Genomic DNA, 120302 nt, shown 5'->3' with positions numbered 1-120302 from the left:
ACTTTTCAACTAAACCCCCAGGCAGCAGAAATACTCGAGTAATGAAGAGATAGATGGAACAGATGGAAACGGGTCTCAATTACTGTACAGGCAAAACACTTTCGTGCAGGGGCTAATGTCTCAGGTCTGGCTTAAACGGTTCTGGAAAAAACTGAACGATTAGTAGACAAAACAAAAGCGAAAATGTGTACACTTTACATGCAGCATCCTCTCTAGAGTCCAGCAAAGTTGCTTCTGGCTGTTGATGCGTGTCAGCCAGCTAATGCCAAGCTGAGGAGTGCCTGAAACCAGATGTCTTGAGAGCAAAAAGGCAGAGAGCCGGAGAGGCGGACGGAGGTAAAAAAAATTCCGCAATGCTGCCACTGGCACAGCGCAGCACAGCAGCACGCAGGCTAAGTACTTCAGCAATACCATAGCCTACTGACAAAGAGGTGGGGTCTGATCTGAAAACTGAATAAAAACCAACAGCCTGGCATCCCTACAGCCATATCATAACAGAAACGGCAGCTCCGCTCTACATAAAACATATTCTACAATGCAGTACTTATTATAGCGCGCTGTACTGGATTCAACACACCATTACAGAGTACATTAACGGGCAACCAAGCAGTAATATACACGGCAACTGTTTGTTTTCCCCCTGTTTAAGTACAGGACACGATGTATATACAAAATAGGTGTCTAGTACTTACGGTTGTCATTTCATCTACGCTTGAGATCCGCATGCTGCCCAAAATTATACAATGGCACACCGTGTACGCATTCTGTACGCATCTGCTGCAACGAGATTCGCAATACACGTACAGCACAGAGATCACCTGGATTTTTTTTTTTAAAAGCGACACAACAAGTTGGTTTACCGGTTTAAGTACGAGATCCACGGCAATAAAGGTGCGCCCAGGACCCCAGAGAATTAAAAGCAAACGAACTTCAACCCGAACTTGAAATTAGATATCGTTTATCGGATGTTGGTTCAAAGGAAACAAATGCCGAACTGCTCGTGTGTTTTTAAGCATATTCCATATGCATTGCAGCAAATATTATATAATTACAAGGCAAATCCTACCCAAAACAATTATATGACCGCGATATAATGATCTAATTATAGGCTAAGGCTAGTCGTATATAAGTCATTTAAAATGTAAAACTTGTTACCTGTTAATTCTGAATGCGGCGTCCCCCGATTCCTGCTTATTATATTTCAATGTAAGTTATCCCTTTAAGAACTGGCCCCACTGCTGCGGCTCTAACCGGCACTGCCTCCTTCTCTCCACTCACGTCACTTGGGGGGCTGTCGTTCACGGCACAGTGCGTCTGTGAAAGCTGACCCCCCGCCCCCTTACGGACGGGACTGGAGAAGACAGGTAGAGTGGAGGTGTTTGTGACGCAGCAAAGGCGGACGTCGTTCCCTCCGGCAGGTTAATTGTTAACCGTTTACTCCCCGCAGGTGTGTTTTTGCGCGCATTCCTGTAAGCCTGGGTGAGCGACAGCCTAAATAACTCGACTGCCTCGTCTGCGCGTTGAATAGACGGATGTGGCTTATTATATTGTTTATTTGTTCCCCCTTCCTTTACAGTTTTGCGGTTTCTGATGTCACAAACGCAGTAAAAAAAAACAAAAAAAACACACCACATTATTATTATTATTATTATTATTATTATTATTATTATTATTATTATTATTATTACAAAGTCTTAGCTAGTCACAAGTTCACCAGAATTTGTTGGAATTTTTTGCAGTTTAGCAGTGTGGGTCCATTAAGCAGCTTACTCGCTCTTACCGTTCTTGTACTGCGCTGTGCTGAAACTCGTTTGTTGATGATAGCCAGGTTTTTCAATTACAACAGGAACAGATTAAAACAAGTAAACGGATGTTTGTTGCCTACTTTTCCCTCTCAGTGGTGTAGGTGCCGTAGTCCAATTGCAATTTATAACTGTATGCTATAATTGTACTGTGTTAAATTTGACGACTCTGAATTGTAAACAAACAAACAATCTGTTACATTTGAACTGTGATTGCCATTCACTGTTTTGATAAAGAGCTTTTGGTAGCAATAGCAAAGAGCTATATACGCATTTTTATATTGCATACATATATATATATATATATATATATATATATATATATATATATATATATATATATATATATATATATATATATATATATAATTTCATGTTGGTACAACAGTGCTTGCAGAATCCATGATCAGGTTTTGATTTTTAGAGTGAGGTCCAGTCCTTGAAAAGAAAAAATCCATGGCAGGTTTTGAGCAAAGCCTATTAAGAGACCGACTGGCCTGAACTGACCAGGCTGTTGTGTGATAAGGATGAGACATTATGAGAACTCAGCCTGACTGCACTGGAAGATAAACTGCAAGCTGCAGTGCTGTGAACTGAAGAAACGACAGCAGTGCAGGGTTATAGTGCAGTTTAAAGACCAAGTGTCCCATGCCTTCTTATTATACAGCTCCTAAAGATGACCCACTAATAAATCTGAGCATGTCTGATGTGCAACACAAGACTTAAGAGGAAGATGTCTTGTCTGCTTCCACTGTATTTGTCAGCACTGCAAGGTATCGATCCATGTCTCCGATATAAATTCTATGAGTAACGCTGCTAAATATACCCATCACTGAGCATTACAGTAATAAGCACAAAGGACTCCCAACTGCCTGACATCATCAAAACCACTCACAAGGGCTCTGAAACAGGAACCCTTAAGGGTGATGGGCATGTGGTATCTCCCTGGAAAAAAGAAGACACCATGTTATAGTTTATCTGTTAAGAAATGCAATTGCAGTGCTGTGTTTGCTTTCTGAACCCTTGTGGAATTAGCATTTATTATCTTGACTTTGCACCATGCAGACACAGACAATGACTCATGCCGGATGTATTATTGTTTTAGCAGCGGATCTAAGCACAGCTACATTTTAACTGCATTTGTCTTCTGAGTGTTTTAAGGGTAATTGTAAATAATTTAAAAGTTTATTTGTATGAATCAAATAGAGTTTGATACTCATGAAACATTTCTTGGCTCTTGTTGTTCACTTTACTAACATTGAGGGCTGTTTTGTGAATACCGCACTTCAAAACAGACCAAACAAAACATTCTTCAAACGAGATTAACAATATACAATTTATAACAAATATTTGAATGTATCGTGCAATATATTTCCATGCAATATGTTGTTTGTAATGACCCCCTAGATTACACGGTTCTGTACCCAGTGAACAGTGTGCTATAGTCTGTTCAGTGGCAGACAGCATGGTCAGGTATAGTGTGTTAGTGCTGGGAGTCATGAGCCCCTGTTTGCAATGCCAGCTGTAAGAGCCAGCAGAGTTTGCAGAGTCAGGCCAATCCTGGGATTGACTGCAGAAGAATCTCTGGATTTGGGGATTAACACATTTATGTTGCCTTTTTAATACAATTTACATGTGCTTTTGAGGTCTAGTGCTCTCAAATTGAGCTGTGTCTTCCGTTTGTCCTTGATTCGTCTAACATTCCAACACAAACAGACGTTGCACATTAAAGTACAGGAAGCTTCAAATTGCATTTTCATAACCGTCCTTCTGCCTTTGTATGATCTTTGCAATCATCTGGCAGATAGAGCTGGAGAGCTACCCCTGAGCTCAGGTCAAAGTGCTTTAACACAGGCTAGATCACAAAACTGAAAACCAGTGTTTGAGTAATTACAGCAAGAGCCACTCAGAATGATTGCTGCAATGTGAAATGTAATTTGAAGCTATTCAAATAACTGTGATCCATCTAAACAGATTATGATGACGTCTGTTCCTATTTTGCCTTTTCTAATATATCTCGGGCTCCCCTTCCACAGGGCGCAGTAGTGATGTAATCACTAAACCTGATCCTGGTATTTGTATGATTAAATCCTGGAGTCCTGGGATCACAGGTGACCTCTGGGATTGTAAACCCATATGAGCCAGAGAACAGGGCACTTATTCTGCTTTTAGTAATGCAGCTACAAAACTGGGCACATGCAAAAGTATACCGGTAGCATTTTTACAAAATATTACAAGAATCCCATTGCAAGTAGATATGCGCCCCTCAGATAGAAACACATATCGATCTGGGAGTGTGGCTCCTGGTCAGGCAGTATGCAGATGAGCACATTTAGCAACAGCTCAGCTACAGACGGCACAGAAGTGGCTGCTGGACCTAGAGCTAATGGAACAGCTGTGGAGCATGCAGGGCTGGAGGACAGATACTCAGAAACAGCACAAGCATTCTACTGCTGGCAATCAATGGATGGTACACAGGGGGCTTCAGTGCATGAATCCTATGGCACACAACCATTGCAATTGTGTATTGTTGCTCAGACAGTGGAAAGAGAGATCATGAAAAGTCTTGTAAACCAAGATCAAAATGATGAACCAAGTATGAAAATGAACATGAAATGAATAAATGAGCAGTGCCATCACCTGCAGCGAGGCAGACTGTGGAGCCAATCTACCAGAGGCAGCTTGTGGTCTAGTAGTTAGAGCTTAGAATCTGAAATTGGAAGATGTCACATTGCATTCTGGGAGCCTTCAGGGCAAGCAATGTCCTATTTACATACCGCCAAGATGAATATCAGCATCCAAACAGCATTTCACAATGTGGCAACACAGTTTTAAATATAATATAATATCATGTAATATATAAGTGATAAAGTATATGGTGTTGTAGTTCATAGCTAAACAAATCATCGTGGGTGAAGACAGATATCTGTTAAGTTAAGGGAAGGCAGGTTTATTAGTAAATGAAACCTCTGGAGGGCGTCAGAATATGCATGAATGTCTGTTCCTTGGTTATTTCACTCCAGCATTGCAAAGCCTGTTAATCATTAGAGGAGCATATGGCTGGTTAGTGATAAGAACGGAGACGTACAGAATCGCACTCACAAGGTGACACGATCTAGAAAGTACTGCACTTCTTTCAAAACTGCACATGTGAGTCCTACTGTACATATCACAATTCATTCTAAACACATTACATACATTATTAGTGGGGTTTGGTCTGTTAAATGCCTTATGTTTATAAGCGATCAGTGGCTACCTGTTGCACACTTGATTAGAGGTAACCCACAAACACTTAGACACATGCATCATATTACACTTATGTAGGTGTAATAGCAGCAGATATTCACCAAATTGAGCATAGACAAGAGAGGGACTGTCTTAGAACCTGATGAATGGCTTATTAGCTTGATCTCTTCAATTCAACTGCTCTGGCTGACTGGACCCTGAAGTAAATGTAACCATTGCGCTGGTGTTAGTGTGAAGGTGGGATTCCCTGGAACTGCTAAAGCTGTTTATCTGAGTGCAGGGCGAGTGCTGGGGCTGGACAGATACACCCAGTCTAGATTAACTTCCCCGAGAGGCACAGCAGCAGATAAGAAGAGTGAGCACTCATGAACTAAAAACAACAACTTCCTTTTTAAAAACAGAAGGCTTTTTGTTTCACAAAAGGCTGGCGAGGAATCAAATGTGACATTGTTATAATTTGAATAGATTCAAAACAGAACTGCAACCTTCCTCCTTTTTAAAAGGGCAGCACAGTTAGGGAGTTGCAAACTGGGTAGTTCACAGTCAGCTGTGGTCAAGTAGAAATACTGCAAGAAAAAAATGAACACATGGAAAATATGTGCTGCATTTTTAATGAGATCTAGGCGTTTGTAACTGAACACTAGTATACAATTATTTATTTATGTTGAAATCACCCAAATTGTTTCTTTAATATACTTTTGCCAGTTTACTCTCTTTAAACTTTGTACTGTTCTTTTGCCTGATATATTCTGTATTTCACTGAAAGTCAAAAGAAAAAGGATCCGATGAAATAAAACATGTTAAAACAAGAAGGAAACAAACCAGTGTATATAAAAATATAGAATTTTATTGAAAACCAACTAAAGTGCAACAAATATTTACTCACATGTATTGCAACGTACGTAAAAAGCAAGCAGTTGCTGTAAAAGCAGGAGGGTTACAGTATAACATACCTACATCCCAAGTGTAAAGATGATATAAATTACGATACAAAACTGTACACAGCCTATTTACACAATGCATTTACAAATGTGTCAAGTCGCATTTTAGTGCCGTACAGACTACTTTTTAAATACAACGTACAACAATGTGCTACACCGAATCATTCTGTTTCACACTCTTTACATGTGTTGTTTTAGATCCTATATGTTGAAGGTCTCCTAAGCCTGTGCTGAACAGTTTCCCAGCATGAGGAGAAAGAGAAACATTAATCTTATATAATTGCTATACAGCTATTAGGTGTATTGCTTACAAACTGCTATATTTTTTAATTGATCAGATATTGCAATGTATTTCGTTTCCCTAGGCAACCGAAAGCAATCTACACCAAGACAATCGTAACAAAAACTATTGGTTATCTTTTTAGGATTCCTGCAAAAAAGGGAGCGTTGGTGGCTGTAGCCTCTTAAAGGCACATCAAATATAACCACAAAAAAATTGGCTGAAAAGTTTTGTTTAAAAGAAAAAAAAAACACACACATCAATTTTACAGCTAAAGCAAGGCTAGCTTTTTTCATTTAAAACAGGCACTGGAGCGGTCTACTGTTGAGAAATACTGCCATTCTCTCTAGTGGTGGAACTCCAAGAGGATACAGCACTTTCTCATACCTTGCCGATGCACCTGCATGTGGCCACTAGAGGTCGCTGTGGGCTATGCGGTTTAGTAGTTAACCAGGCTTTTACTGCAACGCCTCAATGGTGTTGTTTGTTTTGTTTAATTGTGGGTGCTTGCAAATTAGCAGCTTGCATAGCAATGATACTTGACTGCAATCAAACCCTTGTTGTGGGTCTCGTTATCTCTACTAGAAAATCTGGATCAGTTTCTAGGGGTCTAACAGTTATAATAAGTGCCTCATTATTCAGAAATCTTGTTTACGCGACCCCCCACCTACTTCATCTACACTGGCATCTCTCTAAGCAGTGTTTTACATATTCAGGGTCGTTTTGCTACATCAGTGGTAACACAGTGTGAAAAGGAAAAAAGCCCAGTCGATATTAACCAGGTATCCAAATAAAGGTGTTTTCACAGAGGGCTCTTGGGGGTCGACACCCACCCAAGTTCATCCATTTCTTTCAGAGCTGCCAACAAGGGGCATTAGAAATGGGAGTGTTAACTTTAAACATGCTCAACCAATCAGGGTAAACCAGGGCTGGGACTGTCCCACGGGGAAATGGTTCTAGTTAAGGAGCAGAAACAGCTGGCACGTCGGGGAAGGTTTTCAGCGTTCTCTCAGTTCTCGTAGTCTCCGGTCATCCTGCGGTGGTGGGTGGACAGGAAGATGTCGTTGTCACGGGGGCAGTCATGGTGGCAGGAGCAGGTCCTGATGAACATCATCTTCTTGAGGAAGGTGTCCCCCTCGGGGCACTTGAACTCCACCTCTGTGGTGCCCGTGGTGTGGGGCGTGCAGCAGCGCCCGTCCGTGCACACCCCGCAGAACTTGGGCTTGTAGGCCCGCGTACTGGTGCAGCCAGACAGCTCGAACCGCATGGCCTTCTGGGACTTGGGAGTGCGCACACATTTCTTTCCCTTCTGTCAGGTGGGACAAAGTGGGGAGTATTAGTCTGGGTTATCAAGCTTGTACATTTCTACAAGAGAAATATCAGATCCTGTATTATTATTATTTATTTCTTAGCAGACGCCCTTACCCAGGGCGATTTACAGTTGTATACAAAAAATACAGGTATATGTAATCATCCGTAAGTATAGAATCATAGAATATTAAAAGAAACATCACAGAAAGTCTCTAGACCAAACAGTAGTCAAATAGTTTCTTTCAGCATTACTACTAGGTATATTTAATGGATGTTTTGTTATTGCATGCATTGTAAGGCCCTATTCGGAAAGATTTGACTTAGTAAATGATTTAAATTATTTTTTAAAGTTGTTTTTTATGAAAAAAATAAAGCACAGTATTCTTTTTTTAAAATAGTAGCGCTTTCATAAATCATGTTTATCTCTTAAGCGTGTGTCGTTTTTCTTAAAAGCACATTCATCTCGACATGCTTTTAAAAAGTGGCTTTGACTGCAGTGGCTTTGCAGTGAGGTAGCCTGAGGAAAAACATCCCGCAACTTGATAAACACTCTGATCAGAAGGTAAATCAACGATCACGCTTTGAACAGCAAAGGGGTGCTGACCTTGATGCTCTTCTCCTGGGGAGCGTCGCAGGGGCGGATCATGCACATGCGGCTCTGCTTTTCCAGCTGGCACTGCTCGTTGTCGTTGGTTACGCGCTCGGAGATGCCCATGCCGCAGCTCTTGGAGCACTCGCTCCACTCCGTCGTCTGGACGATGCAGTTATCGCGTGGGCTCTCCAGCTCCTGCCCATAGGCTGGCACCTCGCGATACACTGAGCCAGAGAGAGAGGGAACCAGCGTTAGGGAACACCCACAACTGCAAATACTCAATCACACATTAAACTACAAAATCAGGGAGATTCGGCATGACTGCATGATGAAGGCATTAGCTGAAACGTTCAGCTTGCCACCAGGGTCTACTCCTTTTTTTTAAAAAGGAGAATTGTCCATGTTAAACTCCACTTCTTAGGCTAATGTACTGAACTCCTATTGCTTAGATTCACTTTGTATGCTTTTCTTTTTGATTGTTCCTCTATGGAACTCTTTCTTTACATCCAAGTACATCTGGTACACCAGGGTGTAATCATTAACTTGTCCCCCTGCAACACAGGCTGTAAGAAGTACATCAGCAAGAAATACCACATAGAACCTTGGGGACATGTTAATGGTTGCACTCTGGCATACCAGATGTATAAGGAAAAATATTAAAATATAAAAATTAGTTAAGATCTGAGATTTCATCTCAACAAGACCTCGATTTATATGATTTACTAGTTCATTTTTGTAAAATGAACAGCTGTCGTTTTACTAATTACTGACTGGAATTAACCCTTTGAAAAAAAACCCTCTTCATTAATGTATTTACGAGATTCATTTACTTGACCTTAAATTCATTTTTTCACACTCCATAAATCATCTCTGTGGTGAGAAATCCTGAAGCCTCATTTAAAATCCTAACTTATGCGCTTATAATTTATTTAAACCATCAGACGCAGCCAGAAATATTCAACCGTCCTTTAATGAGCAAATTCAAAAATATCTGTTCACTGCCACTAACTCAGGCCGCTAAGGCTTAAACTTTTAAACGATAAACAAAAATAAAAATTTTAAACCGCATTTTATTAAACGTTTAACCGGTAAAGTACTGTTTTATGAGTCTCTGGCTTTTTACTATTAAGTTTAATAATTTGTAGCATCTTAATACAATGTAGACTCTTGTAATTGAATAATGTGTGTGACGTTCAATGTAATATTTGAAAGAAGAAAGAAATCCTGAAGTAAAATAGAATGATAACAATAAATAATATCTTAATTTTCACAGCAAACATGGAAGAATGGTAAACACAGAATATTTCAATCTGTTAGAAATCTATTAAAAGTAGATTTGGAAATCTATGAAAACGTAGCTGTAAGTCTTCTATCGCTCCACACGTACCTGCCATGGCTGCCTGGAAGGGATCATCCCCCTGGTCCTGGCCGCACACCCAGTCCTCACAGCACTTGCCTGGGATCTTGACCCGGCGTGGGGAGGGGCAGTCGGGCGAGGGCAGCCGGACGTTGTTGCTGCAGGTGGGCACGCAGCCGATCTCCCCGTTCATGCAGATGCACTGGTGCTTGCAGCTGGGCTGGAAAGTCTCGCCGCTGCGGTAGATCACCCCTCCCAGGTCACACGTGGCTCCTTCACGGGCTGGACAGAGAGCACAATGGTCAGCCTCCGTCTCACTCACAGAGAGCAGTGTAGAGAGAGGAGCGGAAAGGAGTGTGCCTCCCTGCCTGCCTCCTTCTCTATCCTGCACACTTGAGACGTGGTTCCTGTACATCCTTATTCCCATGGTGAAAGCATAGCAAAGTGCAGTCAAGCATTTACAAGCATCTGGTAAAGCATATATTATATTAGAGACCCTAGGATTACTACCATCTGACTGAAGGGAGCTTTTGGTGTGTCTGTCTGTCTGTCTGTCTGTCTGTGCGTGCCTGTGTGAAAGGGACAGTATTTAGCAGCTCACCCATGCAGATGCCAGTCTCAGTGTCGCTCAGGATGCTGTAGTCACAGTACAGCTCCTTGTGGTGGTCACAGGGCTCCAGCCCAGAGCAGGGATCACCCGCTTGCCTGGCACACACCTTACAGCAGCCACACCCATCCAGGACCAGGCTGGTGCCCAGCGGGCAGGGAGGAACTTCTGAGGGGCAGTCGCAGGGCAGCGAGCAGTCCTCGCCTTCCACCTGGCAAGGAAGAACAGCATGACAGGGGTTACTCAAAAGCAGGGAGACCGGAGCTACTTGGAAATCATTTAGAAAATCATTTTATTAATCGTGAGCATCAATATAAATGAAATCCTGTAGTTTTATAACAGAAGGGTCTTTATTGTAGAATAATATAAGGTCATGACTTATAGCTGCTTGTATTAGTGTTTTATGTTGGTGTGCAATTGCTTTTTCTCTTGTATCTTTATATTGTTCCCCAATATGCTGCACGTGGAACCCTGCTTTAACAACGTGAGTTTAAGTCAATTTGGAATGACAGACATTGCAAGAAAAATGGTTCTCTGTTGTAATATCGTTTAACACCACTAGAGGTGGGTATTGTATTACATTTACTACTGTATGGCTGTTAAGAAAAGCTATAGAATTTGTATTACACGTGAAGTGTAGTAACTAGAAGTGACGCTTTGTTTTAAAACGACCAGAATCTCAATAATACACCAGTGATGAATTGTGAAGATATATGTTTTTATTGCTATATCTTCAATATAGATGTAACCAAGTTGTTCAGCTAAACCCTGTAGCAGCGGTTTTAGGTTGAAATCACTTAGAAAGACATCAAATATATCACTGTAATCAGAATAGCTACTTCAAGGTTCAGCCAGATGTTTTATCTGTGTTATTGCTGTGAATAACCAAGAAAGAAGATGCTGTTGCTTCTAACTGTTGTCAATCTTTAGGGAAAAGTTGGCATGGCAATGTTAGGAGAACAAAGTTAAACAAAACAAAGCAGGGAGCACCTTGGTCTCACGACACTGAGGGCTGGACCATTAATTCATTCTTATTTACAAGTTATTTAGCAAACTATATATGTTTAGTGTGCCGCAGTGACTTTTTATCAGCCCAAGAACATTGTCATTAACTATATAAAGGCATACTAAAACCGTGAAAGCTTTGTAAATAGGGTTTTCTATTCGTTCCATTGCAATTCTAAACAACATAAGCCAATCCTGTTTTCTCCGTGTTACATTACAAGAGCTGGATAGCAAAATCTTGTCAAAACGTGTGTCAGTCCCGTCTAGAGAGTCCGTAAACAAAATCCTCGCGTTTCAGATGACGTAATCATGTAAACAGCACCAATGCCAAGTGTCTACATAGTACAGCATTACACTACTGCAGAAAACCTTTCAAGAGAATTAGTATGTATGTTTATGTTTAAAATAACATCTAGGTTGTAATTTTTCTATATAAAAAAAGAAAAAGCGTACTAATTGCATTTACTAATGTTATTCTCAAACTTTAATTAAACGATCACAATCACATGATTTAAGCACACAATACTTACCAAGCAGACGGCCAGTAGAATAAGGCATCCTTCAATGATCATTTTTCCAAACATCTTGAGTTTGACCGTTACTCCAGTTGAATTCTAAGTGTTGAGTTGGGCTGGGCTTGGTTAGGCTTGGTTAGGTCGCTCTTTGTAGTTTCAGCTTCGCTCCCTCCTCCTTGTTTTGCTCTCAGATTTGTTTGAAAGCGGAGAAAGTTTCCCTGTTTAAATACTTTCCAAAGGGGTGTTGCCCAGGAAATGAGTGACACGCCTGGCAGTCCAAAGGCTGAAAAGTATTCAAATACCATACGACTTTTTCAATTCCTGTGGGGCTGGTGGTTTATAAAGTCTGGGACTGATTCACATTCCCCTTTTCAGAAACACAACTCCGACCGCCAGTTGTTTTTACATTTTTTTCCCAACTTTTTTTCTGAAAGTGTCCAGACTAGAAAGCAAGTGAAAGAATTTCAATTATTTTATTCATCTCCACTGCCACCGGCGGCAGAGTGTATCCAAGTTTGTGAGCGTTTTAACGCACGGGTTTGCAACAAACACCGAAAAACATTCTCTCTCTCTCTCTCTCTCTCTCTCTCTCTCTCTCTCTCTCTCTCTCTCTCTCTCTCTCTCTCTCTCTTGCCATTTCTAGTTTAATTATCGCAAAGAAAATTATAGGAAGGGAGGGGTCAGAACCGTGACTATTTGGAAAGCGTATTAACAGAATCGGGAAAAGATTACTGTTTTTTTTCTCTCTAACATGCTGGTATAGACAGTGAAAACAGTACTGTGAGCTTGTATTGTCCTCGTGTATTATTAATCTGGGGGTGCTGACGCATGTTTTGTAGTTACAGTACTGTGCCGTGTAATCATTGCTTGGTAGTTCTGCCCTCGATTCATTTGTGATCCGAGCCAAGTCCTGTTGCTCAGGCTGGTCTAAAACTCTGATTACGCACAAACAGTATTCTCAAATTAATCTCTGTATTTACAAGGTGCAAAACAGCCCCTAGCAGTCTTAATCGTTAGATAATGATTGTATTATATTTAATGCTTGCTATTACATGCTGTACAGTGTTACTGACGTGGGTTTTTCATGACTTTGGATAGAACACAAGGTTTTTGCATCACCCTATAGAATTAACACATTTTGCTTTCGAATGAAAACTACTGAATAAATAACATATTGAATTATGTACCGCTTTGTAGTTTCCCCTATATTTAACTAAAAACTGACAACAATTGAAAACTGTGACATTTCGAAACCTAACATGAAATACTATACTACAATTATGGCTTCTGGTAGACTTTTGTGATATCATTTAGTTTCTTTGATTCCACGATGTTAAATAAAAGATCTAAATTATGTTCATAGATAGACGGCTTCATGTCGCTCTTCAGTGTTTCACACATGGAAAGCAGCAGGTCTGTTGTTTTGATATGGAGTAAATGTTGGCCGTTTTTCTCGCCTGCAGTACCACAAGCTGCCACCAGGAGGGTGTCATCCAAAAAAATGTTTAAAAAAATCCCAGCCTGCCTTGAGGTGTTGTTCTGAAAGCTTGCACGAGAAATGGAATCAGGGTTTAGAACCAGCCAAGTCGATTTGGAAGCAAGCCGCAGTGCCCACTGTCCTAAAGGGACTGGCATGCATTCATCTGGTTTAGGATATTATACTGTACGACAATATCCTCTGGCAAAGGAGTATGCTTATGAAACTCTGCAGTGGCAGACTTTACAGTTTGACTCTCCTTGAGCAGTGCCATCAGTAAATTGTAACAGCAGTTTAAACCCATATTGAAAATAAGGTAGTAATCTATAGCAGTTAACCTGTAACAAACATGTAAGTGCAACTGTTGTTCCACACTGCTGCATAGGGGAGTAGTGGTTAGGGCTCTGGACTCTTGACCGGAGGGTTGTGGGTTCAATTCTCAGTGGGGGACACTGCTGTTGTACCCTTGATCAAGGTACTTTACCTAGATTGCTCTAGTAAAAACCCAACTGTATAAATGGGTAATTGTATGTAAAAATAATGTGATATCTGTATAATGTGAAATCTTGTAACAATTGTAAGGCGCCCTGGATAAGGGCATCTGCTAAGAAATAAATAATAATAAAAATCATACAGGATGGTGTTCTCATAGTTACATCTTCATATACTGATGTTGATATTTTGGTACTTTGTGTTTGTAATTATGAATGCAGTGTTGTATCTTGGATAGGACCCCCCAATAGCTAACCCAGCTAGGAATCTAAATACCATGAGGTCATATCAAATGCAAAAAATAGTTCTTTGGATTTTGGATTTCAGTTTTGTTTAGACATGGAGTCTATTCAATTGGTCTAAACAGTTAAGAATATCCCCACTGTTTAGATATTAAAAATAGGACCATACCTGGAATTTTACTTAAGAGACTCACACACACTGTTAGAGATGCTTTCTGCTTTCACATTAAGTCCCCTTCCTTAAATGACCTAAGTATTTAGATTGCTTAGATCAGATGAATGGACCTCATGATCCCACACACAACGTGTAAAGAAAAATGGGTTTGAAAACTTTAGGGACCTTTGAGGCAACTTGTTCCACTTCGACGACGAGGGAAGGGAAAGTTGTTCCTTTCCTGGGATGTGGTAGAGAAATAAGAAAACAAGCACACTCTTCCTTCACAGCAGCGAGGGTGTGTGTCTGATGAGAAACGGGAGGAAGGGATGTGGGTAAGTCTCATGACCTTACACTGAGAGGTCAAGGATGGGCAAAGGATGGGCAGCTTGACCTGTCTGAGACACCCATCCTCACTCTCCCAGCTCTCCCAAACTTCACTCAAGGAAGGGCGCTTTAACTGGGCGAGAGAAGGTCTACCTCGGGCAGATACCTTTTTATAAATAATTTAATTACAGGGGTGATTGCGTGCTGTTGTGTATGTCTTCCGGGGCCCTCTTGGAAATCAGATGTAAATCTCAATAGATTCCAGTGATGGTTAAACAGGAAAGAACCAAACTGAACTGAAGAACTGAAAAAATACTCAGAATAAGGACGATTAGATACTTTTTAAAGACCTAGATAAGCAAATAATATAATTTAACTAAACAATCCATGTACATGAACTACAATGTACTTTGGTTCCATAATTTGTATTTAAATGTGCTCTTTTAAATGCAGGGTTTGTATTTTTAAAGCTGATAACCGTCTCATCGGCTGGGTCAGCACCTTGCACAAGCAGGTTTGTACAGACAGCGAGGCAGCTTTCTATCCCCTCTAAGTCAATGTTTTCATTTGGGAGGGGGTGGTGGATGACTTCTTAATCTCATTAGTGGATCTACATTTCTTCTCCTTCCAGACCTTTGTAAAAGCCGTCGACTAAGAATATTGATGTAAACCACGAACGGCAGGATTTGCACAGTAATAAAAGTCAGGCTTAAACAGACCTCACAGGACTGATTTATATCAATAAGTTCGGTGGAGTCTCAACACACCACAAAGCCCTCCCACAATGCAATGCAATGGACAGATAGGGAGAAGTCCAGGACTGAACAGCAGGGGAGGATCGGGTCATGATTGAGATGTGCTTTCTTCAGAGCAAGCGTCATTGTCCCTCACCTTTCATGAGCAAACTCAATGCGGATACATTTCAAAATGCAGGTAAATGAACTACATGCAGGTTCACTGTAGTCACCACTTACTAATATTTACTGTACTACAATAACAACAAGCATTTAATAAACTTATTTCCCCTATCAGACCATTGTTTTAACAAGTATATGCATTGAATACCATTGAAAAAGTGTGGAGCTTAAATGCTGTTAAAGTTCCTGTATTGCAAAGCGTATTCCTCCAGATGGGATGGGCAGGTTTAGTTGAACTGTTGGAGTTCGTGTCTCTCCTGTCCCTAGTACTTTCTCACGAGGGGTGTGTCTGTCTGTCTGTCCTGAATTTGGGTTATCTTCGAAAGGAAGGGCAGAAGTCAAACCTGGTATGCTTCCTCCCAGTGGCTTCTTTGCCCTGTTGCAGTGTTAAGAAAACAGTCAACGCCCGTATCAGCTGAGCTCTATAATTCGCTCTAAAAAATATCATCCAGCACTGACAGGGATAAACAGCAGGCTTCATGTTACAGACAAGCCCTTTGAACCAGCACTCTGCATTTATGTCAATATTTTCATAATTGAATCTGCGCTGTACAGGGAAATGATCCTTGCCCTAAATTGAAAACTACAGTAAAAAAATATTTTAAAAGCTGGATTGAATTACAGCAACCTTTCTAGTTTTCTTTTTTTTAGCTTTCCAGACTTTGTTTTATTGCTTAATCGCACCTATGTCCCTGTATTTATTTTGTTGAATGTATTTCTTCAGAGCAGCTCTTTTTTGACCGCATAACCCTGTTTCCAATAATTACCCATTCCCACGAACATGCTAGTTCCTAGCATGCATAATCTTACTTTGCTAAGGAGCGTTCTTTGTGTCAAAGTATTTTACCCCTGTTTTTCTCCCCAATATTGAATGTCCAATCAAGTCCCCTCACTACAGCAACTCTGCAACAGCTCATGAGAACTGGAGATCAATAGGCATCCTCCAATCCCCAAGCCGACTGCATCTACCAGGTCCTGGAGGAGCCCTGAATGAGTCCACTCCAGCCTGCTAGGCAATTCCAGCCTCCCGTTAGGATCCCCGGCCAAGATCTGCAACGTGGCACAGCCGGGATGTGAACCTGCACTCCCCTGACTCTCCCTGCACACTATGCAGTCACACCCCTACCAGGCAAACCCCTCAGGGTATATGAATGTACTGAAGCACAAGCGATGCATGCAAAGCAAGTACACGAAGGAACAAGATGCTGTCACTGCCCTTAGAATCAATACTCTTGGGATCCCATTAAAATCCCAGTGCATCACCCTGCAGAACCTCTAGCAGTACCATCAGCAAACTACAGCCTTACTAGCACAGGTAATGGACTTAGAACACATATTGTACAGTGGTACACTCTGATTCCATGTTATTGTTCATGTTAATGTCCATGCCATTGTGATACCACTGGTATGCACAAATATGGAAATCTTTCCATTGTGCTGTCATTCTACCAGTTGCTCATACTGTTGTAGATGTTCAGGGACTAGCTGTACTGTGGGTTTTTTACCCGGGATTGATAACACTATTCCACTATCCAACTACGAGACACTGAAGAACGTGCTGCTCATACGTTTAATCATTCTTAGCATGCAGCCAGGACACGGAATGCACTTTTAAATCTAGATCTTGATTGTTTGAAGTATTTGCTATGCATGACAAAAATAAAATTGCCCAATGGTCTTGAAAGCCTAGATGTAGTTCCCTACTTTGAAAGTAGGGGGCGGGCAATTCAAAACAAGGCAACAGAAGGCTAGTCTTATCATGCTCAGGTTTAATAACCCAGTCTTTAGATATTAGGATCCCATATTGGGGAGGTAAAAAAAATCTGCAGGGACTGTGACTGCTCTACAGTGGCCCTTACTGGCCAGGTTCTGGGTGAGCTTGAGCAAACACCTCGAGACACCTGGTAGCTCTCTCGAATCTACTGCCAAGCTCCTGCGAGGCAGTTGGCTTGATGGTGGGATTGGATATATATATACTGTATATACTGGTTGACTGGTTCATCCTGATTTGCTGCAGGATATGTAACTTTCAAGAAAAATAAATGTTCTGTTTTTTGTATCTTGTTTTCAGTTCAAGGTGCTCCTGGCATGGAGCCAGCACTGGCAGTCCAGTTTGTCTGAAGGTATGCTGCTCTCCTCCATGGTCCTCAGCATGGCTGTTTATGAAGCTCACACCTTGCCCCGTGCTTGGCTGTCAGTGGTGCGTGGGGTTGGTTTGTTCAGAAGAAACCGCAAAGTCCCTTTTCCATCCAGCATTCCGACATTGTGAGGTTCTCCATGTCACCATGGGAATCCGTGACTCATGCCTGTGGTTGAGCGCAGCTACCTAACGTATAGTAAGTGCTCTGTGATCCTTTAAGAACACCCTGTGCCACTGGCAGGCAGCACACCAAGTCAGGCCTCGGGGGGAGGGGGGGGGGGGGGGGGTCCTGTATTGCGTTTGCCCTTAAAGAAAAGAACTGCTGTTCCAATTCTGCTGCAAAACTGTAGAACTCATTTACAGAACTTTGCTGGGATTTCAAACTAAGTAAGGACATTATGTTTAGTGCACATTTACTCCAGTATTACTAAACTGAAAACAAAGCACAATATGTATTTAGATCACCGGTCGTCAAGGCTTTTTGGTCATATTTGTGTATTTTTCAGAAGGTTCAGGGCATGATCATTTCTCACTTTTGACATTTAACTACTTATTCCGAAATGTGAAATAAAAAGACTTTTAAATACAGATGTAATAAAGAAGCACAGAAGACTGAGAGCACAGAGTAACAGATAACTTGAATTCACTTTACATCAGCAATGCATCATTATTCCAGATTATGCCAGCTGCCATCACTGCACAACTCTGTTCTCTCGCTGACACAGATTTGATCACAGGCACAGCTTAAATGACCAGTGATTTGTGCAATATATATTCGAACACTTTTTCAAGTGAGGAATTGCCCTCAAAATCCAAGTTTTGAAAATCTGCACACACTCGAATGCAGACTTACATTACAAACCATTGAAGCTGTCCTTGTGCTACTGTGACCCCTGTGTACAGAACCACTCCATGCTGCTGCAGTGCCATCTAATGCCAAAGAGAATGACATAATCACCTCCCGTTAAAAAAAAAAAAAACCCTCCTAATACACCACAGCTGGTTCTCCCTGCCTTAACCCTGGCTATAAAAAGCCACAAAGACAGTGTTATTCTCCAGAACAGGGGAAAGAATGTCACCATTTATTCAACCCAGCATCCGTTGGGTATTACGCTGCTATTAAAGAGTCACTCAGCAGGGTGTTGACATTCCTCAATCCTCGGGAGGGGAGGCAGGTATGCGAGGAATGAGAACACAGCCCCCCTCCCACCAGCACACCTGTCAACAAGGTTCCACAGTCCAACACTGCCACTCCAACAAAACACTGCATTCCTGACAGCCGCAGAGCAAACCAAAGCAATTAGAGCATGCCTGAAAGGTGTTTGCTGGGCTGACTCTGGGGACCAGGTAAGGTAAAGGCATGAGAGCTTCCGCATACACCTTGCCTATCGTTATCCCCACTTTGTATTGACTTCCACTGATGGATTTGTGATTCTCAACTCTAATGGATCATGGATCTCCTGTTTGCCACAAGTCTTTACAACAATTGTGTTTTAAAAGCGGATTGGAAGCACATTTTCCTCTCGTCTGGGGTGCTGACGTGCGTGCCTTGGTGCTGCAATACAGCAGTAAAAATGTGAGCCGATAAAGACTTCTTAAAGGCAAATCCGAGAACGAGTATCAGCACAGCCCTACTTCTAATACAGTGTAAAGGTCTATTCACTTCAGTTACAAACACATAGTGAGACTTCACATTATAGTATGTCAAAGCTCTCTAACAAAACAAACACAGACAAATCTATTTTTCCACCATCAAAGAGAATAAGTCTTCAAATATGTCTGCAATGTAGCAGTGCTAACAATGTTAGCTATAAACCTATCAACGGTTTGAAACTGACAGCCCGTGACAAAGCTCCAACTGAGCAAAAAAAAAAAGCTGGAACAAAAAAGCGCATGTTGTGGTTTATTGCATGATTCGGATAATAGCTGAAAATCATGCACATGAATGAAGATGAGTCTCTTAAAGAACGCGTGGGTGGTGTGATTTCGTTTGGCGCACACTCAATGCCCTCTTAATCCCAGTTGCTTTTAACGAGGTGAACAGTGGGCTAAAATTAGAACCTGGTGTTTCTGTCTCTCTTTGTCCTCTTTAGCACAGCCAGCACAGTCTTGAGGTCTGAGGCACGTTCTTTACATAGATTTTCAACTTTTCTTATCATTTCAACTGGTTGTTTTTCTCCATCAAATTATAAAAGCAGGCATCTGGGCTTGTTATCCTGGTTAATTAATTATTATTTGTTTATTTAGCAGACGCCTTTATCCAAGGTGACTTAGAGAGACTAGGGTGTGTGAACTATGCATCAGCTGCAGAGTCACTTACAACTACGTCTCACCCGAAAGATGGAGCACAAGGAGGTTACGTGACTTGCTCAGGGTCACACAATGAGTCAGTGGCTGAGGTGGGATTTGAACCAGGGACCTCCTGGTTACAAGCCCTTTTCTTTAACCACTGGACCACACAGGCAGTGGTTAAAGAAATTAACCACTTAATTAATGACAAGATACAGGTGTGTCTTATTTACTGCAACATATTTAAGGAAGACAGGCAGTGCCCCTTATTAAAATGCACACAGTTATTTTGCCGTTTTCCCATAGTTCCTATGCATACCGTGGTTTGTCTTGTTTTTTATTAAGCTTTACCATACCTCTCTGGGCTTTACAATGCTTCGCTATGCTTTACCATGCCTTCATTGTACTTTGCTATGCTTTTACTATGGGAAACATTAATGGGCTACATGAGGTGAATATCACATTTGTTGAACAGTCCCCTCAACAGTAATTCAATAGTTCACAACTTCAGTTAATTTAAGGTTAGGCCATGCTGGTGATTCATTGTTCATGTTTTAAACTTTACGGTTTAAGCATCATACTGTGAAAACTTGCTATTAAAACCAGCTATGTTGCACTTCCATCATTTTCTGTTACCTTTTTTTAGGATGTTGTAGTCATTTTGTGGTCCTTTTTTGCAGTTGCCCAAAATACCCTGAATGTAGAAGGGTCCCGCTTTGATTTGTGACGAATAGTCAACTGTATATTATGTCTCTGAAAACAAGGGATGCTCGGGAAATAGGGGTCAGACCTCCTGGAGGAATGGGGCGTGCAAGGCGTCTTGTGGAGTCCTTGCCATGACGTCATCAGAGGAAAAACAGACCAACCCATTATTAGACAATTCTTGATAAAAAGGGCCAGTGGGTGTATGAGGCACATCTGCCCTTCCTCTATCTGGAGGCTCCGAACTGCAGAACAGATGCTGAACCCCCAGGTGGCCCCCATGTTTGCAGAAGGAAGCCTAAAGAAAGGGGCTCTGTGCTCAATGGAAACCCTTCCTCCAGTTTCCATCATGCGTACAAGCGCTTTCTATATAGGGATCCTTCCCAGGACCCTTATACCAGGCTCTGACCTCTTGTGCTAAAAATACAGCCGTGTCTATATGTGCGACATTGACAGATCCCTGATATACAGCCCTGGTAACTTTGAACAGCACTGGCAGCGTTACCCTGGTTTCCCTTGAATAAATTATTATTATTATTATTATTATTATTATTATTATTATTATTATTATTTATTTCTTAGCAGACGCCCTTATCCAGGGCGACTTACAATTGTTACAAGATATCACATTATACAGATATCACATTATTTTTACATACAATTACCCATTTATACAGTTGGGTTTTTACTGGAGCAATCTAGGTAAAGTACCTTGCTCAAGGGTACAGCAGCAGTGTCCCCCACTGGGGATTGAAGCCACAACCCTCCGGTCAAGAGTCCAGAGCCCTAACCACTACTCCAAATTAGCCACCCTTTCCAACTTCAGCAGGTATGTTACTGTCGCTAAATACCATGGGGAAATCACAGCAATCAGTGAAAGGTTGGTCAAGCAGAATCTGTTTTTTTAAAGCTCTAGAATCAGGCCACAGCTTGAAACGTGCAAAATAGATTGTTTTTACATTGAATGCACCATATCGAAATGTATTGGATGTAAAATATAGTTCTCAAACTTTTTTTTAAAAGATCAGAAGTATGAAGACGTCAATAGAGCTCTTGGAACCATGTCTAATCTTTCAGTACATGTGGTACACCAGTGGGTAACCATTAACTGGGTGTAAGAAGGACAGATTTGCTCTGCCATTACTAGAATCTAAGATGACATGTGGTATTTCTTACATCAGAGCAGAGTACTGTAGGGGAACAGCTTGGTTTGCTTGGACATGATTATAAGAGCTCTAGTGAGGGGTGCTTTAAACTTTGCTAAAAGTCAAAAAATAGAAAATAATGCAAAGTGAATCGGAAGAGCAATATACATGGTGGACATGGTTGTGGGTCCTGAGTAGGTACAGAATATAGAAAGCACCTATATGGATGATAGAAACTGGCTTTTCATTGAGCACAGGTCTTAAAGGAATGAGTTACTTCATAATAACTTCATCTATTTAGCCTAGAACAAAGAAGAGTTAGGGAGGGAGTATTGGAGACTATTGAAGTCTTTACAATCTTAAAAGGAGTTGACATAGTTAACTCTAACCAATCCTTCAAGCGCCATACAGAAGCCAAGACCAGAGGACACCACTGGAAATTAAGTGGAGGTAGACTTAAGACAGAGGGAAGGAGACACTTCTTCACACAGAGTGGTGAGGGTATGGAATGGGTTACCCAGTCGTGTTGTTGAGGTAGAATCACTACTCATTGAATGAATACCGCTAAAAATGTGCAGCAATTCTGCAGCTCACCATATATCGTGTTTTTATTTAACTGTGCCTTTTTTCCCATTCATTATGCTTCACTTGTCTACAAATTGCAGTAAATGTAGATGTAAACGAAACCACTACAACATGACCTCCACAACCCTTGGAGAAAAACTCAGCTCATCACTCAGGAATTTAGAACACTCCCTATGTAATTAAGGAGAAGGAATTCGAGCTGGATTCTAGAAACGTATTCATAACACATTTAAACTTCATAATATCCAGAATTGCAATCAGCAAAATACTGCATTTCGTACCGTAACATCATTTTATTTAGATGCTGGGTCTGCATGTTATTGCGGTTTGAGGAGAGCTAGTGAAAATGCTGGGGGTGTGAAAATTGCTGCAGAAATGCAGTAGTTAATGTCTTTGGTACTTACACAGTAATTTTGCATTTTGTGGTCCCATAGTGGCAGAGCATCGGTATAGTGGGGTTGAAAATGTATGAATGACTCATACCTTTACTTTGTTTTTAATCTACAGCCTGTCCTGAGAACATCAATGTTCACTTTGTAAAATATATAATCTAGGGCCCTGAGGCTGTGTACGAAAGCCCTGGTGTCTGGGTCGATTTGCTCTGCTGTGACAGCTGAGGTTTGGCTGGGGTGTGTACAGTACAGTACAGTTTATAAGATGTTTGATGTGTGCTAATCCCTGCTGCGGAAAGTCATATTGGGACAGACAGCTTAACTGCTACGATGGTTCTGAATCAGAATGCCTGTGGTGTTCTTTTGTGCCGTCTTCCCCTGCTTTCACACTGAGGCGTCATGACAACAGCACTGGCAACATGGGGCAAGCCCTGCCCTGGATTATGGGATGCCATACCCAAGATCCAGCCGTACACTGTGGCAGAAAGCAAAACCAAGTGCATTAAAGAAATACTGTGACTCCCTAAGACTTCCATGTCGATCATGCAGTGCTTGTGTGGCGTGGTGTGCTGGCAGGAAGAGCCGTGAAGGGCTTATGTCTTCAACGTCAACTTCAACTGAGTCAAAGTGAACATAAAAAAGATCAAATAAACAGCTTGCACATAATAATAATACAATTCAAAAACTTGGAACACACTGCATTTCAAAATAAACGCTTCATAAAATGAGTGAGTGAATGTTCAGTTGCTTTTTGGGCCTGGATGACCAAATATAAGTACCTAAAACGGGAAAGCTTGCTAATAGACAGACCTGTTCTACATATCAAGGAATCTGCTCCACAGACAGTAAACTTCACACAGAGCAACAGCGAAGGACGGCTTGCGATGGACAGCTCATGATCATGGAGCCCAGCAGACACATGGACTTCCTCCGAACCCAGCATGTTGGGCCCCAGCAATGCCTCGTGGGATATCGGCAGGCCTTGTTTTATGACCGCCTCCAGTTGCTAGCTTGGCAACACCTTGCCCCTACAAGTTAATCCTGCCTTGAGTTCAGTGGTCCCGGATGGGATGGAAAGAAAAAGCCCTGTCCAGTAATTGAAGTTGAGGAACAGGTTCATGTTCCAGCCAGGAGCCAGCGGGGGCGGTTCCTGCGAGGATGAAATGACCCGTTCAAAGTGTTCAGATAACAGACGCGGCAGGAGGAGCTGCAGCCGAGAGGAAAAGATCTGTCTTTGATCACAACTGGCAGTAATTGCCATTGTTCAATGATATTACCAAGTCAATTTGTATCATTTCATCTTTATTACCAGGACTCTAGTTATAATTTTAATCTTTATTAACAGTTTTTTGTTGTTGTTGTTATTATTTAAAATGAAGTAATGTATTTATTATTGTGTAACAAAGGGAATTCATATGCTTTACCATGACTCGCTTATTCTTTACAATGTTTACCTGTGCTTTACCATGATTTCACTATGCTTTATTACACCGCTATGCTTTATAAGGGAGACTTGTATAAGGGAGCTAACTCTTAAAGGCATGTCTATATAGTTAATCCTGTGGTTCAGCTGAATCTAACGTAGGCTATAGTCCTGCCTTGAGAACTACAAGAATAACCCACGTTCATCTCACTAGCAACCACAGCTCAGGACAGCTGGAATCCTCTTCACTTAACTTGACAACTTTGATATTATTACATTTTTAATAAGATATCACATCTTTATATGGCTGGTCCCTTCATTTCTGGCCGTTTTGGGATAGCTGTGGCATGACCCTAGACTTCTCATAAAGTTCGGTCCTGTATAGGTAGTTACTGGCCAAGTTATGGAGGAAAACTACAGTGGCTCCCAAAAATAAATTAGTTTAAGTTATAAACTAATGTAAAAAAAACATTTACAAATGCTTTGTCCATTATATGTGGTTTTATACACAAATCCTCTAATAATATATATTATAATAACATAATTAATAGCATTTATTTTTATAGATTGTACATTTATAACATATAGTGACATTTAAGCAAATGTACTTCTGCAGTAATCTATAGGCTGCATATCTCTTCACACAATCTCCCACCTGTGTGAGCTGGAACAGTATGGAACGTTTTTTTTTTTTTATAAAGCACCGTTTTTCTTTCCAAAGTAAACTATGGGACCACTTAGAAGAGAATGTAGACAGGAAAGCTTTGAACTAAGCACGCTGCGTCTGAGAGAAAAAAAAAAAGAAAGAACGAGAAACGTTAATTGGAAGAAGTGCAGTTTTTCAGTTTTTGTTTCCCATGAAGGGAGAGTGTTAGAGCAGAGGAAGCCAGATAGGGTGTCGGAGTGTTTGAACCCCCAGCCACCCAATCCCAGAGCGGCTCAAACTCTCCTGCACACTAATAACCAGGAGGAGCTGGGGTTTCAGTCTCTGCTCCTCCACAAATGTGAAACAAAACAAACTTTTAAAAACAGAAACACTCGCTCGGAAATAGAAAGCTCAAGTATTTATTTGATTTGTTAAGACAGCAGCAACAAGATACAGCAGATAACAGCAGGGGTTGTGCTGAGATCCTGTACCGGTTGCTAGGTTGCTAGGTTGCTGTTGTCGTCACAACACAAACAGGGTTTAGATAAAATAACTGGCAGGGGTCTCAGTCAGCAGGAAGTGCAGTCTGGGCTCAGGGTCACTAGGCAGGCTATTATCACTCTCCCATGGAAACCATGTCTGGATTAGGATCTCTTACGTGAGCCCCAGTTTGGTTGCCATACTGTTTATTTTCAAAGCTCTAAAACCGTCACAGAACATTGTGTTTTATTTTATACAGATTTTAATTTTTTGTAAAACGGTTTATATTGGAGCCGACTGATCTTTTTGAAAGAAAACAAACATTTAGTTACTGGTAAGTTACTAATAATTAGTCTCCACGCAACTCTCATTGCTGCTGGCACTGCTTGGGCGTTTTGATTCCTTCATGTCATCTCCTATTGGCCGATTGCAGTCCACCTGACTCTCCAGCCCAGCTCTGCACTGCAGCATTCCAAATCAGTGTGGCTTCTTATTCTTCAGTCTTATTGGTCGGCCATACTGTCACGGTCTGTGACAAAGCATATTGGTTTATCATCCCAAATAGCCTGCATTTGTAGTATTTTTTTGGCTTTTTGACCAAGTATTCCTTATGGTTTAATCTAGTGCTACATACAAGAACTCAAAATGTGTGTTAGTGCTTTGTCACTGTAGGTGTGATGTGTGATGCCCAGGACTTAATGCTGCTGTAAGATCAAAGTATTACTATGTTAAAACTTCCACTTTACCATTGAATAAACCTTTTTAATGCAGTTATATTAACAGTTAAGTAAATGTCCTGTTTTATTGGTAATAGAAAGTGTACTTGTGTATTCTAGAATTGTAATATTATAGATTTTCGATTAACATTATAAGCTCAGAACATTACATTATAAACTCAGAACATTCCATTAGAAGGCTCTTAAACCATTAAACCATGTTGTAGTATTTTTTGTATCTGCATTAAAAAAAGCCAGAGGAATTTGTATTGGGTGCGATCCCACTTTATATAAAGGCATCTCGGACAGCACAGCACTGAAGAGCCGATGAAGCCACAGGAATGTATGGTAAGGCAGCTTCTGTTTAGACAGAGAGGGGAATGAGAGCTAGAGTGAGAGTGAGAGTGAGAGTGAGAGAGAGAGAGAGAGAGAGAGAGAGAGAGAGAGAGAGAGAGAGAGAGAGAGAGAGAGAGAGAGAGAGTACACACACACACTGGCTAATTTTTTCCAAAAGTGCCTGAAAAATAAAGAGTTCTTTAATAGCAGGATTAAACCCACATGTTTTGATGTTTTGACTGAGTTCTGTTTGGGATATAGCCTGCAGGACCACACTGTAGAGTGGGAAGATAAACACGGTCTGAAAATAAACACTTTTAAGAATCCAGTGACTACTACGACTTTAAATAAGTGGAGATGAGTAAAGTGTTTGGAGGGAAATGCCTGGGAATCCAAACTATCCCGTCTCGTTCCCTTCTTCCAATAAACTGGCCCTTCACAGTCAGTCTGGCTTGAAATAACACGCCAGCCAGCACAGGTGTTAGAATGTCAAGCTCCTCTGTTTTCAGCAGCTCTGCTTTCATATGGTTGTTTTTTCTTTGCAGACGTCTGAAGGAGAGCAGAGAGGGCCTTCCCTCACCAGGTAAGACTACAGGCAACCAAGTCAGGGAGACAAGGGATGTGACCCGACAGGGAGATGCAGCTTTTATATATTATGAAAGAAAGAGGTCACTTCTCTGTGTTACTGTGAGGGTTACAAGTGATCAGGCAAAAAGGCAGGAAACCAGGCCTGAACAGACAGGCTAGTTCCAGCCTTGTATACACACCTACATCATTTTAAACTAAATTGAGTAATTATTTAATTGGACCTCCAATCCTGGCTCACAGTTTTCTCTATTCTAGCTACAGTCTCACATGCAAATGTAAGTATTTTAAACAAGGCTCAAAATGAACCCTTTCCTGGGTCCAGTTAATATACACAAATTTAACTGAAACATTTTTAAACATTTATACCAAAAATAAACAGATATGAAGATAAAGATAATACTGTTGTTGAAGCAGTTGATGGAATTAAACACGTTTATACTGTAGAATTTGCTATAATTTATTTGGCAGACACCTTTATCCAAGGCGACAGGGCAGTGCAGGGTTACAATGCAAGATTAATATATGGAAGTAAAAAAGAGTACAGGTGTGGTGTTATTTTGTGGTACATGTTAAAACGTGGTACACAGTGAACTGCGCTTGCCAAATGATTATAGCTCAGAAAACAAGGAAACGCCCATCTGAAAGGAGTACGATGTACTGAGACTGGCCCTTAACGTTCTTTTTAATATATCTTTTTTTTTTTTACAGTTCAGCAAATGTATGTGACTTTAACCGATTAGGTTTTCTAAAATTGCAAACACATTCGGTTTTGTGGATGAACTACAGTTTGTCTTGTGTGTAGTGATTTGTGCAGGCGTCAATCACATTCTGACGATGTGCCACTTTTTGCCCGTAAGTTATTAACAACAAAATAAATCACAAAAATAAACACTGTTTACAAGTGAGGGGGTTTCACCCTGTCACAGTTATCAAGGATACCGTTTGCATGAGGGACAGCTAGGTGAGGGACAGAACCTTTAATTCTAGTACAGAGATTTTTAAAAAAAGCCAGCACAGGAGCGATGGGTTTTTCAGCCACGGGAGACGCCCGGAGGAGTGCCGAGGATCTGGAAGAGGGTTTGTTTTGAAAAGAGGGAGCCAGGAAGCCACCACTGGAGGTCCAGTCACAGCCACACCATTACTGGAAAAACACTGATACTGAAGTAGCATCCAACAACACTTCTGTATAGTTTCCTATAGTATGCTGCAGCGAATGCTATAGTGTTTAAAAGGAAACTATAATCTTTATGGACAGTACTACTTATTCAGTGATTGGACTATCTATAAAGGTTAGGGTTCAAATACCCTACATACTAATCCATGTCTAAATGGCTTTCTGTAATTGTAGTCAGTGATTTATCACACCTATTGTTTTCATCTATGGTTTACAGCTTCAGTTTGTTCTTTTGTGGTGGAAATTCTGACGGTAAGATATTAAATAAGGCAGGGAGTATGCCAGCCCCAGCCAGGCATCTCATTTCAAATATTCCACAGGTGCAGCCCGGGCTTTCATGTGGAGTATCACCTTTCTCCTCTAAACACCAGGAATCCCTGGCACTTCCTTTCAACATTTTCCCACACCCAGTCCTGGACGGGCTTTGATGGCCTTCCAGGTTCAATATTTGGCTTGTCTGGAAAGCGTTAGCCGATGAGGATGACGAGGTGACAAGCAGGGGACAGGGGACACACCCAGTTGTTTCAAAACCTTCCCGTAGTTTGGTCTGGTGGTTAGAGAAAAAGGGTCAAGAGCTTGTCTACCAGTTCTCTGAGCTCCTTTAACGGCTTCCATGAGGTTTAGGGTGACATGACAAATATTAGAAACATCTGCTGTAAAACTGTCATTGTGGTGTAGAGTCACCATGTAAGGCAGCCAGGATGGCACTGATTATATGCCCCAGTGTTTTAATTGTTCTGGGTATGTGTATATTCTTCAGGATGCTGGGGCATCCTGAAGAATAGACACATCAGCAATTTTTCCATTTTTGGACATGGAAGCATCTGCCAACCAAGCACCTACTGTCAACTCTCTACCGTCATGAAGTATTGTGTGCAACAGCCCATTTACGTCAAAGTGCAGGCTATGGATGGTAGCTGTTTTTTTTTTTATCCGACACCTAGAGTGCACCAGAATGGTTATTTCTGTGAAGCTTGTTTTTTTTTTAACAGAGCAGACCTTTGAGCGAGGATCTTCCTGTCGAAATAAACAACCTTAAACTTTCAACAGAAAAACCTTTCGACGAGTCTAAGATCAAACCCCCTGTCTAATCAAAGCCGACAGACAGACCACCCCTCACTCAGCCTTGTGTGCAGGTAGATCAAAACCTCTGCCTGCGTCTGGGAGTCCTGTGCCCACCAGAGTCATGACTGGGATGATGTGTATGGTGTGGGAGAGAGAGAGAGAGCTGTAGCCGTTTTGAAGTGGGCTAGCCAGGACTCACCAAGGCAATCACTCTCCTGCCTGTCAAATACTTTGTATTCCTCTGCTTCAAGTCAAATTAAAGCTTCATTTTCTTCAAGCTGTATTTTAGATTACTGGATATACCAGGCAGCTCCATTTTTTTCTACTCCATTTTGGAGCTGCAGTCTCATGTATAAGACTGGAAACACTGTCCCCTATAGTGGTTAATCTGGTAAAGGCACTACCGCTCTGGGGTGCAGGGTGTCATGCAATCAGGAGCTCGCTGCTTCGAATCCTGGGGGTGCCAGTCTGGGCTGGGGGCCACTGGGAGCTTTTGCACTCCTGTGGGTTGGGGAGAATCATTGCCAGGGCTTAGTTCATCTCATTGTGCTTCAGCAACCCTACTGGTAAGCTGGTCCACGAGCCCAGTAGGAAACTTCCCAGGCTGGGCTCTTGCCTTCTGGGTTCAGAAGCTTGGTAACATCCATTTCTTGGTGAAAAGAGGGGATTGTGTTGATAGTGGGAACAGGGACAGATCAGTATGCAGTGACATTCGAATAGACCATTTCAAACTGGGTAGCAAACAAGAGTAAATAAAAACAATTGGAAACAGCTGCCGTCTTTCTTAGCTTTTTATTTATTTTAGGATCTCTAAACTTGGAATGAAATATCACAGTTACTTTATTTCCTGTTTAGACCATTGCAGTGAAAAGGTAAACGCTGTAAGAAGGATTTGTATTTTTATGTGAAAATAAGTTTTAAGTTTGATTGAAAACCATACTTTTTGTGGTGTAATATATTTGGCCCATGTCTTGTTATCTAATTTCTAAAGGGTCCTACCAGGTAACACTGCCTTGCTCTTTCCAAATGTGGATCTCTTGCTGGTTGACTAGCTTTACAAGCCACCCAAGACAGCTCATGAGTCCAGATGCTGATGTGACACAGACACACAGGGCAGAGCAATCCCCTGTGAAGCCCCTGCACAACACATGTGCCTCCCCTCCCCGGAGACACCAGGTACACATACAGGCTTCTTTGTGAGGCAGGAACTCCAGCACTTTGGAATTTACGGTAACACAGGCAGCTCAGAACACTGATCTGACCCTCCCAAACCATTCATTCATTTTGTTCCCAAAGCCTTGATCACTGCCTGACACTGTCTTGGCAAATAGGAAACACATGCTTGGAAATAGGTGAAGCTTAACCCAATACCCTACACCTACAGGCTAGTTTAAATAGTTTTAGGACATAAAACAGTGTCAGGAACAGTGCTATATAAATTAATGTGAGTAACAGTGTACTAGATGTTCTAGCAATGAACAATCAAATACTGTCAAAGGCAGCCAAGAAACACATACAGGTAATACAGAAGGAAGGCTAAAGCTTGAGTCTATAATGAAATAATATACGTATATTAAATCTAATGGTAACTGTCTGAATATTATTATATATGAGACATTGATGAATAGACAACAGTGTCCTTGTGAGGGAATGGGCATTCCTCCCCCCAGTATTATTCCTTGCTGCTTTCCTCCGAATGGAAGGAATGACATTATTCCACAATGGATCAACACTCCTGTTCCACCGGGATTCATGCCAGCTGGTTTCCATTGAAGTGAATCCATACTGATCTAAATCGGAAAAATTCAGTGGAAAAGTCGAAGACTGACCCCCAGCTTGTGAACATGGGGCAATCAGGGGGCTGGTCAAGGGGCTTGTCCAAAACACCATGCCAGCTTCTGTCAGAGTGGGCTCTTACACTCCTGGTCTTTGTTCCAACCCTGTTCTAAATTCTTTAATTGAACTAATGAAACCTCCATCCAGACCCTGAAGTAGGTTATTATCTCATTTTACCTGTAAAACGTGGAGTGGAATGGTCCGTCAGGACCGGGATTGGACACCCCTGGGGTAGAGGGAATCACAATCTCACTTTTAAAAGTTATATCAGGGTACACACACGAGGAATGATGGGAGCTGTAATGAAAATGCATTGTAAATAACATGGAAAAATGGGCTAATGTTTTTATGTTGAAAAGCAAACACTGTACATGGAGAACGTGTGTGGTCACTTCATACATGCGGTGTCTATATTGTGAAAACAATGAAGTGTTCTTCTGTTCTGCTCTTTCGTCCTAAAACGAGTGTGATTGCCACCTGTATGGATAGTACTCGTATTGCTGCTGTTTGAAAAGAGCAAGGCAGTGTTACCCTAGAAATTGACTGACTGCTGTAATAGCATTTGGCTACAAATGATGTAATGTACGGTCATTTCTGTCAATGTGACCAGAAGTGCGCCGTGGATAGAGTACCTGCCAACTTCTTAAAGGTAATTACTCTGAAAATACGAGTATTGGCTCCCCCCTAATTCTAATCCAGACCGCCTGAGAGGAACACTATGAGAAGGAGAATAAATACAGGAAACATGTCTAGGAATGCTAGGTTTAGAAAAACAGAATTATCGGGAAAGTCCCTTTACTTAAAAATACACGCATTTGTCTTTTGTTTAAATGTGCTAAACTTCATGTAATCACCCCAGGTCAAGGTGAGGAGAAGTGGTCCTATATACTTTAATATACAGGATCCACCCACTCAAAAGACATTCCCATTGTCCCCTCATTTCCCAGAAAAAAACTCCCATTTTCCTTGAATAGCGTATTTCCATTTCTCAAGCTGGCATAGATATTGGCCTCCTGTATTCAATTACCTTCATTTTTAAACTTGTACCCATTTTCTTGTTTTGTTTTGTTTTTTGTCTAGTTTGCTTGTTTTCTTCTTCAGTGATGAACTTTTGAGGTCAGATTTTTTTAATTTAGCAAGAGGAACAGATGTGTCAGCAACTCTTTCATCAGAAAGCTGTTGTAACACAGTCTGGTACAACAATGTTCTGCCCTTGATCATTTAGATATTTAGTTCCCAGTTGAAGCAGATGCCTGGGCTAGGGAACTGTACTCCATGTGTAATGCTTTCCATTGAGAATTCTGTCAGCCAATCAAAAGCAAGAACTCCCTGCGTTCTGCTTATCTCCAGGAGGTCACATGGCTAGCCAGTGGTGAAGCTGCCTTCAGTCAGGAGTCACGCAACCTCCCAGACTGGTCCCAGCCTAACGACTTAGGAACACGCGAAGCCCAGCCATGAGTGACACAAAGGGTGCTGGAGTTTATGTTTTTTGTGGTTGAAAATAATAAAAAAAAAAAAAAAATGACCCAAATGATTCCCGACACCTCTGTGCGAGCTTGTTAGGAGCGGAGAATTTTCCAAACAGCTGTGTCCAATAAAAGTTATAAATAAAAGCAGTAGCTTGTAAGGGCGCCTTATCACGCGGGCTCCAGTAGCTTTTCTTAGTTTTATTTTTGCCCTGTTGCTGGTAGTGAAGCCTTAATATATCCCATTAGCTCAAAGTTTTTCTATTCATGAAGCGGTCACTGGCTTGGCTTATTTTGAAGATGCTTATACAACGGAGCACCTTTTGAATGACTCTTGGTTTCCACAGACCTGTTCTAATTTAGGAGTGGTGAGGCGTGGTGACCAACTTAAAAACCCCTGTGAAGGGATTATAGTGGAGGTGGTCATCCACACATACATCGCTTCACACGTTTCTCCATATATCGAGAGAACCGCTCATCCAGTTGTCATGAAACTTGGTATTAATACTGTTCAGTTTTTATTGATAATATCAGATTCTGGAGGTGTCTGCATGTCCATTATTTAGAATTTAAAGCTGTGTATGTTACTGCATTGTTAAGAACATCTAACCGATCACACAAGTCTGTATCTTTGATTACAGCTCCACCGAACTCTCAGCTAGCCAGAGAGGCAGTCTAGCTCTGCAGTCCGAACTGGGTCTCCCAGTACCCAGAACCTCTTTACATTGCCCCCACCCACCGTTCCCCCAAAACCCAGGTTCAGAGTCTCCAGCATCTGCTTTCCATTACAGTTCAAATTACCCTCAGATGAACCGCATGGAAAATCTGACGCAGACCAAAGGAATGTAAATAGAGAACAATGGGAACTCCATTTCTCTTCCTAAAAGGCCTGGCTTAACAGAATTCAATTCTGTAGTTCTTACTTAGGTTTCCCAGTTTATTTGGCTTTGGGTTAGGTCTCAGGTAGTTCCCCAGGGAACTGTTTCCTTAAAAAATATGCTTGCGTTACAGCTACCCTCACACTATCCAAACCAGAAGCCATCATCACCCCGCTTGAGCGCTTGATCAAGAAAGCTGGCTTTAATACCAGATGTCAGGGTTAAAAAACTAAAGCCTACAGTAAAATATAAACCCCACATCGCATTTTTAACCCCATAGTAAATTGTGTGTCCTCTATGAATAACACTGATAATATTTTGTGAAACAGTGTCATGAGGTCATGTTGCCTTGTTTTAAGTTTTTTTAAAGGTAACTGAGTTGATAAAAAAAAGTGAAAAAAAACACTATGGCCACTCTAGCCAGTTGCCCACCCTTTCTAGTTTGTTAAAATGAACAACTCAGCAGATTACTGTACGTCAAAACTGCATCTTTTACTGTAACCATAATCCTAACCATAATTACAGTGAAACAGAAGAAATTGTAGGTGCAATAATAACTCTGCAACCCAAGTCAGTCTTGTTTCGGTTTCTGACAGGCAGTACCATGTGGTCTGTAGGCGGTATGGTCACGGAAAGTCACGCTAATAGCCTCAATTTGGGGGCCAGTGGAAAAGGGCTTGTTTTGGATCCTTGCTGACGTCAGGGGCGGAGGTGATGTCTGAAAGAGCGTTATAAATATGCTGAAATGTTGTGAATGAGCCAGGATTACTCTTCAGTGATGGGGGTTTCCTCTTAGGTCCTGGCTGCAAATCAGGTGTAAAATTAACACACTGTTGCTTAGTTTTAATAGGCCGTTTTTCCATTGGGTGCTAAAAATGACTAACTGTGCCCATCCTGTTTCCTGCCTCTCTTCAGAATGAGCAGCATGATCACTGGACTCTTTTATTGTGCTGAAGCTCTTCTGCTATTGAGCTCAAGGCCAGCTAAGTCTTGAGTCACCAACAGGAATATGCAATTCCAGAAACAGATTATAGTAAATATATGACTTTAGGAGAAATAACAGTTGACTGTCTGTACCTGTATGTCACACTAACAGTTTTATTAGTATCTTGAGAAGTTATTCCACATACTGTAAAATCAGTCATTTCAAAGTGTTACAGAAACCCTGGCAGTGTTTACAAGAAACACATTGCTTTACTTTTCCAGACTGTTTGGATTTTTCAGTTTTTTATATCATTGGTAACTCAACTAGGGTATGACTTTTTTCAACATTTACTTGGGAGCGTTCGCCAGGAGCAAACAAAATCTCTTCTGAGGATCGCAGTGCGTCCAGTTCGTGCTCCCTCCTACAACAATGCTAGCGCTCTGACTGAAGGGAGGAGGGAACAGAAAAGCAGCATTGCTGCATACTCTTCCATGATACTAAACCTAATTTGCTTACCTAATCTAGGTTTTAAATACCACTTATCCAATTCTCATTAAACTATTCATTCCCATGAACATTTTGTTGTTGTTTGTTTTACAGCTGTTGGAACCAAGCTTCTAGATACCTGTTAAAAACTGTGGTCAATTTGCATAGTAGTTGTGCAATTTCCCATTCTCTTCCTGTGCTAATAAGAACATGCTTTATCAACTCGGTGCTTTAGCAGGATTTCACTATGCCTTGATTGTACAGGGCAAATCAGGTGACTGCTATGTTGAGGACAAAACCATTTGCAACTTATAGGGGCGGTTTGGTTTGGGGAGAGGATGGTGTGTAATGGAACTGGACACATTTGAAAACATGCGCCCCATCCTGACCCCCAGCAGGGCTTGTGCAACAGAATAATCGGGTCGTGTAGTTGGATCACAGGTGGCACAGCGGGCTCCTTCCTCCTTGCATAACCATCAAGCTAATTACTGCCCAGGGCACAGCCTAGCACTCACTCACTCACTCACTCACAGCCACTCCAACTGCTGTCAGGCTGGATTCATTTGATTACTGCTTCTTGAATTCTTACCCAAATACCTTTTTTTTTTTTTTTAAAGAGACCATTAAGAAAACGGGATTAAAGGGTGGCTAAACTGAAGTAACAAAGTATTAAAGCCAGAGTCCCTTTTCAAGTTGGCTCCAAGTATCGTTCTAAACAAATGTATAAAGTCCAGCCGACACAGGGTTATGTACGTTCTAGTCAGCTTGACTGAATGTCTAGTGAAATCCAAACCATGAAGGCTTTTTTTTTTTTATAGACTTGTCATTGACTGTACCAGTACAAAATACAGAATACAGTAAGAACAGAATACAGTGGAGCAGAAGAACTATTCAGAATGATTGCAAACACCATACAACAGTAAGGGAAAATATACAAAACAATTCAAATCACAGTTAGCTGCTCACTCTTCAGCAGGCTTCACATTACGTTTCGGGTCTATTTGACCCTACAGAGGTTCACACTTTGCATAGATTTTTTTTCATCATGGCATTTTATGACTTTTCCTAACTCTGGGTTTTGAACATGAACACAGATTTTTAGATTCTCCTTGGACTGGTTAAGCACATACAGTATGATGGTTGCAGCGATCAGAAATGCGCAACTTGGCACAAGTGGGATTCAGTGTGGCAAGCACACTAGCACCACCTAGTTCTCTCAGCGTAGTACCTTGCCCATTAAAAACGGGTATGGGATAGCAATGGCATGACTCATCCCCATTAATGCGATTTAAATCTTCCGTCTTCCGACAATAAATGAGCTAAGAATCAATCTGCTGCAGGCTTTTAGATTGAGTATAATAGTGGTAGGTTTAACCAAATGGATATGTGCATGAATATGCAGTGCACCTTGTGATTGCAATGCCTGCAATGCTGAATACACCTCAATGTATTCAGCTCAAAGCTATTGCAACTGAATAAATGCTTGCAAGACTGACGTTTGAGGGTTTGTAAAGTGATACAGTACAGGTGTAAGCTCTCACCACTAAAATGTACCTCTGGACTTGATTCAGACTTGGAAAATAGACCTTTCCTGCAGCTGTGGAAGAAAATCTCCTCAGTTGTTATATATATATATATATATATATATATATATATATATATATATATACACACAGCAACAGTGACAACTAGTGGACAGCTCAGCATTGGTTTCTTTTTAGTGTGCTTGTGCTCATTTGGTTTACTGGAAATCAAGAGTGTAAGCAAGTTCCTTCTTTCTCTTCTTTTCACAGCAGTAGAGCCCCAGTCACTTACTGTACGTGTGGACAATGCACCAGGGCTCTGTGTAATTGCTCTGTCTGTGTTAACAGCTGGGCTTTGGTTTTATAGTTTCAAATGATTAAACAGATACGACCAACACCAGGGTGTGCAGCACATTATCTCTGATAAAGAAAAAGATAGCACAGAAGTCAAGCTGCAGCGTTCTTATCGTATAACAGAAGCACACACCCCCCTAGGAATTTAAACTGCAGCCTACAATCACGTTCAGTTTTATTCTCGAATATGGATTGCGGGTGACTGAATTCTTCTGTAAATGCCCCCTTCTACGGACTAATTTAATTAGCAAACTGACCCTCTTGGCTGTCCAGTTTGTTAAGCTGCCAGCATACCTTTCTGAAGCCAACTTGTCATTCTGTCAATGGTGTTGATACCACTGATCATTACAAAGTTTTCAGGAGACATTCAACAGAGCTGGTATTTTCAGCATGAACTGTAATGTATAATATAATGTAAAAACCTTCTTGAAAATCAAAAAATATTTGTTAACCATATATCAGCCTACACCTTGAAGTATTAAAAGTTAAGATCATTTCAGTACAGAAGGAAAGAGGATGGTAAGGTTGACTTGTGGTGACAATGAGAGACTGTAAACATGCTGAGAGTGCATACTGTGACATGTACCAACCCGTTTATAAGAATGAATGACTGTTCATGATAGGAGGGCTTGCATACACATACAGGGTGGAGAGAAAGATACAAGGAGAGAAGCAGCCTGTTAGACATTTATATCACTTTACTCTTCTAATATCCTACCGGAATAAAAAAAAGATCAGAATGACAAGAATACATTAGGAGCTTGTTCACCTTCAAAAACAGTCCTCTTTGCTTCCGTGAATGGAGTACTTAAGCTTCATAAATCAGTTAGTTCCTGGTACTTTTTTGTTGTTGCTGGTTGATGCAAAACATAACAATAAGCAAACAAACAAAGCAAAGCAATCTAACAGTTTAAGTCGGATAAGACAAGCCAGTTAAAAACAGATTTACAACCCATACACTTTTGTTAACTGCAAAGCACAAGCAAAGTGAAAGTATATCAAGCTAGACTTTTTTTTTCTTCTTATGTCTCATTGGCAATACATCATCCTCACAAGTCTAAATCGTTTTTTGTACTGTAGTTAAAGTTTTCAGACTTCATTTTATCCTAACACAACACTATGATTTAACTTCCTGTTCTAACCCCTGCCTCACAGGAAGTAAACCTAAATACAAAACATGTCTCCTCAAACTTACAGTGTGGTAGCAGGACAAGTGACAAACTCTGGAAAATTAAAGTCCAGTCCAATGACAGAGGAGTTGTGATTTTTACAGCCTTGGTTATTACCTCTAAACATTAACCAATTTGTCTTTTGCACTCCAACACATGCCATTCTCCCAGGAGTTTGAACCTAAACCTGGCAATTGTGAAGATCTACTAAAATTTGAATTTATGCAGTCGTGGATAAAATTATAGCTTATAAACAATAACTTTTCTTCAAAACACACAGCAAGTACATGGTAGTGTTATTGCAGTAAATAGTACAGTAATCGTAAACAGTAAAGTTATACAATTACACAAATATATTTGTTCATTAACTTATAAATACTATTTCCATATATGTCTCGACAGAAATGTCTAACTATGTTGCTAAGGAAACTCCAATGGAAGCGTGCACCATCTCTCTCTGAGAATGCCAAGTCCATTTGCAGCATGGAACTTCCTCTCCCCTGGTAAAACCAGGATCAAGGACAATGAAAATATGGGATGCTCATCTCGTGGTTTGCCAGATGATTAAGCCCAAAGCTACGCCGACCAAGGACAGGACAATAGCCAGAATGCAGATCTTTTTACGAGACTTTTGCTGAAAGATAGAAAGGGGATACGCTTCAGAAACAACAGCAGAATTTTCTGGCTGACATGTGGAATGTTGCCAACCTCCTAGCCTCAGTATCGGGCCATTCCATCTCAAGACGGGTTTCTCAACCCCTAAAGTCAATGACATGTCAATTATTTTATTTTTCACCCTCAACATGGAGACAAACGTGGTTCTTTAGCATGCACACACCTTTCCTAGACCTCTCCATTTAATGTGGTTTATATAAACTCCTCAACCACAAGCAGAGGATACACCTCCCCAGGATTAGGTCCACTTGAGCTGCTACTTCTGTTTCACGGAAGGATTCAGCTGTGCTCAGCTTCAACGATAGCTTACTGTGTTTTACTGCAAAAGTCTTTTTGAAATCTACCTAGCTTAACGACTTTACTTGCTGTCCTCCAGGATGAGAGAACTCAGTTTAGTCCTGCTTCTGCACCTTTTCAGTCTTGTGATGTTTGCAATGAAGGCACTGTACAGACATGTGAACTGCATTGCTGTGTAAATGCCAGTCTGACTGAGGGCACAGCACAGAGACTCCTACCTGATAGTACGATGCCCGCTGTAACTGTTCCGCTCCCCTCTCCACGTGCACCTCTGCGCTCTCCACATTCGCTTCAATACTGTCTGTGGAGCAACACACAGTGCACACACACAGCGTTAACATAACCAGATCCTCAGAGACTTCCTTTATACAGCGAGGCCTCTTGTTCACTGGGTCATGTGAAACAATAGTGCTGCTACCAGTCGTTATTTAAAATTATACAACCGACATGTTTCTTAGAAACACTATCTAATAATAAATTCAATAGCAATGACCCTCAAAGAACTTGAGAGAGTGAAAAAACGTACCGATCATATCTCCTTGGTCATGAATCATCACGGCTAAATCTTTAAAAATCTGGTTCACATCCAATATATCAGACTGCAAACAAACAAGGAGAAAAGGGAATCAAGTTTGAGGTCAGCATGGGGTGTTATGTACACAACAGCATATCCGAGTGAACCCTGTCAAGTTTTTTTTTTTTTTTTCGTTCTGATATTTTGATCCACGTTCAGCAGCTGCTCTTCTGGTCTAGATTCCTACCATTGACCACTAAAGATCAGCCAAGGCTAGACCAGCCAGTGTCTTTATACAAGAGCCAGCGCCATGTAGTGCACAGTTGTTTCTTGCCAGCAATATTGAAAAGAAGCTTGATCACTCGATTGTGTTGGCCCTTTGGCTGATCTAAGCTTATGTATGTCTACTTCAGGCAGCTATACATAAGAGCAAAAAATGCAATGAGAACCACTCAGAACGATAGCTAACATCTTAGAAAGGTAAGGGGGCAGTAACAAACATCTTAATTTGAAGCTCAAATACTGTATTCGAATAGTAACAGTGGGGGTTCCCTTTGGTGCGTGGTTAGGTATGTGGGAAAGACTCAGCTCAGAAAGGCAACCTGTAGAGCCCTGTACCTCCAGCTGTCGGATAGCAGTCTCCCTCTCTTTGATGAGTTCCAAGTCCTCCTCAGTGATGGCAACCTCCTCTTCCTGCGCCTGAGTCTGTGCCCAGTCATCGTTACTGCAGGGAGAGAGGGCTACTGTCAATATACAAACCACAACACCACACTGATCATAACAGACCTTTATTTAGCTCACTGTCTTGCTAATGCTTTCACAAGCTCATAAATGTAGATGAACACTACAGTGATGAAGCCAGCCAGGGTAAGCAACTCATTAGGAATATTGCTTTCAACTAAACCCAGTTCCAACTTACCTTTCAAATGACACAAGCGGCTCATCTTTGTGTAATTCACCTGTCTGTAGGAGAAAAGGAAAGAAAGGAAGAAAATGCAGTCATTTAACCTAAATTATTTATTTCAGTACATTTTGTTCACCACTGTACTTGTGATCATGTTTTTATTATTCTCCTCACTGCCTTTATCTATATGCTTGTCTGTTATCTTTATTTTTGCGTGACATACATGGCTTTATGAGCTACATTTGGTATCATGTTAAATGCAAAACGGTTTATTAAAAATAGAACCCTAACCTTATATTGAAGCTATGTTTGAGCATTTAAACCTATTTACGTCACTGAGTTGTGTAACACAAACTATATGAAAACAAAGTGGAGACAGTGGTCTCTTTCCTCACCGAGAGGCGGGACCCTGCCCTGGCTCTGGCCACCGTCTCCTTCCCCTTCTCCGCCGCTCTTCGCTGGACTGCCTGGAAGTTATTGAGCGCCGCGGAGAACTCATTCATGAGACGCTCTTTCTGCATTTTCTGCAGCCTCTACAGGGGAGTTAGAAACACACAGGGGAGCACATTGGCACCATGTCATGCAAACACAACCGATTCTTCAAACCTTTCAAAGACATTTTCACCCTTACAAAAGTTTGCCACTGTACTTCTGTACTTTTGCCCATGGCTACACTATGCATTTACCATAGCTTACCCTGGTTGGCCATGTTTATTAATATGCAAGCTTCAGGACTCCATGTGGGGCATGAGTTACAGAGCTCATGCACATCACAGCTACACTGGAACCCTGTTACCATCACATGTGATTTTCAATATGCATCTCCAACCAGTCAGTGGAGGGACCAGCTTGACCCGGTGAGGCTCCACACTAACCTGCTCTGAAGGGGAAAGGGGCAGTGGCAGGGAGCCCAGCTCCTTCAGGTGTCTGTTGGTCTCCTTGGCCAGCTGGTTTGTGTAGTGCTGCAGCTGATGTCTGAGAACGCAAAGGCCAGAGTTCTTCCTCAGAAAACATTTTGAGGAAGTCAAATGTTTGCACCCACTTCCTCTATTTTAGATTTTCCCCTATTTTTTTTCTAAATTTAAAACAAAGCCTACATCATGCAGAAGTAGGTGACCATGGATTAGATGACAATACAATGCAATGTTCTGAATATTTACACCAGCGTTCTTGATCTCCACAGCTTTTATTTTGCAAGCCTCACTTAAACATCAATGATCAGTTAATCACCCTGGTGCCCTTCTTGGAACATTACGTATAGATTACATTACTAGCACATGCACATTTTCACTTGTATTTAAAGGCTTATGTAAAGAGTACATCTTCCTGATTTTTAATAACAACATTTCCTCAATGCACCAATTATAATCCACAGCATCTGATTAGGTACCATGGCCTATGTATTATGTCCAGAAGTCTGAATAACTACTTGGAACAAAATGTACATGCATGAAATGAAGGCGTGGTTGTGATACTCTGAAGAACTTCTGGGTATCTATTCCCTACAGGCTCATACTCACAGCCTGTCCTGCAGATCACTGTTATCCTGCTTCGTTCCCAGCTGGCTCACCATGCTCTTGATCTGAGCAGCTGTTGATTAAAGAAAAAAAATATATTAAATTTACATCAAACTTCAGACACCAGTAATAACCTCATTGCGGTGACATTCCTGGGGACGGCAGCTCTGGTTACAATCCAAAGCAATCATCATTCAGTCACACAATGCATGCACAACCAAATGAACGACATGCACATTTAAATGCATGCCAAAGACCAGTGAAAACACTTGCAGACAGCTCACAGCCCTGCTGTACCATGCTGTCTGTGTATGTCTACATCTAACCAGCATGGTATATGCCTGGTATCTGAATGGTTATGTAACCCAAGTCGTGGATTATAGTTCTGAATTAGAACTGCTGGAGATGTAATGTGTCATGGGTCTCTGAGCGATGGAGAGCTATCTGACCTCTGATAAGCTACACAATATTGGGCCTGGTCAGAAAATCAATGAGGGAGCAGTGGGTCCACTGCAATGTTTCCCCTACCCCAGAGCATTCAGACCAAGTTCTGAAAACCACAATCAATATTTAACAATACGAATCAATGTTAAGTGAAGCTGTTGTGTTATTTTCAGTTACAACCATAGAGACCGTTAACAGATGCAACCACATTCTGTATTGAAGTGTTTGTTCAAAACAATCTCAAATACCAGGAAGCAGTTCTTCTGGTCACAACTAGAAACCAGAACCTGTTGTCACCTGCTCAGATCTCTCTTTTATTCTTATTTATTTACTTATTTACTTATTTTGATTGCACACTCAGATAGGTTTCCAAGGTGACCCTGCAGGCTGGTGAGAATCCACACAGCAATTGAAACATTACAACCTGTGTTTCAGTAAACAGGAGCCTTCATCTGTAGGAAGACAATATATAAAGAATTACCCCAAGTTTCTATTTCAATTGGAAAGACCGGCCAGTCTCACTAATGCATCTTCCGAGAGTTTTCATTACCCTAGAAGATTTTCAAACAAAGGGAATTTGGGGGGTTTATAAGGTACAGAGCTCTTTTTAAGCATTAAGCACTTTCCACTTAAGTGATGCTACAAGCTTTGTGTGTGTTTTATTGTAAGGAATGTCCATGGTTAAAGTAACTGAAATTGCACTCACTGTTGTGCGTGACTTTCTGGATGTTGGAGCTGCATATCTGGATGAGAGCATTGAAGTCCCGGGGCTGGGAGCGATAGCTGTCTGCGTTCCCGTACGACATGGTGGCACTGCAAGGCCTGGGACCCTCCAACAGAGAAGGAGGAGGAGGAGGAGGAAAACGAAGAAAGCACTTCACTGATCACCAGCTTCTCTGCAACACCTGCAACAGAAGAACCAATCAGAAACCCTCTCCTGGTTCCAAAGCCTGATTCCACTGTGTTTTATTGTATTTAGTAAGGGTCAGGAGTAGGTCAGTACCATACATCTCCCGCTACGGCTGTCAATTCAAAACAACAGGACGAAATGAATGTGTAGAAAAAGTCGATGACCATGAGATACATCACAATTTAATAAAAGGTTTTTGCAGCTGTATGCAGAAATGTAAGTGTGACATACAGGCAGACAGACACTTTTATATATCCCCACCCCAGAATCCTATACTCGCAATAACTTATGCTAAATAACACTGATACCAAGTTTCATCAGAATTGGAAAAGCAATCTCCAAGTTTTATGTAAAAGTGTGACTTATCCCCACCCACCCCCCCATTATATTTCTGAAAGGAATTAAACAATGTAACATTATAACTATCAAGAAACAGCACAACCGAACAGGACTGTATTGCTAGTTTATATGTATTTATTTACATTTTTCAGTCCAGAATAGATCCTTCAGATGGAATATCTTGTTTAGAGGGTGTCCCAGAGGACCACAACATTGTATCTGGTATTACACTAAGTTAAAGAAAAGTCATGCTTTTTTATTGTCTTGTACTTCCTGGGTCATTTCACCGAAGGTGTGAAATTGTCCCCACTCTGTGGGTTCTTTCCTATCAATAATCAATCAGCTGCTTTCCCAGGTGAAATGACCCAGATATAACCTATGAATGAGGCACAAAACCTGAGATGTTCTGAAATGGAAATACACAAGTGCTATAACATGTGTTTCTTTCAAAACTGCACATTTGTATGTAGGTAACGGAAATAAAAAAAAATGGAAACGATTTATGTAATTATTTTGTCAACTACAATTACTTTAACGATTGATCAAAGATTAGTGAAAGCAATGCGTTAATATTTAACTACTGTTAACCATGATTAATTCTGGTGGTAAGACTGTCTGATAATTACCCAAAATTACAATATTAGATGGCATTCTCAAGTCATTTTTTATCTTTTATTTCATACTGGTACTCGTTTTTATCACAAAGCGGTTGTTTCAATAAAGAAGCGAGACAGTTACACAGTCTCGCTGCTCGTATGAATATATCGGTTTGGGGAATCACAATTTAGCAGGAAGCTAGCCCGACCCTCACAGCGCGCTTGCGCACTTACAGCTGCCCCATACATTCAATGCAGACGCAGTATTTGGCAGCAGAAACGCTCCACCCTGTCCCTTAAAATAAATACAGTGTGTACTGCAGCAACACAAGCAGAGATTAAAAACGTGAATACAACCGAGCGATATTTCTTGACCACACTAATGTTGCCTAATTACAACATGACCACAGCATCTACGTAAATTATAATTCATTTATAAACAAAATACATTATTTTAGGAAGCCTTACCCCTAATACAAAAGTGTTCATTTGTAATGTATTTGTTTAAATTCAATGTAAACCTCCTTTTTAGGTTATGCTTTGATGTGGATTTCTTGAGACAATTCACATGACGTTAATGTACCGCTGATATCTACACTACAGCCAGGAGTTCCCTAATTTATAACTGGAACGAGCAGATCAAGATAAACATGGTGTCAGACGGTTGTGTCACTGCTAAATCCTAAAATGTTATAATTATACGTGGCTAATATAGCAATGGCTTTAAAGTAAATGTCTTACCTGTTTGTGAGGCTCCTTTTCTGTGTGTCAGGATTTTGTTTCCCACTTTCCAAATCGACAGATAAAACGTCACAGAACCCCGTGATGCAGCCCTGATGTCATTTCCATGAGCCAGCCAGGCTGCACTACCATAAAAAAACCTGAGTAGGAATGATGTCACGCTGAGCTTTGCAAGCAAACATATTCGTAAACGGTATATTCAGAAAAGGAGTGCTTTAAAATCAATTCTCAACCTAGTTTTTGTTTTTTTTAATCATGTATAATAGTCATTCCAAGTAAGTTTCCACCTTTTATTTGATCACAGTATCTCAATGCAGACACAGCAGAAGCAAGCTTATACATTGCTGTTACTGAAGCAGTTAGAGACAGAATGAAACACAATTCCTCTTTGTGATCAAATTTCTCATTCTTCCTAGCTTGATGAACCCTCTGTATCTTGTCATGCTCATCCGGTTGAGAATAGCCGATTCTGATGCACGCATTGTGGTCACTCACTTAAAGTGTTCATTGACTGCTAGATTTACTGAATTACTTTCCTTGTGGTGCACAAGAAATGTGTCAAAAGTTAACAATAACCTTCCATTAGAAAAGACAACTTTCTCAACACAATTAAACTGGGACCAGTATTATATAAGTTATTTACAAGATTTGTATATCAAAACTCTTGCCAAACCATACTAGACGGCATCACTAATGCAATAGGTCTTCCTATGCCCTTGTAATAATGTGAATAAAGCTAACAGGTAACAACATGTACTATAGATCAAAGGTTAGCAGACTTTTACCCTTTGGTTCATTCATTCTTCCCAGTATTGAAACTGGTCTGTTGTGAAGTGTGGCAAAATATATTACCCAGGCTGATATGTAGACATAATGCTAAAGCCTGATAAAGAGACCAAACCAAATTGTATGAAAGATAGGCTTAATGGGAGTCTGTAGTTAAGATCACACCTTTTCTTTATATTGTTTTTTTATGGTAAAAAAAAAAGGGTTGTCCTTGAAATGCGTTTAATGAACCCAGTCCATTCACACAGCTAAATGATTGCTTTGGGTAGCAGAAAGCGCAGGGTGGCAATGGTTATGTAGACATCAACAGCATGCCTGGGAACGGTGCATGGAATCATTCTTTCAAAACAGAGTCGCTATATTGATTAGGAGCCAGGACTGCGTGTGTAGAGCTAACAGGCTGATCAAATCTATTCTGTACACAGCACCCCCGTTATCTGTTCATGGGATTACACCTTGTATTCATTTATTTAAAGTACTGCTATAAAATATCAAGATCATTACATTTTTCTCTGTTCTCTCTCCTAGTCTACTCCTGGACCATCAAGCACAACTCTCTTCTTTATTTTACTACTGCTGTTTTTTCCCCACATTTGTTCTGTTTGTTTTTTTTTTGGGGGGGGGGGGTTCTCTCTGTTTTAAAAAAAAATAAACGTTATACACATACCATTGCTGTTTTGGGGTTCTATGAATTTATATTTTACAGACAACGAAAATAACTGGGTAATAATATATACAGCATATATATAATAAAAACACAAAAGTTCCAAAATATTCTGTTGATTTACCCAGGATAACCCCCAAAAAACTGACACATTAATAGAAGTCCTTTTTGACAATCCCCCCCCCTGACCCCCCACCAGCATTACACAGAAGGGACTGAAAAGTTTAATCCCTTGGCTGACAGTTCTTGACTTTAAACGATAGTCAACATTGTTCTTCAACCCATTTAAAAGCGCAGCATGTTCAGAGCAGCGAAGTGTGTCCTCTCTGCTGTTGATTGTAGGTTGTCTGCTTAATGCACATCACTCCTCCAATTACACAAACCCTAGAGCGCAGCTGGGATTTCTGAAGACACCGTGTCCAAAGGCTGCCAGTGACAGTCCATTAGTGCGTCATACAGCTCCTCGCTTTGCTCCATAAACTGCCGGTTGGCTTCTTCAACATCAATCTGGGGGGTTGGATCTGCAATGCAGGAGGACAGGATCAGCTGGGGAAGTTAGCAGCCCTCTCAAGAGTAAAATGAGATTGTTTGTAAATCTATTAGCGAACAAACTGCTTTGTGTACAACTAACCTTCAAGGGCATCATCATCTACTTCTTCATAGGACTGCAAAAGAAACAGCATGAAAAGTTAACAAATGTATAAGCCTCTAAATAAAACACATTACACATTATTCCAACTGCAGTACTTACATCTAAACCTACAGGCGTGCAACCAAGGTTCAGGATATGCAAAGATTTCAACAGGGGTTGTGTTCCTGTCCCCTGCAACTAGCTGCACTACAGTACCCGTCTTGTGACTAACATCACATGCAGACGCTGCAAGAACCACCGACTGCATGCAATGGTAAATAACCACAGTAATTCATGCATAAGAAACCCAGTGCATAATCCACATCTGAAAACAGAACCAATAATAAATTAATTTGATCACAATGATGACTGTTCTTTCTCCTGTCATGATGTCAGGAGGGTGACATCAGATTTTATATCAGTCCACTGTACAGAACACAGGATTGCAATGTTTGTTTTAGAGCTCAGTGCTGAATGCTGTGGGAGCTGCTACTGAGAAACTGCACAGGTAATGTGCCTGCCCCAGCTGTTTTCTGACATCATCAATTTGGGTCCCAGGAATGATCTGGTCTCCTAGAACACACCTACTTATTTAAACAGTACAGAGCAGATTTATAAATCACCTGCATTTAAAAAAAAAAATTAGCACATTGCTAAAACATACACTAATATTTACAAATAAAGCCCTTTACGCATATGGAAGACTGCAAAACCAGCCATTCAACACTGGCACAAAAGTCTATGGAAGCTGTAATCAGCCTACCTGCATGGCGCTCTGTGTGTACCCATACTGGGGATAGCTGTAGCTGTAGCTCCCTGTGTTCTGATCATAGCCCCAGTTAGCGTAGTAATTCTGGTACTCCTGGTACTCCTGGTACTCCTGGTAATACTGGTTGTATGGTAGTTGGTTGTAGTTGTAGGTTTGGGGATAGCTTGCTACAGGTGGCGCTGGCTTACTCCTGAAAAAAAACATTTAAAAAATAAATTGCACAGAAACATTTAGAAATCAGTCACATGTTCTTTCATAACATCAGCATGTTATCTCGTCATTGAAAAATGGCAAAATGTGTCTGATGCAGTATATGGCAACAGAATACATTGGGGGACAGCCACAAAGCAATTTACTCCAAAGTGTCATTAACATCCATTGAAATTACAAAACCTGAAAAGCAACAACTTGGAAATGAAATTTAAAGATTCTTAGGCGTTCAATAAGTTGTTTATTTATAGTAAATTGGTTGGTAATGTTTTCCCTTTTCTAGGTAGTGTGTCTGTGTCGTAACATGGGAACGCAATCTTTCAGTTTAGAATGAGAAAAGCTGTTGTTCTTTTCCCATATCTAACATGTAAGAGATCATAAGGCTGAGGAAATCCACTTGTCCGACAGTGTTTTTACCATGATGAAAAACCATGTGCAAATATGCATACAGCTTTATATTTACACAGCCTGGCATCACTCTGTGGAAGCCGTTCATTGACCACATGCTGATAGCTGGCAAAAGCAGCTTCAAATATCTGAATCTGCAGTGTGGTACTATACCTACCTATCCCCAATTACCATCCCCATTTACTGTCAGCTGCCCATCATTTGGGGCCTCTGCCTACCAACACACAGAGGGAGAGTGACTTTCTAACCATTCGTTTCTCAAGAGGAATTAAACTCACGCTTTAGTTACAGCCAGACTTAACCGTAACGGCTTTCCTCCGAGCCCCAGTGATCCCTGGCACTCCTTAAGAACCCGTTTCTGTTCATTTTCATCCATAAACTTCACAAAACCGCAGCCTCTGAAAAAGGAGAACCCCAAAAATGTGCACATTAACATGCAGATGCAATTCAAAACAGTCTGTCTCGCACCTCAGAGACTACACAGACTTTTCCTTCATCAATCGTTTACTCTTTCGAATAAAAGTGTTAACAGACTAAAGAAAGGCTTGTTATGATTGGAGTTAGATTAGAGTTAGTATATGGGTCATATCTAAGCCTGTATGGTGTAAACATAAAACACACCTCTGCTTTTATCCTCAGTCAGTTCACTTCTGCTCCTTGTGATATCTCCTTATACACAGACATTCGCCGTTCTATAACCCCTTACACTTATTACTTTCAACAGCGTTATTCCAATCCTTGTGATCAAGTTCAAAGTTACAAAATCACAGCTGAATTCACTTGCTGTGTATTGGACCATCTGTCCGTTAACTCGTAAATGAACACTTTTTGTAACATGTTTCCATAAAAAAAAAAAAACTATTTACATATCAGCACTTTTCATGCATCTCAGGAACTGGGATTCTGAGAGCTCAGGTTTCACTTTACCTGGAGTTGCCCTGCTGGTCCAAAACCACTTTCGCTCCCCGGCAGGACACGTATCGCTTCAGGAAAAATTCATAGAGCATCCCATCATCTACTTCAGGAGTCAGATCACCAACAAACAGGGAATACTCAGGGCTGGAAGGGTGGAGGGGCACAGGGCATTAAGAACTCTAGTTTCTTGCATGGGTGGAATTCCCACTGGCCTGTTGCACATTCTTTATTGTTTTATTGATCGATCAATTGATTGATTCTTAGTTCAGTCCTGTTATGAGTTAAAATTACTACTGCATTTAGATTATTCTAGCCATCTTAACTTTATTATGCACCGTAATTAGTTGCATACAACAATAACAAAATAATTAAAAAACACTCAATTCTAATATGCGCATCTTTACCTGCTATCACCCTGTTTTCCATAAGTGGCCCGGTTTAACTTAAATCTTTTAGGCTGAGGAAAAAAAAAGAAAATATAAATGTTGTGCAAGATAACCCAATAAAGATAAGAAATCTTCCAATGTGCATGTGTGTGGGGGGTGGGGAGGGGTGTAGAGCTTTCAGGTGTGGCACAAGAAGACAATTATACATTTACAGGTGGGCCAGCACTCCACTACTATTACTACAGTGAATACAATACATATTCAGCAGTGATAGTATCCATGTGTATTTATCATTCAAGGACCATTTGGTTTAACCCATTCCCGTATAATAACACCATATATAATGTAAAGGAAGTACCAGACCATTGATTTACACAATGAACAGCTTGACTCCTATCCTATTATTTTGTCTTAGACTGCAGTCAGGTACTTTAACTTACAGGCGTTGCCCCTGGCAGGGGTTTCCCATTGATTTTAAGAAGGCATCGTTCTGCCGTCGCTTCATCTGCAAGCTCTACAAAGCAGTAACCCGCTGCTGACCTGAAAACAACATGACAGAATCATTACCAGCTCAGCGTTTCTAGGACCAGTTTCACAAAGCACTGCTATCTGATTTTTTAAACCTGTTTCAAAAAACATTATTATAATAGCACACAAAAAAGCACTCCTGAGATCTGTTCTCCCTGTGCTATTTAATAGCAGCCTCTTTAGTTTTGGCCACTACAAGATAACTAATTGTAACCAGTGCTGCAGCAGAAACTTTATAAACAATGACAATTCTAACACTGGGCTGTTGGAGATTTAACTGGGTAATAGAAACAGATCCAGGAAGGGTGTGGGCACTTCTAGAACAGGTACCCAGACTCTGATTTGACTGGTACAGTGTACTGCAGTTAGCAGATGCCTACCCAGTCATTTTGTTTCGAATGATTCGGACTCCCTTGACAAGCTCCCCCATGGTGGCGAAGGCACGGGAGACAAACTTCTCATCCATGTACGGCTCAAGCTGCAGAGGAAAAGGAACGAGACCAGTAAACATACGACAGTAAACACTTTAATAAGAGCGGGATTAGCCACACTGTACAGGTGCTGTAACAAGCTCGGGTTTGTCTTATTAAATTCATATCAAAGCCAGGAGTTGAAACCGATTCAGAACCTTATCACGGCTAAATACAGTCAACCCAAAATAATGGGAGATTAGTTTCCAGAGTAAATTTAAGTTACTGTAGAGATTTCCACACGTTATGTATCACAAGCACAGATATACAAAACCACACATTGTATCCAACATACTGCGACGACTACGTCTGCTCTATCTGCATGCGAACCACACGTTTCCCCTTTCATGAAAAACAAATCCAGACTCACATTTCCCATCCACAGGCTACTCATTCTCGAAAGAGTAAATGTCTTCTATGTTTAAATAAACAAATTATTCAAATGCAACAATTGTAAATAGAATTGACATTGCTGCATCTGTCAAACTTTGGTAAAAAAAAAAAAAAAACACACACACTTCCCACGCTGCGCGGGTCTTCCTGTTGGTATCAAACAGTCATATTTTTTTATCAAGAGTGACACCTGCTGCCTCGGAGGGGAACTGAGAATTTCTGACGTGCAGGAGTCTAGGTTATGAAAATAGTTTAAATAAATAAATGTATTAAACATAACTAATAGTTCTTCGCTCAGCCACAGCGCACTGCGTTGCTGCTCGCTCGATAAATAATGTGGCGAGTTTGTTTAATAATTAAAAGCTAACTGACCAGGTCGACCTTTTCAGAATCAGCTCCGCTGTAACCAACAGCAACAGACTGTACACAACAAACATGCGCTTCGGATGAGCATCAAAAAAAACAAACTGACGCGATAAATTAAGGTACTGACCACCACTAACAAACAAATCATTGTTATAATCCAGCTGTGTGGATTTTGACTGTCTAGGGCGGAGGTGAACGCTGGAAATGTTATATTGCACCCAGCGTTGTTGACTTGTACAGCATCAATTTTGCTTTACCATGTTTCACTTTGATTTTTTTTAATCTTGACACTGCATTGCTATGCAATGTCTTTGTTGTGTCTTTAAAGGCTTTTGTATTTTGTTCGTCCGTATTTTAAATTTCGGGAATTTCTGTTGCTATATCAAGTAAATGGACCCTATGTAATTGTAGACATCTTAAAAAGTTTGTGTTGCCCATCCCCTGCCAAAATCTATTATACGGTTGTGTTATACAGTGTAATTAAATTGAGGCGACCGTTGGAAAGATTTCGCCCAAGTTTAGTTATTATTACCCCAGGACAGTAGATTTTCCTTCTACGATTGGCGAGCAGACCCGTTGACGCTCCTGTTTGTTTACAACGCTTGAAGATTCAGCAGTAGGCACAAAACAAATTTAAACAAAGCAAGACAGGTTATGTTCTGGCTACATTACAGGAAACACAAAACAGTCTGATATTTTCAGCTTTTTAGAAATAAATCATACTAAACTTTTTCGTGGCTTTTTTATTTGACAGTATAAAATGAGCTCTCCGCTTTCCTCCCTGGGAAAGTTCAGAAGGACTCCACTGCCAGAATCACAGAATCACAGGTACAGATGTTTACAAGGATGCTCAGGTTATAGTGGACTCTATGGCAGAGGTTATCAAACGTTTCTGTTTGATTTAGAATAGAGATCCCAGACTGAAAACAGAGGAAAAGCCAAATTGATAACAAACAAGAAAAACTGTACTGCAGTAAAAGTAAAAAGGGAATTTTTTGTAATAATGTTTCTTTAAAAGGTGTGATCACCCAAACATTTAAAAGAAAACCTTTTTTCAAAGCTTTAAAAGGAAAGGAAACTCTGAATTTTCAATTTCTGTATTTCATTTTTTCTTCCTTCTTTTCAGGGGGAAGCAAGTCCCCTTTAAACCGAACCCCTACTCAGGTAAGGAGTTTTAAATCTTACCAATATCAGGGATAGAAATAAGGCTGCCATTGCACAACAGTTTGATCCAGTCCTCGTTTTACTATAAGACACACCTGAGCTTGTTACCTGTACACTGTGGCTCATCAAGCTCATATAAAAACCTGGAATGGGTGAAACTGCTATGCAATAGGAGTCTTATTTCCATCCCTACAATATAATCGCATGCATACTCCTACAGAATTGGCCCTTCATTTTTAATGAAGTTCATTGAACATAAACTCCTGAGTTATTTTTGTTTTGAATAAATGCTTTGCTATTCATGAAACTGTGGTAGTCTGTTGCTGGCTGACGGTCTGTTCTGTTCCTGAAATCGCACTTGTGTTCGTCGTCATTTTGTTAAGATGATGAAGTTGCTCTGTTGAATGACATCCTAAGTCCAGGGCTGGCCGCACCTTCTTCTGTGGCTTCTGATGGCTCTTCCACTTCCAGGTCAAAGGCCACACTCCATAAAAGCAGCACCAAGGGTAAGTGCATTGTTTAATAACATTAGTTCCACGGACATTGCATTGTGTACAGCTATAATGGATTTGAAGTGTATTTCTAATGGCAATCGCACTGTGACATCCCCAGGCTCTTCACCCAATGATTTTGAGCTGATGTCTACCATGATGCAGAAACTGACTCAGCTGGAGCAGAGAGCTGTAACCCAAGCCCAGGACATCAAACAAAAGGTATTGTGTTTATTAAATGATTGAATCGCACCAGCCCAGGACTCTTGAGATGAACCGTGCCTGCAAGGATGTCCCAGGAGAACACAGGCATGCTCATTCATGCATGCTGTACACCAAGCATAAACAAACTGCAGAGTTGCAGAGCTGAAAACTGTAACTGCTTTAATGAATCCTTCAACATGCATTTGCTTCTGCAGTATGTCTCACATTCAACAGGCAAGAGAACAGGGACAGGAATAGATGTAAACCTCAAGAGATTGCGGCATTGATCCTTTTTTTTTCATACAACAGGATAAAAAGATTGCCGTCCTTGAAGAAAAGTTAAAGATCCTCCAGAAGTCAAAAGGTAAGGAGACTTTGATAGTGTTTTGGATGAACAAAATACAAAACATTAAGGATAAAGCAGAAAAACACTATATCCTCTTGCAATGCCTTTATGTTCTGTAATGTACATTACAATATCTGGCCGTGTACTTGAGGATATACTGAGTCCGTTGTGTAAACATTTTACAAGTCAATCAAGGTTTTTTAAGAATTGTATCTTCAACAAAAAAATAAATAAAAAAATTTGTATCTCTGTCTTTTTCCATATTGGTGTAGTTTGCATTTAAAAGTGTCAATCCTTTTTCTTTATTTGTTTTTAGTTTTTCTCTTAAAGTTATAAAGCACCTACAGCAAAACTAGTTGGCAAATTTTCTGTTTTTGAACAACTACAGGAAAAAAAAAAACTTTGAAATGTATTGAAACTTTGAAACTACACCAATACAGAAAAAGACCTAATTTAAGAGCTACTAATAATGTCTTTTTCAAGGTGATTAGCAAAGTAACACATTCATCTGTCCCGATTGAGGGAAATGTCTATGGGACGTACTGACTTTAGTTCTCACTAGAGGGGACCTCCACAGAGCCGAGCAAGACTGAGGAGCTTGAGAGGACATGTCTTCAGCTACAGAACCAGGTGTGGGAGATGGAGGTGAGGCTGGATCTGGGCTAACTCTGTGAAACTAGAAAGTCGAGTGCTGATTCCTTCTTCATTTTTTGATTCCTTACCCCTTTTTATGATGGTTTCTTAAGAGCGACTCTTGAACAGATCAAAGCATCTTAACCCAGAAACTCAGAAAATAAAGTTTTTTAAAAAACGCACACTTACAGAGTAATTGCAGTAAGACCATGTCATAAGGATTGAAAACTTCCTAAAAAGGCTGCAGTAAAAAAAAAAAAAAAAGTAGCTTGAAGCTACTGCTGCGCACCCGACTGGTTTCTGTTTTTAACAGCAATTTTTGAACGACTACGGGATGGTTTGGATCGGAGACAAAAGGGAGCGCCGTGATGTTTACCCACAGGAAGAGGACGAGCGCAGAGAGAAAGCACATAGCAGCAGCCAGCACCTGTGGCAGCCAGGTAAGCTGCTTCTCTCTAAAAGTTAAACTGCTGTTGCTGTTTTATCTATTAAAGCTCATGCCCCTAAACATATCATTAATCTCAGTGTCTGTTTAGCATTCTTAGAAAGCAGATCCTTGCTAACCCTCAATCAAACTATGTAAAAAAGATGTTTTTGAATCATATACTGTAGATACTAGACTGGTGATAATGTCATGGGTGCAAAATAGGTCATGTTCTTCAAAAAAGTACAATAGTGGGTCACTGTAACTAATGTTAACGTTTGGGAATGCTTGTAGTAATAGGCCAGCATAGTCAAAAACAGATACAGTATGGTAGTAAATGCATAGAAAAATGTTCAGATTTACAGCACTATGCTAAACATTTATAGTGGTGCTGGGAACAAAATGTTTTAGGTCTCCTAATGGTGTATTCTGTAATTATGTACACAGGAGAACAATAGCATGTGTGAATATGTATGACACTCTGTTATATATATTTACTTATGTAAATCAAAATGACTGTGTATATATCTTAGAATATTTTTCTAGTTTATGTCCATATAAAACATTTGAATGGATTTATTAAATAATTATTTTTTGTACCTAATAATGAATTGGTCATTTAGACTAGGGGATGAACTGTGCATCACGACTGATGCTGCTGAGTCACTTTGGTTTTACGGAACCTCCTGGTATCAAGCCCTTTTCTTTAACCACTGGACCACCAAACCTCCTATATGAACTGAATACTGGCAATGTGAATGAAAGAATCTGAAAGCTAGCGTGCCACCTCCTTGCAGGGCGCTCAGTAGTGAAGGATTTCCGCATGGATTTCAACCTGGTCCAGAAGAACATCAGAGACCTGAACGTGCTGGCTGGGGAAGGGGAGGCGCACGTCAAGCACACTGTGGGAGGAGCCAGGCTGGAGCGCCACGCCCCCATCCCGCTCACCCTCTTCCAGAACGGGATCCTGATGTTTAACGGTCCGTTTCGCTCTTACGAGGAACCCACCACACAGGTAACAGGAAGAGTGAAGATTCAGCCCTTCAGTAAATTGAGGTTAAAGAGGGACACTCCTGCTGCAGGTCTGTCCAAAATGTTTAACTGAAGCTATCAGTCTTAATCCAGTTTCCTAAAGTAGGTCATTACATACGCCCATTCAAATATCTCAAAGTTTCTTCACACTTACATTAGTAATGTTAACTGGTGTAGGCCTGTATTTGAAAACCATGTAGTAACTATGAAAGAGGTTCTGCTTTCTCATTTCAGCAATGTATGCAGGATATAATGGATGGGTACTTCCCCACTGAACTGCAAAACAGATTCCCTGATGGGGTTCCCTTCCAGGTATGTCCTGTCAGGTATGAGTTTTGTGGATAGAAACAGCAGCCCCTCGCACCAGGGTCCCCCCCTTACAAATAGAAGACCCTGGCACGCCACCCTTATAAACTGACTGCTGTTAAAGGCTTGAAGGTCCCATGCTGTGAAACTTTTAAACAGGTCTCCTCGTATTTTTGGTGTTCTTATTAAAGATATGGAGCTTTTAATAATACAGTACACATATATTAAGTCATTGAAAACAATACCAGTCTTAGAGTTGTGCTACAGATGCTTTGGCCTCATGAACTGCCTCCTCTCTCTTTTTGTAACTGTGGGGCTCTGCTGTGCTCCTGGGTTTCACAGCTGTCTGATAAACGCGATGTGGTTTTCCGAGAGAGGCAGCGGTGGGGTGAGTTCCCTGGTGCAGGGCAGGCTGTGGGCAGCAGAACCGGGCCAGCTTCTGACCCAGCTTCACAACCTGTGCAGGAGACCAGCCACCTACCAGGTGAGGCACACCACAGACCGCACCTTCATTCACATTCATACCAGGGGCGTGCAAAAACTCTTGCTCCGAACTGCCTTTCAGAAGTATTTATTGACAGGTATTCAATAAATCATTCATTGACGTGTTGATTTCAAAAAGCTGTCCTCCCTCACGTTTACAATTGAGTAGCAATCAATGGCAGTTAACTTTCGCATTAAGTGTTTTAAAAGCCGATTGGAAGAATATTTCCCTCGCTGACTTTTGTACTGCTATACTGGCCTACCAAAGCTATAAACTGACAATGAAAATGTCAGATGAGAGGAAAATATTATTTTTCAATAAATAGCGAGTCACGAAATGGTGTCATTGCTTTTTATCTTCCAGGTCACAGGCTGTCTGTGGGTCAGTTTTTAAATAAACTTCCCAAGACTGTGATAAAGGAAGGAAAGGTGATCGACATCCGAGGGACCATCGAGCAAAACCTCCAGGTAAGCAAGAGAGCAGAATGTGAAACACGACAGCACTCTGTCTGAGTCACAGATGCTCAAAGAAATAACCCAAGGCTGGTTTCCCAGACCCTCAGGCAATGCTGTCCAATTCTAGTGCTAGTGTATGAATGAACCTGTACTTCTTCAGCTATGTGGGCTGCTAGTGAATCAGTCTGCTGTTTTATGAGGGCAGTCTGGTAAACGGTGCGCAGTATATTCATTGCATAATCTCACTGTCCACTTCAGGCAAATGCAGTAGTTATTTTATCGACTAGATACTGCAAATGTTACAGCGCTATCGGCACAGCAGCCTGTGTGTGTCCACTTTGCTAGCCTGCTCTGTGTATTTATGTATTCTCCCACCAGTCTGTTTTCTCATTCAGTTCCATGGTCTGTCAGTCGGTTCACTGTAGAGCTCCTGCATTAGCTGTTATGTGTCTGTTCCAATGCTGTGTTCTTTTCCCTTTGGTTGGACAGGGTTCATCTTCCTCTCAGAGTCCCAGTGTGATCCTGATAGAAACCCCCTCTCTTGTGGCATTGAAAGAGAGGTACCGTACGTCACTTCTGACACACAGTTCTTCTGTATTACCAACATGTTGTAAACCCATATGTTACTGTCCCTGTGTTTGTTCTGTATAGTGCAATATTGTTCAGGTTCTGACTGGACTGTATGGATTCTCCTGAGCTACAGGCTAGAAGCGGATGAGAAGAGCAGACCTGCCACTGCCAAGGACGTCTCCACGCTGCGGGTGAAATCAGAAGATGGGGAGCAGACTTTCATTCTGAAGATGCACTTCTCAGAAACGATAGGGCAGCTCCGTGCCTACCTGAACCAGCACAGGTGAGTATTTACAGGTAAAGCAGTGCAATTCAACAGAAACAGCCCAAAGGGTGATCGGCTATGCATCTTGTCCCAAACCTGCCTGTTGCTTTAAGGACATACAGTATAGCTACAAATACAAATAAAGCAAATCCTCTTTTTTTATGATGATGTTTGCAATCATACCGTATTTCATTCGTAGCACCTAGATAAGAATCTTGATTATTTTTGGTCAATCCTGACGCCCCAGTTTGTTAGTTAGCTTTACCCTTTGTTTGTGGTGTATTCTGCAGGTGGTAAGGACCGTCATATCTGCCTTTCCTGTTTGCATAGACTAAAATAACACAACCTCCTTAAACTGTGACCACAGGAGGGAGCCAGAGATGTATTTGCTTGAAGCAGCATGTGCCAGCCCTAGTGATCATTTCATTTATTTAGCAGACGGAATGACCCAATTACAGTTACTTCATTATGAAGTGTTGCTGATTTAACTGTTGTGTTCCATTGCAGGGGGGAAGAGCAGCACCTCTATGACATCGTCAGCTCTTTCCCTCAGCAGAGGTACAGTGACGACTCAAAGACTCTGAGGGAGTGTGGTCTGGTACCCAACGCTACCCTCCTCCTGAGAAACAGGAATCCGTCGTAGGAGAGGTCACGTGACAGTCTGTGGAGCTGTAACTCTGAAACTCGGCTGGGTGTGATAGGCAACAAGACAGCACCTCAATTAGAGGAAAAAAATGCCATCTTAATTTTACTTAAATGAGAAGAAGACAGCTTGGGAGAGCTTGCATGATATCACTTGTTTTTTTTTAGTTCTATATAAACACACACAATATATTGTAAAGGGCAAAGTGAATGCAAAACAGCATTTATTTGAAAAAAGATTCCCAATGTTACTTTTTGAAAGTTAACTACAATATGTCTTTAATGAACTCCTATTTTTATGAAAACCAGAATCATTTTTAGCTGCAAACTAATATAATTCAGTGTATCTTAAGCACCTCCAGGTTATTTCACTCATTCACTTATTAATTCCAATAAAAAAAACATCTTTCTTACTGCTTTTGTCTTGGTGCTAATTTGAAAGGTTCCATGCAGGTACTGCCAAATGTTAAAGGGCAGTCTTACATTCGTATGAATATTCTTCATACTGTACATGCAAGGCAGTTGGCCTTTAAAGTAAGTGTACTGTGAACATGTAAGGTCTTGATGTGTGGGTGTGAGTCTGTAATAGCTTTCATGACACATTCCACTTGATCCTCTGGACTGAAAAAGGCACAGATCCTGGATAAGCTGCTTCAGTTGAATGAGATTTTCCCAGAGACCTAATGTACTTCAACCCTTCTGGAAATCCACAAAGTGTAAAACTGGTGGAGATTAAAATGAAACACAAGCAATAAGGGTTTAGAGAATCATAACATGTACTTTCTTTTGTGTGTGTGTGTGTGTAGAAGCTTTTATATACTATTTAAAAGCAATGTTTAGCTAGAAAGACACATTGTTTTAAAAAAAAACAACATATATATATATATGGAAATGGACAGGATGTGTTGAAACACTAAGAGGTGGCCACAGTCAGGATTAACCACAGGATCAGTACTTCTCTCTACAAGACCTCATACACCATCTCCATTCCGCTGTGGAATTTTACAACTCAGTCTTCCAAAGCAAGTCATAACAATTATAATTACCAAGTGCTACTCCACCCAGATTGCACCACCACTCCAGGATTTGCATTCTGAGGGGTCTGTCAAGGAGAAGCCCTGTTAAATCTGCAGGATCTCAATTTGAAATAACAATACTTCTGAAACGTTTAGCACCAGGCTTTTCTTGTGCAACAGCGTTTGCATGTTGATGCGTGTAAAGTACACACGTCTTGCATAAGAACTCAAAGGATTTACACCATACACAACGCAGTTACCCAATTTATACTTTATTTCATTTGCAGCACATGGTTATTATCTTCTTGGAAGACAATAATATTTCGATTTTTTTTTTTTCTTGGCCCAAAAAAAAAATGCATTGGTCCAAAAGGCAAAGCAAGAGCTAAAAGGAAGAATGTGATCCATAATGGAATGCTTGAGTCAAATAATCTGTTACACAAAACCATGGAAAACGAAATAGCAGGGAATGCAATAGAACGATGCCCAGAAACAACGTTTACCCGTCAAGGCTGGATTACTAGAATAGAGGCGAGGGGGGAGGAGGTGCAGCAACAGCAGCGAGACCACTAGACTCAGATTCTGCACTGACGCCGATATACTGCATTGCCAAGTCAATCTATCCGTGTTTGATGTCAAGTGAACGCGGCGCTTGTGGAGAGTTGGAAGTCTGTATTACTGTGTTGAACTGTGAGGGTTGGCACTCAGGAGGATGAACAGTAGGGGAGGGGGGTTAAGTTACCTTTATTGGTATAGACCACTAAAAAATCCAAGATCAAATAAACTGTACTCAGCCCTCAAATCACACTGTAGCTCCTAACAAGTTCAATTTAAGGTGGTTATCTTTAAGATGCACAAGGTACAAGAATTGTATTTACTTGATCTCTCCTTTAACAGGTAAACCCAGTGATGCTATTACACAAACAACTGCTTAAGAGGTCTTTTGATCTGATTAGTGAACAGACCGCATCGATGAAGTGTAAACCTTTGCATGCACAGTATTACTGCAGATTACTGTGAAAGTGTTTTATGAATAACCTCCATTTAAAGTAAGACTTAGGTTTGGAATGTGAATAACACTATTGATATTTCTTGGCACTCATTAAATACCACTGAATTATCTCCAAAAGGTATTTTTTTTTATAAACTGTGTTCCAAGTAATACTGCATTTCCTGAAAATACAGTGAAGAGATTTCTCTCCAAGCAACGAGACTGAAGCAGTGCACCACTGTTAATACTAGTCCATACTGGGTTATGCAGAGGCTGCACACTGTAATGAACCATTGAAGACAATACCTGTAGTTGAATTGCCTACACTGCTGTAGAAAATGCCATGTCTACAGCAGCTGGACCTGGTCTTGTTTTTCACTTTTCACTAACCATATATGCCAGACTGCATTCAATTTAACTGTCTTTATGGGACGGGAGCACAATACTTAATATTGTGACGTACTTTTCTTTACAATAAGTAAATATTTCACTAAAATATGACCCGCAAAAAAAAAAAAAAAAAAGCTGTAAATCTTACCCTAGAAGTGATCCAGTGCTACTGGACTAAGCAAATGGTTTCCTGCTGGTGCCCCTTCACCCCCACCCAAAAAAGGGGTTCTTGTGCTCTACTTCATTGATGCCTATTCTTTAAGACAATTATTAGCAGTATTTAAGTTTTGTAACAGGAGGAATAGAAAGGGTTCCCGGCCATTACTTTGATATCAGCGTGTGTGTGTGTGTGTGTGTGTGTGTGTGTGTGTGTGTGTGTGTGTGTGTGTGTGTGTGTGTATTAAGGTTAATTAGCGAGGACGTGCTTGTTTTTGGCATTCGGTACAGCATTGAAATAGTGATGCTGGGGCTGAGCCCAGGGCCTGCGCAGGGCTGCAGAGGGGAGGAGCTCCCAGGCAGAAGGGAGGAGCTCCCAGGCAGAGGGGAGGAGCTCCCAGGCAGAGGGGAGGAGCTCCCAGGCGCTGCTCGGCTCAAGCGAGTTTCAGGAACTTTTCCACGGCGTCATCTTCTACCGCCTCTGCAAACATCTTGTAGTCCTGGAAGAGAACACAGGTCATGAAGCAACAGGACCTTAACTCACACATACACGATATACAGGTTATACTAAACATCTTGTTTTTATTTTGTAGCATGATGTATGACTTACAGAGTTCATACTCTCCCTATCACATTAAATGATCATTTGATCTTATTATGCATCATACAAAGAAACCCCTAAGGACTAACAGCCCATACTGGTTTATACTGGGAGAGACAGGAGCGTCTCTGTGTTGAACTCACTCCACAGTACTGGTCCCCGTTGAACATCAGGGGGGGCACGGCAGTGGGGTTCCCTGCCTTGGCCCTCATTTCCTCCCGCAGAGAGCTGTCCTGGGAGATATCGATGAGCTCGAACTGAATGCTCTTACTCTCCAGGATCCGCATCACCTCCGCCTGCTGGGACTTCACCTGGAACAGGGAAGGAGGGAGCCCGAGTCAGGGTTACTGTGCTGGAGAAGCAGCACACCAAGGAGCTCAGGACTCATTCAACTGTGGAGTTATTACTGGTCTAAATGTTTGTCACTGAATTTGCTTGTTTATTTACCACTATCGAGTGTTTTCTTTGGTTCTGGGTGACAGATGTGTAAGATATGATTGGTACGATGTGACAGATGTGTAAGATATGATTGGCAAGACATTAAGGCCAATATTAGAGTCAGTAGCTTCAAAATATATCCCCTCACCCCCAACCCCCTTTTAACTTTTCATGATGTTTCCAATCATTTTGAGTGGTTCTTGTAGCAATTGCTCAAATATTGGGTTTTTGGTTCGTTTTGATTTAGTAGTTTTACCCGGGTTCAAAAGCTGCTCTTTGGATTAGTTACCTGCCATAAACATCTATAGAGCAGGATAGGTCAGCAACAGTGTCTTTATATTAGTTTGTGTCAGCAACATCTAGTGCAAAACTTTGTATTGCCAGCAATACAAAAAAAACTTGATCAAAATAAACTGATCACTAGATGGCGCTGGCTATTACTTCTATCGTTTAAAAAAGTTACAGAAATGTAATTTGAAGCTGCTCTATAAAATTAAAGGTGCTTCAATATCCAAGACCGCATGCATTGCAGAAGTTTTCCAGAGAACAGTGTTCACCACACATTGGGGCCATTCTGGAGAACAGACTTGCTGGAGAACAGATTTCTACCTTCAGCTTCCCTGAAGGAATCAGAGGCTGGAATCACACAGGTGCGGTCACAAGTTACACATCCAATTCAGATCTGCACAGAGAGCTGTCACTGGTGCACACAGATCTGCACAGAGAGCTGTCACTGGTGCACACAGATCTGCACAGACAGCTGTCACTGGTGCACACAGATCTGCACAGACAGCTGTCACTGGTGCACACAGATCTGCACACAGATCTGCACAGAGAGCTGTCACTGGTGCACACAGATCTGCACAGAGAGTTGTCACTGGTGCACACAGATCTGCACAGAGAGCTGTCACTGGTGCACACAGATCTGCACAGAGAGCTGTCACTGGTGCACACAGATCTGCACAGAGAGCTGTCACTGGTGCACATTGATCTGCACAGAGAGCTGTCACTGGTGCACACAGATCTGCACAGAGAGCTGTCACTGGTGCACATTGATCTGCACAGAGAGCAGGGACCAAACGCTTGTTCTTCAAACGGTTTCTTCTTAAAATACATTTGAGAGTGACTCATCACCAGGAGGAAACTGACAATTTGGAGGATTCAACCCATCAGTACATTTTAAACCCTGACTCGTGCACCTCATCCTTTTTTTTAAACTTGTGTAAAAACATTCAGTCACAAATGAACTTTTAAAATGCAGTCTGTATAGGGCCTAGTAAAAGGGGAACCTGCTGGATTATCAGCACAATCAATCCCATGTGTGTTCCGGGACCACACCTCAGCACTGCAAACATTGAAAACAAACAATGGATATTTGGACACACACACCCAGGGCTTGTTCACTAAACATTTACAGTACTCGGCACTTTGTTGTACAATTAAAACACATATAAAAGCAAGCAGTATGTGTGTACAGCCGTTTACATTCACATTATTTTGTAGGTATGCTATTGTTCATTGGCGTGTTGGGCTGGGAAACAGTTTCAGTACCTCTGGGAATACACACTAGAAAAACAGTCAAAAAAGTAGGCTATATATGGTTTCATATGCCATAAAATATCCCTCCATTTATTACAACTGTCACATTTTATAGGCTATATTGATAAATAACAAATTCCCCGCCAATGACCGAAAATCAATTTCCAACTGCACTCTTTTAAAAGAATATTTTATATTATATATATATATATATATATATATATATATATATATATATATATATATATATATATAGTTGAAGTGATAGACATATCCACAAGAAACCGAACGACCAGGCAATGGCACTTTAAAGGCGATATATTTTAACACATTTTACTAGACAATTAAGTTTTCTACGAAACAAAACAAAATGTATATTTATTTATTCTGGTCAAAGCAGCGTGCTAGCACAAAATGTTACCATAATATTAACTATTAGAAACAAACATCTGGACCAAAGTTGGCCGTAAACGTTATTTTACATGGGAGTGCCGGGTTATTTGTCGACTCGTAAGTAGGGTGGATAAACCACCCTAAAACATAATAAATACATTTTTTTAAAACTAATGGGTTGCACATTATTATTATTATTATTATTATTATTATTATTATTATTATTATTAATAATAATAATAATAATAATAATAATAATAATAATAATGAAAAAGGGGTGGGGTTAATAATTATTTTACCAAGCAAATGACTTGCAAGTTATTTAAATTTAATTCTAAATAGGTTGTTGTGTTTCAGGAAAGACGCGTTCGTATTTAATGCTTATTTCACCACATGCTGCACAGCGGCATCACCAGTTCACCAGCTACACACAAATTGGAACAATCGACTTCCGCCTTTTCAGAAGCTGCATTCGTGCAATCATTGCCAGTCCTGTGTAAAACTCATTATTGCATTACAAATGCTAAACTATCACACCGACACGTTAACACACCTGCATACCCACGGCTACACTTAATACAAAAACAACACCCCTGTAGTAATCTGTGCTTGGAGAGCGTCTTGTCATATAATGGAGCTGGGTGTGTCTTCTTAGTAATATAACAATAGTTTCCTTTGTGGAATGGAAAGAATGTGTTTGTTTTACAAGTGGTGTGCATTTAAAAAGGCTTCTATTTCAAGCCCTGGAATAACTAACGACTTACCTCTCTGGATGCGGTAACGGTGGTGTAATAGATTTTAACGGTCATTGCTGCAGACGACAAGTTCCCTTTGTGTTTACTGCTGTAATGAAGCAGCGTCCCCTCCTGCCAATACTCACTACTCTTTCTCCTCCTCCGCAAATACAGACCACCATGTGATTTAAAGAGGCCAATAATGCCGCTTTGTAGCGGGCCGGTCTTAAAGTCACAGGCCGACTACATATACAGTATTCTTTAAGGACTCTGAATATTAAAGAATAACAACAATAAATACATATGTGGAGAATGTTTGGCAGGAGTAGAGTTTTTAAGGTAAACCCGTTCTAAACGAACTTGGATGTACTGTAGCTCTAAATGGTTAAAAAGCCAATCTCGCTCATCTCGTCTCTTGGGGGTAAAACTGGACGATTTGCAAGCTGGTTTACATTCAATACTGTACAGATGAAGTGGGATTATGGCTATCCTGATGCGATGAGAATAGCTGTACATCAATCCGCGTCAAGAAAAGCACGAAGCTATTAACACAGCGCTTCAGCATGCTGTTCCAAGCCAATTATACAGCTGGAGACCTCGGAGAATGTGGTGACCCCGACACAGCGCCGATGCAGCCACATTCTCAAAGGGGGTACACCTCTTGAAAGACGGGTGTTTTATGTTACCCTCCGAGAAACAATCAAAACAGCTGACCTGTCTGAAGTACAGACTTCACCCCTTTTTCATGAAAGGTGCTGCACTGACAGCACAGAAGTCTATAAAGTTCTGTCTATACAGGTTCAGTCTCTAATGCCACTTAGCCTCTCTAAACTGACTGCAAAGTGCACCAATTTATGACTGATGAGTTTGCAGTGTATTAAGACAGTGGAGAAGCAGATAAATGAAATAGTACAGCTATTATCATGTCATTTTACAGAAAGGGAATTACAATTGTTCATACAGTGTGATATAATCTGAAGGTTTTTAGTGTAAAAGGGACAGGTTTGCGATATTTAGAAAACAGAAATGTAACTGCATCTGTAATGCAACAAATTAAACGTCAGGACCATGCCACAGTTACAGAGAACCATCTCTAAAAACAAATGACATGGCAGTTATTACTGAAAACACAGCTTTTATTTAAAAAAAAAAAACAAACCACAGTACAAATACAGCTTCAGAACAAAAATAGATTTTCTGAATATAAATACAGCATTTTTAATTTTTTAAAACATTATAAAAAACTAGTTACCTCTGAAATACAAGGCAGGCTTGGTTGGCTTCATACAGTTGCAATTTTGTATGAGCTTTTGGGAAAAAAAAAAAAAAAAGTGTACAATCAAATTCTGTGCAAGGTAGAGTTAAACACTTTTTTCTTTTAAATCACGAATGTTAGCAGAGTCACAAAAAGAATAGCCTTTCCAGCAATGGTTGAGTCCCATTAAAAAAATGCATTTGATCACCCACCCACCCCATGAGGCATATATACAGACAAGATCAAACTTTGCTGTTGTATTGAATTGTAATGAAAGTTAGTAAAACATTTTGGAACTGTGCATCGTCAGGTGTAGGGGAGCAAACTGCTACTGGAATATATTTGTTGGTGCCACACAAGCCCTCTTACAATTTGAGCTTGTATCTAGCAGCAAAGGATACCTCTGCTAAAAGACAACCGAGTCTCTATTTCAAATTCAAAACTGGAACCAGTAGTTGAGAGAGCAAGATGTAGATCTCATTGAAGGGATCATTCCACAAGTATTAACAGGTTTCTATCGTAGTATTATCCATATTGTAAAACATTCAGGTACATGTTAACACTGGTCTGTCAAAAGACCACTAGAGGAGAATTAAAAGTATTTATACACTATAGCAGTTTTTCAACACACAAAAATGATTCACTGCATGGAAATTCGTAGAGTCACTTTTTTCAGTTTTTGATTACCAAGGTATAGAACACAGTTGGCTGTTCATATTTAATTATATGAAATACATACAAAGTGGCAGCTCCTGGCACACTTTGAAGCATTTTCTCTTACATAACTGGAGCGTGAAAGGAAATATGAAAATATTTTATGGTACACTTGTTTCGACAAAAGGAGTACTCATCTGCACCAAGTTGCATTACTCCTGTAGGTTTTTGTGACTGGAGGCAAGGGGTATTCCTAGTGTGCATTCGTTTAAACCAGAAGCTGAGATTTCAATGTAGTGTTTTAACCCAAGCCTTAACCATTCCAAAACAATGCCAGTCGGACAAGTTAGTCTTTTTAGGTTATATGGATTTTGAAGGTAGGCTTTGTCCAAAAAAGTATTTTTGGTTTAATATTTAAAAACAAGTACAACTGTGAAGCCCAATGTCAAATAGTGTTTCAGGGTCGATTATCCTGCACAGAAGAGGATTCTTTGGACTAGCCTCAACTTGAACATTTTTTAGTTTTTTTGGATTAGCACTAATCTTGGACTACCTTACCAAACTTGGTATAAGAGTTAGAACAAACATAACATTAAGACCAATCATGTTATTGAAGTTCTGTTGCAACCATGCCTAATGTAGAGTTATGATCTACAGAAAGGTTAATACTGCATGTCTCACTTGCTACAAACCAGGATTCAAATGTGTCCTTTGTAAATGGCTTCTAAATTTAGTTTGCTAGTACACTAAACCACTTTATACTGGAGCTAGGGTTTAGTTTAAAGCCTGCACATATTTGTACAAAGAATATTGACATCCTTGATCTTTTTCCAACATCAAATCGATCTACAAAAGGAGGCTCTACAATAGGAAGACATTAGCAATATTAATGCCTTATGACTAGAGCCAAAGCATGCACTGATTGGACCAACCCAGCCCCTGCAGACCCACCCCCACTCCAGTGATTAATACTACATCAGATTACCAACAATCACAGAATTTCTTACACTCAAACAATTTTAACATATTCAGTTGATTGTCAACCACAACAAAACGATCCCAAAGGAAAAATCTCAATAGTATACTGTTAAACCCTGCAGGGCATGCCTTGCACAGGTACAGACCTCAGTTTAATGGCAGTCTAATTTAGACCAGCATGGTTAATATCTTGGTGAAAAAAAACATAACATGGCAAGACTCAAAACACTGGGTCCTAGTGCAACAGCAAGACTCACTAAAGTTCCATAAGGCTTGAGGCTGACCGACCCTATGATATATTCATCAGCATTACCATATATTACATGGGAAGAAAAAAAAAAAACACTGTACATGTGCAGGAATGCAACTACCACAAAACATTATGGCCATGCATGTATTTTTCAAACTATTATGAGATGACCAAGTCACTGCCATGAGTATACTGAAATCTGAACCCCTGCATGGAGCAGCCCCACTAGTTACTGTGTAATGCAATTATCCCCCATGTCCTGTGCGTAGCGGTCCGACATCGTGGTCCTCAGCTCCTCCACATCACGTCGGAGTTGTTGGACTTCTGTTAGCTTCTTGGCGAGGACCTCTGGGTTCATCCAGTCCTCTCTGTCATCACAGGAGTACTGCATAGCTGCAAAATAAAAAGACCCATTCATAGATCAAGTTTTACATGTGCTTACAGCATTACCTACATACTTCGCACTAAGGGCTTAGCACTAATAGATACATATTTTACCTCAAGCCACAATTAAGTGTTTGGATTAAGTCTCAAGCGACTGTGGTAGTCTCAACACATACAGTAGCTCTTGCTAGACAGTAGTCCACATCACAAGACAACCACACCATTTTTTGCAACCGGCAGCCTCTGCTATGGAGAGGCCCAGGCTGAATGGCAGAGAAGGGAAGTTGTATTGGTCACTGTCACACACCTGGCCAATGCCATTGTCCCGCGACACTGTCTACTTATTAAACAAATGCTTACATCTTATTCCGAGCAGCAGAGAGAGGTTGGGGTCCCTGCCCTGGGATCGCTGGTTGAGGATATTGCAGAGGGACTGTAGGTCGTACAGACAGGCAGCCATCTCCCCATGCAGTCTCAGTGTGAGCTGGGCGCTCTCTGCCTGCGGTGCTTCACACTGACCAGGCTGGCCAAGCTGCTCCTGGAGGGTCAGGTTCCTCTCGATCAGCTCCTGGTTCTGGGCTGAAAGCTGAAGTGTTTGCTTGTATTAATACGCAGCGTGCACTTTAACAGGTTAGTGAGAAGTTGAATATTAGTAGTTATTAAAATCCACAAAGCAGTAAACACTTATTGGACGGTGTTCTTGCAGTAACAAACCTCTAAGTCGTACCAAGACAGGAGCAGTGAAATCTTAAACCTATTTAACTCTACAGTGCAGCTAACCTCCTTCATTGCCTTGCGGAGCTGCTGCAGTCCATTCTCCTTCTCTGTCAGGTCCTCTCTCAAAGCCTGGCTAGTGCCTTCCTCCTGGATCACCTGCTCTTCCAGCCTCTTAAATTACAGGACAAAAATGCAAGGGCTTTTGGTTATCATTATTGCTATGTTAATGGGCAGCAGTGTGGAGTAGTGGTTAGGGCTCTGGACTCTTGACCGGAGGGTCGTGGGTTCAATCCCCGGTGGAGGACACTGCTGCTGTACCCTTGAGTAAGGTACTTTACCTAGATTGCTCCAGTAAAAACCCAACTGTATAAATGGGTAATTGTATGTAAAAATAATGTGATATCTTGTAACAATTGTAAGTCGCCCTGGATAAGGGCGTCTGCTAAGAAATAAATAATAATAATAATAATAATAATATGTTAAACACCACAAACAGAAGTCCTACAAAGACTCTGCTGCAAGCACACTTTATTGGTCAAACAATTATGTAGAAATGTCATTGAAATACGGTTACACTGTATATAAGCCAACATCTATATCTGGACAAGCATATTTATTATTATTATTATTTATTTCTTAGCAGACGCCCTTATCCAGGGCGACTTACAATTGTTACAAGATATCACATTATTTTACATACAATTACCCATTTATACAGTTGGGTTTTTACTGGAGCAATCTAGGTAAAGTACCTTGCTCAAGGGTACAACAGCAGTGTCCCCCACTGGGGATTGAACCCACAACCCTCCGGTCAAGAGTCCAGAGCCCTAACCACTACTCCACACTGCTGCTCATATTTGACAAACGGTCTACACATTCAACATTAAAATGTTAAAACTATTCATCACCTCTTATTAAAATGCAACAGTACGGAATTGCTTGGTAGAAAATTACCCTTATTTGTGATGCAATTTGCTCCATCTTTTTCTGCTGCTTCTCGATTACCTAAAAGCCAAAACAGGACCGAAAATATAAAATAAAAAACATTTTGAATTGTGGGGAAAATGTTGCATCAGGCTTATAAGTGCAAGACTACACTTTAGTGAAATCCTTTCCACTAAATCCCTGCATCCTACTTCATGAGGTCACTTGAAGGAATAGGCATGCGAGCCATTGCAACTCATCTCCTAAGTGACCAAACACACTATTACCATAATGTGCAGTATAAAAATGTGCACCCTATGAAACAGTCACTTATATTAGGTATACATTACTGGCATTATTGTTCGCTATATGCGCCTTGTTCTAAACTACAAACAGACACTGTTCACATTGTTTTTGGAGGTCAGCCGTTCTTTAGTACTCAACAATGGAATGACACAAAGCACGGCTGAGGGAGGACAGTGATTAATGACAGCTGTTCTGAAACCACTGCTACCTGATGAAATGCTTCATACAGATGCTCAAGCCCTGCCCTCAAAGTGATCTCTTTCACTGCACTACAATGATTTCAGACAAAGGGAAATAAAAACAAATAATGAAAACTGTTGTAGTACAATAGTGATTCCTCAGTACTAATGCAACAGCAATTCCATTATCCCTTATTTAGAGAACATCTACAGCAAACATTTTTAAAATCATACCCTCTTGGCTCGTTCCACCTCCTCTTTGAGAGAGTTGTTTTCTGCTTTCAGCTTCTCCATGTCCAGCATTGGCAACCTGTCCCCATCCTCCAGGCTCTGTTCTACCTTCTCCTGCAAGCTAAAACAGAAACAAAGCAAATCCAGCACGATAGAAAGCCATCATTCTGTTAGACCACATTTATAACACCAATATCGAAGGCCGCTCAGTCATAGTTTGTAACACTTATTGCAGCTGGGGTCATAGTTCACAGCCAGAGGATCAAATAAATGTCTAGTGACAAAACGTCTAGGCATGAAAGAATATACTGTACATAAAAGTTTGCTTCAAATGTTTAACTGGTACAGTATGTGCTTCTAATGAAGACAATAATGCAGAATGCTGCTGTATAACACAATTAGGTTTAAAACAATGTTGTGCCTGGGGCTCCCGAGTGGCGCATCCAGTAAAAGCACTCGCTAGTCTGGACGTCGCCGGTTCGAGTCCAGGCTATTCCACAGCCGACCGTGGACGGGAGCTCCCAGGGGGCGGCGCTCAATTGGCCGAGCGTCGCCGGGGGGGGAGGGAGGGTTAGGTCGGCCAGGGTGTCCTCGGCTCACCGCGCACCAGTGACCCCTGTAGTCTGGCTGGGCGCCTGCGGGCTTGCCTGTAAGCTGCCCAGAGCTGCGTTGCCCTCCGACGCTGTAGCTCTGAGGCGGCTGCACGGTGAGTTCGCAGTGTGTAAAGAAGCAGGCGGCTGACGGCACACGCTTCGGAGGACAGCGTGTGTTCATCTTCGCCCCTCCCGAGTCAGCGCAGGGGTGGTAGCGGTGAGCTGAGCCTAAAAAATAATTGGGCATTTCAAATTGGGGAGAAAATAATAAAAACTAATTGGCAACGATTAAATTATTAAAAAAAAAAAAAAAAAAAAAAAAAAAACAACCCAATGTTGTGCAACAGCAATAGAAAGTTGCAGCTGTCTGGGGGGTCTGTACTGATCAATCACATTGTTGTTCGGTGCAGCCTAGCCCCTCAAGTCTACCTGTGCACTTGTGAGATCAGCTCAAGCTCCTTCTCTTTCTGGCTCTCCAGCTGGGCCATCCTCTCCCTGCATTGAGCCCGTGCCTCCCCCAGCTTCCTCTCTAAATCCGACACTGTGTCCTGCAGCTGGCCGGACTGCCTCTCCAGTTCCTTCAACTAAAAGACAAAGGTTTTGAGATCCGCCATCATTATTAAAAAACACCCACCAGCCACACCATGCAATGCTGGGTGGTTCCATTTTCTGTTAATCTGAATATAATAATTCTAACAATTAAGCAAACTGTACCTAAACTGTGCCACAATAATGCTCATCATCTTATAGTAGCATGGCAGTACACCTGCCACAACTCGAATGACAAAAGTCCCCATGATTTTAAAATGAAGACCACATCAATTGGGTTGTGATAAGCACAGATTATATATTAGATTTAAACTCCTCTACCTGGTTACTCTGTTTCTGATAATCCTCCAGTGTTGGCAGGTCTGCCAGGTACCTCTCCAACGTCTCTATTCTCTGCTGCTTCTCTCGGTTTTGTTCAGACTCTTTCTGGCATTTCTTTTTTAGACTGTTAATGTGTTTGTCTCTCCCACGGACCTGCAGCAAAAATACACAACCTATTACCTTTATTCTTACGTTTTGTCTCCTAAATACAAAAATAATAAATCCAGGGTTACCTGTAAATGACTATTACTGCTTTTGTGAATAATGGGTGCATTTTCCTTCAACTGCCACTACAAAAAAGAGTTGCTACAAAATGCAACTATAGAGGCTCTGGTCTTTTTGCTTGCACACAGATTGATGGTTTCGTCAAGATGAGTGATTACACAGAATCTAAAGCAGGAATGATTACTGCTGTTCAACGGGATGATGTGTTACAGATTGACAGGCACTTTTCAAAGTTTCCAAAGTCCCCTACCCGTTCCTCTTGTTTCTTCATTTCTTCAGAATGCTTCTGTGCGGTTTCTTTCAAAGTCTCACTGAGCTTCCGAACTTCAGCCTCCACTGCAGCGAGTTTCCTCTCTGCTTCAGCCTTCTCTTTGTTGAAGCTGCTCGTCTGGTCAGCAAACTGGGCCCTGAGGAACGTGTTCTCCCTTTGGGCCTCCTGCGGGCGGAATTGAAGATTACAAGATCTGCAGTGGGATTTCAATTTGAAAGAGCTCATCGGTGTGAGAAACAGTCAATGGCAATTCATTTCAGTTCACTGCTTCTAGCTTTGTTATGATGATTTCAGAGGTACACAATATTCTGTCTTATATCACACACTCTTCAAATCAGGACTGCTCTCTTTCGTGCATGCGTTATCCTTGCAGCTTTCAAATAAAAACGGTAGATATTTGATCTGTAGTAATGGCTAGGAAACACAGATTTTGCTGGGGGTTTACAGTGCAAGTGTTCATGAAGTTGGCAGGTTCATTCTGAGAGGATAATTCTCATGCACTTTAATCTGTGGCAGGGCTGTGAGCAGAGAGTCAAAACTGTCATACAACCAAAATAGTGTTCTCTAACTAGTTACAAAGTAATGGCAGTGTTTACGCTTACCTGCAGTCTCAATAGGTAGACATCGTTGTAGGAAGGGTTTCGTCCAATTAGAGCACTGTGCACCTGCAACTCACTCTCTCTCACCTTCTGTTCCAGCTGAGAGATCTGTTGCTTTTGTCTAGAATAGAAAAAAACAATGTCCCATTTAAAATCTTGAATAGTGTAGGACAAAACACCGTCAACAGCTTTCATCTGTAGCTATACAAATGCACATTCCTACATTATGATCTTAAAGAAAGCTCTCCTCAGATGTCTTGTTAGATTTGTTTTAATATCCACAAAGGTCCATCACAGTCTCTCTACATGTTTTGGATGCAGAATTCCTTTAAATAGAAAGGAGAGGTAACTGAGAAAACATAGGGAGAAGGTGGAGGTATAAATGACCAATTATTAGATATCAGGGACTGTCATTAGCAATTGCATCTTGAGTAAAAACCATGCTGTGCATCATTTTTATTTTCATAAAACGACACCAGTAATTTCACAGTAAATACAGTGCCAAAGCACATGCACTTGCCTCTCAATAACCAGTTCCTTTTCCTTGAGTAGGCTCTCATTGGCTCTAATCAGAGCATCCCACTTACTGGTGTCCTGCTGTAGTGCAGAGGGGTAGAGGGATGGATACTGTCGAGAGCCTGCACTTAACTGAAATGAATACAGAACAAAAAATTCAATTCCACAAAGTCCTACAGTTAGTCCATACTAAAACATACAGGGTTCTTTCAATTGATCAGATGTATTCTATAAAACACCACACACTTATATCTTAAAACCTATGTTTTAAGATCAAATCCCTTGTGTTTCACACCTTTTGGTGCCCGTTTTCAAATAGATTCACATATACACAATCCAGACCGGACTCCTTACCTGCATCTGCTCCACCTGTAACCGAATACTCTCAAGCTGCTGCTGCTGCTGCCAGGCAGCGAGGTCACATGACCTGTCTGGCACTCTGGCATTATATCCTTTGGTGTTCATCTGCTCCCTCATCCACATCTGAGACTGAAGAGCCTGTTGACCTGCAAAGGCACTGCCAGCATTGAGCGCAGAGTTTGAATAGTTTGGCAAGAAACCGTTTCGTGGCCCGTATACATTCCCACCCGAGGAGGTAGTCTTGCTCTCAGGGAGAGTCTTGTACGGCCGGTCCAAGGAGTCGTAGCTGTCTTTGCCTGTCTCTCCAGGATTACTAGTCTCCGTCCTGAACCGCGGGTCACTGTAAAAAGTGTCCAACAGTGCAGACTGGTTCATGGTTGGTTCTATAGCAGGCCTGTTGAATTTTCCACATTCATCCAGACAAGACTGGTCAGCATTGGGGAACAAAGAATGGTACTCTAGTCCGTTCACAAGAGTCCGGTAACGATTCACAGAATCGACAGGAGCTGATTTCACGTCTCCATTAGACATGCCTCCCATATCCAGGTTGGGAGGGTCCAGTTTGGACAGCGGAGAGGATTTTGTTCTCGAGTCTCTAGAATCCTGAGCAACGCTGTTCATCTGTGCCAAAATACCTGCAGTGGAAGGCACGACATGGGCTGTTGGGATTGTGATCTGGGTCCTGATGGGCTGAAAGGATGAGCTATCACTGGAACTGCAGAAATCTACAACACAACACAATTATTTTAAGCAACATTTGCAATGCAACAGAATGGTGTCAACAGTGAAAATGTAAGTTTGGTTGAGGTAGCAAGATCAAATATGCATATATACAATACTACAACAAAATATGCACACATGGTCAGTTCTGAAAGTAAAAAATAAATAAAATGCAGTTTTACTTTCAAATGAAAATTTGAAACAAACACATTCTAAATAAATGAACAAGTGTCATTCGTGAGCTGTACAAAAGGGGGAGGCGATTCATGACACTTGAGTACTCCCTTATGTTTTTCTAGCACCCACTGACTGAAGATAATCATTACTTTGTCATTGGAGTGGGAGTTCAAGGAACGTTCAATGACTAACATGGCAAATGTCAGCTTTTAACTGACTGCTCTACATGTAGCATGATTGATAGGAAATCTGCACATTTAAAAACAGATACAGTACCAAGAATTATACCCCATAGCACCATTTTTAAATAGAATATTATACCGACTACAGTACAGACAGTTTTGGTACTTGAGACCATTACATTCAATTATAGAGCACACGCTTCAAAACCTCTTTATTAGTTTAACTCAAGCAATTATTAAGTGCAACTGTGTTTAACTGCCACAGTTACTTTGACTACAAACAGTATTAGCATTCAAGCAGTTACACTTTGAATATGAAAGCAAATCTACAGTTTATTTAGCTGCATTTTAATTTTGCTACTACAGATTATTTAAGAGTTTGCAACTGAATCCAACTTACCTTGTTTCTATTTGTAGAAAACCAACAATGGTTTTGGAAATGTTATTTGTACAGCAAAGGTAGAGTCAGAGCACGGATACGTTTTTAATGCCAAGAGCCCCTTCTGTATTTACCCATGTGGCACTCAAAAACAGCACACAAATCACCTTGAATTCCACTGACATTTTACATCTGTACAACATGCTGGCATCTTTGAAAATCAAAGCTATGTGGAGGGAACAGTATTGCAGAATTGACGGAGGAAGGAAGGTGAGGGATAACAGTCATTATCCCTTTCCCCACTTCAATACCAGGGGAACTCGCACAGAAAGGCCAGAGATATTAATAGCACACTCTCAGGTTACACTGAACTGGGTCCAGACCGGAGGGTGCCCGTTATTTCAGGTCCTGCATTTTTTAAAGGTGTACGGCACACTCTACACTGGACTTAGAAAACAAGATGCACTGTTCTCAAATCAGGGTTAAATGCAAGAAGCCCCAAAACTGCTGACATCAAAGACGAGGGAATAAAAAGGGTGTTACCCTGTTGAAGACAAGACCTTAAAATGCCCAACGGGGTTATTCAGACTGATCACTACTTTCAAGTAAAGACAAGAAGAAATTCTTACTGAATAGGAAATGCTGGTGAGCATTCAGGTTAGGACTGAGGTGGTTTTGCTTGTAGTAGCAAACACCATTACCCTTCGCCTTTGTATGAAACCACAAACACCACAATGAAAGAAATAAATGAAACGCCTGCCTACAAAACAGAGAGCTTCCAGGTTTCCCATATTGCGGAAGGGGCACTCAATGATCCAGGACGCTGATCTAAGGTTCCTTAGATCAGCGTCATCACAAAACACACAATATCTTTTGCTTGAGTGTCATTAACTGCTGCTACCAAACATATTGGGTACTGCATTTAATACAGTGGCTTCAGGACCTAGAGTTTTCTACACAACTCAGCTGATGTGAAGCAGCAGGACAGCTTATGCAATAATGCAATAAATATTGAAGCGTTACCACAACAAGGTTGAATAGCATTCCCAGTCCTGGAATAGAGTTCAGATTGTAGCTCACCTTCAGTGCTGTCAGAAGGGGTGGTTCCCAAGCCAGTGTCCCCACTGTCAGCTGAGCTGGGGCACCGTCCAAAGCGGCTCTGGAACTTATCTGAGATGGCAGGTGTCTTCCACTCCATAGCTGGGGAGCCTCCTTTTGCATCAAAGTAAATGTACATAAACATTTAGTTAAAGGATCATGGTATTGCTCTGGCATGTTACGAGGTAATAACAGAGCAGAGTACAAACGTAAGGGGCCTGTGATAAAGGGCAACATGTTTTTGCAGAATAGTAAACTACATTATTTATGATAGTAGCTTTCAAGTTAATGTGCATGCCTTCAAAAAGACATCTTTGGCAAAGAATTAACTGATGAAGTAGTATTTAGAAGAAATACTGTATATAATAGTACTACAATCTCAAAAAATAAACAGTGTCCTTCATCCAATTGAACCTATTATTTTAAAGCCATTACCTATAATTCTGGTGACTAGTACTGTGTTTTCCAAGAACATCTAAAATATCAGTCACAAAAAAAGAAAAGTTAATTATAATCAAACAGGCTCATGATTTGTTGCTTACGATGTCTAGCATGCCTTAGGACTAAGAATGAGGCAGTTGTTCACATTTTCATATTAGACAAGTCCTTTCTTGAACTGCCTAAATGTGGATGCAAATCTGGAAAACTATTTCCAAGGGATTTAGAAATGCTTTAAAAAAAAAAAAAAAGGAGAGTTACAAACAAGCTGATAATTCAGGGTTTCAAGAGGACAACACAGCCATGATCCTCAATACAGCTCAAACCCTGAACCCTGGAGATACTCACCTGCCAGGATAGGGTGCTGGGAGATCAGATCTTGATGCCTCTTAGAAGAGGCCATTCCATGCACTAGCACCTGGGGATAGAAAGAGAAACACTGAATACAGCCAACTGTCAATACTTTAATTACAGAATGAAAACAGCAGGACCAAACTGCAAACTGAAAACATCAAGGGTGAAAGGCAGCCATGGGGTATGTAAAGCTCCAGATTAAACAGAATCTACTTAATGTGCCACAGGTTTAGCAATTGCAGATTGAATTTGTTTTATTATGCTGCCATTGCTGAGCATAATCATACGTCTGTTGCTTTGCTATACTTGCCAATTCCTTCAGCTGCATCAGGAAACACTGCATACCCTCCTTACCTTAAAATATGCTGCAAGACTTCCTCACAAGAGAAAGTCTGTTATGAAGTCCAGCAAACAGAAGCAGCTTAAGTACTGTTGCAGTCTGACATTACACAGTACAAAATGTACCTCCGTAGATGTCATGTCACAAGTGTGTGCTATTTACAGCAGATCCCATTTCATACAGGGTCCCCCCACTCACTGATTATTCTGAGTTGCTTGTTACGTAGTGGAAAGTATCAGTGTGTACCAACATTTGGAAAAAATAAATACCGTACACTAGGGAATCAGAGAGCCATCACCTGTTTGCATGAGGCTTGACAGATCTACATCCTTTTACCCCGACTCCCTTATCCTGTACTGATGAAGACCCATTGAAAATTGACGTTATACTGAACCTGGATAAGACTGGCTATCACAAAACTATTTGCTAGCCTTAGATAATTTCATAAAAAATAATAAATCTTTAAACAAACATGTGCATGTCTAATTGAAAAAAATCCCTATGTGTTACTATGTAACCCAGAAATGTTTTTACCAATAAATAAAGTAATAGTGAATAGGGATTGGCAAATAAGATATGGGCTGGAGAGAGACCCAATGAGCCAAATAAAGTGGGGCACATCTTCCATCTAACCCCCATTTCCTTCAAGGCGCAGTATCCGATTGGGGAAGTCCTGAATTTACTCTGTGTAATACTGTGGATCTGAAGGAATTCCGGGCTGCATAGCCCTGTGTTGCTTTATTTTTGCTTTTAAAATCACACAGATCAACATGTAGCAAAACTGTAGGTTTTCAAACCTAGGAAACTTCAAGTGGAAACATACAGCACATTTTAAAGATGACACTGAGAGCCAGCACAGAAATACATTTCCACCACATGGTGCGACAACTCAAATGGGAAGCGGCATATTTAAAGTAACTGTGTTTACTTTTAATGAGGCAGAGCCCGGTTTCAAAGCAAGAGCTTAGCATCTGTGTATAGAAGGTCCCTACAAGTATGTGAAATCCAGCAAGGAGAAGAATGATATTACTTAATATAGATAGCAAACACATTTAGAAAAGTTACCAAAAAAAATACTATAAATCCAAATTAGACCAATTAAAAATGCACATTCCAATCGCAGCTTGTATTCGACCCAGGCTCATAAATATATCGCTTTACAGTCCTACCAATTGTTAATTGGCTTGTTTTTCAGAAATGTTTGCCAGATGTAATACCAGCCAGCTTTGTGCTGAACAGCTGCTCTCTAAAGAGTCCTTTGACAGATATATCGTGAACTGTCAACACAGACCTTAAACACGGTTTTAACTTGACAGATGCAATAATTTAATAAACAGAAAATGAATGCAAGTTCTTGGCAAATCTCTCAGCCCTGCACTTTACATCCTATATATGTTATTACTCAAACTTCAGTTTCATACGTGTTTATTCTGAAAACAAACTTTCTCAACATGATCTATGCAGACATGATGTAGCCAGATGAGCAAGAATATGATATACATATAGCATACTTAACTGAAAGAGAAATTGAAATATCCTAAAGTACGTTATATAAATCAAATGAAACTGAAAAACGTCTTCTGTAATTACTTTGGCAACCACAGACAACTGTCAAAGGAACCGAACAGTAGATGGTCAGTACTATTTTATTATCTTTACAGATAATAAATACATACAACACAATTAATATGAACTACTAGTTCAAACCACGTAGTCGTGGCGCACACTGCTCATCTTTTCATTACTTATACGCATTACAAAAAAAAACAAAAACGCAGAATTCTTTTTTAAATCCATGACCATTTTAGAAGCTATAACCAATAGCAAAGTTAGCTGTCTTCAGTAATTATTGTTTCACAAGCGACTAAGCAGTTTTATCTTAAAGAGAAGGAGATGTGATACCTATTGGACAACTAAATAAAATTAATCACAAGCTTTCAGACATTAGAGGACTCTTCAGGTGAAAATAGCAAAGACAGACTGATACAGCTACTATCGAATATATCAACGGATATCTTATTTATAAACTACTCGCTCAGTGAACATGAAAAACTAGATTTTTTATTTATTTTGTAATAATTTCTGACTGTATCGTGTACCCTTTCCATATGATACTGCTACGATATGAACGATAATATGCCAAATAATCAATATAGGGCTTTACCTGTTGAGTTTATCGTTTGGTTCACTTCTGTGGGTAAAGTATATGAAGACAATAAAAACAACTTCGCCAGAGATTACTTCAAGATATTCCTACACACTTTCACTCTTCTCTTCCAACCGTTTCTGATCTGGCTTTATATGAATTCAAGTCCCACCCAACGCGGATTCGAATTCGGTGATTTCGCCGTCTCTCATAGCAACCAACAGCCTATAGCGCTCTGTGATAGGACAAAATAAATGTCAATTAGAAGTAGACTTGAAATCTCTGTTTTAATTGGAAGTCAGATCAACCATAAAGCAACAAAAAGTAGGTTGTCGTCAAACGCAGATTATGGTTTACCGTAATACACTCAAACAAGTTAATCAAAAATGCTGCCAGCTGTGTAACATTACCGTAATTATCCCTGTAATATTTGGACACCTCAAATATTAATGTGATATTTACACAAAATATGCATACACCTTTTGTTGAAATATGGTAGTTTCTAGAAATAATGTGGATACCTTACATTATATGCGCATTTTTACTGCATTTTAAGTCGTTTGTAATAGTTCTGTAAACTGGGGCTGGAGTGGGGATAAAATATTTTACACTATCATAAGTATATATAGATTTATTATTATCATCTAAAGTTACAAGCTTAAAAAAAATATGTATATTATGTATTTTAAAAAATTCTATTACCTGTAAAACGGGAAAAACGGGCTCGAACGGGAGAATTTGAAGGAGAATTCACGGTTTCACTGGAAAATGTGAATTAACCGGAGTAAAAGTGAAAATGAAACCAAGAGAAGAATAACAGACTTGAGAGGGGAGATTTTTATTAAGCACATTTCTCTAGAAATGGTTTGTCATGGAGAACAGTTATATATCTAATACTACCTGTTGTTTTCTACTTAATGTCACAGCTGACGTTATACTACAATAATATGTTAACAGCACTCGTTTGTTTTTAATACACAATCTTCTGCATAGATAGCTTCACGTGTTCTTTATTTCCTTTTGAAAATCAATAGAAAGTTTTAAAAAGAAGAGATCCGAGATGCATTGGCACGCGGAAACACAGCGTCCAATCTCTCCACATTCACTTAGAATAACATCTAATACAACGTTAAAAGACCTGTCACAGCACTCATTTTGGATTGCGTCACACCTCTAACGAATGGAAATGTTCTCTATAAGGAGTGTGCATTTTTTTTCCCCGAATAAACACAAACACGATTTATACTTTCTGCTGCAGCGTGCATGCTAGGTTATTATTTCGGATTGCACTGCCCTGGTCCGTGGCTTGTTCACTTTAGCATACAGCGGCATCTCTTGAGTCTCTGGCGTGGCTCCCACCTGGGCTCCCGGCTGCGGCGAGAAGCCGCTCGGTTTGGGCTTGTTGATTTTGGTGTAGACCGAGACGGTTTTGCGCTCTTCCATCGTCCGTATCTCATCATAAAGGTTGCTGCTGTCTGAGGTCTGCTTGCAGAGGGTCCTAGACTCCAGCGGCCACTCGTTCATGACCTCAGAAACCACGTCGTACACGTTTGAGCTGTTGTTGTAGCTGCTGTGTCTCCGGATGACTTGCCCCGTAGCCCCGGGCAGTTCGGGGAGCGCCCGAACGGTTTGCACTTTACCGCGTTCATCTTTGTCAGTATCTGCAACAACACACACGAAATAAAGCCTTAAAGAGTACGCTACAAGTATGAAATACCGGAGTTTATAAAGCTTTACCGCAGTGAATGTACAGCACGGTTATTCTGTCCTGCTTGTCCCGTGTGTATTTGCATAGTTTAGCAGGCTTTACCGGGTTTTTAAATATGCTGTCTGGGCTGACACTGATCAGGGGGCCAGCAGAAACAATGCTACACTTGTATATGGGTATCGTGACTAATGCATTATGCTTATTGTTTAATAGTGGTGGTCATATTGCAGGGACTTTGTTAAAGCATACGTGTGGCCTCAATAGAGCTCTCGGGAACATGTGTAATTCCTAAGCACAGCTTGTCCACAATTAGTTAAAATTGAGCTGGAGCTGTAGGTGGCGCTGCTGGTGTTACTTTTGTATGCTTGTAATTTAAAAACGCGCTTGGCTGTCTTCCTGAGAGATCTCGCAATTGGGTTCTCGTCCTGTTGACGTCCCCCTCCGGACCTACCTGTGATACCGCCCATGTCAGGGGAGTCCTCTTTCTGGGGTCTAGCTGACTCCCGCGCTTTCTTCTTCGCCTTCCCTTTAGGCTTGATATCGGCGTTTCCTGCAAAACGTCAGCCTTCTTTTCACTCTGTACTTGATCACCTGTACTGTGGCAGAGCTTGCCGGTGTCATTTATAACCTCTTACAAGCCCTTATAACATTTCACCTCAGTTTCTGATACCAGCAATTATATTACTGATATCACTAATATGTGTTGTTGATATCAAAAACAGAATTGTTGATATCAAAAGAAAACCTTTTAATTTGATATAAAAACTAGAATGATTGATATCAGAAACAGAATTGATGAATATCGAAAAAAAGTGATTTAAAAAATAAAATTGTTGCTGTAAAAAACGGCGGGTTAAATGTTGAAATGGCTTGCCATACGTACTGGTAGCATTTAGCTGCTGGGGGCTGGCGTGCACCTATGGCAAGCGGGTGCCTTCTTATTCAGAGCACTATTATTCTGTGTTGAGAATCTCTTGTCCCTCACAAGATAAGCAAAGTGCTAGAATAGATCAACCATGGCATCCTGCCTGGTACCGTTGCCATGGGTCCCATGGTCTTACTGCAGATAGACCAGCACGCTACTGCATCTTTCCAGCCTTAGCGTTGTCTTTGAGACAGCTGAAGTATGAAACGCAAGCAGCGACCGGAACAATACACATTTTCACATATATAACCGGTCTAAAGAAATTTGATAGTATCCTGTCGAGGGCCTGTAATACATTATAGCAAGTCACCTAGGAGAATTTGTAAATTGTGCGCAATGTTTAAGATTTGCATCCAGCCCCGGTCACGCTGTTATTGAATCCGCCCTTTAGTTGTTGGTTATGCAAGGTGTTTTTTTCTGCTTTTAAAAAACAGGGCTTCATTTGAGTTTTGAGTGAAAGGGCTCCAATGAAGACTGGACTCGAAACAGCACGTACTTTTCTCAACTTTTTCTCTGTCCGTGGCTTGCTGTTTGGGTTGCGCGGCAGTTGATGCGTTTGTATTCTGCTTCCAAATCTCATTCTCCGCTGCGGTGGTCTGTGGCTGGAATGCAAAACACACGTTTTACAGAAGACGCAAATTTATAGCTGTACAGGACCTATTGGAATAATAATTAAAAATTAAAAAGTGCAATTGCTTTAAACTGTAAGTAACAATTGAATGTATTCGACTTTGTGTAGAAATACAAACTGCCAACCTAGATAAGCTACATAGGAAAACAAGACGTCTGATATAGTTTTCCTAGTAAAATAACTGTAATGATTAAACCAGAGATTAGTCCTTACTAATGAAGCCAGTTCAGTCCCTTCACTGCGCTCAGGGTCACTCGTTTTATCAGATTTTCTGAAAAAACAAAAACAAAAAAACCAGCCAATTTACAAAATCCTATCAGTCATAAGGATGACAGTACCTACAAGAGGCAGAGGTGGATTAAGATTTATTGGGCCCCCTACACCCTATTAAAAACCACATTGCATTAATAATAAAGAAAATCATATCACAACACGCGATGTCTAAATTAACTACTCAATTTTGCCACACACGAAACTGACGCCGATCCATACTGGGTGTTTTGTACACAAATACTAATAACTGACAGATTTTTTACTGTGTAAATTCAGACGCACACTGCTCACATCGGACCAATCTGCGTATTGGAACGCGCATTACGCATGTGCGTCTGTCTTATATATATATATATATATAGCGTCTCTTTTGCACATGCCAAGCCTGGCGTGCTGTAAGATTATTGCACCGGTCTCTGCCCTCTTACCCTAACACAGTCATTTACCACTTCCCAGTTTTTCCCCCATGCTATTTTTATTACAATGCTTTTTATAATGCTTGTAACATTTTATAGAAAAGTTAAACAAGAAAGTTTTTCTAACACTGGAAAAGGCGTGCCCAGTAAAGCACCAATTGTGTTTTTTATATCATTTCTTTTTAGTGCCAATTATTTTTAATTCATTTAAAGTATATGGCAGATCCTTTCTAGCTTGGATTTCTTACCTTTTATTAGCATTCGGAGCATTAGCACAAGCAGAATACCAAAAGGCTATATAATAGTGTCAGTGCTAATGAAGTAGGTAAAACCTTGGGTAGCATTCATTTAACCTTCTGCGCTAATGGTCACTGGTTTTGTAACCTCTGAAGTACAGAGCGTGGTCCCCACAGGTCCAGTTCTCTCCCCAGCTGAGATGCTTCCCCATCACGGGAGCCTTACCTCTTCCCACAGTGACTGCACATCACAACCAGGAGGATCATCATCACCAGGGTCGACGCTCCCAGCAGGATGAGATTCCAGTGCAGAGGAGATAGCGGATCAGATGGGAACGTTTCCAAGGCCATTCATGAAGCAGACACCCCAACCTACTGACACCCAGGGACATGGTATCTTGTCATTATCTGTGCCCTTATAAAAGAATGTCTTTGTGTAGCTTACTCTGCTATGTATTTACCTCGCATGACACAGCTGGTTCCTTGCAGACCAGTAAAGTTACTGCACTCCTGATGCGTTCTTGTAGTGCAGAAATGAAGGTTTCTTTGTCTATATGCTTCTATTTTCCAGGCTCAGGTTCTGCAGTATTTAGAATACTAAGCTCAGGATGTTTGCTTGTAACTTTCTGTATTGCTGCTCACCTGCACTCTCCCCTTATTATTATTATTATTTATTTCTTAGCAGACGCCCTTATCCAGGGCGACTTACAATTGTTACAAGATATCACATTATTTTTACATACAATTACCCATTTATACAGTTGGGTTTTTTACTGGAGCAATCTAGGTAAAGTACCTTGCTCAAGGGTACAGCAGCAGTGTCACCCACCAGGGATTGAACCCACAACCCTCCGGTCAAGAGTCCAGAGCCCTAACCACTACTCCACACTGCTGCCCCCACACTGCAGCTTATTGCTCTCTACCTAACAGTACAGCCTAACTATGCAAGGCTTTAACATCATAGTGTTTGCTGGTTACTAAAGGTGTTGTCCAGTACACAAATAGCTTCTTCAATGCAACTTAGCTATATCCACAATATTCAACTAATGTAAAACATTTCTATGTTTATACATAGTGTGTTTCTTGTGTCTTGTGCAATCTGGGTGAGAAGATGGCAAAGCAAAGCCAATCTTTATAGCTGGAGGCTACACTTTGGCTGATCTAGCCTATATTACAAATATCAGTAACTTTCAATAATGACAATATAGATTTTTAACCAGCAGTCCACAAAAACAATGAACAATGACACATTTAGTACAGTGTAAACATGTTATCTGCTTTAACATTCCAGTTCACAGAGCGTGTATAATTACTGCGAACACAAAGTGCCAAGGCAGCCTTTGTCCCATTGATTAATTTCCAGAACTTTCAGTTACACAATTTAACAACACTAACATAACTAACTGAAGATAGAAACTTACCCGGTAGAGATAAATGAATGCACAATGTCTCTCTCGGTATGTTTGTCTGTTAAAAGTACAACAGTACAGCTGGTAAGAGAAGTAACTGGAGGAACTATGTGCTCTTCCCTGGTTGTTATAGAGCATTATTCAATAACACAGAAGGGGAAGTTAGCACTTACAAGAAAGCAAACCTCTCCACTTTACTTCCTTAATACCATGGATCGAAATGTTTGATTTAAATAGCACGAATGGCATAAAAAAATGATTTCATCAGCCATAGATCTTTCAGAATTTTCACCTGATGTAGCCACAGAATGGGTATGAAACCCAGTCCCCCCCTCCCCAGTTCATGAGGCTGGTTTCACAGTAAGTGCCTATGAAAAGACAGCTGGCTACAGCCCAAGAAAAGGATGAAGAATGATGTGTGATTGAGTCAACATTTCCCTGTGATTTACATTCAGCTGATCAAGCCCACACGTAGTGGTGTGACAGTGAGATGCAGACCCAAAAATAGAGGAACGTCACAGTGATTATTCAATACAAATGGCATTGCTCTTCCCACAAACAGGTTGGGCCAAAACTGGGCTGTCCTGTACAATGGGCAATATTTTTTTGTTTCGTTTTTGAGGCTCCCAACAGGTCTTGCCTGTGCCCTGGACTGGAGGGAGCTCCTTTTGTCCTAACGAGGTCAGTCATCAGTGTTTATTTGTGCAGTAATAGCAGGTTAGACTGGAGTTTAGCATTACATTATTTATAAGAACATCTTCTAGTATGCCTAATTAAATGTGTATTAAATTTACATATATATATTTTTTTATCCCAATACATTTTTTTTTTCTAGGGGAAACTTTGAGCAATGATACCATGCTTAACCTGCATCTGTAAAAAGTGCAAAATCAAATACATTCAAATAACAATTCTCAGGGTCACCATACCAAACAGACAGTAATACCAGCATGACTCCGAGTGAGAGTCTATGGGGCTCTACATACCTCCTTTATTAAACCATTACACCAAGGACACTCACAGAAACCATTCAACTAGTCTGTATGATGTCAGATACAGACGTCATTGTCGCTATACACATTTTTAAAACCAAGATGAAAAGGACTAAAACACAGAAGATGAGGCGCAGACTTTGTTTAGTTTCATATTTATTTACTGTATGTTTTTCACAGAAAAATCAATATCACTTTTCATCTCCCTCCATAGAGGTAAAGAGCAGCCGTCAAAACCTTTTAAAGAAGGAGGTCAAACCGAATCACTGCAACTACATTGAAATCGCTGCAAGCTTCCCCTACTCCATACAGGGGCAGTATATCTGCTGAAGCTTAAGCTCATTCTCAGCGAATCAAAACAATGCTTCTTAGGTATGAATGCTGGAAGAATGCAATGTGTTTAACTACTAGAAAATAGCTTACAATAATAATAAACATAGCCCTGGAAGTATATACAAAAATAAAAACTAAAGAATACAAAAAAAAAAAAAAATCACATTTGATTTTTTTTACCATCTAATCTGCTGAACTAGTCTGGAGTTGCCTGCATTCCAAACACACAGAGATGAGTGCAGTGCCAGCTCCCACTCTAGGGCCAGTCTTCTCTCAGCCCCTGGCAGTCCATGTAGTGCAGTATCAGCTCTTTCTTCAGCCTGTACTTGGCCCCGCAATGCTCACACGTGTGCCGGTGCTCCATCTCGTGCTCCAGGAGCTGGGTGGGGTTCTCGCAGATCTGGAAGCAGGCCTGGCAGATGGCCTGCGGAGGGAGGAGGTGCGTGGTGAGGTGGTGGTAGTGGCCGTTCTTGCGGTAGCTGGCATGGCCGCAGAACTGGCAGTGGTAGGAGGCCTGGCCCTCGTGGCGCGCCTCGTGGACCTTCAGCTCCCGCCGCCTCACGAACTGCTTGCCGCAGTGGCTGCAGGAGAAACGCTTCACCTGGCTGTGCGTGGCCTCGTGCTCCGTCAGGTGGCCCCTCTGCAGGAAGGCCTTGCCGCAGGTCCTGCACACGTGGTTCCTGTCCTCCGAGCGCGGCCGGCCCGCGCTCTGCAGCAGCATAGGGCAGCGTGGCCGGTGCGTTTGCAGCATCTTGACTCTCTTGAAGTGCTTCCCGCAGGTCCTGCAGGACTGCTCGGGGGTGTGCTGGTCAGGGGCCGGCGGCACCCCATCCACTTCCAGCTCCACTTCCACCTCCATGGAGCAGGGCTCCTGCTTGATCGTCCGGGGCAGGGTCTGGAAGGGGGGTGAGGGGCTGTGCTGGAGCTTCCTGGGGACCCGCCGTCTCCGGGCCGGCCTCTCCCTCCCGCAGCCCAGCAGGTGCTCCTCCAGACCCTGGCTGGTGTCGAAGCTCAGCTCGCAGCGAGAACAGGGGAAGGTAGAGGGCATCCTAGGGCAGGGAGGAGACAGGGGGGTGAGGGTCGGCTTGGGGAGAGGGGACAGGGAGCCTCCTTCCTCGGTCTTCAGAAGCATGCTCTTGCCAGCCCAGGCCCACTGCCTGAAGCCCCCTGCCCCTGCTGACACTGCCTTAGGGGAGGAGGAGAGCTCCGGGTTCGACTGGATTATTAGGGGCAGCTCTGGGAGGTAGCCTGAAAAGAGGAAACAAAAATATAGACTACAGCAGCAATAATACTATAAATCACATGTGAGGAGCCAATCACTGTGAAGGATTCGTGAGAAACATGCCCATAAGATACCTGCAGCTAAATGTCTCCCTCTGTTGCCTGAAGTGCTCCCTACCTCTCTCACCTGTGTGTGAAGCAGTGCCAGTGCTGGCAGCTCGGGCTCCAGCCTCGGAGCTCACCTGCACCACCTTGATGCCGTGGAGCGCCAGGAATGCGGGGCTCTCGGGGGCCTCGCTCTTCAAAGGGGCCGGGACTCTGCTGGGGGAAGGGGAGCGGGGCAGGGAGGGTGAGTCGGAGCTTGAGGTGGAGGAAGAACAAGAGGATGACAAAGGAGAGGAGCAAAAAGAAGAAAAGGAATGGTTCTTTCCTCCCTCTGCCATTCCATCCACCTCTCCCTCTTCCCCCTTCCTCCTCTGCATCTTCTCCCCGGAGGACGAGTAAAGAAAGCCCGGCTTCCAGTCCTGATCCAGGGCTCGGACGGCCAGGCTCTGCCCTACCACCTCCCCCTCCTCCATCTCTCCCTCTCCCTCTCCCTCTCCCTCCGGCCTGCGAGACTCCACTCCGTACAGAAGACCCTGCAATCTCCCGTTCTCCCGTGCTTTCAGTGAAGCAGGGGGGGTGTCGTAGAACTCCAGGAAGGCCATGGCTGCCCCCAGCTCGGGGTCGGTGTGGCCCCCCTCTCCCTGGGGCCCCTGGTACATCATCTGCAGGATGGCGTCGAAGTGCTGCGGGCTCACGGTGGAGGAGCTCAGGGCGTAGCTGCAGTGTGTGTGCTCAGCCAGCACGGGCTGTGTGACGAACAGCTTATGGAAGAAGCCGCTGCAGGCCGCCAGCACGGCCCTGTGCGCGCGGAAGTGCACCTCCCCCACGCTCACGATCACGTCACACAGGAAGCCAAACTCCAGCTGGGCACACAGCTGCTGCATCACATGCCGGCAGTGAGAGGGGGAGGGGGGGGAGGAGAGCATCGCAGGGGGGGACTGAAACAGCACCTGGGGGGGAGAGTGTTCAAGTACAGGCAGGAACATATGGTCACAATATTAAAACTGGACCACTGGTTTAGCTTTTTAGTTTTTCAAATTTTCTAGTAAAATATTCCGTTAACGTACAAATATAAAGTCACAGATTATTAATACCAGATAAGTTGATTCATTTTTCAGATATATATATATTAGATAGGATATAAACATATCCTTTAATATACACAAATAGATATACATACTCACACATCAGTTATCCATGCATATATACTTTCATGTGTCATATTATACAGCCTAAAAGTGATAATTGTGTATTTCACCTTTTAACTATTAGATAGTCGGAATTTGCAAGCGCACAGTTGCTGCGAATTGAGGCAAACACCCTTCCTAAAACAGATTAACAACTAACTAAACTAAACTCACTAACCGCTTACCTTTTAAATCCCTGTCCCGACGCCAGATGCGCATGCAAGGACCGTTCTCTTTCTGCCTGAATCCCAGCAGACAGGCAAATCCTGCAGTGGACAGCAGGGGGCTCTGCCAGCACCGGCTCCGGACCCTGAAGGGACAGGCACACTCACAGCGCCCTCCGGTGGCTCGCTGGCTTGAAGCGAGGAGGAAACAGGTAGCTGCTGCTGGTGTTGTAGGACGTGCGATCAATGGAAAATCCAAACAGCTACAAAAAAGGGAAAATAAAGCAAGAAAATGCATGTTTAGTCGTGTCGCTCTGCACAGGCCCTCGCCTCTACACTGTAATATATTCCAATTCCTTCGAAGGACAGTTTAGAGACAGAATAAATTGTTGCGATTCGTCATTTGAAGCCAATTTAATTACCTAATAGTGACTTCAATTTAAGTAATTTGTCACCACTGTGAGAAGTTCATTTTAACAGAACACTGTTAATTGCAAATTTGATCAATGATGCGTTGGAATTGGAATTCATTCAAAGGGATTGGGAAATGGAATTGATTTTAAAAAGGCATTGGAACTGAAAACACTTAACTGACCCCCAACCCTGTTTAGAATCACTAAGCAGGAGTATGTGTGGAATTCACCAGGAATGGTGCAGTAAAATACAATAACAACAATATTATTATACCTACTCTGAAGGGAAATCTTGACAAAATAGGCATAAAAAAGCTTATGTTGCAGGCCATTTTTTTCTGAAAACTTTTCTAAAATTATTTTGCGTGACAAATGACGTGTAGGGCCTACTGTACAGAACCAGACTACATTATAAAGGGTTAACAAAAAATAACCAAACTACTGTCAAGGAACGCAAACGTTTCTAGTACGAATAATATTTGTCAAATTTGTAACAAATAAACGTTTTGTTGTTCTTTACGTCCTCGGCTTCAGTGTCTTCAGGACCAAACGTAGCGCGAGGGGTGCCACAGTTCATTTACGTTTACATGGAAAACAACAGGCTATAAGATAAATATAAAACACTACTAACGAAATTAATCTAAATTGAAAAGCCTAACAACATGTTATATTAGAACTTAAACTTGATCGACGATAAAATTCAGTTACTAGTAGCGTACTGAAAGAAAAAAATCTGGGGGCGAAAAAATACGCGGGTTTTATATAGTCTGCAATTTTTTAGTTTTAGAACTTTACAAAAAAACATTAGGCCTACATTTATCGCCTTGTTTCGGGTGGTTTTAGTTTCTTACACAGTTGGAGGAGATATATAAGTTGCATTATAAAAAAATATGGCTTTGTTGTTTTACAGTTACAGACCGTTGGATGGATTCTCGCGAATAAAAACAACAATATTCAACTGCTAATGTTGTAACCACAGCAGCTACAACCAAAGCGACTGCTCTATGAATGGGACAACATGAAACCGCAGCGATTTCACTATGAGGGGCAACAACACGTCGCAGCGAACCAAACTACAACACAAGATACTACAGTTACATTGGGTCCTGCGTGGAAATAACAAAACACAGATGCACGGCTACAAACTTAATTTAGCACACACTAGGAAACTGCCACTGCCTGCTGCCAGAACGACTAGAGGTCTGCGCTACTTAACACATACTCTCTTACGGCGCTGCAGCTAAACTATAAAAGTTGCATCACAAGCAAACAGCGATGCAACAAGGTTGTAGTGACAGTTAGACAAATTGTCTTAAGTATATTATTTTTTTTAAATTGACACATCATTATAATAACATTCTATTACACGCACCCGACTTCAAGTTTAGCCACTACAATCACGTTGTCAAACGCCATTTTGGTCTAACCCCCCCTGCTCAATCCCAACCTCTGCAGCGCCCCCCTCCCTCTTCAAATCACGTCCTTGCTTTTTCCTTTTGAACAAATACAGAAAAAAAGTGCGTGAAAAAATGCTTGCGAGTCACTAAAACAGCACGCATCTGCACACGCGGGCGTGCACTCAAACTAGACGCTGGTATGATAAGCATAAATGACTAAAGTAACAATGATATATTGAATAAAGTGTACCGCGAGGTTCGCTCCTGTGACGGTTGGTTCGTGGGGTCGAACAGCGCTCCGTGACGCGAGTGCAGGGTGCAGCACTAACTTACTCAAGACAGAAGGAATATGCGGGGGATGAGCCAAATAACGCGAGCCTCCACTCTGGGATGGGGGCGGTCTTTAAAGACACGGTGGTTTTTACAATAGACTGCTGGTCAATATTCCCGCCCGCCAGTCTGTGTTTTGTATGTGTTTTAGCAACGCGTCTGCTGTTTAATTCAGTATATGATTTGAATAACGGGATACGAGTCCAGTTGACGATAAAGTGTTTTTTTTTATTATTATTATTTATTTATTCCGTGCGTGTGCGCGTAAATTGCAGTCAGATTGCATCTTACTTTACGGAAAGCTTCAGACAGCAATAACTACAGTACAACCTACTGACAAGACGAAAAAAAAACGCAACATGCGTACATTGCAAAGTCAGTAGATAAACACTGTACAGTATCAGACAACTGGCGATTGTGTTTGATTTGATTTTATTACAAATCGCCATTTAGACGTTAAATACACCATTGTATCAACGTCATTTTCCTCAATAATAATAATAATAATAATAATAATAATAATAATAATAATAATAATAATAACAACAGGTTTTCGTATCCTAATATCTTGTCGGGAAGTAAAAATAATACCGAAACAAAGACTGCAGGTGTTTGCAAGTGTTAGGGTTCCAGCACTGCGCGTTGCAATCTGGGACATGTAGTTTACAGCGTTGTTAAGACAAAATGATTGACGCTTTTAAAATAAAGCCCGGTATGTGTGTAGGGATATCCTGTTGACTATTGTGTGTATTTATATTATCAACGCTGCAAAACATACATGGTGCTGCTGTGTAAGGATACAAACCGATCTGCACGCCACATGAAGTCAGTAGGCTTACTTTCCGCTCTGACATTTATAGGTGAAACTCAGCTTATATGTACCGCTGTAAAGTTTAATAAGAATAATTAAACAGATCGGCTAATTTAAATGTGACGACATTTCAATCTGATACAAGCCACATGGCTAGCCGCATTCTCCTGGTGAAAAAATGCCTGTTAAAAAAAATATATATATATACACACAATGCAGTAGATGATTGTAAACATTTATTTAAAATCTGTTTCTCATTAAGAAAACGCATGGCAGTATACGAGAGCAAAAACAACAAGCTTCCACATTCAACACAGACTGGCCAACTCCATCCCGACTGTGCTGACTAGTAATCATCTTGTGCTGATCAAAATGAAAATCCATTTCATTCCTTATTAGCTTAGCTTCCCATTGAGATTCTCTCACCCACACTGTGCCACAAGACAATAAGCGGCACCATGCACACAATCTTTTGACTCTGTATTTTTATAGATTATTTGGGAGTTACAGTTTATTTTAAATACCATGCTCACTGCCTTTTTTTCTTCCTGGTATCAGATCACTTCCTATGCTGTAGGTCACATGGTTTAATTCCACTGGCCCGAGCTTCAGCGGAGGAAGTGATCGTGTACCAGGAAGCAGCAGCAACCTTTACTTCTACAGCTAGAAAGAGTCCAAGTTAAAGAACCAAAGGATCTTCAACAGAACAAGAGAGTGTCCAGTGACAATACAGCCAGTGCTAATGAGAGCAAGGAAACATATTTCTATTGATATTTATTGAATTTGAATTACACATGTAATTGCATACTTGCATTTACACAATCTATGCAAACAACAGCAATTTATTCATACTCACATACTTCTTAATACTTTTTTATTCTGTATTATTAATCTTAAATATATATTATTTGGCAATCTGTTCTCTATATTAGTTCATTTTCTATTATTTGTGTCCCTGGTATTATATATATATATATATATATATATATATATATATATATATATATATATATATATATATATATATAATGATTTTAAGTTAAGTACATTGTATTTGGAGGCACTATCCCCTGGCAGTTGGAATAAAGGTTGTGTTTACACTGTGTTTGTTAGATAGCTTGGTTTTCATTTGAGTTGCTAAGCTGTAGCTCCAAGGTTACACTCTGTTATGACCATGTCATATATTTACTGTATATATAGTACACAGTACAGTTAGAATAAACTGATTAGCCATATAAACATGTGACATCCACAAAGGGGCCAAGTTGTAAAGAAATAGGGCTAAGTGGCTCTGCCCATTTGTACTGCATCAGGACCAGGCTTTTTTAAATGTGTAAGTCATGAAAAAGGATCAAGCAAACTGATCCCAACCAAAGAGACCTGACTGAGACTGTAACAGTGCAAACACAACCCTAGATCCAGACGTTCCCTCGTCCTAATCTCAGACCTGCCATGGCACACAGCCAAGATTCCTCTGAAGATTAGCTGTTAGTGTATCCTGGGGAATTCCTTTCTAAAACGGATTGAGACTGCTCAGTTGCTTCCCAATTAAAAACAAAAAAAAAATCAAATACAAGTTGAACCGACAGACTTCACTAAAGCCTTTATCTTTCAAGGTGATAGATGCAGTACAAGGTCACTTAAGGGTTAACACTGACAGTCTGGTTAAAACACATACACACAGTACACACATGTACTCGGCAAATACTTGAACAATACATTTAGAGGTCTGAAGGTTTTTTAAAGACACTGTTAACTTACTATGAATAATTCCACGATCGCACACATGCAGCTTTATATATTGAAACACCAATAAACAGATATTGTATCATAGACATTTCCCAAATGTTCTGTCGATCCACAATTGTTTAAAAGAAGGATGAAACAAGTTATTTAAAGGGTTAAATGTGCACCTGTACTGTTTTCAATTGAAATGACCCCGTACCAGGAGTTTGAGAAATCAGACCGCTGGTAAATCTGCTCTGAACGGATCACATTTATCACAGCATGACTAATCTGAGTCTGTACTAACAGGAGTTATTCTTGCAGTGATACGAGTGGAACATTTTATTACACATCATACTCCTGGCTCCAGATCATTTCAGAAACACGCTTCATTGCAGGTAGTTTTGAACCCCAGGACTGGGTGAAGCACAGCTGGTGCTCCTGTTGGCATTCATTTTAAAGCCAGTTTGAAAACACATGACAGTTACCTTGAATACATGCTTTTCAAAACGTAAAAAGAAGTGCTTGTAAGTCTAAACTAATGCCTGTGACACAAACATCATCTCCAGCAATCTAATAACCGGTAACAGCTACACACACAGTTAGAAGCAATGTTCTTATTCCCTTGAAAACTGTTTAAAATGACTTGGGCCTGCCAGCGCCCACTCATTCAATAAGGGTTGCCAAGACAACAGCAGTGAGTCAGACAAACAGCTCCTGCGGTGCCCACGCTGGTTTGCGTCAGAACTGAGCCAGTAATAAACAAAATGGGAAACTAGATTAACCTAGGGACCCTTCAGACAGGATGCGAGACACTCATCAGGGTTCAATTAAACAGGTCCTTTTCAAATTGTAAATTCATATTGAAGAAGGTAGTACCGCAATAAACAAACCAGACTTTCTTTCTGCTAACAGGCTGTGTTCTTTTCATAACTATAAAACACTCAATGGTGTTTCATTTAGGAATACGAATGAAATGAAATGAAATGTATCCTGTGTTTTTTCGATTCTTCTTGGCCATCAGATATTTTTATGCATGTGGTATTCAGGTGTACCCTTCCACAACTTCACTGCAGTATTTGTGCATGGTTTTACTATGCTTTTACCATCGTTTACTCTGCTTTGCCATGTTTCCTAATATTCTTTAACATACCTTGCAATGCTTTACCATGCTTTCACTGTGCTTTACTTTGCTATGCTTTTACTATGGTAAGCTTTTATAAGGGTAAGTTCAAAAGCTGCAGTCAAACATGTTCTATTTGAACACTTCCTTCAGTTTCTTCTTCAGACCTTACTTCCAGCACATGTTTGGACCTGCTTTATGGTGCCAGGTCATGTTACACCAAACTTAACAAATTAAAAAAACAAACATATTTGATCAAATCTTTCATACCTTTTTTTCTAGACAAGCAATGATATACACACAATCTGCATGGGGCTGCCCTTGTAAGTAATCCTAAAGCGGTCACCCCCGTATTCTAAAAACATAATTCTAATTCCAATGGACACAGGAATATGTATGTATTACAATTTACAATTGGAAAACAAATAAGAAAAAACGTACACATTCAAGGTCTGGTTTGTATATTGTGGTCCCTTTACTGGATTAGTTTGTTTGCAGTTTGTTTCACTAGATACCCAAGACACAGATTCTGTATTGTTTTGCTAAACATGTCAGTTGTGTTCATTTTAACCGTATCTTCTACCAACAACAACCGTTTATCCTTCTATTATCAAACTCATTAACTGTCTTAAATATCAAGCTTCACCACCAGATCAAAAGAGCCATCCTGTGGAGCTCAGGGAGCCATATCTATCTCTAGAGCCTTCCACTGGACTGCATTACACTAAACTGTGACTGTTTAAATGTGTTGATGGAATTCACCAACCTAGAAAACAACTCATGCTATGAAAGTCAAATTCAGAGACTGTGAGTAAACCCATAAAGTAAGCATAAGGTGCTAAGATAAACCGTCTGAGCAGTAACAAAGCACAGAAATAACATAGTGAATCTATTTCTCCTATGCTATCTCTGAGTTTAGTGAACGGCTTGTTGTCTTAAGGGCTTGTGAACAGGTTTTGGAGTAATATGCTCAACTCACGCTTGTACATATTTAAAGGCAACACACCCTAGTAGGAAAACTGTCTGATTGTAACGGATCATTTTAGAAACACAACAAGGTCACTATAAAAAAAAGGATGCAGGGCAAGTGGATTTATCCAGCTGTGAAGAATTCTGTATGGAATCTGTTCATCTTGGCTGAACTGCTGGTGCAAAGTGTCTGATCTCAATCCGACGCGTGCAGCACATTCTTTATGTCCAGCTTGACTCACTTGTCTTTGCGGTTGATTATACTGCAGACTTTGCGTCTGGCATAGACAGCGGTCAGGGCACTGCTGAGCGCAGTGGCTGCCAACAGAGCCCAGATGAGGAACCCGGATGAGTCCCCATGAAGCCGGCTGTACAGGGGCCGTCTGGCTAGGTAATCCAGGTGCGAGGCCTCGATCTGGGCGAGCGTGCACAGGGCCAGAAGCACGTGGAAAACCTGGTGGCCCTGGCCCAAGAAGTTGCACCTCCCTGGAAACCACATTTCAGGCAGAGGGTATGTGAAGAACAAAGCACTGGCTAGAAAGAACGACACCTGGTAAATGTGGTAGGAGACCGCCTGGTCGCCGGCACAGGGGAAGCAGCTGTATATCCGGAGGATAACGGGACTGATGTCCCAGACATAGGCCAGGCCCGAAGGCACCACTTGGCCCAGCTTGCGGACCCACTTGGGTAGCATGTGGCTTTTGTACTTGCCTGTGCAGCAGCCGGCACAGGAGAGCCACGACAGGAAGGCAGCGGTGGGCAGGAAGAAGCCCTTGACCTGGGTGTGCCAGCCCTCCTCTATGGCATAGTAGAAATGGACCAGAGCGCTACCATACTGATAGACGGCCACCCCTGTGTAGTCCAGGAAGAAGAAAGAGTAGTGGCAGAGCTCCGACTTGGCTGACAGCAGGTGAGCCAGCGCGCTGCAGGTCATGTAGGTGAAAGAGGACAGGAGGAGGATGAACAGAGGCCAAGCGTGGGGGTCCCACAGGAAATCCACGCTTTCAGACAGCTGGCTGAACTTCATGAGGACCACCAGAGCTGCCAGGAGATGGCTCCACACGTTGATCGTCTCGTTGTGGCGCTGGAAGAGGGACAGGAAGTAGTAGCGCCAGTTCTGGTGGCTGGGGCGGTAGCCGGCGTTGATGTGGCGCTCCCGGAAGACCCTGGGCACCTCGCTCTCTCTCAGGGTGCAGGGCAGGGAGGGGGCAGCCTCGTCCAGCATCCTGGGGATCCCTCGCACCTGCTGGAGGCTGATGAACAGCCGGCCCAGCTGCTCCATGGCAATGGTTGCCATAGTGGCGGCTGCAGCAGTTTCCTGTTCCTGTTCAAACGAAAAATACAAAGGGAACAAACAGTCACCCAGAGCAACACATTTGGCTACCTGTAAAGTTCTGGATTACTTTCAAAATTCTCCTGCTTGCCTACAAGGCCCTTCATCACAGAGGTCCAGAGTATCTCTCCAACCTGCTGACCCACTATGTCCCTGCATGAGAGCTGAGGTCCTCTGACTCTGGCCTGCTTGTTATACCCAAGCAAAATTGCACCACACTCAGAGAGCGCTCTTTCAGCTTCATGGCCCCGACTCTTTGGAACTCTCTCCCAGCTTTAGTGCGTGTAGCTCCCACAGTCGCTCGCTTCAAATCAACTCTCAAGACCTGCTTGTTCGCTCTTGCTTTCAATGCTCTTCCAGCCTGACATCTGTTATTAGCTGTTGTCTAAATTGCTATTTCAGGTTTTCCATCTTATTCGTATGATTCTGTATGACACACGCATCCACAATGTTATAATTCACATCCTAGCCTTGTATTTAATGTGTTATGCCTGTAGTTAATGTATTTGCATTGTTTTTTTACTGTTTGTATTTAATGTACTATGCCCTGTATTTCACTGTATTTCACTGTATTATGCATTGTTCCTCACTATCTTGTAAAGTGCTTTGTGATGGTGGTCCACTATGAAAGGCGCTATATACAATAAATATTGATTGACTGATTGATTGATTTATACACCTGCCACTTCATTCACAATGATGGAAACCCTTTGAAGTTGGCAGACAGTTCAGAAGTTGGCAAAATGTAATTGTGAGGACTTTTTTTTTTTTAAAGATATGAATGGACAGGGATATGAAGCCTCCGGTTTGCCCAGGTCTGTTAAAAAATCAATTTCAGTCTGTGGGGAATATATCAGAAAAATGTTCCCAGTTCCCAATGGATCAGCCTCTAAAAAAACCTCATTCTAATCTTCAATCTTTGTCACCATTGAACACAGTCACTCCAAAAATAGTGCTGATGTTACTAAACTCTTAATTGGCACATCGGGGCTCTAAATGTCGCTGTGATGTAAATGTTCAATACATCTGACCTAGTAAAAGTCATACATGGGGTCTAGGTGACACAGAAAGTAAAACCCCCGAACGACAAGGGGTGTTCAGGTCTGGATTGAGCATACAATGAAATGTCTCTGTGTATAGAGTTTCATCTCGAGTTCAGATGACATGCACCCACACACTCCTCCTGAAAAACAGGTTCTCACTATCTCTAATGCTGAGGGTGCGTCCTCAAAGCAGGGCTGGTAGTAAAAACACATTATATAACTTATATTTTCAAACAAATGGGGTCACGAAAAGTGGTTGAAAATACAAGAACAATGATCGCTCAGTGCAAAACACAACATGGAAATGAGAATGATTAAGCTTGGATGGAAAGGTGTGGAATTGAACTGTAATTGTTCAATAATACGGTAGAATAAAGAGCCGATGCTTTGTAGAGACTGCACTTTAAGGGTGAGGATATTGCTCATTCTAGAAAGGACAAAAGAAATGTTCTATCATGAATCATACCTTATGACAATTCAGGCTAAATTACCATAGAAACAGGCATGTCCACAAACAGTACACTGACTGGCAAAAAGATCAGAGAATCTAGGCTAGCTATACTGTTCTGTAGACACATGCATGTTTTCAGTTATATAATAACTGATATTTTATTAGGTTCGCACCTCTACTAACAAAACCTAACCTATATGGAGAAGTTTTAATGAGTTATCACAACCAACATTGTGTTATCCATGCAAAACCATCACAGATTCCCTCAGCCACAACAATGAGGAAACTTTATGTGCAGCTCAGCCTACCTTCTGATAACATCTTTCCATATATTAACCAAATCACTCAATGAAATTGTTAGTATCCTGTGTGCTTTAGCGGTGGCATTGTCTGTGGATTTTTTTTCCAGCTCGTTTCTAGGTGTAAGCCAGTAACGTACCCTAGGATTACATTTCAATGATGGTACTTTCTAAAAACAATTCCAATGGCATCCTATGGTTAGTGACAGCTTTTCTGACACAGGAAGCCCGAAGCATTTGCTGTTTGAAGGGAATCAGCGTGCTCAACAGGTACTGCATAAAACGAATTCCATTAGGTTTCTCCATCTGTCCTCGTACCCTGATTCAATCACAGATCAGCGATCCATAACCTAAATGGCTAGATCTGCACGTATTAGATGTCTAATTCTGAATTCCTTCCCATCAGCCCATGATGTATCTGTACAGAAGCAGAAGACAACAGGAAGCAGCTTTACCTATCTGATGGTATTGAAGATACCATCATTTATGCTGATCATTGCAAGATTAAAGCCCACACTCTCCCCTAAGACTTGCACAACGAGCACCGGAAAAGAGCTACAATGTTGTGCAAGGTTCCCTCAAAGCTGTTCCCTCATAATACAGTGGGGTGCAGCTGCTTCCCTGTGAAAACTTCATTTGTCAATCTCACTGAAAATATCAGAAACATGGACAATATAAATAGTGTATCTAACAAAATAGTTCCATATGTGCAAACAGATAACCTGAGAATAAGGCATAGAAACTGAGAGATTCCTTTAACCTAAAGCAGTACCTGATATCATGTTTTACAATTAAAATACCTGTGTGCTGTAACATGTGTTTCTTTCGAAACTGCACATCTGAGACATGTATGTAGCTAATGGATTTGCAAAATGGCTACGATTTACAGAATAATTTTTATGCAATTGATTCCATGGTACCGTAAAACGCTCTAATCCAGCTGTGGCTTGTGCTGGTATAGGCTGATCAAATCAATGTCTTAGACAACTATTGAGACTAGAAGTTTTTATCAATGCCATACAAAAAAGGCAATGATACTTCTCATTGAAACATCTGTGTAAAATGTCCCCACTGTACATTTAGTTTTAGTAGTATATAATTTTTTTTCATTTTAAAGGGCAGAAATGTTGTCTGGCATAACTATAACTGTACACTCATATTCCAATCTCTATATGTACTGTAATAAAGATCAAATCAACACCATACAAGCAGACGAACAAGAAAAATCAACATTTTATTCTTATTATTTAGCAAACACCTTTATCTAGGGTGTGTGAACTATGCATCAGCTGTTGAGTCACTTACAACAACGTCTCACCCGAAAGACGGAGCACAAGGAGGTTCAGTGACTTGCTCAGGGTCACACAATGAGTCAGTGGCTGAGGTGGGATTTGAACCAGGGACCTCCTGGTTACAAGTCCTTTTCTTTAACCACTGGACCACACAGCCTCCTATGTGGCCTTCTTGTCAAGCCTGTTGGAACATTCCAGAAATGGCTTTTCAGCTGATCAAAAAGTTTTACATTTACACAGTATTTTGTAGTTTCATCATACTTTTATATTAATACTACTGGACATGGTTAGTCATTTCTTTTTATAAAGCTGCCCCGTAGCTCTGAGGTTTCCTGTGATCTTATGGTACAGTAAACATCCATAATCAGAATGAATTAATACATGTACTTGCTACCCTGTCCTGACGACGATAAAAAAAAAGAAAAAACAGCAGTGTTTACAGCGGGCTACATCAATTTAGAAGTGCTAGCTCATCAAATTCATCCCTTTCACTGTGTTTTCTACACTGTAACATGATTGCGCAGAATTCCAATCGGAATGTGGTGTTTAATCTCGGGGGGTAAACAACACAACTAAATCAAGTAACGAGGCCACAGACACAACAGGGTGTACTCCAGTGCTTGTTGTCAAGGAAACGTGCTGGTTTTAAAACGCGTCGCTTTTCCATTTGCCAATTGTAACATGATTTAAATTTTAAAAAGTGTTATTTGCATAAGTATATCTCATACGAATGATGCTATTTAACGACGTGCTGGTTGGTGATGCATATTGAATTTAGGAAGCCAGTTAAGCACAAAACATCCCATTTTGACTTCGTCTTATTTTATTGTTTATGCCAGCTGCAAAACCAGATAACATTCCCTGCTTTAATTGTTTGCATCTAGTATTCAACAGAAACAATATCACAAAATGACTACAGTTTTAAAGATGAGGTTTTATCTGTAAACTTTTTTTTAAAAGCCCACAGTAAAATAGCATTTAAAATGATAAATACGATACCTTAATAACAAAGGAAATCTTCTCTGTTTAAGAGAGCGTTAAGATAGACAGCTTGCAGCTGGTGGTACCGCTTCCACTGGAATAATGTGCTTCTCTACCTCTTAGCTATGTGTGTGCATTGAATAACAAGAACGAAAAACGATTTAAAAAAAAAAAAAATGACAGCAGGACACGCCCACTGTTTCAAGTATCTCAGCCAGTGAACTTGCGTTTTTACAATGTAATTTATGTATTTAATCTAATGTAGCCAATAGCGTAATGAAAGTAGGCGGGTTTAAAATTGTTTGTACAGTTAGTGTACACTGAAAACTTAGGTATTGATTAATAGTTATTAACTGTGTGGGTTAAAACCGTATTTTTCTCAGAATGTATAGTTTGATTTTTTTTTTTTTTTTTTTTGTAATGTGTATTACAGAGCTCTCTAATCAACTTATTTGCAGTGCAAAACTCGGCAATTAATGTTTGTAAAAACTCGCCTGACCGCACCCAGTAGACCGGAAAAGTGAGAGGGGAAATAGATAACTAGAAGCGTTCAATTTTTTTGCATTTATACAGATTACCTATCTTTATATCTCTTCCTTTAAAAAAAGCAATGCATATACAGAGTGTGCAGTTTCACCAAACTTATTAACCGTTTCATGCATAACATAGTGATAATATAATATGAAAAAAAAATATTCTTTCCGGGGCCTCATTAAAAAATGGGGATCCCTTTTATAGCTGATCATGTGTCTGTCCATCCCTATGGCACACCATATCAGCTGAACAGGATATCTGCCTTCATTTTGCACCAATAGTGGGAACTATTACCTTAAAATTAGTAAAACTGCACGAGAGGAACTGCATGGGATGCAATACACATGAAAGGTGAAACAGCTTCCATTAGTATTTCATTTTTGGCAGTCACTTGTAGGCCAAAGACCCAGAGCGCAGGGTTCTTTGGCCATTTTCCATAGACAATAATAGACATTTCACAAAGTTTGTGTTTCTATTTAGTAATCTCAATAAGAACCACTAATTTTGCATCCATAATAAGCCCAAAGGTATCAGCAGCTTTAACGTCTTGTGAAGATTGCGATGACGAGGCACTACACAAGCGTGACGTTGCAGGTTCTTGTATTGGTTTGTATTGTTCTGTACTCTATTGTGCTGCGTTACACTAAATTACCAGCCCGATAGTGCAATGGCTTCTTGGCAGTGGCTGTTGGAAACTCATATTCAAGCTGATTCATGGAATATTTTACAACTGAAAACCACAATCTTATCCAAAGCAGTTTTGCAATATCCTCACAGTTGTCACTTGGCTTCCTTAATAAAAACCCAGTCGATGTGAGCTACTGAAATATTATTATGATGACAGTCATTCTCAAAAACCAATCAAGTAGAACAAATGGCTGTGTGCCAATATAGATACAATTCTTAACCACACTTTCTTTAAAACACTCTTTAAGGTTTTGTGAATAGGCTTAGTGTAATTGTGATCTATTTGATGTGCGGATCATGTTATCCGCCAAAACCAGCTTCATTCAAAGTATAGAATTGGTACAAGACAAACAGTGCCTGTCCTCCCATATACATATATATATATTGTACATGAACATACTATTTTACTGGAACATTTCGTTAATATACCTTTTATTTGAATAATCCATTCTAATTTTAAAATTAATCCACAAATTATTCATAACTCATTTTAAATGCATGCTGAAACTACTGATACCCTTTCAGCAGTGGGTGACTACACTGACCCCTGGTGATCATTTGTTGTAATTACACTGCTTATTTCTCTGTTCCTGTGCACAACCCGTGCAAGGTGTCCTGTCTTTCTGCATGGCTGGCAATGGGACTCGGACAAGTGCATAGTTCTAATTATTTTTTTTAATACACTGCTAACATTTGACTTGTTATATAACTGATATAGTCAATATCGGTTACGAGGTTATATACTTGTTATACTAAAACAGTCCCTTAAACTGATTGCTGTTTAAGTTTTGGAAGAAAAACTACATTTCCCAGCGTGCACTGCACAATATCCCATCTGCCTAAGGAAATGTTTAATTCCGCTCTCTTGTACGTTGCTGCTCGCGGATCACGTTCAGCTCCTCTTCGATCTCATTGGTGGAAAGCGCCATCAGTAAGACGGCCGATTGGCCGAGATCGCCAGCATTTTTTTTTGCGACAAAACATAGAGCCCCGAAGATGTTTTGACAGCACCCTGCGTTGTAATTCAGAGAAGTTCTTACGCCCGGATCTTGCGTGAGAGCCATTGCCGCTTGTTAAGCTAGGTGCAAAACAATGCGTAAGAGTTTATAGGAGGGATCAGTCCGGGACGGTAGTTGGGGTAGAAACAGATACTGAAGTGGAATTTCTGAAAATGCAGATATGCTAAATGTTTAAAAGCAAGTATCCTTTTTTACCTTAATGGATTGTTTTTCTGTGAGTCGATTTGTTTGCTGCGTCTGCGATTAAGTGGTACGCTATTTGGATCCTGTGTTACAAATTACAGGCCAGCCAGGTAAGTGCAATGCATTGTATGGAATGTGTACGCTTTTGATTTGGATATGTCTGTAACGCTGGCATCAATCAAGCTGCGACGTACTCCCAATATAGAAAGACTAACTGTTTGAATTATGTCTTACTTTTTTGGTTTCGTGTTTGCATCGAAACTGTACTGGAGCGTTTCATTCGGTGTCTGCGTTCCATTGCAATAATATTCTGACCGCAATGTTGTATAGCATGCCTTGGACATTAATGGACGACCCAAATGAACAATCAAGTTAAATATATGACACATTAATTAGCTTTTCAGTTCTACAAGGACGGGTACGTGTACGCTGTGTATAAGACGACATCTGAATCACACGAGGGGCAGGTTTTCGTGACGATGGTTTTGTCCCCTTCCCCTCCACAGTTGTGCCACATTTGTTTAATCAACACCAGTAAATGAGATTTAAAGACATTGATGTGATTTCTAAGTTAATGTGTTTTCTGTACACATTTTCTGTCTAATCCCAGTTGTAGACAAAACTCCTCATAATTAAGTATGCATTATTTCATCATCCAAACAAAAAAGTCAAGGATTAAACGACTGCGGGGCATATTTCAAAAGTTCCATTTGTTAACTTTTGATTGAGAAACACACCTGTTCCTTTTATAACTAGAACCAGAAGACTAACTAGCCGATGCGAAAAAGTGAAACATTTTTGGAAGCTTTTCTGAACCCCAAACATCCTCCTATTGTTACTTCTCTGTACTGATTAGGAGCTGTTCTCCAACTGGGAGTGATGCAAACAAACTCTCTTCTAGTCTTTTATATAGGGACATAAGGAAGACGCAAATGCGCCACAAGCTCGTATGCCGATGCCATTTCCCCCCATATAAAGCAATGGGGTTGCTGCCTCATAATATAATACATAGAAGCAGTTTGGTTACAGTTGCTCTTTTTCAAGGTGAATGGCCCTTCTTCCTCACCAGTCACATGTAAAGTGCTTGGTACTGGGGTCGCAGTCAAGCACATACAGCATTAAGAGAGTATAGAGAGCACTCAGCCACATCAGAGGGGAGGAACCCATCTAGGGACTAACTTCTACCCCCTGGATGGAAGGCTGTTATTGCATAGCAGTTTGATCCATTCCTGGTTTTACTGTGAGCTTAATAAAACACACCTGAGCTTGTTGCCTGTACACTGTGGCTCCTATTAATACCTGGAATGGGGTGAACCTGCTATGCAATAGGAGTCTTATTTCTACCCTGATGTTTTTGTGTTTTAAATCAAGAAAAGTCACAGTTAACACTGTCTAAAAGTGTTTCAACACACGACAGCACTGTCTTCCAATGCCACCTACTGCTTCAGTGAGGCTTGGGACTGTCTGTCTTGGCATGGAGTCAGTTGGCTTGGATCATGCCCAGGTCATGACTCCACAGAATCCTGTGTTCTGGAATCTCCAGCTGGTTCCGTACACAGATGACATCATCATAGTGTCTGTGTTGTGCCTGGCGAAGGAGAACAGGCATGACCTACTTATGTTTACCACATATCCCAGGGATGGGAATAAGACTCCTATTGCATAGCAGTTTTATCCATTCCAGGGTGACTATTATATTAAGGGTAATAGCCACAAACATTTTAACCCCATTTAAACTTTAAAGAGGGCTGGTTTCACTGACCGTGAGAATCAGATTAGCATAAGTGTTGGTCTGCCTAGGTAAGGTCGTCCGAGATAAGAGCCAGCTTTGCATTATCTAGAGTAACGTTGGTCTCCCGCATGTGTTTTTCTCCCCAGCTTGTTCAATGTCTTTCCTGCGGGGAAGCTTACATGTAAAGAGTCGAGGGTCATCCCGGTGCGCTGGGACTCCTAATCCAGTGCTTACCTTATGATTTGCTGTGAGGCCATGGCTGCGGTTAACATCACCAGTGATATTCTGCACAGGCAGATCAAGGTAAGAGCTGCTTCAGAGAACTCCCAAACCTCTCTGCCTGTTGCATTCCTTTGGAAAATGTATTGGAATGTAGCTCAGGGTGACCTCATTTTTCCCAGTACTTGCTTCTGATTGGTTAAGCTGTTGGTGGCTGTATCACTGCACACATGTTTATTGCGGTTCTAGTCTGTTCTGTGGATGTAGCTCATGGATACAGTAGTTCATAGGTATGACACATGGAGGTTTTTGAATGCTTTGCTTTGCTTGTATTCTCAGGAGAAAGGCATGCTGAGGTTCCAGAGACACTACCATGTGACAGACCCTTTCATCAAGCGCTTAGGACTGGAAGCAGAGCTGCAGGTACAGTAAACCTTGAGGCTGTAATTAGTAGACCTCTCTATGGCAGTGTTGGATGATACACTGTCATTCTGAATTCTGTCCCCTGTCACTGAGATGAGATGAGGTTAAACATTCAAAAACAGTTGTGTAATTATGATTAACCCTGTATTAATACTGCACTATGATGAACAATCCACTAGGGGCTGCTAGAGGGCCACAAAATGTCATTCAGCTTACCTTTTAACATGATCTTTGTACTGTAGGTAATGTAGAAGGTAAGTCATGTGTTATCAGAAAACTTCAAAACAAAATAGAATTGCAGCCCTACATAAATATTAGGCTTGGTCTAGTATGGAGGAGGCAGGGATCCTCAGTTATTTAGTAGACCGACCACAAAACATCAAGGAATATCAGCAGGACCAAAACCATAAGTCATTTATAAACTCAACTGTAAATATGAAGGAAAACCCCTTACTGTGCGCAGTGTCTGTAATCTTTTGTTTTTTTCTCTGCCACAGGGTCACACTGGCTGTGTGAACTGCCTGGAGTGGAATGAGAAGGGAGAGTAAGTACCTGTCTACCAGGAGCTTGCATGCGTTCCCCGAGAGTGAATGTGGATGGGTGCTGGTTTATCCTCGCCGTTGATCTGTCTAACTGTTTGTACAGAATTGGCATGTTTATGTCCATGTGCATCTGTTTTGGCTGCAGTGATGCAATGGTGATAACAATGGAGTTTTGAGATGTTGGGGTCTAGTCAATTGATCTAACATAGGGATTGAAATAAAACTGCTATTGCATAGCAGATTCACTCATTCCAGGTTTTATTAGAAGCTTGATTAGCCACAGAGTATAGGTAACAAGCTCAGGTGCGGCTTATTAAACCAGGAGTGGATCAGACTGCTATACAACGGGAGTCTTATTCCCACCTCTGTAATAGTGTAAAAGCATTCAAATAGCATGCAAGCTCTTTTGTGGTATATTTCTGTTTAACCCTTTAAACACTGGTGGTATCTAGCTTGACTGCTGTTGGATCTCATTGGTTACATAGTTGTATTATATGATCCTCTCAGGCAAATGTAACCTTTAAAATCACAGTGTGCAGCAGAGTATTGTATAATTACCACCGAACGATTATTTTTTAAAAAAGTATGGCCCAAGAGCTCACTCTGATTTTGTATTTACAGCTGTGTCTGTTACTAACAGACAGTACAGTATGTATAGGATTCTGCTACATTGTAACTGAGTTTTTGCCTGTTCTGTGTTTCAGCTTACTGGCGTCTGGCTCCGATGACCAGCATGCTATCGTTTGGGATCCCTTTCACCACAAGAAACTGATAACTATGCACACAGGCCATTCCGCAAACATATTCTCAGTAAAGGTAACCCGGGTTCATACACAGCCGTGAGATTCTAACTCGTGAGCACAGAAAAGCTTGATTGCTGTAGAATATACTAGAAGGAAAGCACTCAAAGGTGAAAGGCAAACAGTAAAATGATTATAGCATTGTGCACATTGCATTTCTCAATTAGCTGCCATTTAAAAAGCCACTTTGATTGGGTGTAATTGTTCAGATGTAAACACAGATGTTGGAAGCACCTCTCTGTCCACAGTATAACTCTCTGGGTGCTGTCTCTGAGTACAGCCGGTATAGCAGTGTACCCATTAAGCTGTCAGAAATAGTAAGAAATATTGCAAAGAACAAATGCAGTAGGTCTTGCATCAACGGCAGTGCTGCAGGGGGCAGGTTGATGGTTCGACTCTGGCTGTACTTGATTGAGGTCACAGAGTTTTAAAAAGTCTTCTGCATACAACTGAAACCTAGAAAGGGATTGCAGAGATACTGTGAAATTAGCACAAATTAAAAACAATTTCAACTGGCTCTCTAACTGGTTAATGCTTCCTCCTCCTCAAACCAGTTCCTACCTCACTCAGGAGATCGTATCCTTATCACCGGAGCAGCAGACTCCAAGGTGCACGTCCACGATCTCACAGTGAAGGAGACCATTCACATGTTTGCTGATCACACCAATCGGGTGAAGAGAATCGCCACTGCGCCCATGTGGCCAAACACCTTCTGGAGTGCAGCAGAAGACGGAATCATCAGGTGAAGTTCAGCCTCATATCGGTTCTAGCTAACCAAATAATGTCTTGCCAGTCGTGCACTTCCATTGGGTCCTAAATGTCCAGTTTTGAAAGAAACACCTATCGTAGCGAACTGATCTAGGTTCTGCTAGCCTCCCCTTCAGGCAGTCCTGGTTATTTCTCCTGGAGAAATCTCTCCTACCCCTTCAACTTGTTTATCCAGTTCCACTTGTACTGTAACAGCGTCCTTTCCTCCTTGCTGATTCTGCAGGCAGTATGACCTCAGAGAGAGCAGCAAGCGCTCGGAGGTGCTGATTGACCTCACAGAGTACTGTGGCCAGCTGGTGGAAGCCAAGTGCCTGGCCGTCAACCCCCAAGATAACAACTACCTGGCCGTGGGGGCCAACGGACCCTTCGTACGGCTGTACGACATCCGCATGATTCACAATCACAGGTACACGCGGGACGGGAGAAACAGGAGGGTCCGCACACTCCTAAGTACCTTACTAAGATTAAACCCTACACTTGATTAAATACTATTTTATGCAATTGTGAATAGATCGTCTGAAGAGCCCCTGTATAAAGTCCATACGTTTATGTTAATGCACTTTGACCAGAGTTCAGGAGCTCCTCTGCAGTTCTGCTTGCCTGTCATAGACATAACTGTAGAAGTGTCCTTAAGAGCCAGCGCCATCTAGTGCTCAGCTACTGTGGATCAAGTTTCCTTTTGCAGTTGCCTTTACACCTGAACCATTTATCATCTAAGGTTGGGTCTCTGTCATGGTGTCAATGTATTTGGAATTGTTTTATAGGAAATCATTGAGTCCAGGTACGTCGGCTGGCGTCCACACATTCTGCGACCGTGAGAAACCGATCCCTGACGGAGCCGTGCAGTACTATGTGGCAGGTATGCCAGATGAGGAACCGTTTGAGCTTTTCAGAGTCTCGCTACTTTTATATCACACGGCACTCGCCTGGCGGGTTTTGAAAGCAACGTCACCCCAGCAGAAATGAATGAAACAACCCATGCTGCTCAGTTAGGTGCCAGTAAGACACGACAGTGAAGCGAGTGGGCCTAATGGAGATCTAAAGGTGGCTACAAGCAAAGGACCCCAGGCCCGATGTAACACAGAGGTTTCTTTCCCCATTGCAGGTCATCTTCCTGTCAAACTGCACGACTACAATAACCGGCTGAGGGTTTTAGTCGCCACGTACGTGACGTTCAGCCCTGATGGGACAGAGCTCCTGGTTAATATGGGAGGGGAGCAGGTAGGATCGAGCCCTCTGTCTGCTCACAGGAGCTCAGCAGTGATCACTTCACTTGATCTCTTAAAACAAAGCAGTTGTAGAATGTAGTGCTCAATCAGCAATGTGTTACGAAGCAGTACGTTCACAAACAGAGCTACAGCATTATAACTTACATCGTGTGTTCATATTTGTTTAAAGTGGCGACTAGTCAACCTGTTCTACAGTCTTTACCTCACTATTTGACATCAGAAAATGCCTATAGTGCCAACGCCAGGCATCCAGTTATATTGAAGCAGTTTGTAAACCTGTATTCTGTTTTCTAGGTCTATTTGTTTGACCTGACGTTTAAACAGAGGCCGTACACGTTTCTGTTACCAAAAAAGTGTCATACTTCTGGAGGCAAGTACGAGGAGAGCGCAACTTTTTATTCTGAATAAAATAAACGACTTGGCAACCTTCTGGAATATATGCATTAAACAATGCGTCTTTCAAATCTTTGTGTTTTCAAGGGAGAAATATCATATTAGGATCTTTCTGTCAGAGCTGCCATTCCCTTTGCCCACGGGGATGCTTTGTTTTTGTCCATAAAAATCCCAACGTCTGTTTATTTAAACGTTTCTTTCTTACAGAAGTCCAAAATGGTAAAACATCAACTAACGGTGTTTCGAATGGGATTCATCTACAAAGCAGCAAATTCAGATTGGTGGAGGGTAAACGCAGTAACAGGTACCATTGTCTTTGTACAGAACTTCAAATCAATTTATTCTGAAAGGAAATCAAAAAAACATCTGTGTCCCTTTCTCTTGACTGCAGCGTGCAGGGGGAGCTGCCGCCCCACCTGGAGAAGATCAAGCAGCAGGCGAATGACGCGTTTGCTCGGCAGCAGTGGACTCAGGCCATCCAGCTGTACAGCCGGGGAATCCAGGAGATCTCCAAGAACGCCATGCTGTATGGGAACCGGGCTGCTGCCTACATGAAGCGCAAATGGTGAGCTATCCCTGCCAGTTCCCAGGGGTTCAGGGTGCTGTTTGAATGGGCGTTGAGCTGCAGGGTAACGGCTGTGTTCGCTGTCTGTGTTCCAGGGATGGGGATCACTATGACGCCCTGCGCGACTGTCTGAAGGCCATCCTCTTGAACCCCGCCCACCTGAAGGCGCACTTCCGGCTGGCGCGCTGCCTCTTTGAGCTCAAGTACGTGTCAGAGGCTCTGGAGTGCCTGGATGACTTCAAGGGCAAGTTCCCGGAGCAGGCTCACAGCAGCGCCTGTGACGCGCTGGATAAGGACATCAAAGCAGCGCTCTTCTCCAAGACCAGCAGCTGTGAGACACCCTCTGGGTTTATTCATTATCGGCATAGGTGCACAAAGACGGGCCGATGTAAAATTCTACTGCAGTCTTTCGAACACACCAAACGTTTTCTTTGAGCCTTCAGAGTTTAGGGTTATGTTTTGAAGTTAAGGGTGAATCGCCCACAGCAGTGTCAGATCCGCTCAACAGAAACAAAAGACTTGCACACACGTTTGACTTTCTTCATTATTTGCAAGAAACGTGACATTTTTCCAAACCACAGGTGCGTTTGCACGGATGGAAATAAGACTCTTAGACCTATTCCAGGTTGTATTACAAACTTGTTTAGCCACAGTGTATAGGTAGCAAGCTCAAGTGTGTCTTATTAAACTCATAGTGAAGCCTGGAGTGGATCCAACTGCTATGCAAAGAGAGTTTTATTTCCATCCCTGTATCCGATTTATGGCTAAAGCAAAAAAACACAGATAAACCTTGCACCATTTCTGCTTTAAATACAGCATTACTGGGATACTCAATGAGCCAGTAGCATTCACGCATTTAGTATCTCTCTGCTAGGGATGAGTAGGTGCTCATGTGCCACACTGCCACCTAGTTTTACATCTTGAGAACTGCTTATCTAATTGCGATGGAACTTGGTTAGGACATTCTGTATCGTGTGTTATAGAGAGTACCAGCCCTGAGAGTCTTTAAGTACCTACGTAAGTCCCGAGTTCATGCAGTGTGGTGAGGGTAGCTCACGGTGTACAGCCAGGGCGGTGATGCGTGTCTTTATCTTTTTCTTGCTCAGCTGAAGACAAGAAGAGCGGCGGTGCGATCCGCTTCCGCACGATCGGCCGGAAGGATTCGATATCGGAAGACGAGGCGGTGCTGAGAGAGAGGAGCTACGACTACAAGCACAGATACTGCGGGCACTGCAACACCACCACCGATATCAAAGAGGCCAACTTCTTCGGCAGGTATGAGCACTGTGGATCTCTTTCACATTGACCCATCCCCCAGCCGGGCGTACCTGCGCACAGCACACTTCAGAGTGACCTCTAGAGAACTGCTTGTCCAACTGTGACGACACGTGCTGAAAGACCTTCTTGGATGGAAGCTGTTGATTATTATTATTATTTATTATTATTTATTTCTTAGCAGACGCCCTTATCCAGGGCGACTTACAATCGCAAGCAAATACAAATACATTCAAGTGTTACAATATAAGTCATACAATAAGAACAAGAAATACAATAATTCTCAAGTGTGACAAACCACAATTCAATAATACAGCAGATAATAGTGAAAGTTACATCAGGATATGATTAAGTAGTGATAGTTACATCAGGATATGATTAAGTACAAAATACTACAGATTAAACACTTGGCAGATTACAATATTCTGAGGTACAGGATTAAATGCAGTAAAATAGGGGGCAGATAAGAGCAAAATAAAGCATATTTAAATGAAGGGTGATAGTGTCCCAGGATACAACAGAGGAGTTCTACAGGTGCTGTTTGAAGAGGTGAGTCTTAAGGAGGCGCCGGAATGTGGTCAGGGACTGGGCAGTCCTGACATCTGTAGGAAGGTCGTTCCACCACTGCGGAGCAAGGGTGGAGAAGGAGGGGGCTCGGGAGGCAGGGGAGCGTAGCGGAGGTAGAGCCAGTCTTCTAGTGCAGGCGGAGCGGAGAGGTCGAGTGGGGGTGTAGGGAGAGATGAGGGTCTGGAGGTAGCTGGGTGCAGTCTGATCAAGGCATCTGTAGGCTAGTACAAGAGTCTTGAACTGGATGCGAGCGGTGATCGGGAGCCAGTGGAGCGAGCGGAGTAGTGGAGTAGCGTGGGCGAAGCGAGGTAGAGAGAACACCAGGCGAGCAGCAGAGTTCTGGATGAGCTGGAGCGGACGGGTGGCGGACGCAGGGAGGCCAGCCAGGAGGGAGTTGCAGTAGTCTAGGCGGGAGAGTACCAGGGCCAGTTGATACTGTTCCCGTTGCGTGTGTGTGATTGAACAAGCAGCCACTGTCTGGTCCCTGGGAGCGTCCTGTTGATCTAGTCTGTAGCTCTGGCTCCTAAGGTCTGACTTCCTTTCTGTAGATGGCCTAGTTACTGCTGTGCAAACTATACTTGGTGTACATTAGTTTTATGGTTGGCTTGCTTCTTCACAGTAGATATCAATTCCTCCTTTTATTCTAATCCATGTTCAAACAGGATTTGAGATGTATTCTGACCGCTCTCTTTATTGTCCAGTCCTATAGATGTGTTTTTATTCTCTTTCCAGCAAGGGACAGTACATTGTGAGTGGCTCGGACGACGGCTCCTTCTTTATCTGGGAGAAAGAGACAAGCAACCTGGTTCGAATCCTCCAGGGCGATGAGTCCATCGTGAACTGCCTGCAGCCCCACCCGAGCTACTGCTTCCTGGCCACCAGCGGAATCGACCCTGTGGTTCGGCTCTGGAACCCCAGGCCCGAGGTACTGATTGATTTATTTTTTTGGTTTTAGGACAATTTTCACAGCAATCTACTAGAAAGCATAAGTCCTAACCCTTAATGAACAAAGCGTCCATAACGATAACATTGAAGATATTAAACGACTTCTAGTTTTCATTATAGTAATTTAGTTTAATTTAGTGTCTCTTTTTTGCATAATTTATTACGTTTTACAGGATGCAATGGACAGCAGTATTCAGTTATACAGATTTTAAAATGCAATGCCATTTCATTACGTACCTATGTGGGATCTGACAGCGATGTTTCTGAAACCTGACCACACACGCAGCCGGAAATTCTTCCATCGAAACGTTAACGCTGCACTTTTCTCTGATATGATGCTGCGTTTTAACAAAGTCTAAGTGCTGGTTTGACCTCAACACAAGCGCTCAGTGCGCAGACTAATCGTTTGCACATCTCTCCTCAGAGCGAAGACTTGAACGGCCGCGTGGTGGAGGATATGGAGGGGGCCGCTCAGGCCAACCAGCGGAGGATGAACGCGGACCCCCTGGAGGTGATGCTGCTCAACATGGGCTACCACATCACAGGACTGAGCAACGGGGGTCCGGATGGCTCCGATGAAGACGAGGGCTCTGAAGGGCAGGTCCAGTGCCGGCCCAGCTAAAGAAGACTGTGTCTGTTCTACACTATGCACACATGTGGAGAAAGGATGGCGTGCACAGTCCTCTGCTAGCTTGGTTCAAGGACATCAACCCTGTGTACCTTGCAGACAGGGGCACACATGGATCTAGCTCTTTTTTTATGGTTTACTGCTGTTCGCTCGGTTGGTTGTTCAGCTCCTGCTTGAGTTTCTTTTGTAACCTTCCATGTTGCAGGAGGGGGTGACTTTGCACCTTTAGTAAGACTGGGCTCTGCCTGGAAGTCCTGTGAATTTCTGAATTGCTTGCCTGGGCTGGTGATCACAGAAACTTCTTAGCCATGTCTGCTTCATACTTGTTGTTCATTCGTTTTGCTGTATTTTTGGTGGGGTTCTGAGTTCTGCACTTATTTACGGAAAAGTAGTGGAAGTTTGCAAAGGGGGGATGACAGTTAAAGGTCAAGGTTGAGGACTTTAAAACAACAAACGTTCACATAGACACCTGCTTGAATACACACACTCACACACAACTCCATTCCGAGTGAGAAGGATTACACATTGGAAACTGAATCTTTTGTAAAAGTCGGAGCTAAGGAAAGTCCTAATTCGAAACGCGCCGAACAATCTTAATTGTGCAAGACCTGCGTGCAGATTCGTCTTATAAGCACACCTTCTGCAGTACATTCCCTCACAAACCCTCTCAAATGCTGAGAGCAGATTGAGAGATTCCAGCCCTCAGACTAGAGTTACTGTGCACAGAGTTAAGGCTTGTAGAGTTATTCCCATGTTGTTTTATTGTGTTCTGTTTTTTGGAGTTCGACTCAAGCTGCAGTGGAGGGGGTTAATAATTCCAAAAAGGGTGATTTGAAGTATCTTTAAAATAAATCATTAAATATATAAGGTAACGCTTCAGGGCAGTGCGGCTTGCTATAATGAAGGCTGTGCTGTGGTGGTTACACTGTAGTTCATTTTATACTGCAGTTAAGTTAGTAATTATTGTAGCATAACTCAGAAAGTACTTCCTAATTACTGCTATGTCAGTTATATTGATTGTAAATCCTGCGTCTGTGTTATGGGCCCTATTCGCTTTCTTATTTAAAGAATGTTCCGTTTTTATTACTTAAGTTTCATATTCAATCATTATTTTAGTGAAGCTAGCCTCGGAACAGTTTTGTGAATGTCAAACTGTATTTAATTCATACAATTCTTTAATTCTGCCCTTTTTAGAACTACCAAAAGAAACGCAACACATTCAATGACGGACTTTTCAAAATCAAAATTTGAAAAAGACTTCGTCAATTTGAAGACATTGAAAAAGACCAGTCACAACGTTTCTCATTGAATGTATGACGTTTCTTTTATTGTCTTTAATGTAGGACTGTTGATTGGTTCAGAGTTATGGTTGATTCAATGAGCCCCTGAGTAAAAGCTTTGTGAATTAGGCACAGTTCCTGCTAAAGTGCTACATGCTTGTGTGTGACAAGGTGCCCTGTATAAGAGGCTAGCCTTGTCATGGCTTTGATTCCTAAATAACACAACACTGGAACATGTGGTGCAATACCAGGTTATAGAAAGCTGTGCATCCCATTGCAAATACATGACTCCTTCTTTCAACGCTGCACCAGCACAGCGAATGGAAATGCTCGGCCGCTACATTAGAGTTCTTTCATTGGCTAGAACCCCTTTATAATAAAAATGCATTTGGCGGATATTTCGTATGTTAAGGTTTTGTGACAAGCTAACTGTTGTATTTTTTTTTTCCAGCTATCTCTGCACACTATAGAAATATGAAACTAATGGACAGTCTGGTGTTTAAAATGTGGTGTGCACAAGGATGTAACTGTAGTTTATTATTAAAGGGAGACACTGTGGCCCAGGTATGCAATGCTTTTCCTCCAATGTACCGCAAGCCTCCTTGCATTCATTTAAAGAAGGTATTCATGAAACCTTCCTCTAATGGTGGTTTATTCTCACCTAAGAGAGGGGCTACAGTCTTTAAGCACAGTTAACCCTGTTTAAAATGAACCATAACCTTTGAATACAGAGATGGTAGATCCTGTATAGAGGGGTCTGTGACCGGTCATGGAGTAAGCTTGGCGAGGCATGTAACTGCAGCAGCGTTTACACTTCATAGTAATGATCTAGGTGTTGGTTCATGTGAACTTCTCTCAGTACTTTTTCCATGCATTTCATAAGACAGGAGGGCTTTGACACCGCATTGAATTGCAGGTGACACAGCATACCTAAAAAGCAAGTAGCTACAAATTATTTTATTTACTGCCTCATTTCATTTTTATAATGTTTGCAGTCGTTCTGAAAGGTTCCTGTTGGAAGTACTCATTTAGTTTTCTTTAATGGTAACTTCAGTTACCGTTGCCTGCCATATACATTTTAATGCAGGCTAGATCAGCCAAGGTGTCTTTATGTAAGCACCAGCACCACCTAGTGCACCACAGTGTATTGCCAGATAAATAAAAGGAAACTTTGCAGATTGACAGATCATTAGATGGCGCTGTTTCCTACTTTTATAAGAACAGCTTGGCTAGACCAGAAATGCAGCTCCTGAACTATAGAAAGAAATACAGTACTTTGCGAGTAATTGCAATTAGTAGCACGCAGAATAATTGCAAGTCTCATAAAAAGATAGGAGACAGAATAAAATAAGAAATATGAAGCTATTTAGTCTTTTAGTATCTGATAGTGACAGAGAATTCAGGTACTGGTGTGAAACTAATCCTTAAACAAGCAACTTAATTAACTGGCAAAATAGCAATTTGTGTGTTTGTTATTAATAAATAAGGAGACTGCTGGTAAATATCAGCTTAGTCTGAAAAGGCAAGCAAGCTAGCTAACTGCTTTATGGAGATAGTTAACTGGCATTACAGAATTTGTTTATATAATTTAGCATTGTTGTCCATTGTAATAAAAAATATATAGGTTTAAAAAGAAGCCCTGATATTTAAATAAGGCTGAAGTATAAAGATGTGCTATGAAATGCACAGCTGACACTACGTTTTCATTGAAGATATGGATATGGTAACAGTAAAAGTCTGTATGATTTTTATTTAAGGTCATTTGTAATAAAGGTTTTCTTTGAAGTTTGCTCTTTTTGTTCTGGGGTTCTTTATTGTTTTCCTGTAAACGCTGATTAAAAACACTGAAGATGATTCCTCTTTGTGAGTTCTTGGCTGTGCGTAGCTGGAACATACAGCTTGCGCTGTGAATTTCGACCACTAGAGGGCACCAGATTGACAGTAGACTGGTATTATTCATTTCCATAGAAATTATTCCAGTTAATTAACTATAAATTGTGTTCGGACAGCCAGAGACATGCAAAAATAGCAGGTTTATCATTTTTAATGCAATTATTTTCTTATAATTTGTATGCAAATTGTGCTTAATGTCTTTTCATTTTAATCCTCACATTTTATGTTTCTTTTTCGATGCATGAGTACATTTTGCTAAGCAGTAAGTGTATTGGTAAAAATGAAAATTAATCTTTAAAATGCACTAATCTCTTGGGCTGTCCTTCCTTTGATCTGGATTTACACATTGCAATATGAAGTTTATTTCCCCCAAGCTTTATTCAGTCTATAGAGATTACAGAGAAGCTGCATCTATATCACTTCTTCCCTATTTATTACCCTATTATGTGTGTTGTGTATAATTCTCTATTCTTGTTCTGCTTAGAATTTATTTTGCAATGTTTACTAACTATTCCAGCAACAAATGCATCTGAAATAACTTTCCGAAGTGGGGAAGCATATTGGTGTTGCGCAGTCCTCAACGTGAGCAAAGCTACACCTGTGAGCTACAGTGCCACACTAATATGCTGCCCCACTTCATTTGATCAGGCTTGAGGGATCTCTTCTGAAACAATTGTCCATCAATTAGGAACTTAAAATGTTTTGCACTGTTCCGACCACTTGAATAGAAATGTTGGCCCCAGTGGTTTAATTGTCCCTGTTTTCCGTGATGGAGTATTGAAATGTCATTTTAGACACATCTCCTCAGGCACCTGCCTGTAGAGCTCTCTACTGGCACTGGCCCTCCTTCGTTTATTGTTTAGCAGTTGGTTACTTTGAGTTGCTACCCAAATATTACATCAGGGGTGATGGCTACTGAGAACATGCAAGACTAATGAGCGGTTTGGAGCAGATGTGTGCCAGGTATTGTGATAAGCAGCAGCATACATGCTACACTGACCCAGAATCTCAAGACTGGACAAAACACCTTCCTACTCAAACAATTCACAGGGAGCTCCTTATGAAGCTGCACGCTTGTGTTCGCCATATTGGCCCCATCGACTCAATTCTTTGCGGACAGCTGACTCTATATAGAGCCAAAATGGCGTTTGTTTCATATCTCCTTCTATACCATTGGTTTCATCTAACATAATTACTACTAATCTGGTCGCTAGCAAAATTAATTAATCCTACCTGAACAATATAGGCAATATATTTTATATGATTATTATGTATTTATTTGTGTTTAATTTGCAGTCATGGCAACCGCGGGTCGTTTACATAACAGCCCAGCATGTCAGGAAGCGGAAGTGGGAAGGTATTTGCTATTATTAGTTATGGCGGAAGTGGTTGAGGAAGACAAGATGAAGCATTTTAACGGGGGCTTTGAGAAAATGGACTCGGAGAGGAGTCGTTTTCCATACTGCATCGTGTGGACCCCCATCCCTGTACTAACGTGAGTTATATACTCGTCATGCTATCAACCTAAACTTCAGCAATTCTGTTGCTTCGTTGTGGTAACAAGATCTGGTCATGGGAGCTGTCATCAGATATGTGGATCTACAACAGCACATTGTACAGTGTTATTCAATTTAATGTGACGTTGTTCTGTGAATAACATTTGACAGTGCAGTACTATCTACACGGATGCGTAATGAGTAGTCAGTCGGCCGTCCGTGCAGTGCACTGTGAATGATTGACATCTGCCACTGACGGACCTGAGTGAGTGTCAGACTATGAAAAGTGAATATATAAATGCCTCACACAGGCATTCGCCTTCCTATAACTCTGTTATGTATTGCTTTATTATTTATACACAAGTTAACAACATGTGTTTTCTGATAATATTAGTATTCTACATCTGCCTTTTCGTGAGGACAGCAGGTCTAAGTGTTATAGTCTGTAGCTGGAGTTCGGTTCAATGCTTTCTGAGTACAAAACTACACAGATGTTTCACTGCTGCTTTCCACCCTGAACGTCCCAGAAAGAGCTGGTGCCAGTAATCGTGGAACGATGTCCACCTATCCCTCAGAACGGTCTGCATCTGTCCAATCAGTGCTGCCCTGGCTGCCTTATTCACAGTGACATGTCAGGTGTTTAAAAAGCATTCATCACACAGGCAGCCCGTAGTTCTATACATATGGTCTTTAATAATGATTTAACTCCGCGTTTGTCCTGTTTTTAGATGGCTGTTTCCTATAATAGGACACATGGGAGTGTGTACCTCCACCGGTGTGATCCGAGATTTTGCTGGACCTTACTTTGTCTCAGTAAGTAGAACCGAGGGATTGCTTTAGTTCTGCAGGGACAGTAGAACTGTAGCTCCGAGTTCTCTGGAGTGCTGACTAAAGTATTTCAGCAATAGTGTTCTACCGCACCAACCTTTTAAATGATAACACCCACTGTGTCCCACTTTACATTTTTAGTAACATCTCCTGTAAACTTTGCCTTGCTCTTGCGTGAGTTCTGGCTGTTGGGCAAGTTGGCTTTAATTTTGGAACTGCTTGCAAAAATACATACATTCTGTATTTGTATGGTAATGACACCTGATTGGCGGAGGTATTGTTGGCTATATCTTGGGAACTGCGTCCCTGACATTTATTTTAGGGGTTCGAAAGTGAAGTATACTCTCGCTAACCCAAACCCCACTAGTCTGAACTAACCTAAAATCCAAACAATGCGACCATAATAAAATGCATACTGAATGCAACCAGACTTTAGTATCATATTTCTATTTTGTATTTGATTGTAATTTCTCAAAAAAAGGCTATTTATTTCCTTTTACAAGAACTCCCAGAAGCTTTGCTTTCAGGCTTACCTACTGTTCCTATAACTGACCTGTTTTGACCCCATTGAAAAATAAAATTCACCGTAATGGAAAATGATGAGACCTACGAAATGATAGCAGAACCTGTGCTGTAATTATTGGGTTAGCTCTGTGTACTTTAAGACATTTGGCCCCTGTACATAATTTTAATGCATTTCAGTGAAAGAAAATCATAAACTAACAAAGTTAGACCAATGGCTAATTTAAGGGCTCTGAAATGTACGTAACTGGATTCCTGCTTTGCTTTGTAACATATTTGTGTATTCTAATGGGAGCAAAAAGCTGAGCTATTTTCTGCAAGATAAGCTGTCCAAAGTAGCCAACTACCCAACTATTGATTTTGCTGCAATGTGTTACAGCTTGGCAGCGAGCACAAATACGTATGGACTTTTTATAAGGGCTTTGGGAAAGTGTATTCTATCCATTTCAGTTGGTTTAATGTCTAATGCTTTCTCAATGCAGCTGCACTTTTGCGTGTTTTGAATCCCTTGATCAGTGTTAACTCATGAGTAGTTTCTGAT

At 41.3% G+C, this 120302-nt stretch overlaps 11 protein-coding genes across 18 annotated transcripts in view; 3 read left to right on the top strand and 8 right to left on the bottom strand.

Moving 5' to 3' along the window:
• Nucleotides 1-5873: 5873 nt before the first annotated feature.
• On the bottom strand, nt 5874-12053 carry LOC117413024 (CCN family member 2-like). Its single transcript, XM_034021719.3, has 5 exons — nt 11672-12053; nt 10131-10347; nt 9560-9811; nt 8185-8396; nt 5874-7578 (listed from the first exon to the last, which is right to left on the bottom strand). The coding sequence occupies exons 1-5, from the start codon at nt 11723-11725 to the stop codon at nt 7279-7281; spliced, it is 1035 nt and encodes a 344-aa protein (XP_033877610.3). The 5' UTR covers nt 11726-12053; the 3' UTR covers nt 5874-7278.
• A 25039-nt stretch (nt 12054-37092) lies between these two features.
• On the bottom strand, nt 37093-44640 carry LOC117412963 (syntaxin-12-like). The gene is made up of 10 exons (XM_034021631.3): nt 44521-44640; nt 42641-42839; nt 41494-41563; nt 40849-40948; nt 40369-40506; nt 39989-40032; nt 39688-39793; nt 39082-39154; nt 38774-38856; nt 37093-38217 (listed from the first exon to the last, which is right to left on the bottom strand). The coding sequence occupies exons 2-10, from the start codon at nt 42738-42740 to the stop codon at nt 38125-38127; spliced, it is 807 nt and encodes a 268-aa protein (XP_033877522.1). The 5' UTR covers nt 42741-42839; nt 44521-44640; the 3' UTR covers nt 37093-38124.
• Nucleotides 44641-45583: 943 nt separating this feature from the next.
• LOC117413090 (tRNA selenocysteine 1-associated protein 1-like) lies at nt 45584-50929 on the bottom strand. Of its 2 annotated transcripts, none has more exons than XM_058997566.1 (9): nt 50806-50929; nt 50198-50295; nt 49730-49829; nt 49308-49360; nt 48916-49047; nt 48267-48386; nt 47365-47560; nt 46602-46635; nt 45584-46491 (listed from the first exon to the last, which is right to left on the bottom strand). In XM_058997566.1, the coding sequence occupies exons 2-9, from the start codon at nt 50281-50283 to the stop codon at nt 46355-46357; spliced, it is 858 nt and encodes a 285-aa protein (XP_058853549.1). In that variant the 5' UTR covers nt 50284-50295; nt 50806-50929; the 3' UTR covers nt 45584-46354. The 2 variants fall into 2 exon arrangements, with proteins under 2 accessions (XP_058853549.1, XP_033877723.1); XM_034021832.3 differs by lacking the exon at nt 50806-50929 and adding an exon at nt 50658-50798.
• Nucleotides 50902-58450, top strand: LOC117412934 (UBX domain-containing protein 11-like). The gene is made up of 15 exons (XM_034021576.3): nt 50902-51165; nt 51801-51874; nt 52173-52210; nt 52594-52716; nt 52823-52923; nt 53215-53269; nt 53814-53896; nt 54198-54324; nt 55106-55323; nt 55575-55652; nt 55989-56130; nt 56494-56597; nt 57075-57145; nt 57289-57438; nt 57928-58450. The coding sequence occupies exons 2-15, from the start codon at nt 51807-51809 to the stop codon at nt 58061-58063; spliced, it is 1494 nt and encodes a 497-aa protein (XP_033877467.1). The 5' UTR covers nt 50902-51165; nt 51801-51806; the 3' UTR covers nt 58064-58450.
• Nucleotides 58451-59334: 884 nt separating this feature from the next.
• Nucleotides 59335-64507, bottom strand: LOC117412935 (SH3 domain-binding glutamic acid-rich-like protein 3). Its single transcript, XM_034021577.3, has 3 exons — nt 64351-64507; nt 61360-61527; nt 59335-61115 (listed from the first exon to the last, which is right to left on the bottom strand). Exons 1-3 carry the CDS (start codon nt 64393-64395, stop codon nt 61050-61052), a joined length of 279 nt encoding a protein of 92 aa, XP_033877468.1. The 5' UTR covers nt 64396-64507; the 3' UTR covers nt 59335-61049.
• A 1120-nt stretch (nt 64508-65627) lies between these two features.
• LOC117412850 (centrosomal protein of 85 kDa-like) lies at nt 65628-79619 on the bottom strand. Of its 2 annotated transcripts, none has more exons than XM_058997564.1 (14): nt 79485-79619; nt 76975-77044; nt 76171-76302; nt 73627-74357; nt 73277-73404; nt 72760-72877; nt 72137-72322; nt 71662-71814; nt 71221-71375; nt 70202-70319; nt 69513-69563; nt 68622-68729; nt 68202-68427; nt 65628-67850 (listed from the first exon to the last, which is right to left on the bottom strand). In XM_058997564.1, the coding sequence occupies exons 2-14, from the start codon at nt 77027-77029 to the stop codon at nt 67687-67689; spliced, it is 2325 nt and encodes a 774-aa protein (XP_058853547.1). In that variant the 5' UTR covers nt 77030-77044; nt 79485-79619; the 3' UTR covers nt 65628-67686. The 2 variants fall into 2 exon arrangements, with proteins under 2 accessions (XP_058853547.1, XP_058853548.1); XM_058997565.1 differs by lacking the exon at nt 79485-79619 and adding an exon at nt 76624-76663.
• Nucleotides 79620-80301: 682 nt separating this feature from the next.
• LOC117964576 (uncharacterized) lies at nt 80302-85171 on the bottom strand. 3 transcript variants are annotated; one of them, XM_058997277.1, is made up of 6 exons: nt 85077-85171; nt 83882-84030; nt 82944-83001; nt 82596-82701; nt 81626-81724; nt 80302-81127 (listed from the first exon to the last, which is right to left on the bottom strand). In XM_058997277.1, exons 2-6 carry the CDS (start codon nt 84004-84006, stop codon nt 80733-80735), a joined length of 783 nt encoding a protein of 260 aa, XP_058853260.1. In that variant the 5' UTR covers nt 84007-84030; nt 85077-85171; the 3' UTR covers nt 80302-80732. The 3 variants fall into 3 exon arrangements, with proteins under 3 accessions (XP_058853260.1, XP_058853261.1, XP_058853262.1); XM_058997278.1 differs by having other exon boundaries at nt 83882-84027; XM_058997279.1 differs by lacking the exon at nt 81626-81724.
• A 1024-nt stretch (nt 85172-86195) lies between these two features.
• On the bottom strand, nt 86196-91528 carry LOC117964574 (zinc finger and BTB domain-containing protein 18-like). Its single transcript, XM_034908458.2, has 4 exons — nt 91127-91528; nt 89088-89329; nt 87798-88665; nt 86196-87637 (listed from the first exon to the last, which is right to left on the bottom strand). The coding sequence occupies exons 3-4, from the start codon at nt 88639-88641 to the stop codon at nt 86646-86648; spliced, it is 1836 nt and encodes a 611-aa protein (XP_034764349.2). The 5' UTR covers nt 88642-88665; nt 89088-89329; nt 91127-91528; the 3' UTR covers nt 86196-86645.
• Nucleotides 91529-92246: 718 nt separating this feature from the next.
• LOC117964580 (membrane progestin receptor alpha-B-like) lies at nt 92247-101370 on the bottom strand. Of its 3 annotated transcripts, none has more exons than XM_058997562.1 (3): nt 101252-101370; nt 100266-100433; nt 92247-97158 (listed from the first exon to the last, which is right to left on the bottom strand). In XM_058997562.1, exon 3 carries the CDS (start codon nt 97129-97131, stop codon nt 96073-96075), a length of 1059 nt encoding a protein of 352 aa, XP_058853545.1. In that variant the 5' UTR covers nt 97132-97158; nt 100266-100433; nt 101252-101370; the 3' UTR covers nt 92247-96072. The 3 variants fall into 3 exon arrangements, with proteins under 3 accessions (XP_058853545.1, XP_058853546.1, XP_034764389.1); XM_058997563.1 differs by having other exon boundaries at nt 100279-100433; XM_034908498.2 differs by lacking the exon at nt 100266-100433.
• Nucleotides 101371-103335: 1965 nt separating this feature from the next.
• On the top strand, nt 103336-116876 carry LOC131699716 (WD and tetratricopeptide repeats protein 1-like). Of its 2 annotated transcripts, none has more exons than XM_058997561.1 (16): nt 103336-103650; nt 105535-105691; nt 105947-106030; nt 106528-106574; nt 107277-107388; nt 107927-108114; nt 108364-108546; nt 108905-108999; nt 109246-109361; nt 109664-109739; nt 109970-110066; nt 110154-110327; nt 110423-110658; nt 111434-111602; nt 112902-113094; nt 113539-116876. In XM_058997561.1, exons 2-16 carry the CDS (start codon nt 105626-105628, stop codon nt 113734-113736), a joined length of 2034 nt encoding a protein of 677 aa, XP_058853544.1. In that variant the 5' UTR covers nt 103336-103650; nt 105535-105625; the 3' UTR covers nt 113737-116876. The 2 variants fall into 2 exon arrangements, with proteins under 2 accessions (XP_058853544.1, XP_058853543.1); XM_058997560.1 differs by having other exon boundaries at nt 103336-103766.
• Nucleotides 116877-118252: 1376 nt separating this feature from the next.
• LOC117412868 (transmembrane protein 222-like) overlaps nt 118253-120302 on the top strand; it is a 9623-nt gene continuing 7573 nt past the window's right edge. The window contains exons 1-2 of the mRNA XM_058997559.1: nt 118253-118410; nt 119140-119224. Coding sequence (XP_058853542.1) covers nt 118292-118410; nt 119140-119224 — 204 coding nt within the window. The 5' untranslated portion in view covers nt 118253-118291. The remainder of the gene's footprint in view (nt 118411-119139; nt 119225-120302) is intronic.

This window comes from Acipenser ruthenus, chromosome 23 (genome assembly GCF_902713425.1).
Source record: "Acipenser ruthenus chromosome 23, fAciRut3.2 maternal haplotype, whole genome shotgun sequence".
NCBI classification, from domain to species: Eukaryota; Metazoa; Chordata; class Actinopteri; order Acipenseriformes; family Acipenseridae; genus Acipenser; species Acipenser ruthenus.
Note: the sequence above shows the minus strand (reverse complement) of the source record. Positions and strands in the feature narration are given on the sequence as shown.

Excerpts from the sequence above, each read along its gene's own strand:
- LOC117412850 (XM_058997564.1), bottom strand. The coding sequence starts at position 77,029 with ATGGCCTCTTCTAAGAGGCATCAAGATCTGATCTCCCAGCACCCTATC. Across the intron at positions 72,323-72,759 it reads TCTACCTATTGAGACTGCAG|GAGGCCCAAAGGGAGAACAC; the intron begins GTAAGCGTAAAC and ends TTCCGCCCGCAG. Across the intron at positions 68,428-68,621 it reads TCCGCAAGGCAATGAAGGAG|CTTTCAGCCCAGAACCAGGA; the intron begins GTTAGCTGCACT and ends CAAACACTTCAG.
- LOC117412934 (XM_034021576.3), top strand. The coding sequence starts at position 51,807 with ATGAGCTCTCCGCTTTCCTCCCTGGGAAAGTTCAGAAGGACTCCACTG. Across the intron at positions 52,211-52,593 it reads TAAACCGAACCCCTACTCAG|ATGATGAAGTTGCTCTGTTG; the intron begins GTAAGGAGTTTT and ends CATTTTGTTAAG. Across the intron at positions 53,897-54,197 it reads ACCAGGTGTGGGAGATGGAG|CAATTTTTGAACGACTACGG; the intron begins GTGAGGCTGGAT and ends TGTTTTTAACAG.
- LOC117964574 (XM_034908458.2), bottom strand. The coding sequence starts at position 88,641 with ATGCTCTCCTCCCCCCCCTCCCCCTCTCACTGCCGGCATGTGATGCAG. Across the intron at positions 87,638-87,797 it reads TGGCACTGCTTCACACACAG|GCTACCTCCCAGAGCTGCCC; the intron begins GTGAGAGAGGTA and ends TCCTCTTTTCAG.
- LOC131699716 (XM_058997561.1), top strand. The coding sequence starts at position 105,626 with ATGATTTGCTGTGAGGCCATGGCTGCGGTTAACATCACCAGTGATATT. Across the intron at positions 105,692-105,946 it reads TTCTGCACAGGCAGATCAAG|GAGAAAGGCATGCTGAGGTT; the intron begins GTAAGAGCTGCT and ends TTGTATTCTCAG. Across the intron at positions 108,115-108,363 it reads GCAGAAGACGGAATCATCAG|GCAGTATGACCTCAGAGAGA; the intron begins GTGAAGTTCAGC and ends CTGATTCTGCAG.
- LOC117412963 (XM_034021631.3), bottom strand. The coding sequence starts at position 42,740 with ATGTCGTACGGGAACGCAGACAGCTATCGCTCCCAGCCCCGGGACTTC. Across the intron at positions 40,949-41,493 it reads AGTGATCTGCAGGACAGGCT|ACATCAGCTGCAGCACTACA; the intron begins GTGAGTATGAGC and ends TTGCGTTCTCAG. Across the intron at positions 39,155-39,687 it reads CTGCTATCCGACAGCTGGAG|TCTGATATATTGGATGTGAA; the intron begins GTACAGGGCTCT and ends GTTTGTTTGCAG.
- LOC117413024 (XM_034021719.3), bottom strand. The coding sequence starts at position 11,725 with ATGTTTGGAAAAATGATCATTGAAGGATGCCTTATTCTACTGGCCGTC. Across the intron at positions 10,348-11,671 it reads TTCTACTGGCCGTCTGCTTG|GTGGAAGGCGAGGACTGCTC; the intron begins GTAAGTATTGTG and ends CTTCCTTGCCAG. Across the intron at positions 9,812-10,130 it reads TGAGACTGGCATCTGCATGG|CCCGTGAAGGAGCCACGTGT; the intron begins GTGAGCTGCTAA and ends CTCTCTGTCCAG.
- LOC117964580 (XM_058997562.1), bottom strand. The coding sequence starts at position 97,131 with ATGGCAACCATTGCCATGGAGCAGCTGGGCCGGCTGTTCATCAGCCTC.
- LOC117413090 (XM_034021832.3), bottom strand. The coding sequence starts at position 50,681 with ATGAGTAGCCTGTGGATGGGAAAT. Across the intron at positions 49,830-50,197 it reads ATTCGAAACAAAATGACTGG|GTCAGCAGCGGGTTACTGCT; the intron begins GTAGGCATCTGC and ends TGTTGTTTTCAG. Across the intron at positions 46,492-46,601 it reads AGATGATGATGCCCTTGAAG|ATCCAACCCCCCAGATTGAT; the intron begins GTTAGTTGTACA and ends CCTGCATTGCAG.
- LOC117412935 (XM_034021577.3), bottom strand. The coding sequence starts at position 64,395 with ATGACCGTTAAAATCTATTACACCACCGTTACCGCATCCAGAGAG. Across the intron at positions 61,528-64,350 it reads CCGTTACCGCATCCAGAGAG|GTGAAGTCCCAGCAGGCGGA; the intron begins GTAAGTCGTTAG and ends TCCCTGTTCCAG. Across the intron at positions 61,116-61,359 it reads ACGGGGACCAGTACTGTGGA|GACTACAAGATGTTTGCAGA; the intron begins GTGAGTTCAACA and ends GTTCTCTTCCAG.
- LOC117964576 (XM_058997277.1), bottom strand. The coding sequence starts at position 84,006 with ATGGCCTTGGAAACGTTCCCATCTGATCCGCTATCTCCTCTGCACTGG. Across the intron at positions 82,702-82,943 it reads GGACTGAACTGGCTTCATTA|CCACAGACCACCGCAGCGGA; the intron begins GTAAGGACTAAT and ends TTTGCATTCCAG. Across the intron at positions 81,128-81,625 it reads TGACATGGGCGGTATCACAG|ATACTGACAAAGATGAACGC; the intron begins GTAGGTCCGGAG and ends GTGTTGTTGCAG.